General features: G+C 33.8%; 6 protein-coding genes across 12 annotated transcripts; 3 read left to right on the forward strand and 3 right to left on the reverse strand.

The window, feature by feature from the left end:
• Nucleotides 1-8,384: 8,384 nt before the first annotated feature.
• On the reverse strand, nucleotides 8,385-16,848 carry Pbp49 (proximal sequence element A Pbp49). Its single transcript, XM_085208243.1, has 6 exons — nucleotides 16,355-16,848; nucleotides 15,719-15,938; nucleotides 14,978-15,082; nucleotides 14,388-14,540; nucleotides 13,491-13,673; nucleotides 8,385-9,228 (listed from the first exon to the last, which is right to left on the reverse strand). Exons 1-6 carry the CDS (start codon nucleotides 16,747-16,749, stop codon nucleotides 8,908-8,910), a joined length of 1,377 nt encoding a protein of 458 aa, XP_085064369.1. The 5' UTR covers nucleotides 16,750-16,848; the 3' UTR covers nucleotides 8,385-8,907.
• Nucleotides 16,849-17,712: 864 nt separating this feature from the next.
• LOC146539332 (immediate early response 3-interacting protein 1) lies at nucleotides 17,713-18,677 on the forward strand. Its single transcript, XM_085208075.1, has 3 exons — nucleotides 17,713-17,893; nucleotides 17,982-18,083; nucleotides 18,521-18,677. The coding sequence occupies exons 1-3, from the start codon at nucleotides 17,806-17,808 to the stop codon at nucleotides 18,574-18,576; spliced, it is 246 nt and encodes an 81-aa protein (XP_085064201.1). The 5' UTR covers nucleotides 17,713-17,805; the 3' UTR covers nucleotides 18,577-18,677.
• Nucleotides 18,678-19,852: 1,175 nt separating this feature from the next.
• On the reverse strand, nucleotides 19,853-39,261 carry Zn72D (Zinc-finger protein 72D). 7 transcript variants are annotated; one of them, XM_085208069.1, is made up of 20 exons: nucleotides 39,101-39,261; nucleotides 38,772-38,911; nucleotides 37,097-37,272; nucleotides 36,488-36,617; nucleotides 33,983-34,076; nucleotides 33,573-33,696; nucleotides 32,521-32,788; nucleotides 31,819-32,090; nucleotides 31,411-31,530; nucleotides 30,190-30,264; nucleotides 29,818-30,006; nucleotides 28,356-28,444; nucleotides 27,354-27,594; nucleotides 27,072-27,195; nucleotides 26,113-26,207; nucleotides 24,869-24,964; nucleotides 24,639-24,791; nucleotides 24,409-24,504; nucleotides 23,943-24,051; nucleotides 19,853-21,040 (listed from the first exon to the last, which is right to left on the reverse strand). In XM_085208069.1, exons 1-20 carry the CDS (start codon nucleotides 39,151-39,153, stop codon nucleotides 20,967-20,969), a joined length of 2,718 nt encoding a protein of 905 aa, XP_085064195.1. In that variant the 5' UTR covers nucleotides 39,154-39,261; the 3' UTR covers nucleotides 19,853-20,966. The 7 variants fall into 7 exon arrangements, with proteins under 7 accessions (XP_085064195.1, XP_085064193.1, XP_085064197.1 ...); XM_085208067.1 differs by having other exon boundaries at nucleotides 33,573-33,714; XM_085208071.1 differs by having other exon boundaries at nucleotides 33,983-34,040; nucleotides 37,097-37,284.
• Nucleotides 39,262-46,376: 7,115 nt separating this feature from the next.
• Nucleotides 46,377-61,521, reverse strand: LOC146539334 (poly(A) RNA polymerase gld-2 homolog A-like). Its single transcript, XM_085208230.1, has 9 exons — nucleotides 61,164-61,521; nucleotides 60,750-61,081; nucleotides 56,987-57,154; nucleotides 55,785-55,903; nucleotides 52,206-52,383; nucleotides 51,526-51,657; nucleotides 50,230-50,482; nucleotides 49,729-49,862; nucleotides 46,377-49,434 (listed from the first exon to the last, which is right to left on the reverse strand). Exons 2-9 carry the CDS (start codon nucleotides 61,066-61,068, stop codon nucleotides 49,298-49,300), a joined length of 1,440 nt encoding a protein of 479 aa, XP_085064356.1. The 5' UTR covers nucleotides 61,069-61,081; nucleotides 61,164-61,521; the 3' UTR covers nucleotides 46,377-49,297.
• A 305-nt stretch (nucleotides 61,522-61,826) lies between these two features.
• On the forward strand, nucleotides 61,827-68,165 carry LOC146539335 (uncharacterized). Its single transcript, XM_085208217.1, has 2 exons — nucleotides 61,827-63,563; nucleotides 65,068-68,165. Exons 1-2 carry the CDS (start codon nucleotides 62,055-62,057, stop codon nucleotides 65,191-65,193), a joined length of 1,635 nt encoding a protein of 544 aa, XP_085064343.1. The 5' UTR covers nucleotides 61,827-62,054; the 3' UTR covers nucleotides 65,194-68,165.
• Nucleotides 68,166-75,118: 6,953 nt separating this feature from the next.
• Nucleotides 75,119-121,673, forward strand: Chsy (Chondroitin sulfate synthase). Its single transcript, XM_085208141.1, has 6 exons — nucleotides 75,119-76,486; nucleotides 110,850-110,990; nucleotides 114,353-114,533; nucleotides 114,888-115,045; nucleotides 115,727-115,928; nucleotides 116,052-121,673. Exons 1-6 carry the CDS (start codon nucleotides 75,725-75,727, stop codon nucleotides 117,200-117,202), a joined length of 2,595 nt encoding a protein of 864 aa, XP_085064267.1. The 5' UTR covers nucleotides 75,119-75,724; the 3' UTR covers nucleotides 117,203-121,673.
• Nucleotides 121,674-122,832: the final 1,159 nt, after the last annotated feature.

Raw genomic sequence — 122,832 nt, forward strand, 5'->3', positions numbered from 1 at the left:
ACAAATCGTACACAAACATTCTTATAAAGTTACCCTAAGTTAAGTAAAATTCTTCCGCAACGAAATACAAAAAGTTTAGTTTCGAAATAGCGTAATTATTTAGAGTCGCCCCAACATTATCGCAAGATGTTTGCGTGCTATCTTATCTGTGTTTGCAGCCTCCTTAGCTGCAACGTGACCCAATTGTGCTATAATTAATTTTGATTAAAGTTAAACTCTTTGAATTTTTTTAATGGGTGATAGCGGTTAAAAATATGGTTGTTCCTATAAACGAATAACAGATAGCAAAATTCATTTAAATGATATATTTAATTAATGAAACCCTATTAATAGAGAAACTACAAAATAAGTCGAGCCGCCATGATATTATGTATTGACAGATAACTCAGACGTGACGTCACAAGCGACGCCATCATAGTTCGACGCGTTTTGGTACGGTTTTGATAAGTATAAATGAAGATGTATTTTTTTAATACTCTATATTTATTTTCTGTAAGGAAATGATATTCTTTTCAATAATATGTTTTTCAACATTATAAAACAGTTTCTCAAAATCTGAGCTACCTTATAGAGTAGGTAAAATTATAAAATCTTAAATATAACAATAAATAAAGTGAACATCAAACAAGATAATTAAAAAAAAATGGCCTGCTACGCACGACGCACCGTGGCAGATTTGCTTCGATATGGAATCATGGATATGAGCATGCGACAGTTATTTTTTTTATACAAAGTATTTTTTTAGCTTCACTCTGTATATAACAGGATCGGCGATGGAACCTGGTTTTCAGACGCTCCGAAACCCATTTTTATCTAGATTTTCAGACCAATGGATCGGTGGAATGAAAATAATTAATTCCACCGATTTCCCCTCCCAAATAGTAAATATCAGAATTGAATCGAAGCCACAACCATCGCGTTTCCAATTTTACGCTGTGCTCCTGCGCCAGAACAGCCTCACTAAGAATTCACAAAAAGCTAAATATATTTTAAACTCAATCATAAATACAAAAGCTAAGTTAATAAAGTAGAGAAATACTATTTTTGATACTTACTCTAAGATATATTTCTTAGCGGTTACGTCAGGGGTACCCAGATACCTAATCAGTTCATAGATTCTCGTTAATTGATGAAATAAATTGCTCTTATCTCGACTCTACCATTGTACTGTTGCGTTTAAATTTATTGGTTTATCAATCACTTGCTATCCCATTATTAATCTATAAAACCGTAAACAGAGTAATTACCCTGCATTTTCTTTATACTCGTATATATGTAGGTCATGCTTCACGCTGTATCCCGCGCGAAGCAGGATAGACACAGGGTTAAAATAAATCCGTTCCCCACCTTCCGCCTAATCTTAGATTTATGAATATTAATTGATGAATTTTAGTGCAGCGCTTGGTCTCATTACCAGAGCGAGGAAATAAGGAGAATTGATTCCCACGCGTGGGAGTCGAACCCACAATCCTTGTTTACGATGAAATGCTGTGCCGCTGTGCCACAACGGCCACGTACACCTAGGTCAAGTACCCCTTTAATACCTACTTAAAAAGTCACTCCAACTGCGATACAAAATGCCACAAAAAAATGTAAAACAATTAAAGCAGTACCGCAAATTTTTATTTACCTCAAAACTTAAGTAGAGTAGATCACGTGTGTTAAATAAGGTTAATCGAGAAGCGTTTTATTTATAACACTAACATCTATGTTTGTTTGCTTGTTTGTTCCGGCCTTACTACATACATTATTAAAATTAGGCTAAAAGAAAAGGCTAATTAAAAAATAATGATACGATATCGTGGCATAGTTGTGGTGTAAATGACTGTAAAGTAATTTAACAGATCTACTGTGATGATATAGATGGAGAGTAACAATAGAAACCGCGGCGTTAAATTCCACAACTTATCCCGGAATATCTTAAACCTAGGTTCCCTCTACCTACCCTGTTTATGCAGAATATAGCGTGATGGGAATACCTTTGTTAAAATAAATAAACTGATTAGTGATAATAGAGGTTAGGTGTTCATTACAATCAACACCAAAAGTGGGTAAATGTCACCAAAATCCTGTCTATCTGCAAAATGCCTCAAAAATATGGAACTACTACAACTTTACTAGAAAGGTTTATTATATCTGCCACCCTACCTTATCATTACATACTCCAGAAATACCCAGCATAGGTAGTGGAGACTTTCAGTGTTGATGGCCACCAATGAAGCAAGGTCGTTATTCACCAATGTAAGTTAAGATCCAAGGATGTCTTGGTAAAGGTAAAGGGCGGTGTGGAGTACCGTCATTCAATAGACAATTCCTCCAGAACTTGGCGAAAAGTGCGGAAGTGTCTTAATGGAAACGGAGAGTGGGAAAACTTGGTTCCCAGGTTTCCTCTGCCTATCCTGCTACGTGCGCGATATAGTGTGAAACGAAAAAAATTAAGATCATTTAAATTACGCAACAGATTATAATGCGGCTTTCACTAATAGACGGTGATTCAAGAAAAAAGTTTACATGTACATTGTATGCATATTAAAGCAGAGCAAACTGTAGCCTACTCAGGAGGAACTCCGAGGAACACTCGCATTCTATAAAAATAATGAAAAAGGATTTTTGAAGGACATCCAGCAATATCTTAATCTCAAAATAATCTAAATCACGCAAAATAACATCCATATGCTACCATTGTAAACAGTTTTTAAGACTATAAAAATCAACGAGCAGCCAGCGGTGGTGCTGGCGCTCAAATACGCGGCGATGAGGTAATATTGACACAGCAATGGTGGAACATGTGCGGTGATATCATACTATTATTCACTTATTATTATTATATTTATCTTCACTTTATATAAAATGGTAACGAGGTTTGTTTAGCATGTTGCATTTATTCTAGTCTATAAGATGTTTGTACAGGAGAGTAGCTGAGACTTGCCTCGCTAAACGCTATAGCTTAAAATTTTATTTTTCCTTTTCCAAGGGAACCTGGTATTCTCATGTTATAACACTCCATTTCCAGTTTCCATGAATACATTTCCGTTCCCCACTTTCTGCCGAATTCTTGAGGCGCAATGCCTCCTCAATTTTGGATGCAAAACTTGTTAAATGTCAGAAATTAACGTCTCGCTTTGCCTCGTTAGCAGAGCAAGGAAATGAAAATATTTAATATTTAATTCCCTCTAGTGGAGATCGAACCTACAATCAGTCGCATTTACGGCCGCACGCTTGTGCCCTTGCGCCACGAATTGCCTCGTACCAAACCTTTAAACCTATTTCTTGTGAAATCAAGTATAATAAGTTGATGACTGCAACACCTTTATATGATACACGAATATTCTACATACTTCATATAAAACTTAGGACCTATAATAGATGTAGACTAAAATTTCTAGTGTTATCAGAAAAGGCTTTCTGTCAGAATGCCTACAGAGATAACATTTGATAACGAAGAATCATATCATCGGAACGCGACCCAAATAGATTGTTCTCGTGAAAATCATCGCATAATTATACGCATTAAAACAATTGCCATAATAATATTTTACCAATAAAAATTACAACAACAATAGATGTTTTTGAAATTATTATTTACTTATCATTCCAAAAACATCATTTATATTTAACGAAATAATAATGTCGTTAATAATAATATTAGGTAGATCACAAAGAATTAATTTAACAGATTTCTTTTTCAATATAAGGTGAACTTAAAAACCCCGTATATTGGAAATGAAATCTACTTGCCAAATTTCATGTTTCAACACTGCAGTTAGTTTCGTATGTGCAAGTTTGTCACTCACTTAGCGACGGAAAACTTTTACATATACAGAGTGTAAATCTAAACAGCATAACAAACTAATTTTCCTCAAGAAGTCACGTGTCGCACAGGAAACCCACCCCCGCGGAAGACCACCTGAATGCGCTATTTTAATTCAGCAAATTCAATTGCCACTCAAATGCATATTGCAATTCCTAAGCGCCGCCCACTGCCCACGGCTTCGTTAGCGTGTTGTACGCAACAGGAGAGATCTACGATGAAGATCAAGGATTATGGTAGCTCTAAAGACTATATATAAAAATGTGTGAAAATAATGAAATGACAACAAGCAATCATAGGTAGGTGCAGTGGAGCAACGAGATAAGCACACATTAATTCGTAATTATATTAATTTTTCAGTATAAATGTCTAACTAGCTATGTTGTAGTCTAACTGTAGCATATCAAATTTATATATTTACAGTATTCCTAGGCATATTTGCGTGTGGCCCAATAAACTAGTATCAGTGCATACAGCAGTGACTCAAATCTGCAATGTCCTAGATACGTACGAATAAGTTGCACATTTTAACGAAGATGGAACGACTTGCCACTCCGTAATAGATAAGTAAAGAACGATTTAGCAAAACGCTTTACTCACCTTGACCGTTTTTTGTTCAAGAAAATAGATGTTTTCGTAGGTAATGTCTAGTCAACGTATTAAATATTAAAATAATGACCAAATAAAAATATACTACAAAAAACGCAGTTTAAGGCAGCGCAGCACTCAAACCTAAGTACCGAACACGAAGCTCATAAATTTTTCAATATATTAATTATTAATACTACTATAATGTAATAAACGTGAAATGGCAGTTTGTAAGAATGGATATTTATTCTATTTTTACCCAAAAACTACTGAACAGGGTGTCGAGGCCGTCGTAGTGCAGGCGCACAAGGGTGTGACTGTAACGCGAAGGTTGTGGGTTCGATCTCCACTCGGGGGAATGAATTATTATTTATTACTATTTTCATTTCATCGCTCTGACAACAAGGCAAAAAGCCCGGCTGAAAGTGGGGGAACAGAGCGTTTTAACATTAAGTTTCCTCTCCTTACCCCGCTGTGAGCGGGATACAGCATAAAGCTTGCTGTAAAAACATAATATGCTTACTAATAGAACCAAATATAATCATTTACCTCAATCGGGAACCAAACTGGGGCCTAGAGACTGGCGCAGCATAAGCAGAACTAGCCGGACACGAAGCTTGTACTGCGCCATATGCCTCACAGCAACCATCTAACAAAAGATAACACAATATCCTTATAAATCTTAATGGAATAGAAACAATTACTTGAACATCTATTTTTAAATAAAACGCGTCGGCGTGAGAACATTTAGATTATACCCTTAGCAGCTGATGTGAGATAAACAATCAACTTCCACATGATGCTGCTCCTGGTCGTGACATCATCTGTTCTGTGTACCGAGTGGTAACTAAGGCCCTGGCCTTGCACAGATTCTGTCATGGAATATGTGAATATATAGCAAGGTAGGCAGAGGGAACCTAGTGTTAAGACACTCCGTTTTCAATTAACCCTTATCTTCGCAAAAATTTTTTTTTTAAGAAAAGCAAAAAATATACATACTGGTAGCTTCTTTGGACTATAAAAAACATAAAAAAAATAAATTAAAAAATCATAATATGAAAATTTCGGAAAAACACGATGTATACTATACTATACATTGCTACACGTACAGTGATTCTACCATTTTTAAGAATGTATATTATACTATACATTGCGATGCTTAGGGAGGGTGGAAATGTTCCTGGTAGCTTTTAAAATATAGTGAAAGATTATTGTAAATAACATGATTTTAAATAAAAACAACTATATTGATGGAAGTAAAAATGTTTAATTAAAAAAATCATTCTCAAACAATTTTTTGTTACAAAATAATAATTCAGAGATCCTATTGCTTGCGGTGGTACTCCAAAAAACACCTTCGATTCTTCACAGAACAAAGGTGAACCTTACATTTTATGCACATGGTACGTGCCTGGCCAGCAGTACAGCTTTGCAGTACTTGCACATTTGATATCCGGTTATTTGCGGCCAATGGTAATATTTGTCATAGCCAATATCATCGCATGATCGTTAAGATACCGGTTTTGTATTTTTGCTTGGCGGGAAATCGTGTAAATTTTTCACTGAAATGTTTCGACTTAATAGTCTATCTATATATATAAAAGGACTTGTCCTCACTGACTGAGGTAAGACGCACGCACAGCCGTAACTGCTGATGGTAGAAACGAGAAATTTGGACAGATGTTTATTTTCGTAATCTGGACATCCACTAAGAAGGGATTTTGCAAAATGTTAACTCTAAAGGGGTGAAATAGGGGTTGAAAGTTTGTATGGAAAAAAAATTAAATCGGCACCGATGCTTATAAAATTTGAAATTTAGATTTTTAAAAGTATTTAATTGAACACGTGTTTCATCGTTTTCTAGAATTCTCCCCCTAAGGGTGCAAATAAGGGGTTGAAAGTTTGTATAGATTTTTTTTTAAATCGGCACCAATTTTTATAAAATTTGAAATTCAGACTCTTAAAAGTATTTAATTGGACATATGTTTCATGGTTTTCTAGAATTCTTCCCCTAAGGGTGTAAATAAGGGATTGAAAGTTTGTATGGAAAAATCTTTAAAACGCCACCGATTATTATAAAATTTTTAATTTAGACTCTTAAAAATATTTAATTGAACATGTGTTTCATGGTTTTCTAGAATTCACCCCCTAAGGGTGCAAATAAGGGGTTGAAAGTTTGTATGGAAAAATCTTTAAATCGCCACCGATTTTTATGAAATTTGAAATTTAGACTCTTAAAAATGTTTCATTGAACACATGTTTCGTGGTTTATTAGAATTCACCCCTAATTACGCAAGCGAAGCTGCGCGCGTCCGCTAGTTATATATAAAGCTAAAACTATGTTACTTCCAACACCCATAGTCTCTTCTTCTTCTTCAGTAATAATGCCCGTAAAAGTGTCATCTCTTATGTAGAGCAAGAAGTCATACATGATGTCACACACCGGCTCTGATTTAGTTCTTGAAACTCCATTTACAAGGCTTATTTGGTTTATATTGACGTCGATTTTCTTCTTTCTTCATTTTTTCTTGTTATTAATGAATTAATGAGATGTAACAGGCAATTTTGTGGTATCGGTATAAATATCAGCTGCATGCGTTCCTATCTCATAATCAGAAATTTGTAGGAGGTTTAACCTTTCGAGATTTGAATTTATCGATGGCTTTGGAGAACTTTCTGTTGATCCAATCATTCCAGCTTCATTACTGTTACTACCTCCGTCCCTTGTGTCAGAGTCTGCATTCTCTTCAGGCACTAAGGAGAAAATGCGCCTAGCTCTATCATCCATAGAGTCTAAAACGAAAGCAAAAGAAACATGCAAAATACCAACACCAAAAATAAGCCAAACCATATTGTGTTATAAATAGGTAACTAATGAATGTCATATAATTTGTCCCTTTGTATAGTTAGGTAGTCATGCAGTAATAATAATAGTAGTATTTTTTATGGGAATCGAACCCACAACTTTGTGTGTAAGCTTTCTAGAACCACTATATGAAGGCGGCAGTACAACTGTCTTTTACATTATAATAAAATTGGTTTAGTATATAAGAAAGACATACTTGAAATTTACATTTTATAGTAAAGTTAAAAAAAATATTGATCCTTTGAAGTTGGCAATGTATATTATTCTATACACCACCAACGAAAGGTAAACGACTGCAACTGCGGCAATGTATAGTATAATATACGTTATTAAAAAACACGAAAAAACATACTAATTCATATAGCGACGTCAGCATATATATAAAAATGTCTAAGAACATACATTTAGGCATGTGTATTTTATAATAAACATACATATTTAGGAGTACAAACATAAAAATAAAATAAAACTTACCTTAGAGAAATCTGAGCAGCGCGTCCTGACGGTTATTTTTGACAATTTTTTTTTAACTATCATAGATAAACTACTATTTTTATTTTTGAAGTATAAATAAATGTCTAGAAATATCATATGTTTAATAAAACTAAGTTAAAATTTATTTTATAGCGATCGTATATTTTTATAAAGTTGTATGTATAGTATACTATGCAAAATGAAGATAAGGGTTAATGTACTTCCGTCCCCCACTTTACACCGTATTGAGTGGCGAAAATCAAAGCCGCGCATTGCGAAAGCGATGAAATGAAAATATCAAATATTTAATTTCCCCGAGTGGGGATCGAACGATTACAGGCTGTTGTATGCATGCGGTCTTCACCACTGAGTTCTGGCTAGTCAAGGCAAAATTCTGGAGTGCACACTCTAGAGCATACCATTGTGGGTTATTTAGAAACGTATAAAAATTTTAACGCAGCAGCTATTTCTAAGTGTGGAATAACACTTTAAAAATTTTAAAAACATTCTAGGGTTTCTACGAAGATTACCATTCATTAAAAAAATATTTGCTTCCTTAGGAATAAGCTTTAAAATGGTGAAATATATTCCTTTCTTTGTATACCATATGTAGGTACATTTTGATATACTAAATAAAACCACACGTAAAATAACAAAATTTATTAGAAACTTACGGAGTTAAAATTAAAATCTTACTTCCGACTTCATGTTCATACTTGGCGGCTTAACTTAAGTGTATTTATTTCATTAGTACTACACGAATCACTTTAAAATCACATTATCTTTCCATCCCTATACAAATACAGTTAAAAATCAAAACCAAAACATATACATATAAGCTATTACTTTTTAAAAAAGAAAGTTATCCCTAGAGACGCGAACACGCTTTGAATATAGAGAAATCTTAGAACAAGCAAATAAAACAACATCTAAACTAATAAAATTTATTATTAACATTTCTCATATAGTTTACAGGATATGGGAAATGTTAATTTAAGTTAGAAAACAATAGCGTTTATTTTAAACGCTATTGTTTTCTAACTTCACGTTAAATCCGGCGTATACAGCAGGATAAGGAGATGGAATTTAGGGTTATGTTTTAATTAAAATTTTAGTGTCTCTGTGGACTAAAATTTTAATTAAAAATAACATTCTAACATTAAAATCTTTATCCAGGCGGTTTAAGTACATTAAGCTCATTACCTCTATACGAGAACGCTTTAAAATCACATATTTTCTTTCCATCCTTATACAAATACAATTTAAGACACGTATCACAAAAAAAGGCCGGATCGAAGGGAACTCGAGAACATCCTGTAACTATCCATTTTGACCCAAACTCAGCACAAGTTGTACAATAAATAGTTTGATTCTGCGATATGGTCGTATGTAAGGGGTACAGGGACGCGTGGAGCGTGTCACGGGCTGTTAGAACGCGTACTTCCGAAAAGGTGAACAGGTGCTCGCAGTTACCCTGGTGGACGTACACCTGGAAATATTTAAAATATGAAAGATAATTATGTCTAGTTTAGATGTCATATAAAAATTGAAATACATTCGTAGCTAATATTTTTGAAAAAGTTGAAAAAAGGTACTTGGGAAGTATGTTCAGTAGACATGGAAGATACGAGATGGATGTGGAAAGGCTGCCGGTAACAGGGTTAACGGAGCCTTAGTTGCATTAATGAGACGGCGAAACGTCAGCACAGCTGCGCGTTTGGCCGTACACAATGCAGTGTTAGTTCCGACGTTGTTATATGGCAGCGAAACGTGAGTATTACAGAAGAAGAATGAAAGAAAGATGAATGCCGTGGAGATTCGATGTCTTCGTAGGATATGCGGAGTTAGCTTAGCTGATGGAATCCGCACTGAAGAGATACACAGAATGGCAGGTACTACTAGCGAGGATGTCACGGTGAGAATGAAGAAGAACGTGCTCGGCTGGTTTGGGCACGTCGAACGAATAAGTGATGAAAGAATGTCAAAAAAAATCTATGATGGAAAAGTGAGCGGTAAGAGAGGTAAGAGAGGTAAGGGAGGTCTCAGTTGACCTTCGAAAATACAGTATCAAAGATACTGGAGGAAGGTCACGTAAAAAGCATGACGATCCCCCGCCAGCCATTCGTCGTGGCGCAGCAGCACAGCGTCTCACTGTAGATATACATCCTAACACTAGATTCCCTCTGCCTGCGTTCTTATGCGTGGTAGAGCTCATCCTAAGGAAAAACACCACATTTGCTATGATTATCGTTATCCTAGTAACATTCATTTAGATCTTAACCCACAATCTGCTTTTATTTCTATTAAATTGAAGAAGCCGTTGTATGGCACGTGACAAGCTCGAGGAAGCGCGACGTAATATTTTTATTTAAAACAGAAGTATTATCAGTATTTGAAATAGCAATTTATAATATAAATGTAAAAACTTCCAAACGGAAAATTCCTGTATAAGTAGGTTGCTGTATATGGACATGTATAGTTGCGTTGCCTCAATAAAGTACATAAACCAAAGCGCTACGTTAGTGACCTTTATCTTATGTAGAAGTTTTTAAATGAATGAAAGTTAAATAATAGAATTTCTCAACACTAAGTTCTCTCTGCCTATTCCGCGATATATCGGAGATATATAAATATATGATACTAGTTCACCGTCGCGGCTTCACCCGCTTGAATCATACGAATATTTATTAAATATATATATGAAATTATTTCCAGGCTAGGGGGTAAATTCTAATAAACAGTGAAACACATGTTCAATGAAATATTTTTAAGAGTCTGAATTTCAAATTTTATAAAAATCGGTGGCGATTTAAAATAAAATCATACCAACCCCTATTTCACCCCTTAACACTAGAAGTGCCGAAGATTGAGACCCCCCTCGAACCGCCGTCGTGACAAATTTGTCCCATTCTACATATTATGTTGATTGTTGGTATAATACAAAAAAAAATATTATTAAAATAATTCGTAAAATATGTAGACCATCTTTAATAATCAATTCTTATTCTTTAACAAACATAAAAGTACCAAAAAATAAAACACAAAGAAAGAATCAAATATTTCTAATACGTTCTAAGGTCGTGACAACTAACTGAATAACTCTTACAAAATTATAAGTTATTGAAATTAGTTAATATTATTAGTAGGTCAAGTAATGCATTAATATATTCTTCATCAGTGATACATCACAGATGATTTATAACATTGCGTGGTGATATGTATGAGTGCATAGCATTAGGTTCCCAGGTTCCCTCTACCTACCCTACAATTGGTATCAAATGTTTTTCTGAAATTCAAGCCTAGCTTAGTCATCCTTTCATCTGATACCTCACTTGGACTAGCGGCAAAATTTAATATTGACACCAATTTCACCCCACTTTTCAGGCTATTATTTTTTAAGATTTATACATAAATGTATAGTTTTCAGATTTTTTCCTGTACTAATACTACATGTAGATGCTAGCTGCCAAATTTCATAATTCTAAGTTAACTGAAAGTACCTTATTAATTTGATTCCTTTTACAGTGTCGAAATACATGTTTTTTACTAAATAAATGGTCAAATCTTTTTTTAAGGGCGCTTTTTCAGGAAATCAAGGGACTGTAGATCGTCATATAGTTCATATTCATATACTCATATGAATATCAACTCGATTTCTCCAAGCATTTCTGAGATAAAGGCACAGACAGACGAATGGACAAAAAAATGATCTTATAAGGGTTTTTTTTCCCTTAAAAGCTACAGAACCCTAAAAACTTAGGCATTGACTGCTAAACCTACTATTCAATTTTTTTCCGCCCCCGCATTGCCGTTTCCCCTCCACCTCGTCCCCGTAGCATGCAAATATGTAAAATTATACCCTCAAATAATAAAATAATAAATGGCGGGACAAAAATGACCCAGCGGCAGTTCTAGGTAAATATAATTTTTTTTCAAAAAGTATGACTGCTATAAAATTATTTATATTTTTGATTAAATAAAGGTGTAAAATTGGTAATAGAAAAAAATTTCATCAACATAAATTAAGAAATAAAAAAGTTATATACAATCAAACTTGCGTTTGGGTCAAAAATGGGACGGCGGCGCTTCTAGTGTTAAGGATTAAAATTTTTCAAAATCCCTTCTTAGTGGATGTCCAGATTACGAAAGTAGGCATCTGTCAAAATTCCACGTTTCTACCATCAGCGCTCACGGCTGTGCGTGCTTCTTACCTCAGTCAGTGGGGACCAAGTCCTTTTATATATACAGGGTGGAAGAGGCAGCGCTTCTTTTACTGAAATTGCATATAGGGTAAAATATTTCAAACCCAATATTAAAAAAAATAATCAAGGTACCTCGACGGTTTGGACGTAGGATTTTTTTTACATTTCACGATTTTTATCCATATCTGTATTTCGTGTCACGCACACATACGTATGCGACGTTGCCGCTTTGACAGGTAAGTGTGTGAGTGCCTATATTATACTTTACAAATGGCGTTTTATTTTAAAACGATAATTTTATTATTTGTTTTGTTTGAAAAAAAAACTTTTTCATTTTTGAGAATTATTTTTTTTCCGAATTATATTAGGCTTTTATAGAGTAGTTAAAACTGTGGTTTCATTTAAAGTGGCGCTGACAATTCCACCCTGTATATAGATAACTAGCGGCCCGCTCGCGGTTTCACCCGAGTGAATTATGTTATTATTAATTTCTGTCTCCATGGCTACGTCCTAGTGACGTCTATGCAAAATTTGAGACTCCTAGCATTTGTAGTAACGAAGTTTCATACAAATTTTCGACTCCAAAAACAACCCCTTAGAAGTCGAATATTGCAAATTCCCTTAGTGAGCACCTACGTCCTATAAATAACTCCTATGCAAAATTTGAGATTTTTAGCACATGTCTTAGCGAGCACCTACGTCCTATAAATAACTCCTATGCAAAATTTGAGATTTCTAGCACATGTAGTTTCTGAGATTTCGTGATGAGTGAGTGACCTTTCGATTTTATATATATAGATTAAACTATACCATTGACTTTGAAAAGATTATCGAGTTTCTTGCCGGCTCTTCTCAGCAGAACTGCCTTCCGAACCGGTAGATCGAAATTGTCGAATATTTTGAATTTGAATTTATATAATACTAGCGGACCCGGACGCGGCTACGCCTGCTTGAAATATAAGAATATAATTTCTATAGAAATATAATTTCAATCTAGATGAAATGCTAAAAGTGACTATTATATTTATTTTCATAAGGATGAATATCAAAATGACGCGGTAACGAACGCGGTCGCGTAGCGACGACGGTTGTTATTAACATGGCAGAATAAATTGCATGTCAAATTCGAAAATATTTTAATTTATTAGTATATATGTGTAATGTAATATTATATAGCCTATAGCACTTCTGAAGAATGCAGCTTTCATACAAAACAAAACAAACAAACAAACAAACACACTCTTCCGCTTTATTATATTAGTATAGATATAGATGATATACATCTATGACCTCACATAGGTTGAAAAAAATATGTTTTTAAGCTCCACACCGCTTATTCCGCATTAAAAGTGTATGGAGAGGGAACCTACTGATAAGACACTCCATTCCCTACGCACAACCTATTTTTCGAGGCGAGCGGCGGTTGGCATGCTGAGTCTTTTTACCAAATCAAGGAACTGAAAATAATTAACTGCCCCGAGTGGGAATCGAACCAACAACTAACGCAATCAGCCTAGCCTTAAACAAAATAAATATTACTAAAATTTACCTCAGGATGTCCAAGTTTAATGAGCATATCTTCCAAAGTTATATCCATATCTCTATGTGTGAACTCTCCGAAATTTTTACTTTTTGCCCATTCTCGTATCAATTTCGAATTGTCCTTACAACCGGGCCTCGTGTCAACGTAAAACACATTGTTTATGAACAAGAATCCTGATGGAAACATTTCCTGGAACATGGAAGTATCTCATAAATGTCTATTTATTTTCATAGGGGCACATACATGAAAGTAATTTATTAAATCATTATTATAGAGGCTGTCGTGGCGCAGCAGCACCAGGGTGTGACTGTAACGCGACGGTTATGGGGTTCGATTCCCACTCGAGGAAGTGAAATATTTATTTACGTTTATATTTCCATTTCGTCGCTCTGGTGCCGAGGCAAAGCGCATCGTTGAGTTCTACCACTCAACACGCAATACCTCCATAATTTGGCACAAAGTGGGGAACGGAGTGTCTTAACACTAAGTTCCCGCTGCCTACCTTGATGTGTGCTGGATACAGCGTTAAGCTATTTTTTTTTTTAATTATAAAACACTAATAATGACCCTCCTGTGGCATCATTTGCTTAAACTTATTATTATATTACTACCAAATCATACAAATTGTTTAAATAAATTTTAGTGTACATACACTAAAATTTATTTAAACAGAGTATTATTTAAGTTGTTTCGATGTATAAGCTATATTGCAGTTTCATTTAAATATGTTCAGTAGTTTTGCAGTGAAAGTAGAACAAACATCCGTTCACGAACAAGATGTACAAAAAACCTATCAAGTCTCCACAGATCTAAACAACAAAATTATTTACGCAAGCAAAAAAAAAAACTAAAATATGAAAAGGAGAAAGTTTCAAAACTATAAATTATGAAAAAACAACCCACCTTAGCAGATGTGGGTGGTTGTTCCTCAGGGTTCTCCGACACGTCTATCCTCATGCCCATATCGTTGGCACACACTATACGATCCCTTAGAACTGTTAATTTATGCTTCCCCAACATTACTATGTCGTGGCTAAGTATGGAGTGCCGACTATTCTAGAAATAAAAAACAGACATGAGTACAGATTGACAAAAATTTTATAATTGTCATAATTTCATAAAAATCTATAAATCTAATTTTATAATAAATCTTAGTAGTATTTATAAGCAAGCCAATAGTAGTATTTTATAACAGCAGTTTGTTATTATAATTTATAAATATATATATTTGCAAATGGTAAGGAAATTTGAGGCCAGTCATGGCACATGAGCACAAGTGTTTGACTGTAAACGCGACTGGTGGAAAAAAAAAAAAGAAAAAAGAAAAAAACCAAGCGCGGCGTTGAGTGTCACCACTGAACACTAATTCTAATCTAATCTCTAATTGGGACACTTCGTCAGGCATATTCACGCCTGCTTGTTACAGTATGAAGCAAAAAAATAAAGCTATCTTATAATAATAACTTTATAATTAAAGTAATAAAATGGCTTACATTTCTATCTTTACCACTGGAATAAAAGGGCCTATACACGCGAACACGAAATATTAAGTCCTTGCCTGGCTCCAATGACGGAGGACCCATTTTGTCATTTTCATCCTAAATTAAAGAAAAAAAGTACATTTACATCCAATTCTTATTTGCTTTATATTTTAGTAATATTAAAACTATAGTTTGATTCCTTTTATTGTAGTAGACAGCATTATGGTAAATTTAAATAGCACCTTGTCAGGCAGGTGGTCATTTCCCATAAAAAAGCAAAATAAAGATAACTTCATGCATTACATATTACAGCAGGGTAGGCACTTAAACATTATATCAAGACAATCTGTTCTTTGTATTCTGCCCAAATATAAGATTCATTGCATTTAGATACTAAAATTAAGTAGCACCACCCCAGATGCAATGTTTGTAAATGGTCATAGAGTGGAGGCTACAGTGCCTTAGCATATGCAGGAGAATAATGACACCAAAAAAAATATATAGTGTATTTAAAATTGTGTATTTAAAATTGAATTGTAAATGCAATGGTCTGGGTTTTATTCTCTCTCGGAAGAATGATTATATTTAAATGATAAAGCGAAAAACAAACAATATTCTGCTTCAATAACACACCCAACAAGCTATATCTCTAAAATAGATAGTGTGCTAAATCTAGTGTAATCTATGCCTACATATGTAGAAAGATGCAGCTAAAAAGAATAATAGAGTTAATTTGAAATAAGAAATGCATACTTCATTTATAGGAGGAAAACACCTAAGACCTCTATATTTAAACTGTCTTGTATAATGGTTGGAGGCATCTTTTTCCATTCTCAATTTTAACTTTTTCACTATACACAGGTTTTCAGCAATGCCAGACATTTGTAAAACATTGGCTTTGTCTAAAAGAGGTCGCTGAGTGGGGTATGTGGTGGATAAAGATAATTCTGTACCCATCTTGAGATGATTGGGACTGTAAATTAAATTAATTACAAAAAAATTATAAAAATTATAATACATTCTTTTTACACAAATTTATTCGAAATATTCTTTACTGAAAAGACTTATGAAAACATGTTTTAAATCATAAAATGAACATATTGCTACTACTGGCTTGCATTAACATATAATTTGATATATCATAACATACCTCCTTCTATGGTAGGCCATTATGTAGTTGTTTAGCTATAGTAATAAGTATAAAACAAACTGCAGTATTGAGTGTCACTACCGAACACATTCTGTGTCTGAAGTTCAGATAGAAAACAAGAACAGTGTACCCTTAACCCTAGATTTTCTCTGCCCCTACTATATAAATAACATTACAATATATGTATTTATTTATTAATAAAAGTATTATTTAGCACAAGAAATTGAAGAATACGATACCTGCATAATGAAGATAATTCATTAAATTCCTCGTCATTTAAATCACAACCAACAAACTCTCTAATTTTGGCCAGTTGGAAATCTTTTAATTCCTTCTTTGAATTTGGTTTCCCATGAATAGGCATAAACTTATAAGCTTGAGGAAGATTTTTTGTAATTAACGGAGGTGTAACAATATTACCCCCCATATGATATAATTTTGGCCCTTTATCTTCTGCAAATAGATTAACGTTATTATTTTTGTATGAATTTGGATCCATATTTACGGAAGCTTCACAGTCAACTGCCAATGCATGATCTTTAGAAGAAAATTCGATTTGATTTGATGTTGAAGGTTCGTTCTTAACGATATCATTTTTAATGGCAGTCGGTAAATGTTTTTCTTTGTCATCCATTTTAACAAAGAGAAATCTTAATAACAGTATTATAAAAATTATCGTCACATCTCTTTAATATGTTTATATAAAAAATATAGTTTCAAAACTAATAATGAGTGTTGCCAACCGCGGGAAGGCAAAAAACAGTATATGGACCTTAAAAAAACAATAGAAATCAGTAAAATATAAGAAATTCATTAAAAATAATACTCTTATATTTATAAAGAAAATCAAGTTAAAATGCAAATATCTAACCAAAATGTTACTTTTACATTTATTTATTTTATGTGTATATTACTGTTTCATTGTACTTATTATATTAACAATTTAAGACAGAAACTTTTATTTAAATTAATAAAAACTGTTTAAAAATTAATGTAAATTAATAAAATTCATTTTTTCTATAATTTTCTATAAATCATTATTTTATTTTTTGTGAAATTTTCTTTGTTTCTTTTTCTTTTAGCTTCACGTTGTATCCCACACACAGAAGGGTAAGCAAAGGGAACGTAATGTTAAGACACTATGTTCCCTACTTTCTGTCGAATTCTGGAGGCATTGCGTGTTGAGTGGCAATGAATTTTGCCACGCTGCGCTTTGCCCCGACACCAGAGCGAAGAAAGGGAAATATAAACGTAAATAAATATTTCACTTCCTCGAGTGGGGATCGAACCCACAACCGTCGCGTTACAGTCACACCGTTGTTGTGCCGCTGCGCCACAACGGCAACGTCGAATAAAGGTAACAAAATAAAAGGATGATTTATACCGCTACTTTCGAAGTAACACTAAATTTAACGTTAAGATTTAACAGAAAATTAACCTTATTATTCCGTTAAGTTGTAACGGAGCCTCGAAACATTTATAATACAGACTCGATTATTTTTCATGCTTGACCTACAGTTCTTAATTTATGGCGTTTCGAGCCAAATATCGAGGTGTGTGTATCCAATATACATTTAAGAAGTATATCTTGATTGTACACTTGTCACTTGTCAGTTGTCACTCTAATGTCAAAAATAAAAACGGAACGGATTTAATTGTTAGAAACTTTATTTCATTTCTATGAGACAAAATGTTGACTTTGTGGAATTTATTCGAAGCTACCCTACTCTGTTTAAATGCCGTCTGTGTATTACATGAAGAAAGATTTATGCAAAAAAGTAATATATATCTAACCTTAATCACTTCTATCTATTTTATCTTCTATAACATGTTTTTTATTTATATTTAAACTTTACATATTTGCAGTGGGTTGGGGAGCTAACAGACAAAATCAAGGATTTGAAGATCAAACTTCTATGAAGTTTCAAATTTTAAATTTAGTCAGGTCAATAAGAACAGTAACGAGAAGTAAGTACTAAATTTTACTTTATTATTTATAATAGTGAATAATTTTATATACTATATACAAATATTAATCTTACAGCTTTAAACAGAATTATTTCTATCATATATCAATTAATTATAACCATTATAATGGAACTGACAAATAAATTATATTAATATTGCCAGCCAGGGGTTTCCACATAACAGAGTATCAAGGTGCTTGGGACTCCCCAAGAGTACATAATATGTAATATATAATGTAATGCCTAGTGGCGTTATTCTCTGTACTTTTTAGGCAACAGAAGTATGGCAGGCTAGTACTAGTATATTTGTTATCCCTATGTTTACCTACTGACTAGAGATAAAACATGAAGATAATACCTGGCCTTACTTTTTCTATAATTAATAGTACTGCAGATTCTGTTTTGTATTACATATACAAATATATTTTTTTGTTTCAGTTCCACTTATCATACTAAATATATTAACAATAGTATTTAAGTTATTATTTGGCTAGAGGAAAATGTTGCTCCAGAAATTAAATATAATGTTGTGTAACAAACCCTGTGTAAAATTTAATTTATATAATAAATTGTTTATACCTGCTTATAGTACCAATAGGACTTTTATTTCACCCTCTCAAGAAGATTGGATATATTTTTAAGAAATATAGGAGCATGAGACCATTGTGGCAGAGTCAAGCAATGTAAATTGTAACATAATTGGTGGGGTTCAATTCCACTCAGGGGAATGAATTATTAATTATTAATATTTCTTCCTCTGGTATCAAGGCATAAGCAGTGACATTGAGTTTGAATTATGATTTTTTTTGTTATCTTCAACAAACTAATTTCTGTAAACTAAGCTTTTTGAGATATCTATTTTGTGCTTCATTTTATACTAGTAGTAATTTCGTTTGCATAGGCTTTGTAGCCCTTATTCATAACAACAATTTAATTATACTTAAACACTGTCCCGCAAGGACTTTCTAAATGCATTAATTAAAACTGTCCACCATACTGAATAACTTTAGCTTAACTATTATTATATCTTTAACTAAGGCAGCATTACATTATTTCCTTTATTTAGGTGGATCACTATGTTTGCACTATCAGGTGTATGATGTTCCAATCTTCAAATTCAAATATAATCTAGATCCTGTCTAGGCAAATAATAACTGTACAAAAAAAAGCTTAATTGAAATTCATTCAGTAGTTCTTAAGATGTGCATGTATAAGGAAACATACAAAAATTAAGAAAATCATAGATTCATATTCTATCATAGTTTTATGCATATTGTAAATACATTTTGCCATAGTCCAAATTAATAATATGTATCTTAGGTTGCCACATGTGATACATTGCTCTGTATATAACTCCTATTCTATTTAATAGTTTGTAAGTTTGGATTAGAATTGATAGTCCTCCTAATAATAACAATTAAACAATAATTTGTTAAACATGTCTTTACAACATTTATAAATTGAAAATTAATTTTTAAAAAGAAATTCCATTAAAAAAAATTAAGTCTTAAAATGTCAGGATTTCTAAGGTATGAGGACCGAATTAGTTCCCGTGAATGAAATATATATAGTTCATGTCCTCTACATTCTCCTCACTGAAATCATTTAAATTACCGTTAACCAAGTATAACAGCTAATATCATTTTTAATAATTTTTTCTTCAAAATTTTATACAATCTTTTGAACACTTTATTGAGGGTGAAACATAGATACAATAGGACGGATGGATTACAGTACGACGTAATGAAGAGTTATGAAATAAAACAAGTATTTAGTTAATTTATTTATTGACATTAATATTCAAAGTTTTGTCTGGTAAATATAAAAACCAAGTTCCAGAGTTGGAAAACAAGGAAGAAAATTACAATATCTCTACACAAGTAGAAAGTCCCCGAGTTGTGGACTCTTAAATAAATAACATCACACCAATAGTTAATTTTTAATTAACAAACAAAAATATCAAAGTATATCATGTTTACCTTACAGTATTTATTTATACTTTATAACTTAACACAGTCAAAATGTTATTAAAATTAAATATACATAGTATAAAGGAACTAATATATAATCTATAGTCAAATACTGTGACTCTAAACATATGAAATAAAAAAAAACCTCTTACATAATACATCCAACTTTGCATTGACTGACCTTCAAGCCACTGTCTTTCCCTGTCAAACCTTACAATTACACTAATTACAATATAGATTGTACCTATCACTAACTAGTCGAAATACTACTGTTAGCGTCAGGGTTGCCTCACTTGTGTACTATATTTCTATACTATGAGTAAACTTTCAATAGATATCGTCGGCGTTAGTACAGGGACCTTCTAAACGCAAAAATTATGTTTACTACAATAGGCAACAAAAGCTTCCTAAAAAACAATGTTTATTGTATGTACTGTTTTATCGACCCAACATACTTACAAGCTAATTTAAAATTTAATCACTAGATGCTGGGTACTTACAAGTAATGACTGACGAAAAAAATATAATGATCTTGTTATGTCTTATGAAAGATCTTGTAACTGTAATTCACCAAAAGGTGAAATCATATCAATATATATAATATATATATAAGAAACATGATGAAATTGATAGCAAGGCGTAAAAACATTGCATATGGCAACACTAGCGACGCAACCCCGCACTCTCTGACTACAATTAGCTTTAGTTTTGGACAGATCGATCGACGTCACAAAATAAACTTTGTTAACACGTGACAAAATATAGATGGCGCTAAACAGTAAAACCGATACAAATATATTGTATACCATAATAAAATAAACTTTTTGGAAAGTCGAGTGTTTGTTTTAATTTTTTTTAAGATTAGGTATCGCTTCGCCTCGCCTTCCATTACGCTGGAGGTAACATTAAATAGCCTACTTCTTGGCGGGCATCGCGCTCGTTTCGGACGCATCCGTCTTCTCTTCTGTCTTTACCACTTTACCTTCACCTGAAATGGAAGAGATATATTTAAAATTAAATTGTATATATTTCAAAAATTACTATAGTTTATAAAGTTGCAGAGGAACGTCTATACTTTGTTTACAGGCTTGCGCTTATATTCGTATAATGGGTAAACAGAGAGAACTTAGTATCGAGACTACCCGTTTTTCGTCCTTCTGCACAAATTCGAGATATTGCGGGTGGCTGCGTGCTCACGCTGTTAATAGAAATAATTTGAATGAGAAATAAAGACTGTTTACAGCTGGTTTTATGTTGTCAATATGTTCAAAATCGTACCAGTTCAATCGTATGCAAAAAAATATAAAAATTGACATGCTCTTCTTAAATATTTTTGTGCGGTCCAAATATAGTAACCGAACACCGCGGCATAGCCTGTGAGCACGTTCCCGGCGTTACTATTATAAGGCAGTGCATACTCGGAGCGCGGACCGGTAGCATTTATTAGCGTATTCATTGATCATTTTCATATAGCAAGCAATAAAGCAACTTTTATTTAAAATATTATTTTTTATTATCAGGCCGCTAATCTCCAGCTAAATAGTGTAGGCCACGTTCCCTACAATTTTATTAAAGAATAATGATTTAAATATTAATACAAAAAAATATTATGGTAAATTTTTGTGTAATAATATTTAAAAGCCGTTTCAAAAATATCTTATGTAATATTAAAATTTAAATCATTATTCTTTAATATACAGGGTGTCCCAGGAGTCAACGATAAAACGAAACCAGGTGATAGACCAAGTCGTGACAGTTATGAGAAAAATATAAAAAAAAATCTTTGTCATGTATTTTTCATATTATATTGATTTTAAAAAATATCGGAAAAACAGACACCCTGTGATGGTTTTTCAAGTCCCAGGATTACAAATATTACTCTTTCTTCATTTTTTTTTCTGTAATGTAATCATGAATAACCCTTCTGTGAATTACAGTTTAAGATTTAAACATACCTGCATCAGTTTTCAATAAAATGTGGTGTTTTTGCCAAACATTAAATTCAAAATATTTACTACACCCAACTTTAACCGACTGTACTATAAAAAAAATGTACTACAGTGTTTTTGCAAGTAACTTTAAAAGTTGGCGCATTTAATCTGGATTCCGAAATGGTACGACACTTGCTGGATTACTTCTTTGTTGAAGAGAGAAAAATCGAAATATACGATAATCGGGATGACGTTCAGCTTTTTGGTATCTTTTCCGATACATTCTAGCTGCAGCATTTGCGTTACATAACCATTCTCCATGAATGAAATGCATATTGGCAATGTGTCAAAGACCGAGTATATGGCCTGCGAGACCCCGGACTCGAGCACTGTCCTTATAAGTCCTGGGCCAGCCCCTAAGTCGGATAAGCGTTGCCTGGGCTGAGTGGCGGGAGGTCACTGGTGTGGTCTGTGATCGCAGGATACCGTCCAAACTATTATCCGTCTTATAGACATCGTGATCGATGCCTCCAGACTCGTGCATGACGGATTCAAGGTACCTGAACTTCGGATAAGCGTTGCCTGGGTTAAGTGGCGGGAGGTCACTAGTGTGGTCTGTGATCGCAGGATACCGTCCAAACTCTTATCCGTCTTATAGACATCGTGATCGATGCCTCCAGACTCGTGCATGACGGATTCAAGGTACCTGAACTTCGGATAAGCGTTGCCTGGGCTGAGTGGCGGGAGGTCACTGGTGTGGTCTGTGATCGCAGGATACCGTCCAAACTATTATCCGTCTTATAGACATCGTGATCGATGCCTCCAGACTCGTGCATGACGGATTCAAGGTACCTGAACTTCGGATAAGCGTTGCCTGGGTTAAGTGGCGGGAGGTCACTAGTGTGGTCTGTGATCGCAGGATACCGTCCAAACTCTTATCCGTCTTATAGACATCGTGATCGATGCCTCCAGACTCGTGCATGACGGATTCAAGGTACCTGAACTTCGGATAAGCGTTGCCTGGGCTAAGTGGCGGGAGGTCACTAGTGTGGTCTGTGATCGCAGGATACCGTCCAAACTCTTATCCGTCTTATAGACATCGTGATCGATGCCTCCAGACTCGTGCATGACGGATTCAAGGTACCTGAACTTTTCCAACTTAGGGGCTGGCCCAGGACTTATAAGGACAGTGCTCGTGTCCGGGATCTCGCAGGCCATATACTCGGTCTTTGACACATTGCCAATATGCATTTCATTCTTGGAGAATGGTTATGTAACGCAAATGCTGCAGCTAGAATGTATCGGAAAAGATACCAAAAAGCTGAACGTCATCCCGATTATCGTGTATTTCGATTTTTCTCTCTTCAACAAAGAAGTAATCCAGCAAGTGTCGTACCATTTCGGAATCCAGATTAAATGCGCCAACTTTTAAAGTTACTTGCAAAAACACTGTAGTACATTTTTTTTATAGTACAGTCGGTTAAAGTTGGGTGTAGTAAATATTTTGAATTTAATGTTTGGCAAAAACACCACATTTTATTGAAAACTGATGCAGGTATGTTTAAATCTTAAACTGTAATTCACAGAAGGGTTATTCATGATTACATTACAGAAAAAAAATGAAGAAAGAGTAATATTTGTAATCCTGGGACTTGAAAAACCATCACAGGTTGTCGGTATTTCCGATATTTTTTAAAATCAATATAATATGAAAAATACATGACAAAGTTTTTTTTTTATATTTTTCTCATAACTGTCACGACTTGGTCTATCACCTGGTTTCGTTTTATCGTTGACTCCTGGGACACCCTGTATATACATCAAAAACAAATACATAAGCTGACACAGCAACCCAGCTTCACACTTTTCTCCCGTATATAACAAGTCAAGACACTTCTTGGTTGACGGAACTCAACAAATATAAGTTTAATATTTCATATGAGAGTGGGTAATAAGTACCGTTGGGCGTGTCGGGGTCGTGGTCGGTGTTGGAGCGCCTGCGCTTGCGCGGGAATTTCCAGTTGCCGGCCGTGTGCTTCAACTTCGGTAAAGGCTCCATGTCCAACACCTATACAACAAAAAATAGTTTTAAAATATTACACACTCGCATTCTTGTCGCTATAGTTAATTGTTTAAATATTTTATAGTAAAATTTCTTGTAGTTTCACACTGCATTCCACTATGTACAGGTTACAGCGTGTAAATCAGGGTAGGGAGAGAGAACCTGGGAACCTAGTGTTAGGATACTTTGTTCCCATTAAGACACTTCTGTCCTCCACTTTCCGCCGAATTCGAAAGAATTGCGTGTCGAGTGGCGGAATTCAACGTCGAGCTTCGCCTCATTAACAGACATATATCATAACGTAAATAAAAATGATGTATTCAAATTCATTCTCGATTTTCAGTGATAAATTTAAAGACTTACTTTATGTATTTGCCTAAACGCAATTTGTCTTAGGAACTGTTGAGCTGATGCAGTTAAGTCTTCACGTTTCTGTGGTTGCAAGTTGCCGAGGGCGTCCTGGGAAAAAAACATTCATTAATTTGAAAATTTGAAAAAAAGCCAGTTTATTGAAAATTTTCCTAATAAATCTAGAGTGAAAAGGTATTTTCTAGATAAGCACGCGTAACATCAGGCTCGTAGTAGGTACGCACCACGAGTTCCTTCTCGCAAGGGTCGCGCAGGCCGGGCCCCGAGTCCAGCAGCAGGCCGCCCGCCACCGCCTCCGCCACGCGCCGCAGCGCCTCGCCCGGCGACAGCGCGCCACCCGCCGACTGCATCACGCCCGACACCAGCAGCTCCATGGCCTGTGCCACATAGACATAGCGGATTAGAGAGAGAGCCTTGTGCTAACACTCTAGTATACACGCTAGTATACACTCACATAAGGATCAAGCGGCGTCCAGTTGGGTATCCGCCGGCAAAGGTCCCTCATAATGCGGATAATGATGACGCACGACTGCAAGCTGGCGGCCCTAGCCTGCACCCACACCACACCAAATTATAAAATGCTATACACTCATGTAAAAAACAGCACGGTGGTGTCGAGTCGCATGACTTCTTGTTATTTTATTTTACATGAATGTTATCATAAATCATAATTTATTTAGTGAAAAGACCTTAGGAGATTCACAGTAGCCGAAAATCGAAATGGCATATTTACCATCATTCGTGAATTTAATTACGTTTTTATATCAAGCATGAAATTAAATTAATATAATCTGATATAAAGCTCCTTCAAGCCGTATATTCATGTGCCTGCGACTCGACAGCTCCGTTAAAGTAAAGCCGCTTCACACGTGAGGACTGGCTGCGTCCCCCGACACCACCTCCCGTGACGGACCAGCGGACCAAGGGTGACATCCAAGACGAGATCGGTGGTTATGAGTTCGCATCCAAGTACACAGAATTTGAAGTGATCACTTATTTTGTTTTATGCTTTGCTTTTTTAAATATGTGACTACAATAGAATTCTGGATATGTTCAGTATTTTTTAAAATGTGATAATTAGATCGAGTCTACCCTATCTGGTCCATCACTATTTACTATTTTATTATCACTATATAATTGTATTATATGTTTTAGAATATTGACAACATTTGTTTCATATTTTTAGTCTACACTATCACCCTAGAGGCTCAGTGGCGGGGAACGCAGCTTCGCTCCTACGAGCACTTGTAGCCACATGTTCAAGGGAGCGGAATATTTAATATAGCAAAATTTTAACTAAAACAAAGGCTACTCGGAATGATATAAAAAACGAAAAATAAACATGTGACTAAAAAATACGTGCGCACTCCCACATAATTACTCAAAATGGTTACTCTATTACAGGGGTTCCCAACCCTTTCATTATTAATATAGATTTAATTATTTTAGTTGGCCAATAAAAGGAATGACTGGGACTCTTTTTAAATATAAATTAATATAAAATCGCATCTGTATAGTCTAGTTTTAAGCAAAAGATAGTGTATATAATAATTTTGAAAAAAAAATTTTGGCTGGAGATCAGTTTAAGGACATTGTCATTAGCAGGAATAATGATGCAGGGACCATGACTGGTTGGGAACCCGCCTCGTGGGTCGGTGTGGGGTGGAGTGCGCACATGCTAGATGTGGGCGAATGTACCTGGAACCACTTGGCGTGCCGAAGGGCGGCCAACGCGTCCAAACACTTCTGCCGCGGGAGCACATCCTTGTCGTCTCGCTTTATGTCGCCACCCTCTAGCGACAATACAAAGGGTGTTTGACCATCGCCGTCCACGCAAACGGGGCAAACATACGCACGCGCGCACCGCACTGCGCGACAGTGAGGGCGCGCGCTGTCGCAAGCACCGCATTGCGGCAACACAACACATTATAGAACATTCATTCCTAAGATAGTCGACGACAGGTTAGGGAGTATAAACGCAAATAAGGCGTAGGGATGGCGATGTTTGCTCCGTTTCAGTAGACCGATATACCACTGCGGGGTCCCACGCACGTGATATACGGATGATCAAAAATCCTTTTCTTCTCGCTGCTTACCCTACTCACACCTAAAAATAAGCATTCAACACATTTGCCCAGCGGGCGTCACTTGAACAAATTATCTCATCTTACAAAAACACCATCAGATAAAACATATATATATATATATATATATATAAAGATATAAAAAACAAATTCGAATCTATAATAGATAGTTTGTTCTGAGAGAGAATCTGAGAGAACGATTTCGACAACCGATTTCAAAAGCGTTTCAATTTTTTTTTTATATAACAATGGTCTGAAATCGTATGGGAAATATAAAGAACTTTAAAAGTTTCCAGAATGTTCGGGCATCAGTATAGATTACTCTGATTAAGCAAATAATACTATCATTGATATTGTTCAAAAAAAATAAAAATGATTAAAAACAAAATCGCGTCTCAAAGTTCACAAAAACACATCCATCCACCCGCATCTTGTACGGCAAGTCGGCCGTACAAGATGTGCAGATGTGGCAGGGTGGTGACAGTGGGCCCGAACATATCAAAGTAACTTTCTCCGACGGGGGTCATGAACCAGTTGTCGAACATCGCGGCGGCGGCGCGCGCACGCACTCACCCGCGGGCTCGCGCATCACGGCCGACGTGAGGCTCACGAGCACATTCACGTTGCCATCCGACACCTGTACGGCGCCCTCGGCGGGGAGGAGTTCCACCTTGTACTTTGGCTCCTCCACTGATCCCTGGTAATGTAAAAAAACATGAGGTAAGATATCATTTTAAAGGTCAGCAGGACTCAGCGACAGGGCCAGAACAGGGTCAGAATGAGGTTGCAGGTTCAATTCTTTCTCGGAAGATTGAGGTATTTCCATTTCTCTATTGTAGTAACAAGCCAACCCACCTTAACTTTATTGAGGTGCACGGGCAGGTCGGCGGCGACGCGCTTGAGCAGCGTAACGGTGGGGCGGTCATGGCACAGCACCACGAGGCGCACATCCTTGTCGCCACGCAGCAGCAGCCCCTTGGCCAGCAGCCCCACGCGCATTACGCCCTTGAGGGCACGCGCGGCGGGCGCGGGCGCGGCTGCGGCCGGGCCCTCGGCCGGCGCCGGGGTAGCCTCGTTTTCACCGACGAATGAGAATCTGTAAACAATCTTGCATTATACTAAATATGTATTACATGACAAAAAATTGTTAAAATAATATCAATTATTATCTGTTGTTATTTTAAATTAAACAATTTAGAACTTCTATCGCCAATACCTATGACTCGATTTCAGAATGAAGCGTGTGCGGCGGTGTCCCTTACATAGGTTTATGTGTGCCGTGCGTCGTCCTTACAAATGGCGTTTTATTTTACAACGATAATTTTATATTCTTTGAAAAATATTTTTTTTTCATTTTTGGGATTTTTTTTTATTGTATTAGGCTTTCATAGAGTAGTTAAAACTGTGGTTTCATTCAATGTGTCGCTGACACTTTCCCCTGTAATATACAGGGGAAAGTGTCAGCGACACATATTTCATATTGAAAGAACATGTTCTCACTGACTGAGGTAAGACGCACGCACAGCCGTGACCGCTGATGGTAGAAACGTGAAATTTGGAGGGATATTTATTTTCGTAATCTGGACATCCACTAAGGAAGGATGTTGAAAAATTTTAACCCTAAAGAGATGAAATAGGGGTTGAAAGATTGTTTAGATTTTTATTTAAATCACCACCGATTTTTATAAAAAATTAAATTCTGACTCTTAAAAATATTTCATTGATCAAGTGTTTTGTGGTTTTTTAGAATTCACCCCTAAGTGTACAAATAAGTGGTCAATTAATTCATTGTTTATACAAAAGTTTACATAAGTTCCAACTACCAATAAATTTATTAATTAGAAAATAATTACTTACAATTGATTATCACGTCCATCTTCTTTTCCTTCTGGTTTTTCTTCTTTCTTCTCTTCAGGTTTAGCTGGAACTTTTGGTGGCACAACACCCTAAATATAAATCACAATTTTAATTTCTTAATTTAAAGAAAAAATTGCAATCTTTCAAAAATACTTATTGTACATAATTACGACCAAGCTGGCCAAATTTTTCATTTGTACGAGGGGAGGTCCAAAAGTTTGTGGAATGGAGTGGGGATAGGGCCGACAACTTAATGTCATACTACTTAGGGACTCATCATTAGATATAAATAGAGTTTCAGCCCTGTTGCGTCATTGTTCCATGGTAACCAAGCCAAAGTCAGAGCTCTTCTAGTTAGGCCTCCCAAAGCCCGGTGACGCTGTAGAGGCCCGTATGGCCAACAGCATACTGTTCAGGCGAAAAACGAAAACGAATGTTGCGTCATACGTTGACTAACACTCGCCTGCTAAACAAGTCAATCCAGAAGAATACTGAAACTATGGAGAAAATTGAACAACGTGCCGTGATAAAATTCCTTACCAAGCAAGGAATGGCCATTTTAAATGAAATGCAAGCCGTTTATGGGGAGGATTGCCCTGGTAAATCCATTATTTATAAGTGGCATGGTCTTTTTAAACATGGTCAAGAGTCGATCCCCGCTCTGGACGGCCAGTTGAGGCCAACACATCAGCCATCATCGAAAAAGTGGAAAAACTTGTTCTGAAGGACGCTCGTTTGAAGAAAAAACAGTTATCTGCGTTAATTGGAGTTGTGTGGAGATGAACCAGCACAGATGTTGGAACGGATTGTTACTGGAGATGAAACGGGGGTCCATCACTTAGAGCCTGAGTCAAATCAGGAGTCCATGCAATGGCATAAAAAGCCACACCACCCCCAAAGAAATCCAAGGTGTCACAACCGCCTGGAAAGTTGATGGCTACTGTTTTTTGGGATTGTTTATAAAGAAAAGGGAAGAAGCATAACCGGAGAATACTTCGCGTCGATACTAAACAAATTAAAGGAGGCTATCAAAGAAAAACGTCGAGGAAAGTTTGCTAAGAGTGTGTTGCTCTTGCAAGATAATGCACCAGGTCACAAGAGCAGAGTTGCAATGGCTGCTGTGCACACGCATGGCTTCGAATCACCTTACAGACCTGGCCCTTAGCGATTTTCATTTGTTCCCCAATTTAAAAAAAGATCTAAGGAGAAGGAAATTTTCCGACAACACTGAGGTGTAGGAGACAATTTTGGACCATTTTCAGGCGAAAGAAAAAAAAATATATCGACGGTTTAGAAAAATTAATTCATATATATTCGTATTCAGCTTAAGGGTGATTATATTGAAAAGGAAAAATAGATTTATTGTTTCATTTAATTTAGAACAAACTTTTGGACCTCCCCTCGTATGTTTGTTCCTTAAGGATAATATCAAAAACTATTTAAGTACAAAATATAATTGTACCTTAGGTCTGGCATGATCAGCGAGCGCGTCAGAGAGCGACTTGAGAGCTTTCTCGGTGTGGGACACGGCGCGCTGTATGTCCTGCAGCTGCTGCTCCGTGGGGTAGATGTCCGCGTGCTTGGCCAGCACGTGGCGGTCGTCCGATGTCTCGGGGCGGCGTCCTACGGGACCATAGCCCATACCCATGCCCTGCGCAAGAAAAATAAAATGTTGTTAAGGTATTTTATTATTTTTAAAATACAAATTGAGGTACAATGCTTGACGGTCATATACAATCTTATATAATATCATTAAACCTTAGACTTGCAGCTTTACATATTCCCTTTAAGTCACTTTGATATTAATAACTATTTTCATAAATTAAATTCTCACATGATGGTGATGATGATGTGGTCCGCGCCACCAATCTGCGCCTTCCCAGTACACACGTTCTTCTTCTTCACCACTCTGTATAAAAGTCAATCGTAATAATTACTTTTATTAAATACAAAGTAATTATATTGTCATATTGTCAATATTAATTATATATCAATACTAGTGGACTCGGACGCGGCTACGCCTGCTTGAACTATAAGAATATTTATTAAATATATTTATGAAATTATTTTCAGTTTTCAATAGAATTAGTAAGAAAATATAAGCTAAATAATCAAAAAGAATAATAAGTAGAGACATATTATTAGAATATCTAAGTTATTGAAATGAATCAACAAAAGTAGTAAAAATAACTGAAGGATATTCTTAATATTAGAAAAAGTACCTAAAGTTTTCCGTGCGTGCGAACATACTCGTAGATATCGACTCTATGAAATAACTAAACATTTCTCTCTATTAAGTAGGATAATTTTAGCGGGCAATATCAAATAAAATAAGAAGAGAAGCAAAGTGTAGCTTAAATTAATTATAAACAGCAAATAATTACATAAACATTTACAATAGTTCGAAAATGTATGAAAATTTATAAAACCGTCAATGTCATCTGCCTGTTCGCATCGGTCATACTATGGCGCCCGTAAGCTAGGTCATTTGGAATCAGTGACATCTCCTTAATTATTTATTAGAATGCTATACAGTAAACTATAATTTCAATCTAGATAAAATGTTAAGAGTGACTATTCATAAGGATGAATATCAAAATGTCGCGGTAACGGTTGCGTAGCGACGCGACGGTTGTTATTAACATGGCAGAATAAATTGCATGTCAAATTAGAATGTACTTTAAAATATATTAGTTTATATGTGTAATGTAATGTTATATAGCCTATAGCACTTCTGAAGAATGCAGCTTTCATACAAAACAAAAACAATGAAAATCGGATCAGTAGATCCAGAGATCTTAGCGTTCAAACAAACAAACAAACAAACTCTTCCGCTTTATTATATTAGTATAGATTAAATACAATGTAATTATAATATATCAATTAAATTATAGTACAAAGTAATTATATATTAATCCCGTTATATTGTCATAGTGCGGCGTTCAGTTCCAGCACTCTAAAGGCGGAAAGTGGAGTATCAAGAAAGAACGTAGTGAGATTCTGTTTCTTTTTCCTGCTATGTGGGAGTAAGAGTGAAACAATATCAAACACTAACGTCAATCATGCGGCGACGCGCCCACATTTCATCGCGAACGAGCATACGCTGAGCCTTCGCCTCCGCCAGCTTGCGTTGATGCATCGACGGCTTCACCTTCACCTCCAGGTCAGGTTGCACCTGTAATATAATATAACGTATGTACCTTATTCAATATATTTATTGAATTAAAGAAAGCGATTACAGAAGCTAAAGACTAAATGAATTTTCTTCATCCTGGCATTATGAATGTAAGTATGTAATGTGTATGTATGATCGTCCTCATTGTATTTTGTCATCATGCGACGCTCGGATCTCTTGGCGGCACAAGGCCACCAGGCTCGACGAGTGCCTCAAACCTTTTACTTGGTAATCACTGGACGGGCGTGTATGGGGAGTGTTGGGTGAGGTGTTGGGGTGGCGACGTACCTTCTTCTTGTACTGCAGACGGTGGCGGCGGCCCTTCATGTGCATCTCCTTGGCGTTGGGGTCGTTGAACTTGCAGTCGCAGAGCTTGCAGTTGAAGCTGAGCGCCTTGCCGTCGTCTCCGCGGATCTCCTCGATGTAGTCGAGGCCCACGGGCTGTACCTCGGGCTCGTCGTCGTCGGGCACGTCGTCGGGCGCGTCTGCGGGACACACGGTGCTCAGCCCCCCGGACGCCACGAACGCGACTACCGGCGGCCCCGCCACGCTCTTTTTGGCTATGAGCAGAAGTCCAATTTTCTCTCTCTCGCATACATACATGGAATATGGTGAATTTTTGGGCCTTTTTCTATAGTTGGGACCTCAAAATTAACTTTCATATTTATGTGCATACATGTGTTGGTCCACAAAAATTTTCAATTAATTATTGATAACTTTATAAAAATATATTTCATAAATATGGCATGTCAACATATTTACTTATATTTCAATTGAGAAGAAGTCTAAAATAAATATTCAGTAGGGTGAATGAAATTAAAAAAATGTGAATAAAAAAAGGCCCACACTCACACTCCATATCTGTACCGAGTGTAAAGTTTAACGAGAAAATTAGACTTGAAAGCTCAAATAGAGCTGACCGACGGTCCGCAGGCCGCAATACAGATGTGGCGTGCGGGGCGCGCGGGGTGTGAGGGGGAGGTGCTTTACCTGGCTGCAGCTTGGTGGGCTCAGTGGAGGGGATAGGCTTGCCCAGCATGGTGTGCAGCTTGACCACCTTCTGGTGCTTGATGCCGCGCACGTGGGCGGCGTAGGCGTCGGCGCCTGTGCACGTGACGTCGCACAGCTCGCAGCGGAGCGCAGAGGCGCCACACGCGCGCGCTCCTCCGCCCGCGCCCGCACCGCCGCCCGCTGCCGCCAGCTTTACGGCCGCCTCCTTCTTCTTGTGCTTCTGCCCCTCGAGGTGCTCCTTGTACGTCTGCACATATGTCACAGTTTATGTCAAAACTACTCTCCTGTAATTTGCTTTTAAATATTCTAATAAATATTATTGAATGAATTTAATTCAAAATTACTTGACTTTAGTTTATCTTATTTATATACAATGCATTAACACATCCCAGCCAAGCTCTCTCAATTTTTTCTGCGTGGCTGTAGAAGCGTGCGGTCTGGCGTTGTCATGGTGTTACACGACGCCCTTTCTATTCTGATCTCTACTTTCGTGGAGGTCAGAATCGATAGTTTTACCCGGTGGCAAGAGCTCATAGCAGACGATTCCTTTCCAATCCCATCATACATATAGCATCACTTTGTTCCGAGTCAGGCCTGGCCAGGTCCGGCCGGATCTGTGGGGCTTGTTCATGCTTCGACCATGATCCTTTTCGCCTATTCTCATCCTAAGTAGCCAATTTTTCATCACCCGTAATCAACTGTTTGAGAAATGGTTCGGAATTCTTACGTTTCAACAAAGAATGGAAACATGTTTTATTAGGTTTCTCTCAGTGAGATCATGTGGTACCCAAATGTAAAGTTTTTTCTTGTACCCAGACTTTCGTAAATGACGTAAAATTCTTTCATGATCAACATCCAGTTCTTCAGCAATGTCGTAGCTTAGTAGTCATCGTATTTTATCTGTGACCAGAGCGAACTTAATCTTTCACAATAAAATTTCCAGATTTGAAATATCAAAAAATACGACAATATCCCCCGACCTATTAGATTGATAAAGGTGATTTAATTTATTATATAAAATTTTTACTGACCTGTGGCCCAGCACAGGAAATGCGACACACGTCACAGTAGTGCAGTTGCTGTGCCTTAGGCGGAGGCTTGGGCCTACGCTGCTGTCCAGCACCTACTCCACTCTTATTGTAATTTTTCCAACCACTGGCGACAAGGATGAGACTAAAGTTAACCATTAAGCAATTACTCTTACTGGAACTGACATTGTTAATATTACTTACAAATTTTATGTTATCTTTTACAGATATAATTTTAATTGAACAACGTTAAGCCATTATTTACTATTTACCTATATTACAATATTGTCTGTTGTTGAACCCAACTCAACTCAACCCATATTTGAGATATTGTGTGTTCACAAACATCCAAGTTTCTAGTGAGACCCTGACATTGTTCTTAAATATAGTATAAGTAGGTAATTTGAACTCACCCACCGCCGCCGGTTTTGTTCTGCTGCGCCACATACATGGTCGCCGCGTTGTAGAGAGCTGTATCATAAGCAGAGGTGCCCCTGTTAGCCGTCTCTACAACAACACAGCGCGATCGCCCCTCAATTTTACATAGCTCGTGTATCTTACTCGTGTGCTAAATTTTTACTATTTATCCTTAATACTGACTAAACATTACTACCCTAAACAGCCAAATGGAAGAGATAACCACAAGTAAACTTTTATTTTTCATAGTAATGTATTATTTAATGACACTGTGAAAAATATTATCTATCTAGGACATTAGAAAAATTGTAAATAAATCTTAAAATATATGAAGTGTTCTGCCCATTTAAGAGTTAAAATACTAATAATCCTTAAAATATATTCACTGATGGAGAAATAGCTTAAGGCTTTATAAGTAAATAAATAGAATATTTTGTAATTCTTTGATATAATAACCTAAATTACTATACTAACTATGGAATATTATTTGTAAAGTTGCTAAAATAAGATTACCACAAAATTCGGAATTTTTATATAAACGACATTTTATAAGCTGCATATGTATTATGAAATTGCAATTAAAAAAGGCTATGCAAATAAATTAAAATATTAAATATTCAAAGTATAAACTCGAATGTAAACTAAAGTACAAATAAGAAATAGTCAAAAATGCTAATGAAAATATTATATCTATGTTAAGCATAATCAACTATTTTTTCAAATTAAACTATTTTAATCGGATTAATCGTGGTTATAGGCGGACGGAAGTGACATTCATCTGTCAGTTGACTTAATTATTATATCAAACTACCGCCAACGATTTCTTAATTGCCTCACGTACTGGCTGTAGTTTGATATAATAATTATGTCAATCTGGAAAAACATTTCTTACAACCCTTTTTAACGCCATGACAGATTTCAGTTCTTCCCTCTTTAGTGGAAGGTGGCACAAATAATACTTCTGTTAAAACCAGGCAATTCTGCTGAGGAACCAAAATCTTATAAACCAATAAGTCTGCTGTCAATCCTGTCAAACTTATATGAATCGCTGCTTCTACAGCGTCTTTAACCATTGGTACTTTTGCTGATGATACTGCTATTCTCTCTTCTCATATCGACCCTATTGTAGCATCTGAAACTTTGCAGTAGGGGTTTAACGATATATGTCTCTGGCTCAAAAAGTAGCGGATAAAAGCAAACGAGGCCAAGTCTGTGAATGTTACATTCAGATTCAGGAGAGGCACTTGTCCCACAGTTACACTAAATGGAATAGAAATCCCACAAGCACATCAAGTAAAGTACCTTGGATTGCACTTAGACAAAAGACTCACATGGCGGACACATATATTTTCAAAAAGAAAGCAACTTGGTCTCCATAAAAGAAATATGTACTGGCTTATTGGTCGTAAGTCTCGACTATCTCTTGAGAATAAGATACTCCTGTATAAGGCTGTCCTTAAACCCATTTGGACATATGGGATACAACTTTGGGTTACCGCATCCCATTCAAACATTGAGATAATACAAAGGTTCTAAAATAAAGCCCTATGTATTGTAACAAACTCTCCTTGGTTTGTACCCAACGAAATTTTACATCACGATCTAAGAATGCATACAGTAAGGCAGGAAATTGAACGTTACACCGAATCCTACAAAAAACGTAAATCGAATCACTCAAACACTCTGGCCCACTCTTTAATGGATAACCAAAGGGGAGAAACGCAGAGTACCCTAAGACCTAATCCAACTACAGTAGAAAAAAAAGAACTGTCCTGATGTAGCGGGTGCGACACACTGCTGAATGACTCAGAAAAGGAGACAGTTGTAGTAATACTGCACAAAAAAAACTGACAGACAAATGCCACCTCAGTCTCCTACCACATGTGACCACATACTACTGTTAAGTGTTACTGTGTATAATTGGTTAAAATAGTTTCATTTAAAATGTGTAAATATAATTATCAGTAATATTTTTAATATTTTGTATAATATTGGGAAATATATATAATATTTTGTTACGCAAAGTTAAAATATAACTTAATAAACCACTTGACTCTAATTTTACAAAATAAATGAGTGTTTTACTGTAGTGCTGCTATATTATTTGACTTAAATAAATTAATTATATCATTTCTAATTATTAAAGACACAAGATTAATTATTTATTTTATTATTTGAAATGTCAAAAATACTATTGATAATGGTTACAAACAAAGAGCTGCAAAAAAATAAATGGCACTTGTGATTTTGCTTGAGCTAAGTTTTTGGATGCTTTTTATTTTGTATATTACCCATGTAAATTTTTATTTCATTTTGTAATTTGTAAACTAACACTACATATTATTTCTTAGATGAACAAAAATGATGTCCATTACATCATTTTTGCTCATCTAAGAAATAATATTGTTTTAATATCTAAGAAAATTGTAATACACAAACATAGAACAAATTTAAGTTATAAGTGAAGAGTCAAGTGGCTAGTGGTATGTGTGTGTACTCACGCTTGGCGGGTTGCGCGGCGGGCGCCGAGTAGGGCTGCGAGGGGTAGGAGGCGGCGGCCGTTGTGGCCGTGTACACGCTGCCATAAGCCGCCTTGGCGCCGCCGCCGCCGCGTGCGCCCCCCTGCCCGTACTAACACAACCACGACAACCACGGATTTATATAGAGGAACACATTATAAGCATATAAGTTCAAAAAAGAGGCACAAAATTTAATATTATTTTGAAATTGACTTTTTTTATTTCATTTGTATACTAAACAACATCACTAAATATTAAAGATAACATCTTTGGTAACTGTGGCAAAAACTATGTAGGAAATTGAAATATATGCAATCTCTATATTAAAAAGAAAAAAATAACAAGTAAAAAAATTTGCAAATAAATGTGTAAATAAGCTTCAATGTGCTAAAAAGTATGTCAACAATACAATAAAATGGTGCCTTCTTACTCTGTTATATACCTATTGACTGTTTTTGAAAACTCCTATTGTTTGTCAAGGAAATACAGACTCCAGCAAAGAGTTCCAATCTCTCAATATAAAAAAAATATATATCCTCCTTATTTAGTAAAAATGGTGAAGCTGGTTTTTATAGAGTTGTATAAATTCACCTGTGCGTACGTAGCCGGCGTAGAGTACGCAGGTTTCGCAGTCGCGTCGTACGCCGGTTGCGGTTGAGGCGGTGCTGCTGCAGGGTAGGCCGCAGCAGCCTGCTGGTAGTAGGCACTCTTGCTGGCGTCGTAGGCGGACGCGGCCGCCGCCGCCGCGTGCGCGTGCGCGTGGGCCGCTGGATCATAAACTCAAACATGAAACAGTTATTATAGCAGGGAACAACTATGAAGAGCTGCAAGGTCTAAACTGAGCTTTGCTTTTTTATGAGTGTTCTCTTATAGTGTCATTGAAATGTCAGCCATTGAGTATGATGTATCATCATCTGCATGCGTTCTGTGAGTCAGAGTGTGCAGCTGAACATGTAAAGATCCAGTCCAATTCCATAGTAACATGTAATATTGTAAAATTTCTTTATATAAATATAAACCTAAACTAGAGTAATCATTGATTATTTTTAAAACTTAATAAAAATATGTAAACAAGTGTGTATACTAATCATTACCTAAACAGCAGTATTTATTAACAATAAGAAATGTATATTATTAATATTCATTGATAAGTTTATCCTATTTTGAGAAAGTTTAAATATATATTTCTTATTCTTGTTGTAACATGCAGCAGAAGCTATATCAAGCAAATTAATAATCTGCCAGCAATAAAAGGCATATCATTTGTTTTTAGTTCATCATTCACAGAGCAACTTATTAAACAGCTAGGAGCTGATGAACTAAAGGAGCGAACAAGTTTGTTTAAGAGCAACTAACTAAACTGAGCGATCTGTGTTACAAACTATTACGCCCAATCCTAATTAAAAATGACTTTGCAGTAAAAAATAAAAAAGAAATTGTAGACTCAATGTTGTTTGTAGTAATTATAATGGAACAATTTATTTTTAACACTAACAACACAACACATCAGATTGAAAATTATGAGGATGCAATACATGTGATATAAAAGAATTGAAATTTATTTTTATATATATAAAAAAATATAGGGAGTGATCAAAAAAAGCTTCAATTTTTATTGATCTCTAATAATAAACTTTATTTTTTAAGCTTTTTTTGATCACCAGCTTAAGCCTCATAGACTGTATGCTCACTAACAAACTAATTAGATATCAGTTGCGGTTGCCATAAATGGACAGGATATAGTTTCTTTGACTTTTTTAAAAAAAGACTTGTGTCACCCTACATGCAATAAGTACAAATATCTTATGAGTAGACAACTTAAAAGATGTGTTATCGAATTTTGTTTAATGACTATTATAGATAGTAAAAAATTTTATAAGGAATGTATTGAATTTGTAATATTATTGTTGTGAAATAATACTTACCTATGGAACAAATGTGAAAATTTATGAAAACGAGAAACAAGTTTTTTCATTGCTTGATATTTTTATTGTTGTTTTTGAGGTTTAAATTAAACATAATAACTTTAAGACGAAATATATTACGCGACTGTCAAAACAAATTTTAGAAATGTGTTAAAACAATGATCAATAAATGTTACTTTAATATTTGTATAGAGATATTTTTGTGTATCGACAATTTTCTTCATGATTGAACATAAATGTATTGATTAGCATTGGTGAGTCATAGACATCACCTTTTCCATAAGTGCAATGTTTATTTTATTTCACGAATAATATCAGAGAATCGTTCGCTGGTTACATACCTTGGGTGGCGGCTGCGGCCTGATACGCAGTGTCGTATCCAGTTGCTGCGGCACGTTGGGTCCCGTACGTCGCGGCGGTCGCAGCCGGTGCCACGGCGTACCCCGTTTGGCCGCCGTAAGCAGCGCTAGCTGTTGCCGCGCTAAAAACACACCATACCACGTTTATATCCTACTAAACACCACTTTCCGATAAAAATATCACGATCAATACACATAAGACGCCATTTTGATTACATAGAAATGCGAGCACAAGGTTGTGTATCAGCTCATGTGTGATTACAAGTATTCCAGATAAAATTTTAATCACTATTTTACAATAGACGGCTTACCCGTATTGGGTCCCTCCATGGGTAAACCCAAAATAATTATTTGCTGCCATCATTTACCAGTTTTCCGCTGTAAACTTATTCACACACTTCTCAGCGGAAAACGAGTAATAAAAGGCCGGCGTTTAGTCTATGACTCTTTTCTATAATAAATATGGCGGCTAAATAGCATAGACAAGCGAGCGACGAAAATGAAGAATAAAAACAAATAACAATGCAGATATTTAGGAAAACAAATTAAAATTATAATTAGTATTATAAATAAATAGTAGTATTAATATAATAGTAGTATATAATAATAAAGTAAATCTGTTCGCTTGTGGAACTCTACCCGTTAAAATCAGGCAAGCTCGAACTTTAATGACCTTTAAAAAAAGGCTAAAGGAATATTATTTGACACTATGAGAATCTTAAGTATAATTGAAAATTTTAATTTAATTAATACGTTTACTAAAAAGGACTAGACATCAGATACCTGAGACAAGCAAAAAAAATAAAGAGTAATATGCGAAGAGACCGACAAAAATATAGGCTGGGTTTATTAGAAAAAAGTATTCAGGGAACGGGAGGTATAAAAAAGGCAACTAAACAGCTAATTGGAAAAGTGGAATGGATACCCAATATTTCTGACCAACAAAGAAAAAGAAAAACAAGACGTCCAGAAATTATGTCAATAGCCACTGAATTTTTTCGAAATTTGTACACAAAACAAAACGAAAGCCAGTTAATTGACCTTACTGGAGGAGATCGTGTACCGGATATATTACCCGCAGAAGTAGAAAAATCAATAAGGACTCAAAAAAAGGATAAAGCTCCTGGATCAGATGGCATTGTTAATGAAACACTAATTGAAAACATGACACAACTTGTACCAATATTAACATCCATCTTTAATGAAGTATTGCAAACTGAAGTCATACCTGAACAATGGATAATATCTACAATAGTATTGCTTTATAAGAAAGGAGACAAAAATAACATAAATGATTACAGACCTATCAGTCTGATGTCAAATATCTATAAAGTCTTTGCTAAAGTAATTCTCAACAGAATATCTAAGACATTGGATGAATGCCAGCCAAGAGAACAGGCCGGATTTAGGAGTGGTTACTCAACTATTGACCATATCCACGTCGTAAAACAATTATTTGAAAAGGGCAGAGAATTTAATATGACTTTTTATTGTTGTTTTATTGACTACAGCAAGGCATTCGACTCATTAGAGCATAACAGCATATGGCAAGCACTTAAAAATCACGGGGTAGAAAACCAATATATTCGCATTCTGAAGTACATTTATAGGAACAGTAAAGCCAAAATAAAACTAGAGAAAGAAGGTAAGGAAATAAGAATAGAAAGAGGTGTACGCCAGAGGGACCCCATTTCACCTAAGTTATTCACAGCCGTCTTAGAGGAAGTCATCCGCAAATTAGATTGGCAGGATTGTGGGTTAAAAATAAATGGAGAAAACCTAACGCATCTCAGATTTGCAGATGACTTAATTATCTTTTCGTCATCAAAAGAAGAACTGCAGACGATGATGAACAGCCTAGAAATAGAAAGCCGTAAAGTAGGATTGATTATGAATGTCGAGAAGACTCAAGCCATGACAAATGGATTGCAAGAACCGATAATTATTAACAATAAAATAATCAACTACACAGACGAATATGTGTATCTAGGCCAAATAATCTCGCCAATAGATATGACTTCCAAGGAAATCGATAGACGTATAGGTCACGCGTGGAAATTATACTGGAGTCAAAAAGAAATTATGAAAAATAAAGAAATTAGCATATTTATCAAACGAAAACTTTTTGATACCTGTATATTGCCAGTCCTAACATACGGTTGCCAAACTTGGTCCCTTAACAAGAACCATATACGGAAACTTGAAGCGTGCCAAACAGCCATGGAAAGGAGTATGATGGGAAAGAGACTTTCGGACAGGATAAGAACTGTGGACATAAAGAAATATACAAGAACCAAAGATGTTACTGTAACCATTAAAAATCTAAAATGGAAGTGGATAGGACATACTATAAGGGGAAAGGAAAAATGGTCCAAGACGATATTGTTTTGGTTCACCCGCGACAGAAACAGAAGAAGAGGTAGACCACCCAGGAGATGGGTTGATGAAATAAAATGGTAAATGGTAATGGTGGTAAATGGACCAGGACAGCAAATGATAGGGAAAAATGGAGGCAATTAGGGGAGGCCTTTGCCAATAGGCATACAGACGTAAAATAACGTTAGAAGTGTACATTTTTTTTGTTTAATTACTGCTACAAAATTTGTTATTTTTCTTTTTGTATTTATGTATAAATGTTTAAAACTGTAGCATGATTGGTCTGAATAAAGAGGCTATTATTATTATTATTATTATAATACGTTTACTATTCTCATAAAAACGGTGTATGTATGGATGTATGTATGTGTGTGTATATATATATATTAGTTTTTTTTTTAGGAGGGAAAAATACGCTTTTGTATGATAAGGTTTTGTAGTCTATCAGTGACCCCGCATGTCGGACTCGCCTGAATTGGCCTCTACCGACTAAAAAACCCTCAGACTTCTTAACGTCCAACACCCCGTGGTATGGTTGCGAGGCATCACTTCACGGGGGGGACGATTAGCAAAAACTATCTCTTGATGGATTTTATTTTATTTCACTTCAGTTTGTAACTAATGCGGTTATTGTCGTTATAAATAGTTTTTTTTTGTAATTTTGTTTATGAATAAATTATATTATATTTATAATTAAAAGAGCTGCTATAATTAACACTGAGTAGAGAAATACCTATATGTGTTCTCGAATGTTGTTGGTGTTTTTTATAAGTTTCTAGTTATTTAAAGTTCAGTTTATAGTTATTTTGATTTTTAATAAATAAGATTGTATTTGTAACAATAGTGTTGTATAGTTTTCTTTTTATATTTTATTTCCGAAACTTAATTTTATTATATTTTTTATTCTACTTCGTAGTCTCGGTAGTTTATTATTACTTTCAGCGCCTGTTCTTTCCTACGTAGATATTTTAAGATATTCTTTGCGTATTCACTTGTCGCTTCCCACATTGATATACTTGAAAGCATTATTTCGACTATGATCTCAGGGTACACTTGTTTGCCAACTTTAGCATACCAGGCATCTCGGCCTTCTTTGTAGGTTGGACATTCAAAAAATACATGCTCAGCGTTTTCACGCTTACCACTGCAGCTGGGGCATTCTGGGGAATCCTCGTGTTTCAAGCGGTGTAAGTAATCTCGGGAGCAACCATGACCAGAAAGCATCTGGGTAAGATAATAATTTGTCTCAGCTTGCTTACGGTAGTGCCATGGTTCGATCTTCGGTATGAGACGATAGGTCCATCTTCCTTTGTTTGAGGTGTCCCACATCAGTTGCCATCTCTCAATGCTCTTCCGCCTTTCATTATATTTCACCTCTGTTAAGGGTTGGTCGGTTTTAGCCTTTTTACACAGGTGTAGATTCATTCGTTCCTCAGTCAGTATTTCTAGTGGAACCATCACGGAGATCACGCATACTGCTGCCATAGAGACTGTGCGAAATGCGCTAGCTACTCGGAGTGCACTCATCCTATACACTGAGACCATCTTGCGTCTTGTTATTTGTTTCTTTAGTGCATCAGACCAGAGTGGAGCGCCATATAGGAGCAATGTACAGTTCACGTACAGATTTTTATATGGCTGAGAACGTGACCTCGTTTATGACGCATTAGAACGAAATATATTTAAATTAATTATTTGTAAAATTAAAGCGCAGTTGCGGCTCTCACCGCGGATTGGCATCCAACTTAAACTTAAACTTTGTAACTAACGTAATAAACTTTTTATTTGCTTAGGCCCTCCGACGTTAGGTATAAGCAAAACCAAGTTTTTGAGACTACTACTACACTTCGCCGCAGAATCTACTGTACGTACTTGCCGACTCTGAGTGAAGCTGCTGCTATTTGTTTCCTGCTGGTGATGAGTACGGTCTCCGTTTTATGTTCCGCTAGTTACAGTCCAGCTAAGTCCATCCAGCATCCAGTTAACCTCCTCCAAGTGTTTGGTCACCATAATCACCACTAGTTCGTCGGCAAAGGCTACCAGCCTCGCACGGGACTTTACACTTGAACAATCCGTCATACATAACATTCCATAAAAGAGGATCTAGAGTACTAGGACGGACGGAGCCTTGTGGTAGTCCCCCAGTAATTGTACCTAAATGTTTTTGGTCCATCATCCGTATTATACTGGGTGTCTCAAAAGAAATTATATATTTGATCAGCTTGCTGCGTGAACGCAATGCATTAGAGGGGCGCGGGGGGTATGTCATTCGATAGCCTGGCTCTTGGGAATTTAGTCGCTATGGAGCGTTTCTCAGGAGCGGAGTACAAACGTTCACCACCATCATATTTTCTGATGAAGCTTCTTTTCATCTGAATGGGCACGTTTAGACGCAAATCTGTCGCTATTGGAGTACAACTAATCCGAAACTCAAGCATCAGAGACCTATGAGCCCATACTTTTTTTGAAGACGCGGGGGGGACGTGCACTTACAGTTAACTCAGAACGTTATGTGAAGATGTTAGATGATTTTTTGTTGCCTACACTGCAGAATTCTCCTGGCTATAGTCAAAGAACATGGTTCCAACAGGATGGACCGACGTCACACACGTCTAATGTGTCTCTACCACGAGTTCGTGAGATTTTTCCAGGAAAATTAATCTCCAGAAGAGAGAAAAAAAAAAATAAATAAATTGGCCTCCACGCAGTCCTGATTTGACTCCGATGGACTTTTAATGTCAAGGGTTGTGACGAGGCAGTACTTCTTAGAGCCTCTCTTCCACCTAGTCCCTGTTATTGCCTTCCTAGCAGTATTCAACACCAGATCAACAGCGTCTATGGTCGATTTCGATTTTCTAATCTAGTTTTGATATTCTGAAAGAAGCGGTGCAATCACTTTTTCTATTCTTCCATGGATTATTCTCTCCAATATTTTTATGTCCGCATCCGCTGTATCCACCATACACAAGGGGCGATATGACGATGGGTAATTTCCTCTAAATTACCCATCGTAATTTACTTCAATTACCCATCTGTTCGCTTTGGGGAGGAGCACCAGTCTTTGTCGTTTCCAGATTGTCGGGAATGTACTTTTTTTTGGAGGCAGGCATTGTAGGTGTCTATAAAAGTTGTGGTGTCTTCTTGCATCTTTGAGAACGCCTTCTAGCGAGAATACATTTGTTTCGCAGCTGAGCTATTGTCATTCCACCAATATGCATTACCTCAAGCTTTGTCCCGGCTGAAAAGGGGCATTTTCCGGAGAATGCGACCTGCGTGTAATTCTTTTTATCACCTGTCTCCAAACAGAGGACACATTTGGCTTCGTTTACACATTCAGCAATTTTTGGTACATTTATTAGCGAGGTGGTCATAATGCCAGCATTGGAAACATTTAGTTGGTCTTTGTACACTTCTTACTCGACCCAGCCTATCTTCATTTTTCCTTATTCAAGGATTTTTTGGGCTATCCTGAACTGTAATCTCACAGATGCCATAATGAACTATTATGGCATCTCTCATCTCTCCGTAAGCATTTCGCGTGCTAGGAGCTTGGGCGTAACTTCACAACCTTCGCCAGCTGCATTCAGGATTGCTTCTACGATTTCCAACCTTGTTGTTGACTCTTCGAAGTCTTTGATTTCTAGGTCCTGCTCGGGTACTTTGCTTAAAACTGTTGCTTCGTAGCCGAGAAGATCAGTTATTGCTTTCTTCAGTTCTGGGGCTTTTTCTGTGTCCTTCCTTGTTAGTATAAGAAGCACATCTCCTGCTGTAGCTCTTCGGATTTTATCAACACACTGACTAATTCGGTTTGCTGACGAATCTGAGCTGTCTTCTCTCTTGGCCAAATTATAAGCGCATTAGCCCTTTCTCTTTTGGCTATTCTCTTCTTCCAGCTTGTTTTCTTTTTAACTTCTTTCCATTCCGATTCAGTGATTGGATCCACATTCACCGGATTTCTCTCTGTCTCCTTTCTGCTTATTTTTGTAATCCTGGTTGGTTCTTCAGTCAAGGTGCGCTGCTCGCTAAGACGGGAATTTGCAATATTCGACTTCTAAGGGGTTGTTTTTGGGGTTGAAAGTTTGTATGAAACTCCGTTACTACAAATGCTAGGAGTCTTAAATTTTGCATGGACGTCACTTATAGGACGTAGGTACTCATGGAGACAGAAATTAATAATAACGTAGTTAACGCAGGCGAAGCCGCGGGCGGGCCGCTAGTTTGTGCATATGATTTAGATACGACGATATTAGCCTAAAATCTCGAAATCTAATGTAAATATATATTTTTTTTAAATGTGGTTATAAAATATATGAAAAAATTTAAAAAATTACGAAATAATCTCAAAATGATCATTTTTCACATCCTACATTCTTAATAGGGACATGCGGTATCATTGTAAACAGTTTTTGTAATTAATTATTCGGTATACAATAAAGACTATTTTAGTTTACTTTTAAAAGAAAATGTTAAAATATATACTTACTAAATAAAATATATAGTCATAGCTCAGAAGTGGGATTGTAATAGGTGCACATCTCTGCAAAAAACTCTCTGGGTGACGAAAAAATCCTAAAATATTTATTTTATACCAGAACAATGAGTGTCTATGCCTTATTCCTTATATTTGTTTTGCAATCAAATTGATGATTTTATTTAATATCGAAGAATTCTCCATTCAACGTGACACTGGCGCAGTGATTTTGTGCTCAACTGGCACGCTCGGAACGCCATAATAGAGAGAACAAAACAGAACAGAATATCGTAGTTTTCATTTGCTTTGAGCACATTTATACACAAGCATTCTTAAAAAAGCCTGCGAAATAATAGCAAATGTGTTAACAGAGCAAGTGTAACTTAAGTATCTGTATGTAAGATCTGTCTTCAATAGGTGTTCTATTGAGCTACATACTCGAAATTATATTTTTTTATATTTACCAAAAGACAAATGTAAACAACGAAGAACCTTAAATTGTGGGAGCCTCGGACTACTCATTATTTCTATTTTGGAAGGTAAATAATTACTATTTGTTATTTTATTCAATCTATAGCACTTAAATAATATATATTAAACTTTCTATTGTATTAATACATACAAATTATTTAAATGCTATTGCTTATGTTTGGAAAACTAAAACTACAAGCTTTAGCTGCTAAAAATATAGTAAAAATAGTAACTTGTCTCTAAATGTAAAAAGGTATTATAATAAACAGTATGATGGGCAGTTTGTATATAATTTATTGTTATACATTACAATAATTTTGTACACAGATATTTGTGTTCAAGCAAATAAAATGCAATATGTATATATAAATAGATAAACATACATCTTCAAATTTTACAATAAATACAATTCTAAATAAAAAAAAACAACTAATAATTTACAAAACATTGTTCACTGATGTAACAAAAACCTTTGAATATAACTGCCAAATGATAATTATGTAATGTTAACACTTTCACTTTAAAATATTAATTGGCATTTAACTGACATTAAATCCACATATTCATGAGTTGAAACACTAATTGACATACCTGAGTGCAGCTGTAACAAGCTTTCAATACAATGTATACATATTGTTCTAATTGCATTTTACCTCATTGAACAACAAACCATAATAATTACATATAATTTTAACAATGTTTTAACTTTACGGTTGCAAAGTGAACAATGCACACCAACCTGGCAGTGATCGCGTCCACACCTGTGCCCAGAATATAACTGGTTCAAATTTTTTTAACTAACTTGAATAAATATAAGAAGCAATATTGGTTGGTATATTTGAAAACAAATTTTGAATGCATGTGTTTAATTATATAAATATTTGTATAAAAAAAAAAATGTAACATGATGTTTACTACCAATTCGTATTGATCAATGCTAGGTTATAAGTTATAAAATAATTGTAGCATTGCAGATAAGAGTAATCACCCACCATGCTTCAGTTATTTGACAACATAGAACGCAGCATGTCACAAAATGGTATTTACATAAAACATGCATGATATTCATTTATTAGACCATTGAAAAGTCAAAGTAAAAAAATCATTTTATTTATTTTTTCTGTATATGTATTTTTTTTTGTACTTTTTTTTTAGATTTTTTATAATTTTTTTATTAATTTTTATAATTTTTACAAGTTTATATATTTATATAATTTTCACTTTCTTTTTATATTTTGTATTTTCTTTAAGTAAACATCCTTTGAGATACTATTACAATAGATATATATATATAAAGAGTTTTCTTACAGATTATTCATTTTAAAATTATTTATTGTACTTTAACATCCGGCGAGGCATTGTTGCCCGCTAAGTAAAATCGATATAAAACTTATTATAACAACACTTAAATAGCCGGCGAGTGTCTGTCCAATGCAACTTATTTAAAGCAAATACGGGCTGCAAAGTTCATTAAATATAAAATGTGATTATGTTCGCAAATAATACATAAGAAAAGAAACATATAAAATGAGAAGAATAATTACATATCAATTTGCTTTTATATTAACGCTAAAACTGGAGATAAAAAATTGTTACTAAAATACATGATGTGTAAAATGGTTGGTGGACATTTAACAACAAACAATTATTTTACTTGTATATATGCTACGATAACAATTGTACAATCTTTATGTAATTTTAAAGATATGCTCTGTTATATTAAACCTCGATGTTAGAACCAAGGCAAAAGCTGTGTGGGTGACAGTCGATAAACATAGAATTATTTGAGAGTGTCCACACAATTAAAAACACAAAATTTCGACTCTTTCATTAATGCTTACAATTTTAAAGAAAGTAACACTTCCAAATGATTTTAATATATATTTAATGAGGAAAAATGATAACAGGAGATCTCATAGAACCCAGTGTTACCAACTTATCACCTTTAACTGGCACAGCTTAGTTCAAAATAAGGCAACACAACAATTTAGCACCAAACTCTCACTAACACAACATATAGCACCCTTACACATTATCGTTTATAGTAATTTAACATTTAATTGAAAAAAAAAACTGCATTGTTTCAAATGATGGAATGTGGGTTATATTACATAATGTGGGTTTTAAAAAAAAATACATTATATAGTTTGAGGCAGCCGTATCAATTGCTTTCACACCGAAGCACCGCCGAGCATAAAAAACTATACATATACAATAAATTCAAGATTTTTTTGTCATTTACTCTTTACACAACAAGTGGTATATACACACCTCCCGCCCCGACTATGTACAGTTAAATAACTTATAAACAACAATATAAATACGAATAAAAATTAAGGACGCATCGAGGCAGCACCGCGTTATTTATGTTGCAAGTCCAATGTACTAAATAAATCAGTCATTTTGTTCAGTAATTTCCTTGCCCTTGCAAGCGTAAGGCCGGCGTTAAGTTACGAATCAACGCGCAAATTCTGGTTCTTTTCAGTATGAAAACTATAATTAGACTTGTGATTTAAACGTGAATGGCACTATGGGCTTGAAACATATGTTCATAGTGACATTATATGAATAAATAAATAAATAATTACTTTAAATTAGCGACTAAATAGTGGAGATAGCTATGTTAGGAACTATGTTAGACAAATATTAAGAGACTAGTCTTCATTTTGTCGCTGTTTCTAAATTGTCATTCTAAATATGTATGTATATTATAATAATTAATTCTTTCTAATTCAAGATGTTACATTATTTCAAAGAATAACATAATTAACGTTTCACTCCATATTCAGAATATAATTTAGCCACAGCAACCATAGTGCATTATTGTCTCTACAGGTGTTCCAGGACTAGGCCACACGTGTAAGTACTATATCTAGCAATAAGACTTATGAAATCAGTCACATATCACAGCCCGCGAGGTTTAAATACGGCTCTACTCTGGACTGTATCCTATATGTATTACAATATCTTTATAAATCTCTTTAAAAATATAACTCGAACATTACTTATAGTGCTTATTGCGTAGACCACCAGCCTTTGTTCCAATAGTTAAAGTTACAATAACAATGGCACTTTTAATTTGGGTTTCACTTTGGTTCTGTTAACGTTAGTACAGTAAGAGCGCGGGACCGTGAGCCGGCCACGGTCGGTCACTGGTCACTATATGTCACTATCACAGGTCACTACACTATCATCGCTGCGGCCAGGCATCGCGCAGGCGCAGGCCGGCGGCGAGGCGCGTGTAGCTCTCTTTGAAGGTGGTGACAATTTTTTCGAAGGTGTCCGGGTCGTATACTGAACGAGCCGTGTTCGTTAGGTCGAAGGGCTCTGAAAATTATTTTGGAAAAATTACATAATTTTAGTGAAAGTTTACGGCGTTATTATTGTATTCTTATCACAATACTTGGGGTTGATGCCCAAATCATTCAAAATAGTTAAGTGAGCATAAAAGCATGAGGACCCCCCGAAGGGCATGTATGAAGAGGTTGATGACAGTGGACGAGCCTAAAGAGGTTCTGTTCTCTCGGACTACCCTGCTAGCGATAAAGCGTAAAGTTAAGTTAAAATAAAATCCTATTACTAAACTTCTTTGTTTGCTAACAAAATAAATTAAGTGTCTACCTTCGACGCACAGCAGCTTCCAGTGCGCGGGGTCGGCGTGCGGCGAGTGCGGTGAGTGCGCGGCGGCGCGCGCGCGGCCCTCACATACGGGCACGCGCCGCGCCGTGCGTACTGATATCGCCATTTGCTCGTACCTGCAAGTGTAGACCATATCGTTTTTATTTTATTCTCTTTCATATAATAGAGAATACAAAACAATTTTAGAAATTGTTTAAGCCTTATGAAGATACTTTATGAGTATATATGCTTTATAAATTTTTAAATAACGCTTTTTGGAGGAGAGACCTATTAGACGACCTATAGACGTAAGTTGTCACTTCGTGTCAACTTTCACATGTACATAGATTTATGGGAACTACCCTATAGGTCTATATTACGCGGAATCCTCTGTAAAGACGTACGCTTTTACTTTTTGAACGTACGGCGCGGTATAAAACCCAACAAATAGTTTAATCAAACATTTCATATGAATATAGTAAACATAGCAAAAATTACACTCACGGAAACTCCGCATAGTACTTGAGCATGTTGAGGAACAGTTCGCCGAGCGTGGCACGGTTGCCACGGGGGACGGGCGCGGTGGTGCAGGGCACGGCCGGCGGAAGGAGGGCGGGCGCGGCGCCGCACTGCAGGTAGTGCAGCACCATGAGCGTGAGCGCGTAGGAGGAGAGAGTGCGGCGGCGCGCGTCGTTGATGCGGTTCGCGCGCGCCCATAGCTTGGCGATGGCCACCAGCGGCCGCACGCGCCAGTCCACTGCAGACACACATTGCATATGATATCAGTGCACGCGTACGAGTGCAGCGCCATACTACCACGTCGGCAATATTGCACAATATCCAGTAATTAACCATTATTTATTTCCAACTCCATCTCCTTTCTTAGTGAAAAGTTCTAAGGTTCTAGGTTTATAATTCAAGTACATTTTACACTATTTCTGAATTTTAATTCGACTTTAAACAGATTGGTTGGGTATTTAAAGGATATCATTACCAGGAGCCTCCCCAACCATTACCACTATCTACCCATTTATATTCAGCCCAGATACGAAATGGCGAAGAATTTCTAATGTTGAGAAGAATTCATTGTACATTAAATCATCTATTGTATATGCGCGGACGCGCGCAGCTTCGCCTGCTTATTTGCACCCTCAGGGGTGAATTCTAATAAACCACGAAACACGTCTTCAATGAAATATTTTTAAGAGTATCAATTTCAAATTTTATAAAAATCAGTGGCGATTTAAAGATTTTTCCATACAAACTTTCAACCTCTTATTTACACCCTTAGGGGATGAATTAAAATAAACCACGAAACATGTGTTCAATGATATATTTTTACGAGTCTATGTTTCAAATTTTATAAAAATCGGTGACTATGTAAAGATTTTTCCATACAAACTTTTAACCCCTATTTCATCCCTTTAGGGTTAAAATTTTTCAAAGTCCCTTCTTAGTGGATGTCCAGATTGCGAAAGTAAACATTTGTCCGAATTCCACGTTTCTACCATCAGCGGTTACGGCTGTGCGTGCGTCTTACCTCAGTCAGTGAGGACATGTCCTTTTATACATACAGATTTTGGCGAACAGTAAAGAGCAAACGTGTAAAGTGGTACTTTCTTGCTCTCTTTTGCAATAGTAGCTGCCTGTATTGAGTTTGTTGTCAATAAAATACAATTTGAGTGGAACCAGAGGGAGTGAAGTAGTGTAGAACAATGAGTGCGAAAGTGAGGAAAAATGTCAGTTACTCTACCAATCAAACCAAAAACTATGTGCATATAAATACAAAACGACACTAACTTCTGGAGAAGCAGTACAGCAGGTTAGTGTTCTGAATGCCGACGACATTATTACAGTTGAGGTCCACTTGTAAACCGTTCTGCTCGTCACGGAACTTCAAGATGGGCACTTTCGCTTGAATCAACTCTGCACCTGTGAATACAACATAAAATTTTCTTAAATGTATACTTTTTGTCTATTTAATTTAGAAAATATTAATATTACCGTCTGGTTGTCTGGTAGAGATTGCTTAAAGCAATAAGACAAGTGTTCATTTATGAGTGTAATAAAGTATATTCTATTCTATTCTATTACCGATCAAAATATAAATATGCCATCTCATTTATAAAGTAATTTTTACGTTAATAATTTAGTCATTGTTTTTCCATTATTTCGTTAAATTAGTCCCTAGTTATAAATTAAAAAGTAAGTATGCCTGTAAATGCGACTAGCTGTGGGATTGAACCCCGTTCGAGGAAATATTTATTTAAATTTATATTTCCATTTCTTCGCTTTGGTGTCGAGGCAAAGCATGGCGTTGAGTTCCGCCACTCATCACGTCATGCCTCCAGATTTCGGCGAAAAGTGGGAAATGGAGTGTCTTAACACGAGGTTCTCCCTGCCTACCCTGCTGAGTGCGGGATAAAGCGTGAAGCTAATAAAAAAACTGTAGATGGCTATCACTTCTGGACTACACTCACCAGGATCAAAGCTCTTTATGTAGGACAGTATGTAGTTGAGGTGCATCAACGCGTGCGTGCGCGGCTCCACGTCGTCCAGCGCGCGCACGTACAAGCACAGGTCCATATCGGACGCGTCCAGCCCGAACCCCGACATGGTGGAGCCCACCACGTACAGCCCGTAACGGGGGAAGATGGACTGCGCCACAGACACACTTTATTACTATTCTATTATATATGTATTGTATTTTCAAATAGAATTTTGCAAGCATTTAACGAACAAAGAAAGCTATCATCAGATACCAGTATTAAAATGTATGTACAACATCACGCTTTTTCACGTAAAGCAGAATAGGAATAGAGTACCTATTGCCAAGTTATTTCGTGTTTATTGGTCGAGGGACGGGAAGGTGAGCAACATAAAAATGTGACTGTTTTCGAAAAAATATTTTTTTTGTCTATATACAGGTGCAAGTGTCTTTCAAAGAAAAAAATAATAATAAAATTATCGTTTTAAAATAAAACGCCATTTGTAAACATAAAATAAACACGCACACACTTACCTGTCCGCTTTGACATTCGTGTGACGCACACGTATTAAGTGTGCGTCACACGAAATACCAGTATGGATAAAAACCATGAAATGAAAAAAAGTCCTACGTTCAAATTGTTGAGGTACCTTCAATAATTTCTTTAGCTCTCGGTTTGAAATATTTATCCCTATATGCAATTTTAGTAAAAGGAGCGCTGCCTCTTTCATCCTATATACAAAAGGACATGTTCCCACTGACTGAGGTAAGACGCACGCACAGCCGTAACCGCTGTGCGTAGAAACGTAAAATTTGGACAGATGTTATTTTCGTAATCTGGACACTCACTAAGAAGGGATTTTGAAAAAGTTTAACCCTGAAGAGGTGAAATGGAGATTGAAAGTTTGTATGACAAAATCTTTAAATTTTCCACGATTTCTATAAAATTTTAAATTTAGACTCAAATATTCCATTGAACGCGTGTTTTATGGTTTTACCCCTAAGTGTGCAAATAAGCAGGCAAAGCTGTGCGCGTCCGCTAGTAAGTTATATATTATGTGGTATGAAAACAGTCCGGCGGTTCCGTCAGTATTTGGTTCCCAAGCAGCGAGGGTTTCAAAGTTGCAAATAACTGTGTATGCCGCAGAGGTTTTCTAAATAGAAATGATAATACGATGAATATGATAATAATAATAAGAAAACAGTTTTGTGATAAATTACAAAACTGTTTTACTAATTATTATTATGTCGCATACCTATCAACCTCGTGCACTACATTAGCAGAAATAAAAGTATAATGGCTTCCCAATATGAAAACCAAAACTAACCCTGTATCCAAGAGTTATCTTAGTTACATTGAATAAAAACTATTTTGAAATTGATTTTTTTTTATAGAACTAACGATTGTCTCCAGATGCACAGGCGCAACAGGCAGTCTGGTACACATAAACATGAATGAAAGTTGTTTTTATATAACTCAAAATCGGAATACATTTAAGTTTGGTTCACTACATTTGCTAGTGTTATAGGTTTTAACATGTCTATTGTATGTGTAATATTTTTATGTCTGTCTGTGGCATCGTATCTCCATAATGGATGAACCGATTTCGGCTTTTTTTGTTTGAAAGGTGACTTAGCTAAGTGTTTTGGTAATGATTCAAGAGACGTTTGCAGATCATCAGCTCTTTTCTACGTCATAAAATGATGTAAGTAGCCATTGCACTATGGACAATGGTAGAACAACGGCAGATCAAAAGTCATTTTTTCAAAGTCGTCCCTGACGCACTATTTTTTTTTAAATTAATAGTACAAGAGTGGAACTTTAATGTTATGAATTATTTTTTCGTGAATTATATTTGGAATATATATATTTATTCATCGTGAAAAATTGTCATTCGTGAGAATGTCTATTTCAGGTAGTTCACTTTGATACTTTAAACATAATTTCCTTAAAAAAATGTGCAAGTAGGTATAAAGTGTTATATATTTTTGATGAGCCCATAGTATGTAGATTTTAAAACAATTATTATATTGTGGATATCGTGACTATATTTTTATAAAAAATATTAACAATAAGTGAAGAGAAAAAAGGTACGTGTTTAAAGTTCATCGAGACTTTTAACGGTTACCGACGTCTCCCGACGCATTATATTTGATATTGTTTTATAGTCCAGATATTCATAAATAAAATTTATCAAAAATCAGCTGCAGAGACCTGCAGACTGAGAAGTTATCACGAAAACTGCGATACAAGTCAGAGGACACGAAAACTCTATCTATTGTAGTTTCTAATGTTTTACTATTTAATTGATTAGATTGCGGTAAATTTCCATAAAATTATTGTTATTTATTGATAAAAGGACGTTTTATCTACATTTTGCACAATCATTTATTCACACTACCCTCATTTATGAAATTATATGAAGAGTGAATTCATTTTAAAAAACTATTACAAATTAGTAATAAAATTACTAACAGACGTTTTATTATTAAGTGTTTTCACTAAATTTCAAAATGACGAATACTTTTAGTGATTCAAGCGTGAATTATTACTTCCATACATTGAAGGTGTAGGGTTTACGTTCAATAGGAGAAGAATTAGCACCTCTTTAAATTATTTGAGGTTCCTGGTAAAGATTTTATTGATTGAAGAAATACTTATAGGTCCCGACTGTTCATCCTAATAAACTACTGGGCTTGTTAATTTCTTTTCAGATTTATGCAGTCGGGTGTTGTTTTTTAATAAATATTTTTTTATTTTTCAAATTTTTGTTAGGATTCATTATGGTAATGATAATCATGATATACCTTTTTGAAATCCTCATGTTGAGCTCTTAAATTTGATACCCATATTGTGGTATTCGAAACCAAAATTTTTTTTTTCACTAAGTCCAATGGCGTCCCACCCGCCATGATTATTATTTTTTAACGTCACCTATCTAAGAACACTTGGGCTGCTAAAGCGAATATAACGATACCTCAATTATGTAAATCCGTTCAGCGGTTCTGGAGATACAAGGTAATAAAGAATATTGCATTCATACATACGTACATACATACATACAAAATACGCGCGAAAAACATACCTAACTCTTCCTTAGCAGTCGGGAATAATAATAAACTAATTTAATAATACATTTTTACTATTATTCCTTTAATTTTTACTATTATTTACGGAAAACTTTTCTTTTCATTATTGTTTTATATATATATTCTCCAATAAAAGTATAATATCTGAACTTCACCTAACGCTCTATTTCATACTCTATGCCTGTGCAAAAATTCAATTGTTTATCTTAACAAATAAAAAAGTTATCGATTTTTGATCTGATACAGACCTCGATTTCCCATAGTGCATTGGCCTGATAGATTCCATATTTCGGAATCCGTTAACTTTTTAGGTATTTGTGTCAGCACCTGCTGAAATTGAAGAATACCCATTCTTCAATTTATATGTTTGTTTAGTTACACAATACATTTAAGTAAAAAAAATCGGGTTAAAACTACTGTTATCTATAATTTCTTATTTTTCGGTTCTATTGATGAAAATAGAAATGATATCAATACCTACCTTAATAGTAATATATAGGTATCTCCATAGGTTCATCTTTTTCCTGAACGTCTCCTCTGTCTGCTGCGACTTCACGAATTTGTCCCAAATCTCTTGTGATAGTGTGTCGTATTTTGAGCCTTTTGTAAACAGATAGTTTTAGTTGCAGAAGGATCTGTGATGAACCCAGTCTTAAGATCTCTGTTACCCATTTCCCCCCAAATTGAGTGGCGGAACTCAACGCCGCGCGCGTAAAACGATGTAGTGAAAATATTAAATATTTCATTCGACGCTGACGACATGCTATTAAGAAACACCTGTTGGGAGCCTAGTCCAACATATGGACATTTATTTTATTAAGCGTCAATAATTTTTTCATGTTTATTAAACGACAATAGAATTTATAATATAATACATAATTATAGATAGAGAAATAAAAATAAGTGCGTTAGCCACTTTTACTAAATTCAATTATTTGAATATTTAAAAAAAACTACTAAATAACACTTTTAAAAATATTTAAAGGAAAACTTGCCACTATTTTCTACTAAAACTACCTAAATTAACTATTGATAAATACGCATAATACTTAATATGCACATATGTATGTTTCCATTTATCCAAATGAAAATACGTATGGATAAACGGAAACTATAGGACGATCGAAGTAATCTTGTTAGATATTACATAGGTACTAATACTAAGTATTTTACTACATATTTTACTATCTCAGAAGCTAGAAGAAGAAGCTAGAAGATTTTTTACCTGCGCAGTACACTGCAACTTTATATTTATAGTGTAATTATTATAAAGTAAGCAGAAACATGTAATATATTTGGTAATATATTAATATTGTTGCCTAGACGGTCTAAACTACCGACCGTGATAACCCTTTCGTGAGTTTAGAAATCTCGTGTTTGGACTTCCCCATTGAGCGAAAGTCCATAGACGATTTTTCTAAGTGCAATCACTAAAAAAAAAAAACTTCCTACAATTTTTATTAAAAACAACACAATTCATCTTAGAACTTGTGTGTTTAATAAATTATACATCAAACATTAATATATAAACACCTTAACACGTTTGAAAATTCCAAAAATATTGCAATTTTAATAAATACCAAATCAATAAAGTACCTAGAACGCCTAGAACATACTTGTAACTTTCAAATATCTATAAATTAATTAATACTAAATAAGTAATACAATAGCAGTGCGACTCACCATTAAGCAAGTCATCAGGTGTAAATTTAACCTGAAAAGGGTACGTCGCGCTGAGGTACCGGTCGGGCGCGATGCGGTGCCGCTGGCGGGGCTCGCGGGACTCGCGGCGCCCGCGCCCGCGCCACTCGCGCGACACGCATGCCATGCTGCGCTCGCGATTCGTTTCACCTGTATAATAAATGGGGAGAATAAATATAGAGATATTTCATTATTTAATATTATTTATTAATATTTTCATTCCTTCGCTCCGGCAACAAGGCAAAAAAGTCCGGCGTTCAGTTCCGCCGCTCAATATGCACTATCTTGAAAAAGTGCGTGGGATGCGAAAGTGGGGAACGGAGTGTCTTAACGCTAGGTTCCCTCTTCCTGCCCTGATGTATGCAGAAGCTGATTCTTAAATTTTTTATTTCATTCACTTCTTTAGTACTTTAGGATAGATTTCAGTTGTCTTCGAAAACACAGTATTGACGATACTGGTCCATGGAATTCTAATAAACCATGAAACACGTATTCACTGAAATATTTTTAAGAGTCTAAGTTTCAAATTTTATAAAAATCGGTGGCGATTTAAATATTTTTCCATACAAACTTTCAACCCCTTATTTGCACCCCTAGGGGATGAATTAAAATAAACCACGAAACATGTGTTCCATGAAATATTTTTAAGTCTAAATTTCAAATTTTAAAAAAATCGGTGGCGATTTAAAGATTTTTCTATATAAACTTTCAACCCCTTATTTGCACACCTAGGGGATGAATTTAAATAAACCACGAAACATGTGTTCAATGAAATATTTTTAAGAGTCTAAATTTAAAATTTTATATAAATCGGTGGCGATTTAAAGATTTTTCTATACAAACTTTGAACCCTTTGTTTGCACCCTTAGGGGGTGAATTCTAAAAAATTATGAAACACGTGTTCAATGAAATATTATTAAGTCTGAATTTCAAATTTCGAAAAAAATCGGTGCAGATTTAAAAAAAATCCATACAAACTTTCAACCCCTATTTCACCCCTTTAGGATTAAAATTTTTCAATATTCCTTTTTAGTGGATGTCCAGATTATGAAAGTAAACATCTGTCCAAATATCACGTTCTACGCACAGCGGTTACGGCTGTGCGCGCGTCTTACCTCAGTCAGTGAGGACAATTCTTTTTATAAATATAGATAATGGAACTAGACATAATACTACGTAGTTACGCAATACTCAAATAGTTTTTTTTAAGCTTCACGCTGTATCCCGCACAAAGTAATAAAGGCAGTCCTAGTGTTAAGACACTCCGTTCCCATTAAAATACTTTCGTTCCGCCTAATAATAATTATTAACACATTTCAAGGTAGTTTCTACGCATTGTGCGTAACGTTCCAAAAACAGTGACGTTCATATCAACTAAAATTTACTAAAATTTACACTCATCAAGGAGCGTCAACTATACCATAGTATAGATATATCCACTAATTACTTAGGTGATAATTGGATATATAGTGTGGAAGTATGAACCCGCGCCCAATTTAAAACATTGATCCCACACACAGCATAGTATAGAGGGAACCTATTTGGAGGCATTGCGTGTTGAGTGGCGGAACTCAACGCTGTGAAAGTTGGAGCTCGGAATATCACACTGGGGCCTCTTTGCCCATCCTGCATGACGTAAAAGATGTATGAAGAAGGATATAAACATAAATTTAAAGAAAATATTACAATACAATAATTTCACTGTATGTATGATACACTGTACTGTACTGTACAACAATTGCTGAACCTCTGGTATTTTTAGTAGGATAATTTTTTTAAGAGAAATTAATGGTAAAATCGCAGTTTTTCATTAAATTCGTCGTCGTTAATCATTATCGAATTTTAACTTCATGTATCATTATTTTAAACTTCAATTTCTTTTAGTTATAGTAAGATGGTATTTGGAAACATACTGATTATTTTATAACTCATTTAATAATAAAAGCTCCCATGTGGCACAGTGAAAGAGTGTAACCACAAGAAGTTACAAATTTGATTTCCACTTAGGCAAATGGAATGTAGTTTTTTTTTGCTGCAGATAACAGAAACCATTGGAAAAATAAGAAGAAAAATTTGGAATGGAATTGAATGGAATTTTAAAATAGTAGAGGTGCACAGCAAAACAAACAATAAAAACTGATTACATCTATTCATTATCTACTGGAAGTGCTGCTGGCTATATGTAATTTTGAGTCATACATATACATACAATAAATAGGCATTACAATCAATTTCTATTTACAATTATAATACACAACAGTATGTATGGTAATTAATTAGTTGAATAACAAAATAATAAAATTAGTTGATTGAAACAAGCATCAACAATATAATACATAAACACTACATCAAAATAATCTTATTTATAACTGAATCAGTAATCATTTATCTTTCTGTGGGTGACAAGGCCAAATCAGTTAGATACAGCCGTATCTATTTAGGCTGAGATGTACAATCATGTTAACATATATTTACTTTCATAGAATCAGGAAATAATAGTTACTTTAGAAGCCAAACCCATTTTTATGGGATCCAAATATTCCAAAAGACCATGATGCTGAACTAAGCATGTGCGTAGGAATAAAGGGGGCCGGGTTGGCCGTGCCCATTCCAAGAACACAAAATTTGCGCCCAAAATTAATGAACAAAACAACTTTTACACTAGCATATTGGTGCAAAGTGGAGGCCCAGGCACCCTCCAGAAAATATCTCTAGATACAATAACAACTTCAAAGTTCAAACTCACACATAAATCTGGTTAAAGTTTATCTGTATGCAGTAGTAATATGTGTGAGAGAAACATTACTTATATTTCTCTCACACATGCAAAAAGAACTTTGCCTGTCTGGAATGATCATTAGTTTATTTCTAAATACATACATTTCAAAGTTGCATTAGTAGAATGATTTTGAACATTTATTTTATTGATAGAGGCCGGTTGTAGCGCAGAGTCACAAAGTGTGAATGTAAAATCGACTGGTTGTGGGTTCGATCCCCACTTGATTAAGTCAAATATTTATTTGCATTTATATTTTCATTTCTTCGCTCTGGTGTTAAGGTAAAGCAGACAAAACTCGGCGGAAAGTAGGAAGCAAAGTGTTTTAACACTAGGTTCCTTCTGCCTACCCTGCTGTTTGCAGAATACAGCTTGGACCTGATTTTTTTTTATTTTACTGATACCAACAATTAATGGAATCCAGCATTAATGTTTGGGGTGCAAATGGTGGGGATCCAGCAAATGCAAGGTGAATCCTTGGAATGCTCACACATTTATTTGTTAAATTATGGTTTCAAGTCAATAAGTGCAGTTAACATGGGCATAAATTGTCAAAATATATAGAATTTAACCTCAATTTAAGTCAAGTAAATAGCATAGTTTTGCATGAAAATACTATTTGTTAAATAATTCTATTCAATAAATTAAGAATGCATTAATATAACAATTTTAAATTAAAAGTTTTTAAGTTAATTATTTAAATTTAATTAAATTTTGATTAGCATGTGAAATATGAAAATTTTAATTATGCTCCTTGCTATATCTAATACAATGAAGTTTCTTAAAAAAAACAACAAGATATTGATTTAAGTGATCATTAACATTAATTATTTTGTTATTTCATTTTATGATATATTTTCAATAATTATCTATCAATATGTGGGTACAATAGGAAAAACACTTGGTGGATGTTTTTAAAAACTTGAACTAAATATAAATCCACCCTGTTTCATATAATATTTAACATACCTTTATCACTAAGTTGCATTAGTTTATCACTGGATTTATTTGAGCCAGATGCATTGCTTGATAAGCTTGAATCATCCGAGTCATAACCAAATGCTGTAGTATCAGATTTATTTTGACGCTCTTTCCGAGCCTGCCACTTCCTGGGTGTTCCGTGTCCTGAGGATCCTCCGACCCTCGACCCAACTCCTCCCATCACCTGCAGCACTTCCAGTGGATAATGTCGCGGTGTTTGCCTCTCCACATGATTTGGGACCATGTACATTCCTGGCCCTTCGAAACCTCCATTTCCGTTATATATTACAGGTGCACCTTCATTCATATTGCCTCGATGTCTGCCAAAATATGTGGTAGAATTTAAAAATTAGGACAATCCTCCTACATCATTTGAGAGATCTTAAATAATGAAATACTAACCTGTCTCGACCGTTAAAATTTTCTGACGTCTAGAGCCTAAGGTCGGTTATTGTAACATTCTAGACGTGATTTTATTGCGACGTCGAAATATATATTTTCTTATTTACTTCACTTCCGAAATTAGAGACGACTTGACACCCGTCTTTTTCCTTGATAATTCGATAATTAACGCTTTTAATATAAAATAAGTCCTTACACCGTACTTGTCGCTGGGCTCCTTACATGCAAACAGATCGAGCGTTAATTATTTCGACGCCGACAATAGTAAATCTACCCACAAATTCAAATGTAAATCTATAAATTAGTGAAAAAATCCGCCATGACCAAAGGAAGCAAAACTAGCGACATCTGACACCTGCTAAAGAAATCTACACGTGATGTTTTACTTTTTTTCTTAATTCAAATCATGATCGTTCCATATTATGCCAGGAAAGATTTTAACTATGTGCACCGTTAAAAATATTCTGCAAGTTTACTCAATGATCACACAAGGCTGAAAATACAGTATTTTTTTTACAATATTATATATTAATTTAAAAAGTGCTCCTACACTCTTATCAAAATCTTAATATTAGTTTACTTATCACATGATATTTTTTCATACTCGCAACATGTAATTATTAATTGACATTTGACGCAAAAAGAATTTGTCAAATCAGTATCAAAAATACTATATTATTATTGTATAAATTATTAAGTAAATTAAATGAATACGATTTCCGTTATAAAATGAAAGTTTTAGGAGCTAAATTAATTATGCAACTAATAAACTAAATTATTTGCTTAGAGTGATGACGTCGAAAGAGGACGATGTAACCTTAAAAGTGCAAAAAATATATAGAGACATTCATTGTTATTCATTTGTATTGCGGTCATTTACCGTGCTTTGATATGTCTCAATTTAGTGACTTTATGGACGGTGTTCCCGTTAAGATATCGGAAAAATATAAGCGTCCGCCAAGAATAGAATTACCTTACAGTGTTATAGAGGGGCCTGTACGAGCTCAAAATGTTGTTGAAAGTGTCGAATATTGCTCAACATTCGAGCGTAACATACTCGCTAAACTGAAAGAACTTAAAAGTGCGAAAGAGACGAAAAAAAACGAAAGACGACATCGCGTGCAACTTTTAGGAGAAGCTAAACAAAAAAAATTAGATGCATTAGCTGCTGCTGAGGCTGAGGAAAAGTTAAAGCAGTTGAGCGTGTCAGAGGTGTCGTACCCTAGCACTGATGAAATAAGTGCACTATCTCCAGATGACAAACCTGAAAAGAACTGTGATATATGCCCTCCCAGTACCCAAGACAATAGCCCAGAGTTTGATAAAACTGTTAATGTAGATAAGTATACTCCTAGTATCAGCCAAGAGGCTCAATTAAATATTTTACAGCCTATACAAATTCAGTCTAACTATCCACAGAGCAGTTTGCTTGATGATCCAGATCCACTACAGGAATATAAAATGCAATCTAAAATGAAAAAAGTTCCCCAATATAATCAGAATATAGAAACATTGACTTATAAAGATTTTGAAAATGATACTTCTAGCCCATTTGATAATGTGGAACTAAAGACTATAAATGATATGGAGTTACTGGCCCAGGTGTTACAGAGTCAAAGGGATTCAACAGTTAGCTGTGATGCCCAAACTTTCAATCAAGACCAAGCATACCCAGGTTATACAAATTGTGCAACTCAGGCACAAATTGAAGGTGTATCATATTTGCCTAATGCATATGCAGAACAACAGATTCAAGGACTAAGTGTAATGTACTCCTCACCTCAACATTTCCCTGTATCTAATGGATATTATACTCAAACAGAAACTTGTAATAACACCATGCCCATGGAGAATGTCTATATGCCAAATTACCAGTATTATGTTCCTGCAGAATACACAGGTCAATATTATAATCAGATACCAAATTCAGGGCAAATATCTAATGGGACGAATTTTATTCCACAACCATATTACTATTCATATCCTCAGGTACCTCCAATGCCTTATATGGAGAACTCTTTGAATACAAATACAGTGCAACAAGTGGTTAATCAGGAAGAGGCACCTAATGTGTCAGTTACTTCACAAAACACAGTTAAGTCACGATCAAGGAGTGTCCCGGATATTGTTAAAGAATTAAATGATGAGATAGCCTCTGCTAAGCGAAGGGCTCATGAGCGTTCTTATAATGCAAGTCCAGCTAATGTTAATATGCCTAGGCCGTCTTCCAGCATTGATAAAAGAGAAGAAAGAAGGAAAAAGAAAGCAGAAAAACTGCCAAATCCATATGAAAAACTACCTCCAAAATTGCAAACAATATGCCAGAAGGTGCATAGCATGGGTTTTCCATTAGATAGAACTGCCAGGGTGTGCAGTCTTGTTGGTGAAAATGATAAAAAGGTACTTTTTTAATAGTATTTTTCTTTAGTTTCCTACCTTGCATATAACAAGGTATGCAGGAAGATAAGGTGTAAATACACTTTTTTTTCAAAACTTTCAATTTTTGAGACATTGTGAGTTAAGTGGTGACTCTCCATGCTTAACTTTATCTAGTCACAGGAGCAAGGCAATGAAAAATATTTATTCTGTAAATATATAGTCAAACCATCTTAGTCCTATCTATATAAAAAGTACTTTTTTAAATTATAGTCATATGCTAGTAGAATAATAGATTATTTATCATTTTTATACTGCATTTAATGGCTCTGCTTATATGTATATATTAAAAAACAAATATATAAATATATGGTAGTAGGTAGTTGAGTTAATTTAAAATTGTTATATAGCATCCAAACTTTATAAAAAAAATATTATTTAATTAACACTTTATCTTCTAAATAAAGCTTATGACAATAATTGTATGCTATCTTTATCAAAGATTGTTAAATTAAACATAGTATTATTATCATTGAGAAAATAGACATAATAACATCTCTAAATAACTTAAAAATTACTTAAAACATAGAATCAGACTGAGAATGAGTTTTTTATTATTTGCATATAGTTACTTACAAGATACTAATAGAAAAGAAACAATTTTAAAATTTTTGTTTGTCTGTTTCTCTGTTTGTCTAGCTCCAGGTTAATCTTCAGAAGTGGTGAACCAATTTTAATGGAGACACTGTTTTAAATGATAAAACACCCTTTCTCCCTGTATAATTGCTATGTGGGAGATTAAGTGTGAAGCTTATAATTAATTAATATAAATATATATTTACTCCTTCCTCCTGGCATTCCTCGTGGCATTAATCCCGGCTATTGCCATGGTCTGCCTACCATATACTCAACCTACTCCCCTATGCACGGTCTTTTGCATCCTCGATGGTTAGACCATTGGCTCCTGCATCACGACATCCAACCAGTGCTTCCTTGAGCGTCCAAGAGGTCTCACTCTAGGAATTGATATTGCTATATCATCAATAGGCAGGCACTTGCATCCGACATAGTTCTTAGACCGGCGCATAACGTGGCCAAACTATCTCAGGCGACGCTCTTGGAGCTTATCCGCTACGTCACGGACTCCAAGACTACCTCGAATGATATACTACTATTATTACTACCCAGTCTGTTTTTTGTTCGTTCGTTTCATTTTATGACGAGTTGTGGTTTTTAGTGGAGTGATTGCCATTTGACCTCCAAAACCCAGTTATGGGAAAACCGAGGAGAGAGGAGTACGACAGGTAAAATAAGAAGGAGGTGGGTAGAAAGGACACCACTCTTACGGACAGGAAGGAGTTATTATAATGACGGCTCAAGGATCCGGGGTCGCGTACCCGTATGCCTACAAACCAATATCGGACAGATACTATTGCCATGGCACTAGTCTGGACACCCTCTGGATGAAATGGAATATAAATATATTTACTAATATAGCTTAATACATCTATCTATTATTTAATTTCAGGTGATAGAAGGGCTTCTTATATTGGGAGAATTAATAGACCTGGGATTTCCTGAAACAAGAGTTTTGGCAGCTTTGGCTAAAAATGAATTCAGCAGGGAAAAAGCTCTAGATGAACTGATTTCTTAACAAGAATATTTTTTTTATTACAATATAAAGAATTGTATATTATCTGTTTTCAGGTGACAGATTACACAAAAAAAATGTAGATTTATTATAAATTATTATATATGCAATATATAGATAAAATGAGATTATAAATATGTATAAAATTGCATTGTTATATATTATTTTACATTAATGTAAATACATTCACTTGTGTATTTAAGCTTAATAGGGTTTTGAGAGAACAATTTTGTGAGAGTGAACCATGGATTTTCTTAAATCTCTAAGTGAAAATTAAAAACGACTATTATTTAAATGTTTTGCTATTTAAAAAATAATGGCTGGGTCAGATTAAAATTTATATACTTGTATCTTGTAAGTAAATGAGGTAAATTGAGCTTCTTCTATTGTTGGCTAAATAATCTTAACTTATGGCATAATCAATATTTCATTATTTGAAAAAAATATTTTTAAAACATTTAAGAAAAATCTCTTGTCTCGCAGAGTTCATAAGAAATGGTCATAATATTTATAAATAAAATGTGACAATATATATTTCTTATAATAAAGCCTTTGAAGTGTTCTTAAAATTTAATCTTTGTTGAATTTATATTTTTTACTATGGTTTTTACAACTAATATGATAATAGTGTTAGTAATTTATAGATAAATAGATTGGTTGTAGATATGTCAGGCTGACAAGACTGGCAGACTGTCAAGTATGAAAAAGTTGATATTTAATGTTTATTTAATATTTTTTATTTTATATCTAGAGGCGTCACATTAAGCGAATAGCCAAACAGAATCTTATCTGAAGACTAGGGTTGCAAACATTTCTTTGGCACTCTAAGAATATATTATGTTTTAAATATATGATAATAAACACATACTATTAAAAAATATTTTAATATTTTTAAAAATATATTTTGCAATTTCTGTCATGTACTTTTGTTGGTAAACTCATAATCTTTTTCTTTTGCAAAACTAAAAGTTTGTTAAATAAAACCACAAATATAATATAATATATAGTATAGTATATTTGGCAACCCTAGTTAAGACACTCTTATCGCTTTTTTAACTTTCTTGGTGGCCCCTTTTTCTTTAATAGACCTTAATTGTAAAGTTTAGTCAAAGAACTGTTATATTAAACACAAAAGCTTTTAGGACTATCGTTAAGATAATATCCAAAAAAAACTTTTACAGTTAAATATTGAATTATGATTGCATCATCTAAAATAATCTTATTATGTTGAAAGGCACTGCCTGAAATTGTGTGGAGTAGGAAGGAATTCTTAAAAAGTAAATGGTTAAGTATGTTATTTCTGTCGTCGGCTTCGGTTCCGGACTTTATAACTGCATTTTTTGAAAAAACCGGACAAGCTGGGTCGGTACCTTTAAAATGTACCTTTTAAAATTTTCATATCGTTTTTTTTGTACCACGGTTTTTACTGTCTTCTGTAAAAAACAGGTTTTTGCATTTAGAAGGTCCCGCACTGACGCCGACGATATGTAATATTTGACTTTTGAATGCTAACTTTAACTTTTTCACTTTGTTTCGAAGTGTTGAGCAAAGTAACAAAATTGGTCTTAATATTTCTGCCGTTCTATAATTAGTAAAAGGCTGATTCATTATTTGAAAAAGAACAGCGCAAATTGTAGTCAAGCGACACTTAGGACCTCCAAAATGGCAGTATTTTTATATTATTTCCATGAAACTACTTTAATAAATTGTATTGATTATTTTTATTAATTTATGCATATATTATGTATATATCTGAATCTATGTCTCGGAAGATATGTCATAACTCAAGGATCGTGCCCACCATTTTTCATGTTGAAGGCGCGTAAATATATATTGAATGTCAATTTGAAAGTAGAAATAAATGACTGTAAGGCTTTAAGGCGCAATATATACCTACAGCAGTATGATAGTTTGAACAATGTCATTGTTATACTAAATAACAAGCGATTGTATTTGGCGTTAATTAAATAAAAATAAAACATATTTAGTCATGAGTGACAACAGTGGTTATTTGGCAAATATTATTAGGCTGATCTAACTAACATGTTGTTCTGTATAACTAGTAACCTAATGGCATAGCAATTTTGTAATAAAAGACCAAAATCCATAACTATTTATTTTTATTATTATTTTATAATAAAAATATAATATTTTCACTAACATATTTTGTGCAATTCTAGATTTTATTATGTTTTCACATTTTTGCCATTGCACCATTGAAATGAGTCTGCTTTTTGTGCTTTTATGTTAGTTTAGAAAGCGTAGAAATATATTTTTAAATTTATTTGTATACTGTATAAATATACTGTGCGCACTCTGTGGTCGTTTACTTTAATCGTTCATGATGCTTGTCTGGCAACTTGTAAAGTTATGTAATTATAAGATATTTAAATTGTAAAAAAAATATAATTAGATATAATTCAATAAAAAATATAATGCAAAGTTTATATATTAATATAATAGAGTTGACTGTCTTAACTGATGATGACGGATATTTTATGTGTTTTGCAATGTTTCTGCATTCCTATATGAATATTTTATTTATATCATTTATTATTAATAGTACAAGGTGACAGTTTCCGTTGCCTTAATGACTGAAATAGATATTTACTTTTAACTTTATTCTGCGTGTTCTATTATTTAAATCGTAAAAAAAACACGTATTGTTTTTTTTTAAATGTAAAGTAGCTTTGCCCTATTCACGAAGGCATGAGATAAAACGTAAACAAATAAAAAATCCAGGAACATTGTAAAAATGAAATTTAAAATCTAAAAATATTTCTATTCACGCCATTTTACAGTATCATAAATTTCTTATAATATTCTTAATAATTTTCTTAACTTTTAATAATAATGTTTAAATACTTGACATGTAAAATCAACAACTAGTTCTCAAATTTGAGACGCATTTTAATACTATAAAAATAAACTACTAAAATAAATTCGTTTACATACACTCGCCGGTCAGATTATATCCGCCATTTTTACTGATGGTCAACCTGTCCATAAGATAGTACTGTTGTGATTCCGTTGTTACTTTTGTTGTTTTTATTAATTTTCTTGTTTTGTTTAGTGTAAAGTTGTTTTCTGATTATTTTGTTTTTGTCATATTTTTTTTTTATATTTTAAAATAAACCTGGATCAAATTATATAAAAATTAAAATTTACATGAAAGTTTTAGAAACAGTATTGCTTTGTTTACATTTTGTCTCATGCCAAAATGAATAGGGTATAATCTTCAACATTCCTCTGAATAAACAATTATTGATATACAGGATGGAAGCGTCAGCGCTCCTTTTACGGGAACGCCATATATTTCAAACCCATACCTAAATAAATTAATCAAGTTACCTCAACAGTTTACACGTAGGATTTTTTTAATTTCACTATGTTTATCCATACCTGTCTTTCGTGTGACGCAGTTACGCATAGATACCAATAACGTAAACATTTACTACTACAAAAATACTACTAAAGGTTAAACAAAACTTTGAACTTTATCGCCATTACCTACGTCTCGATTTCGGAACGAGGCGTGTGCCGCGGTGTCCCTTTGATAAGTTTGTGTACGTGCGTCGTCCTTAACAAATGGCGTTTTATTTTACAACGATTATTGTATTATTTATTTTGTTTGAAAAAAATATATAAATTGTATTAGGCTTTTATAGAGTAGTTAAAACTGCGGTTTCATTTAAAGTGATACTGACAAAAACACTATGTAGATCTGTGAACAGTATATATACTATGAAAATACAGCTACATACAACGTTTAGTGCTTATTTAATGTCAGTTAAAACGCTGATCGACTTCTCTCTGTTACTTTTTTAAATTGGAAACTGTCGTCTACTACGAAGTTAATTGTGATTGTTTTATGTAAATATGTTGTGTACTTATTATGGTTTAGACACTTAAACAAGAGAAGTTAAATATACATATACGTAGTAATATAAATAAGACGGCATAAAAATATATATATATTATATATGTTCGTGTAGGAGGCGATCTCGACATGGTCTACTAGCTGTGGTATTTCTTTTTGTTATTTACTATTTGGGAAATTATGTATGTATTTTTTTAAAATATTTTGTACTGTTTTATCATATCTTTTGGTTAAACAAACTAGCTTTAGCAAGACACATTTGACAGAGATCGCAAATTTGAAATTCATCTCTACATCACGTTGTTGCTAATGTAGTTTTATGTTTAATTTATTTTAGTTAAATGAACCTGTTAGTGATCGATGCCTGGGCATAAAGTGAGTTATATTATATTATACGGCTTCAATGAAAATATGAATAAAAGTTATTTTCAGTAAAGTTAAATTGTATTATTTGATATCTGGTCTAGCCTAGGCCTAGCTGGTCGTGGCGCAGCAGTACAGGGTCGTGCTGTAAATACGACGGTTGTCGATTCGATTCTTTACTCTGGGGAAATAATTTATTTTCAGTTTCTCGCTCTGGTAACAAGAAAAAGTATGTCTCAAATATTCGGCGGTAAGTGGGTAACGAAGTGTGTTAACACTACGTCACCTTATCGCACAAAAACATGAACCTGCAAAAAAATTACGAATTAATATTTCAATTGGTAAAAACACAAAAAAGTGCGTATTTAATACACCGCTAGTTAGCTTAGACGAACACAAAATAAACACAACTGCGAGATCGTCACTCATTTCACAGTAACGTAAAAAAATAAACAAAAGCTCTTTCAAACATGCGAGTGTTTCTTTTTCAAATAAGACCACTAAATGCTAACTATTTTGAATTCAGATATAATAAATTATAATAATACCGTTATATTTAGTCCACGTTTAACTTTTTGTTTTGATTTTGAGGTTCTATACAAAAGTAAATGTAGGTAAAGTTAGGTTTTTAGCTTCACTTATCTCCAGCACATTTTTTTGTCTAAATCTGACACGAGTAGGTATCACAATTATAATACATCTTTTTACTCCTTTTTTCTTATTTACGTATTAGGCCCTGCTTGTACAATATTTTTTTAATAATTCTTTTATGCAGACCATCCGTGCGTAGGATAGATGCGCGTTGCAGTTGGATGGTTCTGTGGGATTCTTCAAAAGAGAATCCGGTCCGCTCCAGGGTTTATTCCAGGGCACCTGTAGCAGTTAGCGACATTTGACACTAATAAATATACAAAATTCCAATTAACTAGAAATGTCTACTATAAAAACTTGTACCTTGTACCTACTCGTGGCATTAAGACACTGTGTTCCGCCCAATTTTTGAAACATTGCGAGTAGACGTGCGGAACTCAACGCCGTGCCATGCTATGTTACCAGAGCGACGACGTAATATTCCATTATCTGGAGTATGAATATACAACCTACAACTGTCGTGTAAAACTTTAAATCAAGTTTACAACATTTAGCCATTTTTCATCTGGACTATCGTTTGTTAGAAAAATAATAATTACTCGCATCTTGCAGTACACCATGAAGATGAATGAATAAGATGACTGCACTAATTAATTGCAGAGGCACGATAACTTATTGCACATGCTATGTATGAGCATTCGTGTTTGTTTAAAAGATGTGCGAAAATAGCAAAATAATATTACAGAGAGAGAGTACAGTACAGAGATATTACATATGTTTTACAAAACTTATTTAATTTATTAAGTTGTTTAACAAAATACAAAATAATTAAAATATTAATAACGTTTAAAATTATTCTTTGAGGACCGTTAGCACCAAACTAGCGTTGTGTTTTTGGAAATCAAGAGAGCACGACACTACACAATAATAACATTATCACTATAAAGACAATATCCATATATCGAAGGCTAAAGATTTTTTTTTATGAACCGATTCAAGTAAAAAAACACTTAACTTTACGAGAAACTTTGCCGAAATAGAATAGTGAAAACTGTATTTAAATTGGTTAAGTCGTTTTTGAGATTACTGTGAACAAACGCACAGTCAAAGAGACCAAAAATTTCAAAATAATTATTTTATGATCTATTATTATATAGTACACTAATAAATGCCATTCATAAATGCTTCGAATAATAGATTTTCACATATAGATCTCTTATAGTTCACATATAGATCTCATCTTCCATGTACAGACAGCGATAAGTTACAGTTTTATTAAATGTAGGGCAGTACCTATAGATTAGTAGGCTAGTCGTGGCGGAGGGGCACAAACTGTGACTGTAAAAACGACTGGTTGTGAGTTCGATCCCTACTCGAGAAGATTTAAATATTTACTCGAATTTATATTTTGTTGTGCGGAATGCGTGAAACTGATTTAATTTAATTTTTATTTTTAATTAATAGGACAAATTTTTAAACTTGCATGTTAGTAGTAAACCTGACTTACTGTAGCTGTACGTTGTCGCTCAGTTACACTCAATATCGGAACAGCTCTATGTTTCTAATAGGACAAAATTGTTATTTACCGTTCTATTCCTTAGGGGAAATGGAATTATAAATATATTATTACATAGTTACCATGCACTGCGTTGTGCACTGCCTCCGTTTACATACTAATGTTGTCTATACTCTAAGGATTTCGCGAATGCATGTGCAGCCTTAAAAACTAGCGGTATTATTTTATTATAAAATATAGGTTATATAACAGACGTTTTTAACATTCTTGAAGTGTTATCATACACTGAGGAAAGAATAAAAAAAATCGTATATTTTTTAATGTGGCGGTTATTAAAACCTGCTAAGACATATATAAGTTCTAACAAGCATATAAGTATTTCGACACAGCTTGATTACAACGTATGGCTTAGTAGTCAGAGGGCTTGGATGGTTTTAAAGAGGTGCTGGTACAAATCCCGTGACGTCAATAATTTTGTTTACAGCAAATGTAATAAGTGCTGGAGTTTCTACCACACTGACGACATTACTGTTCATACTATTTTGTTACAACCTTAACGCGAATTCTGAAAACACCGACACTATTATTTCGTAAGACACTAGGAGTCACGTTAGAAGAATACACAGAATCCCAGACAAACATCCTCTGTTTATTAGAATGAAGAAGAACGTGCTTTTAGTTCCTTCATCTTAGTGCTCCTCTACTACCCTTTAAGCGTTCTAAGCGTATAGTTTCGGTTGATTGTTGATTTCTCAGTCACTCAGTAACAGAACCTATATCCAATTATATATAGTAAATAATGAAAATTATATTATACTCGTTATTCTTCAAATATACCCTCAATGTGTAGAAAAGAGAATAAATACAAAACAAAAGTTGGTAGTGTTGTCGTTAACGACGGAGCGCGGCGTTGTCGTTACTCCGAATAAAGCCCTTCTCAAGTTACAAGCCGACGGTAATGATCTTGTATTGCTCTCAATGTGACAACAAATGCTCTTAGGAGAGGACATGGTAAATAATATGGTAAATAATATTTTTTACATGGTTATATAAAAAACACCAAAAGAAAAATCATATTTTTTACCTATTAATATTTATATAATCAACTAAACTATATTAAAAACGTGTTATTCTTTTCTTTTCTAATTAAGATAAAATATTTGTTTACGGACTACATACTTAGAAATGTGATAAGAACTGTATATTTTTGCTTTACGCTGTATCCCGCATGTAGCAGGATAGATAGAGGGAGCATTTCCCGACGAATTCTGGAGGCATTGCTTATTGAGTGGCGGCACGCTACTGTGCGCTTCGACTCAATACCAGAATGAAGAAATTAAAATAATAAATATTTGATGTCCTCCAGTGGGAATCAAACTCACAACTCGCGTTTACAGTCTCACGTTTGTGCCCCTGCACCGACTGCTCTCCATCAATAGTATTTTTCTTACTAATTATATAGTAACCAATAAAAAGTCCTATTAAATTAAACTTGACAGTAACACTACAGTTGCGTCCCATCTGTCAAGCAAATGATGATCCCGGCGACGGCGTCTACACATGTGCATCATTTCTTTGATTTTTGTGTCCGATAACTGCATATACTTATTGTGCATTGATAATTTTCAAAGAATTTCAAATTAGATCGACTTTTAATTTAAAGCATTTTTCTTTTACTTATTTATAAAAATATTTTATTATTTAAAGCATTTATTTAAAATTTATTAAGGTATTACGTGAAGTAGACTATGCCCTACGTAATAAATGGTGAAGCACCTTTTTCATACAAAAAGAATACTTGCAAGATATAATTACTTCTTATCATAATTATTGAAAATTAATTACCAACTACAGGAATATTTTAATTATGGAATATTTTCAGTATATCAATCCGGTAAGATCAAGCGTTGTATTGGTTTCCAGGATTTTTTTTATCTTGAGGAAATTTTTTTACGGGTAGATACATCGTAGTGGAAACTCGAGCTAGTTATGTACGTCTAATGGCCTGGCAGATAGGTCATCCATAAGAACCATCGAAACCTCACTGTGCCTCACGGTGGATACAGAGCGCGGTAGCGCTAAAGCACGGCGTTGAGTTCCGCTACTCAACACGCAATGCCTTCAGAATTCGGCAAAAAAATGGAGAACGGAGTGTCTAACACTAGCTTCTCTCTGTCTACCCTGCCGTGTGCCGGGATACGTCGAGATATCCAGTAATAAGGTAGCCTACTTTTAGAACAATGGACCAAATAAATTGTAAATATAGACGATAAAAAGAATAACATTCTTTATTTAGAATAAGGTCGTAGTATGGAGTGCAAGATAAGTAAAGACTATTGCGTCTCATAAAATAAAAATTATATTATATTTTTATCTTAAAAACTCAAGGTACAGTACTAATTTCTATAAGACATTGACTATCCGAGAATTTGAATTAATTGTTGCACAGAGTTAAGTTCCACCACTCAAGAACCTCAATTGGAGCTGAAAGCCAAAGGCAAAGTTATTGATTTTTTCAACACATTTTAATAAATATGTATCCATGAAAATTATTTATGGCATTATAAATAGATATGAAAAGATTATAAATTTCTAATTTATCATTTACTACTTTGTAATATTTTAAGACCGATAAAATATGTTTCTTTATTATAAAAAAAATAGCTTTTACTTATATTTTATTATTTTACGTATTTGTTTTTCCTCTTGCAGAGTAAGGGGGCAAAACTTAGGTGCTCTCTACTTTCCGCTAAATGTAAGCATATTGCGTGCTAAGTCATATGTAATATATATTACGTTTTGATTTTACAAGATAATATTTTTTTATTTATGAATATTAGGTATATATAGTCAATCCAGTTTTTTTATTATTTAATTAAAAGAAATAACATTACATATAGTTTTTATGGTATTGAAATTAGTGGTGAACAGGTGAATACCTTATTAAAATTTAAGTATAATGAATAAGTATTTTCTAAATAGCTTTAAATATTATTTAAATTTGCGTCATAGTTTGCGTAAAGTTTTTTTTTCTAGGTCTATGTTTTCCACAGGAATGGAACTTAAGGTTGAATTATTTATAAGGCTATAGATGTTTTTTTTTATTTAAAATATCTAATTTAATTAATCTTTTAGACTGGTTCTATATTTTTTAATTAAATTATCATGCTAGCATTGGAAGTAATATTTATAAAAAAATAAAATAAAAAAAAAGAGGGAAACGCTACAGAATATTTCTGTTCAAACTAATTATCTTAAATAAAAAGTCTTTCAAGAAGACAATATTCCCCACCAGAAAATGCCAGCCGCGTAAACTCGAAGACGTATACGAGAACGTCGGAAGCGAATAATTTACCTATATTAAAACAGTCACGCCACTGGCATTTACGAGATCTTTGACGTCGAAGTAATCTTGAAGCGCTACACTAGCCGCGGCTACAGACGATGCCCGTGAAATAATCTCTCGCGGATACGATGAATGGAAACGTCACAGCGCACGGTATTAGCCAAGATAAGGAGCGACATACGGCGGGCGGCCCGTGGAAGGGAGACGCGCTAGGAGTACGGTGACGGTGACGCTGACGGTCGCACTCGCCACCGCCAGTCGCCAGTCTGCGCGGACCGGAATTTGTTTTGACTCGGACGCCAGCGCTTACCGCTCAGTCGGCAGTTGCAGCGGCGCGCGGCGCACGAGTCGCCGGACTTGAACCCGTACTGTCGACGGTGTTGAAACACGCGCCTCGTATCGAATTTGATAGCTCGTGACACGATAGTGGATTAGACGACACGGTGACCATTTAAAACGGAGGACACCGGCGGCTCGCTGACAGAGAGACAACACACCCGAGGAATGCAGATTCGATAGTTCAATATCACCTTTGTAACTTCGACAATTCGTGACACAACACTTCGGTTGTTCTGCCATGTGAGTGAAAAAGTGAAAGTCGCTCAGTTTTATCTGAAAAGATAAAGTTTTCTGTAATGTCCACAGAAATTGGCATTCATGATTATTTAAAGTATTTTATTTATTATTTCTTTACTTTCTTGTAATTACTCTGTCTGATGGCACGGCGCGGTAGTTCTATTGTGTGAATGAAATATTTATGGTCCGTTAATCCACCCCGAAGAGTTCCTGGAATGTACACTCAGGTAACGGTGGGCACATTTTCTAAATTATTTTTACGATGCCCCGAAGGAGCAAGTGGATGCATTTGGTGGCCGGCGTGGTCGCCGGCGTGACTCTCGGTGTTTTTCTCAAATTGTGCTTAAGACCATCTTCAAGAACTTCTATCGAAGCCTGTTCGGAAGCTAAAATGTATGTCGCACCGGACCCGCTGTCCGTCATAGACCTGGGACCCGACGAAACGATAAACAATTCTAACAGAACTTTAGTGTTTGTAGGGGTTATGACGGCAGAGCAATACTTAACTACCAGAGCTAGAGCGGTCTTCGAGACATGGGCGCAAGATCTGCCTGGACGCATTGCCTTTTTTAGCTCTGAAGTATCTAAAGCACCCGGCTTGCCTTTGATACCGTTGAGAAGTGTCGACGACAGCTATCCTCCTCAAAAGAAATCTTTCCTTATGTTGTTATATATGTACGAACATTACGGTGACCGGTTCGAGTGGTTTATGCGTGCGGACGACGACGTGTACGTCAGAGGTGATAAATTAGGGGAGTTCTTGCGCTCAGTGGACAGTAGGAAGCCTCAGTTCATCGGTCAAGCGGGGAGAGGCACGAACAACGAGAGGGACGCGTTAGCATTAGATTATAATGAAAACTTTTGCATGGGTGGGCCGGGAGTTCTCATATCTCGAGAGACTTTGAGGCGAGTGGCCCCTCACGTGAAGTACTGCTTGAAGCACCTCTACACGACGCACGAGGACGTCGAGTTGGGGCGCTGTGTTGCCAAATTCGCAGGAGTTTCATGCACCTGGAGTTACGATGTAAGTGCTCAACTTTTAACCTTTGTTGCGTTATTTGTTTTTATGTAAATGTATGTCTTGAAATTATTTTTATTAAGTATGGTACCATCTTTGAGGTCCTAATTTTAGAGTATTATATGCGTAATATTTTGCTTTCAACGCAAACTAAGGTTTTTTGCTCTCACAGTTTCATTAAACGTTTTATAATGACAATGATTCTCAGTTCACTGGATGTCATAAAAAACTTCACAATTATAACGAATCGTATAGGACAGGACTATAATTTTCTACCCATTTTATTATGCCTATTCTCGTTATTACTATTATGAATATTCGTGAGGTTAGCGACAAAAACAACAATTAGCTTCTGAGTCACCCCCCAGTTTAGTAAGTTGTCCCTTCTTATATATACTTCTTTGATATACCGAAATTGATATTTCGATTACAATTCTATCCAAACGCTAAAAGACCAGAGAGGCTGGGTCAACGTTAAAGACATTTCCACCGTAAAGGATTTTCAATACGTATATCCTGAGAACAGTATAATAATAATAAATAATTTCTACGTAAAATTTGAAGTTTTGAACACACGATACGAACGTTACCATAACTTTAAAATAAGCTGAACTTTTAAAATTTTTAAAAGTATTATAGTATCCACCCCTTTTTTCACCTTAACTTAGGAAAGAAAAATACTTTTTTTAGAAAACGTATAAAACTATGAACGTAGTGAGATTTGAACTAGCGTCTCTTGGAAGCCGTCCAACTCTAGGACGGTATGCTTAAGCTTTATTTGGTCTATTTGTTTACGAATCCGATGGGAACCTTGAAACACATGAAAGGGTCCCAATTAGGCGATCAGGTAAACCGGCACGGCGGCTCGGGGCTCGGGGCCGCTTGTTGAAAGTAAAAGGCCTTTTGATGTGTTCCTCCTTTGTTATTGTTTCAATTCTCATGTTCTTGCAAATACATAATTTAAAGTGCAACTGCTTCTTTTTACTAATTCGGTGTATGGCGCTTAGGTTTTACAAGTTATTTTTTTATATTGGACGTATTTAGGGTAAGCAGAGGGAACTTTGTTAGGGAATCTGTTAAGACACTCCGCCCCCTTCTAGGGCTGAATTTTTTAAATATTGTGTGTTGAGTAATGTCTACGCTGCATTTTGTATATTTCTACTGATAAATAATTGATAAATAAATATTAACTACTTTACTTGTATCTAATACACTCCACTTATACAAAATTATTACAAAATTGTGTTGTTTATAGTATACACTAATTCATTTCTATACACTAATTTATTCTCTTCTTTCAACATTCTGTAAAACGAAACTAAAAGAAATTATTAAATATTCATATAATATGTATACGCGACTTCAAATATTACAAATTAATCATAATCAGGCCAGCATACCTTACGTAACGTTAGAACTTATTACGGTGTGACATAAGCCTATTGTCACTTTAGTTCACATGACTTCGTCTCTCGTTTATTCCAATTTCTGAGCGAGATGAAAGTTAAATAATATTATCACTTATAATAATTATATTTATATAGATATTCAATAGCTATAATATAAAGTGATGGTTGTGGGTTATGGTCCCATTTGGGTGAATAATTTATTCCTGCTCTGTTACAACACACAATGTGGCGTTAAGTTCCGCCGATCAACTTGGAACAAGAAACATTATATAGAATGTATAGAGTCATGAAATGATAGACACTTGAAGATAAAATTTTTAAAATTATATTAATTAAATTTATTGTTTATAAAATATCTAATTGATAACACCTTTGTGTGTTGATAAGCTTGTTACATTATTGTTTATATAAAAAAAATATTTCGATACTGTATGAACGGAATGAAATTTAATTTTTGCTGTGAGTTGATCGCCAATAGGGAATGTTATTTATTTTAATTTTTTCGCTCTGTTAGTATGTATTCGCATATAGCCACTAGTACCGTAATTCAAGTACAATATTGAAGATAATTAACACTGCAGTAAATATATCATAATGCTATTGAAAAGGCTTATTTGTTCATAATATAGCTATATGTATACAAGGCTCCAAGTAGCTTATATGAAACGAATCCGTTGCTAAGTGACTGATAGACAACACACAGACTACTGTACTGACAAACTTGAAAATTGGCATGACAAATTAGGGATGATGGGGAAGATCTACAGCAACGGGAAAACGAAATTTTCCATTTCTCGTCTTAAGTCAACCAAACATAGTGTCGGGAGTGTGCGGGTAATTAGAATTAAAATATATCTATGTAATAATGACTTTCATTATAATTTATTATACCTAATGTAATTAACTTGCATTTGGCAGCTAAAACCTAATTTTATTAAAGTTCTGTTTATACTACTTAAAAATAAATACCAATGTGAACTTTTTTCTAAAATATATTTAAAACATCACATAAAATGACTTGAATGATACATTTTTGCACTTGTAATTCATAAAAAAATCCTAGGCATGAAATCTGAAACCATAACTCATTCATAATTTTCACAGAATATAAAATATTTTATTACTACTTTTTCACTTTTGTTTAATTAACACAATTTTAAAGTTGTTTCCTTTAAATTAGATGCGGTCATTAATTTGTAAAAACACCTAACATACAATGAAACAGCAGCAGCAGGTACTTGTTCTTATCACTGATAACAGAGACATAATGTATAGAGAGTAATTAAAAATGTCGATTCTATAAATCAAACTAAACTTTAATTACATTGCTTAGTCCACAAATGATTACATACCTACACGTTTAATAAACGCATAAACAACGAAGATTTTTTTGAAGCTACTTTTTAACAAAAAAGCAATAAAAATATATTCGATTTTTCACTTTCGTTACTTTACCTACTGACCTTCGATATATTCTTTTTTTAACGTACACTGTGGGTGAGATGGAACTATTATGGAAATATTAGAAGCTTATAGACATTTCCACATACATACTCATAGCTTGATGGTAACGTATGGCTTAGTGGTTGCTGGTGGAGCGCTTGTGCGGATTCTATGACCATGAAACAAAATAGTTTTTTAAAAAATATTTAGTTTCCTTAATGTGGCATTTTAAACATTTTAAAATGGTTGAAATATTTTGTTATCCAATTGTTGGGACGAGAAGTTCAATTTTATTTTAAAGTAATAATAAGCTTTACAAGTGACGTTTACTTCTACTAGTAGTACAACTACTAGTTACAATTGTACAATTTGAAATTCTAATTTTTTTGTTAGATATGAAAAAGTCTAATTATAGTTACCTGTTCATTGAAACTAAAACTAGACCGACCATTCTGTTCGCTTATAAATATGGTCTAATTTTATACATATAATTATATTATTATTCAACACAACCGGTTTTCGCTTTTATAAGTTTAATTAATAATTATAAAAAAGATTATATTTTGCTTGTTCCTAATTCCTTAGAAACAAAATCAGCTTCACGCTGTATCCCGCACACACAGAGTAGGCAGAGGGAACTGAGTATTTCCCTTTCCCTTTTCCCTTTCCCATTTTCTATCGAATTCTGGAAGCATTGCGTGTTGAATAAAATAACTCAACACCGTCACAAAGAAATTAAAAATATTAAATATATAATTTGCTGAAGTAGGAATCGAACCTGTCGCGATCACATACGGTTGTGCCCCTGCGCCACAACTGGCGTCAATGCAGGCCAGGCCACAAGACTAGCAGCCTCTGAATGATATATTTCGTATGAAAAATGTGTTGTAACATAATAATATGTAGCAACTTTCACCAGTGTTCGATACAATAGATGCCTTACAAGTATAGCTGATGTAATCGAATCTGTCACAGAGTCAATAGACTTAAAATGCTATTTTCTACTTGGCTGTACCTAAAATAAAATTTAAATTATATTAAATATAAAAACTTTTTTTTTTGTATTTTTGTCGATAAATAAATACAATATATAACGTATACAAATAAAACTAGTTCCTGATGTTACTTATATAAAGCTTTGGATTTCCTCACCTGTGACGTGACCCTAGGTTCCTAGTTCCACCCATTTTCTTCGCAATATGCTACCTATACATTCATATACGTAAATACAAATTATACATACATACATTGTATCCGGAACCTTTTCGATATAAAAGATATAAATTGAGAAAACTGCCGTTATATTAGGTTCAATGTCTTTGCTAAATATTAAGCTAAAACCTTCGAGTTGGAGCGATGCAACCGGTTTTAAAGGAGAGTAACGAAGTGATCGCAGATTGTATAATCACAGAGCGCCAGACTCCCGTGGCGTGGATTATAATATTATTATTTTTTCTTTTACAAAATGAAGTAGTGTGAAGTCACTCTTTTTATTTATTTTTTCTTTTTTTGCGTCAATCTGTATCCCGCATACAGCAGGGTAGGCAGAGGGAATCTAAAGTTCTCTACACTCCGTTCCCCATTCCTTTTTCTCCCACTTTCCACACGTTTGTCTTAAAAATTTTTTATAAAATTTCACAAAAGCCAAGTTACAACTGGCAACAAATTTTATTTAAAAAAACTATATCGTTGAAGAGTATCTACATTTATAGATACCTATTACTAACATTATCATGAAACGCAAGGTTTTTCTTATCAGTAACAATGCGTAAGTCACATCAATACCAGCCGTCAAAATGTGAAATTAACCGATTTAAATAAACAAAAAAAAAAAATAACTAAAATATATTCATGCTCATACATTGGAGCAGAACCCAGCGGGTGTGGGTTTGATGCCCTCTCAGGTAAATGGTTAATTTTCATTTCGTCGTTCTGGTAACAAGATCAATCGCTTCCAAAGTGTGACAAAGTGTCTTAACACTAGCTTTCCAAGCAGCATCAGCATCAAAAAACACTATAATCCAATAGAATTTACCTTCTAACATAATCGATTCATTTTATTCTTCTTGTGCGCGAATCTGACCTCCATCCGATATCGGTTGTTCGCAACGTCACTCGTCGTGATAAGATAATCACCGAAATCTGAACTCGTTCGGCGCCTTACTGATAACACGAAGACGGAAGGCATGGCATACTTAGACAATTTGCAGATTTACTATGTACGAACACTTTACTTGTATAAGTATATAGTAATTTTAAATTCTTTATATCAGTTTTGCATATAATTTTACTGTTTTTATGTATCTACTTAATTTTATGAGACAAGATTACATAGAGAAAACCTTTTGATAACTATTTCGTTTGTTTTTATCTTCACGCTGTATATCGCTTATAATAGGGGAGGCAGAGGGCACCAAGTATTGGGACACTCCGTTACCTAAGCACTGTCCGATTTTCGACTCCTTAAATGGTGGAACCTAACGTGACTCCGAGCTTTGTCTTGTTATCAGAACAAGAAAATAAAAATAATTCATTCTCCCGATTGGGAATCGAACCGACAACTGTCCCGGTTAGAATGAAACGCTGGACCACTAGTTACGACGAAATCATGCTGCAATAAAATATATTTAAAATACACATTTATTCTTAAACCGGTACTTACCCAAATGGGCCATTTAATTTGTTTTTTAATAATACCACGTTTATAAATATTATTTATTATATAATCAGACTTCAGTACTATACGATAGATCACTTACGCAGGTTGACAACCTCTGGTCAATTGATCTTAGGAGGACTTTCTAGGTCTAGTCCCCGCATATCCTCATTGACTAAATACATAAGTTACTGAGAAAGGAAGTACTGAATGCGGAGGGTTACGAAAATAACTCGGTCATTTAAAGTTAAAAATATATCTTAAATCTTTACATTTAGTTACTTTAAGTTTGCAGTTTAAATTTATTTTTCATCTTCCACATCTTCGGTATTATTGTGGGGGGATGATATAAACTTAAATAAATTGCTCTCGAGGTCATTTGTCCGATTGCAAACATGACGGTTATGGGTTCAAATCCACGTTTCCCGCTTAGAGGTATGAATTATTTTTAATTTCTCGCTCTGGTAAGAACAAAGCGCGTCGTTGTATTCCGCCACTCAACACACAATGTCTGAAAAATTGAGCAGAAACTGAAAATCGGAACGTTTTGATATTAAGTTCCCTCTACTTACCGCTATATAAAGGATACAGCGAGAAATAAAAAAAAAAGAAATAGTTGGCGTAACTTAACGCTATTTTGTGTAACCAGTAACCACAAAAGAATCTGAACTTGTGATTTTAATTATTCATTTACATGATATAGGTTTGTACATAGCCAAGGAAATACAAGTTTTTACAATTTTGTTTTACAATCGACATTTTCCATTAACCCGCAAGTAACAGCCGCGTCATTACTTATCTTATTTTAACAAACATCTTTAGTATTGCTAAGAAAAATTATCTGCACTTTTGTGTTTGAACTCTCAAACCTTTCATCTTTTCCACGGCCTCTTGTGAACATACAAAAAAGAAAGAATGACCTCGTTCCTTTATGGCTGAAATGGTCAATAAGTTTATGTATGTACAGTATTTACGTTGAAATAACACGTTGCAGGATTTTTAGTTTTAACCCACGTTTTTTTTACGTGAATGGCAGAACTGAACGCCGTGCTTCGAACTCACAACAGCTAGAGACCAGCTGACAGTCTTACTATTGCGGCACTGTGGCTTCTAATATTCACTATAACGAAATCGATGAAACAAAATGTGAAAGTTCGGTCATCTATGTAGTTCCTAATCTCAACTGCACAAAAATAAAAATATGCTAATTTATTTTAGGTATATCCTAAAATACATGCAAAAAAAAGGCTTTTAAAAGTGGTAGGTAATCTAGAAACGTTCTGGTATATTATCATAATGTTTTATTTGTATATCGATGTGGAAAGCCAATAATCCGTGAGTCGATGATAAATGTGGTTATATTATAACGTTCGTCCGGTAAGCATTATTTGTAATCGCACATCGATATGTTTTTGCTAATGTTATGTGTTTTTTAAATCCCTTTTAATAGTTTCTTAGGAAACTACGATAGACTATTATAATTTTATTATTATTTTTACTACTTAGTATTTTTTGTCAGATTGTTTCGCACTAATAACAATTAGCTTATTAAATTAAATGTGAGGAAACGAAAGTGTTGTAATAAGTAAAATATGCGAAGATTTTTTTTTTAATGTTATACATATACATATAAATCTGTAGCATCGTTAAAAATAATAAACAAATTAATTAAAAAATCCATTTAAAAAATTTATTTTTTATATTTTTACTTTATAATTCTGTAATTGCTATCGGCCATGATAATTATGACGTCATACAATTTGTAAACAAATAAATGTCATCTGTGTGTCACTCGCTAATTGATATTTAGCTTTTGCATGTTAATAAAGTTCTTGTATTATTTTATTTTATTTCTATTTAAATAAAATAATACAATAATTTTATTGTTTTACTTATTTTATTTATAAAGAGCCTAAAAATATATATTTCTAACTACCTATGGAAGTCTATACGTTATAAACTAACAACAATTAATAAACTCTCATGTTTTCTATTAAAATAATGAGATTATAGGTGTTTTATAAATTCATTACGTTTTTAAATAACTATTTAAGGCTTGCTTAAAAAAAACTAGTAGAAAACCTATTCAATTAAATAATTATTTTATGTTAATTTAGATGATTTGTTTACAGTTAACCCTTAATCAAATATTGGGAAATTATTTCCCACATGCCACTACTGTAATTTTTTTGTTTTATTTCGTTTTTGGCAACTCTAATCAGTACCAACCTTAGGGAAAAATAATCGTACAGAATTTTTTAATTTTATTAATTTGCAACATTTTGTCTTAAGGCGCGAACTGTCATTGTATGTCAATGTCAAAAACACAGTTTGAAATATTTTGTGAAAAAACCGGTTCAAACGGAAGATTTAAAAGTTTTTGAAGAAAAAAAATCTGGTAAGTGCATAAACACAATAATATTGTAAACTAGATTTGTTTTCTGAATGTTTCTTACGGTTTTTGGGCTCGCAGCATTGATATTTGTTGTATTTTCTTAGGTTTAATTATGTGGGAAATTATTTCCCATTGTTTGTTCCTGCATTTGAAAAATACCAATTTCTATATATACAATAAATAATTTGTCTGTTGCACTATATAAGTACCTAAACAGGTATAGTTACTTATAATTTTATCTAACTTACACAACATTGTCAGCGAGTAACTCATATATGGAGCTTTCTCGAGAGTTATGACTGCGATTGAGTGATTTCTCACTTGATTTTTATAACTATTATATTTTAGAACTATTTGTACTGCTCAGACTACCAAGTTAGTTTAGACTTCCTTTTATTTGTTTTAGATATTTAAATATGGACGCTAAAAAGTTACAAAAAGTTCTAACAAAGAAAAAATTGGAAGAGGTGGTGCAAAATTTAGACAACTTGTCTGATTTATCAGCCTCAGATTCTGAAGATGACTCATGCTATGTCAATAGCATTCATTCTCCATCCGATACTTACCTCAATCAGCTTGACGATAACCTAATTGAACAACGTCTTGAATATATCTTCGGCTTCGAATCGAATGAAGATAAACAAGAAACGCCTACTATACAAGCCCAACAGATTTCAACGGATGCCTTACTGACAGCCTTAGGAGAAACATCTCATATCACAAACTCACCAACAACAGACAGTCCTTTGCTAACTTACTTAGATACAGAAAATGACGAATGTAATATACAACTTCAAGACATTCACGCATTTGAAGTTCAGCAAGACTTAATAAATGTCATTGACGTTCCCATGGAAGAGTTTTTGGCAGATGATGAACAGACTGAAACTAACAACGAAATACGCAGAGATCGTTCTAAGCCAAGAGTATGGGAGACAAAATCCGAAACCCATGATATTCCCGTTTTTGAAAAACGTTTTAAACCCAAGGCGAATGACACGCACAAAACTTCACCACTAAGTATTTTTGAACGGCTTTTTCCTGATGAACTGATTGTTATAATTGTGGAACAAACAAAAAGATACGCATATCAGAAAAATAGCAACAATTGGCAACCAGTAACTCAACAAGATATTAAGGCGTATCTAGGAGTTTTAATCCTCATGGGCTTAAATCCTCTGCCGGACATGGAACTGTACTGGTCTTCAGATCCTTTTTATTACAACAAGGAAATTGCCCAGGTTTTCCCAATCACAAGATTTAAAAAAATTACGGAAAATCTCCACTTAAATGATAATGAAATGGAACCACCAAGAGGCTCTTCTGAATACGACAAATTATATAAACTGAGACCCCTCCTCACAGAACTGAACAAGGTTTATCAGAGAGAAGCATTTAATTCTGAAGTACAATCAATTGATGAATGTATGGTGAAGTTTAAAGGTCGAAGTTCGTTAAAGCAATATATGCCGAAAAAGCCCATCAAGAGAGGATTTAAAGTCTGGGCAAGGTGCGATGCAAAAACCGGGTACTTCTACCAATTTGAAGTTTATACTGGAAAAGGCGACAGCACGGAAAATGAAGGATTAGGATACAATGTTGTCATGAAACTCTGCAGTAGTGTACCAAAAAATACTTTAGTCGCATTTGATAACTTTTTTACAAGTTGTAATCTTATGGAAGATCTTTATGATAAAAAGATTTATGCAGTAGGGACAGTCAGATGCAATAGAAAAGATCTACCTGATATAATAAAGAAAAAGCAACCAAAACCATTGCGATTGGAAAAACATCAGTTTGCAGCTGTTACTGCAGAGCCAATCACAGCCATTAAATGGCTTGATACGAAAGAAGTCGCTATACTTACGACAGCCCATCAGCCACTAGATACAATGCTTGTAAAGAGGACCCAAAAGGATGGTTCTAGAGCAGACATTCTTTGCCCGAAAGCAATTGCTTCGTATACACTTAGCATGGGTGGAGTTGATCTATTCGATCATTTTAGATCATCGTATCCAATAAGCCGTAAATCACGAAAATACTGGATGAGACTTTTCTTTTTTTTGTTCGATGCATCCATAATAAATGCATATATTACCTACAACTATACACATGTTGCGACCCTTCACGGACACCGAGAATTTAGGTTACGCTTAGCACGTGCCCTAATAGATAATCACACAACACGGAAAGGTAAAGCACAAACAGGTGTACTTTTTAAAAAAGATAAGAAAGGGGGTAGGTTTGGCGTGCCAGACGAAATTCGTTTATTGAATGTGGGCATACACTTGCCAGAAGAGACTAATACTTACAAAAGGTGTCGCTTTTGCAGTACCAAACAGAAAGAACAGAGAACAAAAATACAATGTTCCGCCTGTGGAGTAGCTTTGTGTGCTAAAAATTGCTTCAAAACCTTTCACACTGTTCCACCTCAATAATATTATTTTTCTTAGTAATTAAGTTTCAGTTTATATTAAAACTATATATCATTCCTAACGTTGTTGTTTCATTTTATAACTTTATTCACTCATATTACAGTATTTTTTTCAATTTTATTATATAAGACAAAAAAGAAACAAGTAAAGTAGGAGCAACTTACATGTATAGAACTTGTAGTAAAAATATATCAAAAGTTGAGAGCTATTCCGGATAATGGGAAATAATTTCCCACTTAATTATATTTTGCTTTGAAATACCGGATACTGGGAAATAATTTCCCACTGCAAAACCCCCATTTCCCCCCTTTTTATAAAAAAAAGGAGTTGTTTTTCGAAATCTACGGCACCCACTTACCTAAAAGCCGTGACCAGATTTCAAATTACTCGAAAAATAAAGTTTGTTTGATTAAGGGTTAAAGTAATAATTCTATAAAATTGATCAAACGAGTAAGATCTATGATGCTAAGGTCACGGCCTACGTGAGTTCATCCTAACACTGTGTTTGTTAAAGCTTACCTTGAATATATTACGTGGTTTTTGCATTACGTCGTATTTAAATAAATAAATTTGTTATTTAAACTTATATTTACTTATAGAATCTTTCACATTTGGCTCAGCGTCTGATTGTTAACGACGGTTGTAGTTTCGATTCCCACTTGTATAGAATTATTTTCATTCCTTTGTGAAAATTGGGCAGAAAATGAGGGATGGAATGTCTTTACTAGTATTCCTCTGACTATTCTCTTATATGCGGGATATAGAAAAGAAGGAAAGGTGTATTAACGACTAGTCGTCGGCTTACTCTTTGCCCACGTGGTTTCGACTTCCCATGAGACATTTTCTCGCCGTGAAATATAATTTACAAAACCATAAACATTTTATTTTTCCTAATTCTTTTGTCTATCCTGCACAAATCAGGGTATGTAGAGGGAGCCTGGGAACCTAGTGTTAATCCTCCTCAGTAAAACACTTCTGTTCCCCACATCGAATTCAGGAGACAAATTTCTGTGTTGAGTGGCGGAACTCAACAAAGCGCTCATTATCAGAACGAAGAAATGAGAATATTAAAAATTTCATACTCTCGATGGGGAATCGAACCCATAACCTGTCACGTTTACTGGCTGGCTTCAATAAGCATTTATAATTGGTGTAGTGACGGATTGATATTAATAAAAAAGTAGTTTCCTTCACATTATTTAAATACAGAAGATGACGGTAGTATAATTAATTTAAAGGTCGCACATATTAAACATATTTTAATTTATAAATTAAAAAATATATATTATACATTTATAATATACCCTCTATCTATATAGACACAATTTTATAATATAAAACGCATAAAAGTTTCATTTTACAACAAAGCCCATGTAGTTTAAATCATAAATTATTTAAGCTGAAGCCTTTATTAAACCTTTGAGTTTTAGTTTTATCTTTTATATAAGATTACAGACTCAATATCCGGCGGATGTTGTTTTTAAAAGGATATAGCTTGTTAGTAATTATTACGTTTTCTATGTATTTATTTTATGTTCTTAATATACATATATGCTTAAAAATATAGGGCCAGTACTTAACTATAAACTAATAATGATAATAACAGTCTTCACTTTTACCATTTAAAAAAAAAAAAAAAAAACTATTGTTTAGCCTCCTGCCTTTTCTTGCATAGCAGAGTAGGCCGAAGGTAGCTCATCCCTACGCACCGCCAAATTATCGAGATATGCGTGTTGAGAGGTGGAACTCAACGCCCCGTTTGTCTTCTTATCAGAGCGAGTAATAATGAATTTGTCCATGAGGGAATCGAACCCACAACCAGACACTGTGCCGCCGCGCCACGAGGACATGGCTTTCTCGATTATTACATTTGTAACTTAAATGTTAATATGAAGAATTTCAGATTAAAAAGGTATCTACAATATGAGAGGTTATTAATATAGATTGTTTTGGTTAAGCAACATTCATTGCGTTGGGAAACAGATGGGTGTGCAGGTAATCTTCAAATTTCAGAGATCCTTTAAAGATCCATTCCGGTGGGTGGCGGTTACAATCTTTACTGGTAGTTAAGACCACATAAATAAGTTTGACTCTATCAGCATCCTTCTATCTTAAGATCTTCATCTTTAAATAGTGAAGACTACAAAAGCCTCTAAAAATATTAAATAAAACAGAAATATAAAAGTTTTCATAAGTTATAAAACTTTATTTTGAAAAATCCAATATATAAATTGTTATTTTCAAGTTCTTTCATTGACGCTGCTGTAGCGCAATGAGTCAATTGAGTACAAACACTATGTTTGTGGTTTCTTCGATTCCCATTTGAGGAAATTATTTTATTTATTTTCCTCTCTGGCCGCTTAAAGAAAAGAAAGGCATTGAGTATCACCATTAAATAAAATAATTTCTTGAATTCCACCGGAAAGTGGAAAAAGGAGTGTCTTAACACTAGCCTCGAAAAGCTAAAAAAAATATCTGCAAAATTAATTGCTCTGTGAAAAAAAAGTCAAATAACATATAAGTCAAAGAACTCAGTAATTTAAAAATAAATGAAGCCGTTATTTGCCTATCTACATACGGGTAGTATTAACTATAACTTATTTACTGATTTTCCATTTGCATTAACTAATTTAAACGGTAAGTAACCTGCTAATACCGCTTTGCCAGTACAGTTATTTATGTTTTTCCATATTGTATCAATTAGATAGGTCTCTTATAGACATTTGGCGACCTAGTGATTGTTCACTATCTAGTGAGTAGTGGCACATCTCTTCGTTAAAATCTAAAATATTAACAGTTATTTATATACAGATACTATTAATTTCAATAAACTATTTTTTTTTTTAATTTAAATAAGAAATGCCTTAATTCTACGGTAAGATTTAGGTTCTCTTTGCCTTTGACGAACAAAAAATGATACCTACTAAAATATATTAAGCTCTGTGCTTAGTATTTATAGAACTAGCTCAAAATAAAAGACGATGACGCGTCTAAGGTTAAATGTATACAAAAGTATATACGTACAATACGACTCATCTTCAAGTGTAGAATATAACATTTAAATAATGTGTATGTATAAATAATATATAAATAATGTGTATAATTTTTTTCACTGAGGCCGTCATGACACAGGGACACAAGGGTGTGACTGTTACCCGATGGTTGTGAGTTCGATCCCCATTTGAGGGAATAAATTATTATTAATTAATATTTTCATTTCTACGTGGTATAATTATATAGTACAAGCGGGCGAAGTCGCGAACGGAGCGCTAGTATAGGAAAGATGTTTGACATTGGCGATATTTATACATTTCAATTGGTTTAATTTTAACCGATTTTATTTTAACCGGATTAATCGTGTACATTTTAGTATTCGATAAGATCCACAATTAATCCGGCGAAACTTCTAGACTTCTAAAGTTAAAATTTTACATAAGGGAAGTTTTTTTTAAATTTTTTTTAGTAAATGAAAAACTCCACGGACATTGGGCATCCGTCTGCTCTTTTGTTTTTTTTGGTGGTTTTTACTTATAATGTACATATATTTATTAAGTTTAACTTATTCACAAGGTAATTTTATTTTTTAAATGAAGGTAGGTTAGGGAGTGTACGGGAACACCAGGAAAGGATTCTGAAAGTTTCTACGGGAACGAGAAAAATCCAGATGATTCGATTTACATTTATTGTCTGATGTTCGAAACATTCGGTTCTCCTAACGTATTATTGAATATCATATACCGAAAATAATATGTTTCACGTTGTGTTCTGCACACAGTAAAGTAGGCAGAGCCTACCAGAAAACTAGCCTTAAGACATTCCGTTCAACACTTTTCGCCGAATATTTTCGAGGCATTGCGTGTTGATTAGCGGAACACTACGTTGCGGTGTGTGTTACCAGTGCGAGGAAATGAAAACCATTAAATTTTACGAGAGTGAATCGAACCCGCACGCGCTGCGTTTACAGCCAGTATGTGCCGCTGTGCCATGAAGGTCTAATTTGAAATGTGCATTTTATATTTTTTAATTATAAAGTTGTAGGCAACAAAGCGATATAAACGTATCTTTTACGAGTGCCTTGAAGGTTTTATTCTTTAATAGGTTGTTTTATGTTCATGAGAAACTGACTTTAAAATTATTTAATTATTTAGGACTTGTCCGCAAGTTATTTTATATATCGGACACATATTTACATGTATATAAAAAAATCTATTGAATACCACGAACAATAGGTAAAAAAGATTGTTGATAAATAACCTTCAACTTGTAATAAAATTGGATTAATTCAAAATAAAAGCATATGATATTGTTTGATTATACCACAGATTATATCAATTATGTCATTAAAATAAACATACATAAGTATGTACATTCATTCGTTCGTTTTTCGTGCGTGAATAGAGACGATTGTTACAATTTCATTGCCGCATAGTGACGTGCAGGTAACTACATGTTACCAAGCAATTCAGTACGAAAATCATTTTAAATTTATTTGCTGCAGCCCGCCACTCCCTTGATAATTTAATATTTACGAATAAATTATTAATCTTGTCTAAATATATAAAACTAGCGGACGTGCGCAGCTTCGCTTGCGTAATTAGGGGGGAATTCTAATAAAACACGAAACATGTGTTCTAAATTTCAAATTTTATAAAAATCGGTGGCGATTTAAAGATTTTCAATTAAGTCTAAATTAAAAATTTTATAATAATCGGTGGCGTTTTAAAGATTTTTCTATACAACTTTCAACCCCTTATTTGCACCCTTAGGGGAAGAATTCTAGAAAACCATGAAACATGTGTTCAATTAAATACTTTTAAGAGTCTGAATTTAAAATTTTATAAAAATTGGTGCCGATTTAAAAAAAATTCTATACAAACTTTCAACCCCGTATTTGCACCCTTAGGGGGAGAATTCTAGAAAACGATGAAACACGTGTTCATTTAAATACTTTTAAAAATCTAAATTTCAAATTTTATAAAAATCGGTGCCGATTTAAATTTTTTTTCATACAAACTTTGAACCCCTATTTCACCCCTTTAGGGTTAAAATTTTTCAAAATCCCTTCTTAGTGGATGTCCAGATTACGAAAGTAAACATCTGTCCAAATTTCACGTTTCCACCATCAGCGGTTACGGCTGTGCGTGCATCTTACCTCAGTCAGTGAGGACAAGTCCTTTTATATATATAAAATACTTATAAATTCTACATTTATGAATACTAAAAATCTTATTATTATTACTTAAATCGTAATACATATAGTTGATTTTTTTAAATTAAAAAAAAATGCCAAAAGTGTTTAGTACAAATGTCCCCTCGAACTGTGCCTACATTCAGCATTACTAAGAAACCTGCAGGGCATTTCAATTTATGCCCTAAAAACATATTTATTTAGGGTTAAAATAGCGTGATAATATCAGAGCAGTTTTCACGGTCGTCGAGGACGCAACGTCACCTACATCTGCCAGGTCAGTGGCCTCCGAAATTGGTTCACTACCAAAAGTAACTCACAATGCTTCAAAAGTATTTTTAATTGGTTTTATCTTTCAGAGTAACAGTTTGGAGCTGTACTGTAATTTAAATACGCTAATAAATTACTGAGTTGTATTCTAATTAAAATGTATGTAAATTGTTATAAGAATAGATAATAATAAAGTTTGTTTTTTTTAAATGAGTGTATGTTAGAGTTGAACTCTTTTTTATTTTAGCCTTGATTTATATTATCAAATTATTACACAGAAAAATATATTGTACGTATCATTAGCTTAAAAAAAACCCAGACTGCGTTTGCATTTTTTTTTTCAATTAAATGTAAAGGGAAAACGTGTTAAACAGTAATCTATGTAATACTAATACAATATTAATTAACGTTGCCAATTTTTTACGTGCTATATTTAATCTTAATGCTATGCGCATTACGTAGCGGAATCTTTAGAAAAATACCTAAGATTACAAATTTCTTAAAGTATATAAAAAAAATGTTATTTTACCTTAAACTTAGGTTTGATTGTTGTTAAAAAAATATTTTGTTATCACATATATTACCTTTTTTATATTTATTTTATTATTACAGTTAGCAGAACACGTGAGGCGTTTCAAAAATAGACACGAGGAGCATATGCTTAACCTAATTTTGTAGAGTAATTTAGTTTCAAGTTTACCAGATCTATAATTTATTGTAAACTGTTTGTACAAACCATTAGACAGTTCGCGTTGCGATGCGCTGCTCAATAAAAAAAGGTTTTTATGCACGCGGTTTGTTTGCGCGGGAAAGCTTATTTAATTTTTTTTTGGAAGACAATGGCCTGATCTTACGATGACAGGCGTAAAATAATCTATTTTGTTAAGTCATTCCGTTCTTCATTAATTATGGTGACATTGGTGTAAACTGGATAGACGAATTAATGTTTTTTTTGTATGATACGAGTAAATATTTGTGGTTAGTAATTGTAATATGACTTTTATGACTTACCAGAATTTTCTCGAAAATTAAATGTGTTGTTTTCCGGGTATTCTTCTTTAGGTGAGTAATATTTTAAAAGCCAATATTTTCTTAAACTTTACATTTCGTCCAATTTTAGCATAGCAAAATGTTAGCTATTTGAAGTTAATAGGTAAGCGACTGTAATTTAGTATTAAAGCTGAATAAGTAAATATGTTTTTTATATTCTAAACTGTAAAGATCAAAATAGCTTCACATCACGTAAATGTGTAAGGGCCATGAAACTGTTAGCTTACGTTCCTAGGTTTATACTTCTGGTTTTATTCATACTAAATTTAAGCAAAAAAATATAAATATAAATTTTTATAATTTTTTAAATATAAATATAAATTTTTTTATTGCATATAAATTTTTCTAAAAAAAATATTATATTTGAAATTTTTATTATTGTACTTTTATTTCCAATAGTCGTTTAATATGTTTAAACGTATGTATGTATTTTATTTTTATTACATGTTTTTACATGTAATAAAATAATTTGATTACTTGGAAGAGATTACAGTTTTGTTGAAAATTTGGATGAGACAAGACTGGCTACTGATATTCAAAATTCGTGGGTAGTTGATTCTCGTGAATGTCAAACATTGGCATTAAGGACATAAAGGTTCTAATCATACGATAAATAAGATTTATGTTGTATATGTTAGTAATGAATATAAGCGATCGTCGTGTATACAAATTTATTCATTCCTATAAACATAGGAACTAAACATTTTTTTTAACTTCGCAAACAACTAAGACACTTCCGTTGCCCATTTTCCGCCGAATTCTGGATACATTGCATGTGTTTTGGCGGAACTGAACTAAAAGGCAGAGGCACACCAGAGCGGAGAAATTAAAATATTAAATATTCCATTTCCTCTAATGGGAGTGTGGGAAACCCACAACCTGTCGCATTTACAGTCTCACGCGTGTGCCTCTGCGCCACGACTGGCCGAAATGTAGTAACTTTAAAATGATGTCATTCCAAGCATTTCGGACATAATGACAGAAAGTATAAAGCAGGAGACATATAGTAGGGAGATGTAGATTGTTAAGTAAGGTTATATGTGTATAATTAAGGTGACCATTGTTTCTTCATCTCATAACCGGACATTTTTCGTTAATTAGCAATTATTTATTTTGTAATTATTATGTTATTACAACAGATCATTTTTTCGTCCCCGTGCCATGTTTGGGGACGGCGGGACAGACAAGACAGAAATGGGACGTCTGGTCATGTTATGTATAGTGTATAGAACTGATTAATCTGTTTTATTACATAATACTTTACGATAGGATATATATTAACATTAGAAAAATATTAAAAATGTAATAAAAATTCTTTAGTTTAATAAAGCATTTATGTTTTATAATGAATAACTATGTTATAAATCGGCAAAGATGAATCACACGTCCTTTAAATTACACCGAATTAGAAGATAACGGTTTACAACAAACGCTTTCCCAGAACGCGCCAAAGCTATGCTACGCCCATATTGTAATATATCGATAACATCTTTACTCTAAATAATTATGTTTTATTATTCTTTTAAAAATGCGCCGTTCTTATCTTAGTTTGAAGATATATTTTTATATAAGTATTTGTAATTATGTATAATAAAGTAATTACACAACGGATAAATAAATAGTAATAGATTATTATAGATTTAACTTTATTCACAAACACAAGCTGTGTAGCTAAATAAGCTACAGTTCTGGCTCTGGTAGGTAAAATAAATTTCAAGAATTTTTAAGTTAGTTTTTTAACTCACCTATAATTAATCTGCCATTGACGTACGTACGTAGCGTAACTTAACCGGTTTTTGGTGCTCAGTTATGCAAAAAATTTTGTAAATCATGTAACATTGAACTTAGAGTATATCTACGATATACATATATGATGTAAAGTGAGTGGTAGTCAATTACTATGCTGCTATTAAACTATTTTGATGGTTGTGGGTTCTATCATTGCTTGGCGCTCCGGTAGTCAAAACACGATGTTGAAATCTGCAATTTAACACGCAATGACTCGTATATTCATCGTAAAGTTATGAACGATGTGTATTAGCTATGTGGATTTTTTGTCTATCTTGGTCTATTTTAGACAATGTATGAAACTGAATCCTATTCCATGTGTCTAATAAACATGCCTCAATTGCCACAAGGATGATAAATATGTAAACCTATATGAAATAACCCCTATTCCTGAAATATGAGTTTAACAAATGGTCCATTGACACCAATACGACGTCTGGTCATACATTTATATCAAGTGGTCAAACATTGGCCTTAATAGGAGATCTTGAAGTTAATAAACAATATATAAAAGCAACCAATCATTTTCAATGTTTCTTATTTTATAAAACACTGGCTTTTGCGTATGACTTCGTCTGCGTTGTGAAATATAAATAATTAATAAGTGTGTCTGTCATATATCACATACAAAATGCCCGAGGTAACTCTATAATCAAATAATTTTTAAATTCAGAGTTCTTGAGATTACCGCCTTCATCCAAATCCAAATGAACTGTTCGTCTTTGAAATATATTCAGGTACCTACTGTTAAAAAAGAAATGCTTACTAAAAAAATATATTAAATGCGAAATTTTGACTCGACATCAACTTTTTTTGTTATATTTGTTGGTACTAAAATGTAGCTATCCAATATAAATCATTTTATTTGAAGAAAATGCTTCAAGGCTAGCACTTAAATATAAAACACTAACGTCATTGAAACATTTACATTATTATATAAGAAATAAACAGACTACAGTTTTGCTTAAGCGAGAATGAACTATTTGAATATGCAACGCAATTTGAAATAGAATATAAGTAAATATTTTACTTTTCACAAACTATGCGAAACATTAGCGCATTGTGAAAATAATGGAGTGAGAACGTTAAGTAGTTATTAGCTTTGTTAAATCAATGATCTCTATCGGTATAATTATACTAATTACTTGCTAGCTTTTCATAAGAGAATATGGTATATGTTTTTTCATCACACTCTACACCATAATAGGGTAGGCAGAGGGAATTTAGTGTTAAGATACTTATTGCGTTACGTTGTGTAGTAAGTATCATCGGAAGTCGCGCTTACAGCCCTATGCTGTGCTGCTCCGCAACGACGGTCTCAACTCGTTGAGTTCCGCCACTCCACACGCAATGCATCGCACCTATGGACACCTATTACTCAGTGGATGGTAGAATACCTCACCTAAGCGGTCGGAAGAAATTAAATTATTTCTAAATTTCAGATATTACTTCGAATAATCGAACTAACAACCACCGCGTGTATAATATTTCTCCATGTCCAGTGTTAATAGAAATTATTTAATTTTAGATTCATTGATCAGTTTTTCAAACAGAACAAATGCATGTAACATTCGACACTTTTCACTTTATCTAGACAAATATCAACACAATCACCATATAGCCAACTCAAATATGAATCTATTAATTTACCCAAAAACAAGTAGATGAAGTAATTTTATTCATATGTTTAGCATATTATCGCATAATCGTGCAATCTGCTTTGAAATTTCAACATTTACACAGTCAGAACAAACGTGGCGTGACTCTGGTGTATACTTACACGCAGTAGACCACGCATCATTGTTAATTATCGTGAAACAAAATTAATTATTTATTACTAAAGTAACAGTATTTTGTCCACATTAGTAAAAGTTATTTTTTTAATTTGAAGAACAACATAGAACTTTTATGCGGTGCGTGCGGTTTTTGGCGGCACGCGACTGCGGCCTCATATAGAAACGTGGGCAGAGGGATCCGAGTGTTAAACCAATGCGTTCCTTACTCTCCGCACAATTTACGGACACTGCGTATTGATTGCTTTAACTTATTTAACTAAATTGGACATTAAAATATTTATAGTTGTGTTTTATAAGAAAAAATGAACTTTATGATCATTAATGATTGAAACTACGCTGTCTTGTAGCGGTCTCATGTCGCTTATACCATTATGATTTAAAAATAACCTAAAACCGTGTTAAAGTAAAAAGAGGAAAAAAAACCTATTTATAAATTATTACGGTTATAAAAAAAATTGAATATTCATTTAGCATGGTCGCCCTACAAAATATTGTTGATCTACGATACGCTGTTAGAGCAAATTCGTGTCCCAATTACGAGTGCTAGGTAGTAGGTGTAAACAGTATCTAGAAATGGCGAATACGTTACTTAATTGCTATTTAAGTCAAATAACTTAAAATATGATTCACTATAGTTTCAGATTTCAGTACGATCTATAAAGTTCTATTCTTGGTGCTTGACTAAGCATTGGTCGTAGGTTTGAATTCAGCTTAAAAGAATGTTTATTTTGATAATATTTTCGTATACCTAGTGAACAAACCATGGCGTACAAGTCAATATAATATATATATGCGAGTGATCCACCATCTTCTCCAGAAGCAAGAAATTTTCTTGGCATAATGGCTTCTGTAACCCATTGAATACTACCGATTATTAGAAACCAAGAATGATTAAAATGTTTAAGGTTCCGTACATCAAAAGGGTGGTTATAGGAGCATTTCTATACATATCATACAAAATGAGTGCCCTCCTATGTTCAGTATGTTTTTAATTTTTTTAAACGTCATTTGGATTTCATAATTTTAACATCAATAATTTTAACTAATTCTTTTCCAATAAGCACCATTGACCATAAGTATTTTTTTTTTATTTTTTGCAAATTTCTTTCTAGGAGTGTAAAAAAATAACGCAGCCGAAATGAACCTGCGCCCCCTTAGATATCAATTATCATATTATATGTAAACACTTAATTGGTGAAGCGCTATTACACATTCTCTTCTTGCATGGATTTTTTTAAACAGTTGTTCGAATCTTTTGTTCTTGACTGTACATTAAGATGTATTATATTTAACGTTATTCACACTTTTTAACTTATACTTACCTTTTTCACTAATGGTCCACAATTCTTTAATTTTCTAACATGACTTGTGTTATTTTACCTCTTTTGTATAATAATAAAATAAAAGTAAGTACTTAACTATTTCTAAAGGGAATGCAAGGTCGACTATAAAAACCCCCTTTCAAGCTGTTCCAAGTATACAAAACCAAGTAAGGGGGATATAACAATTGCTTCTTTATCCTTTTACTAATATATTATTACTAGCGACCCAAACGCGGCTTCGCCCGCTTAAACTTATTGCTATTCAACAGCTAAATTATTTAAAAAAATTATAGCCCATGTGCTATTCAGCTGTATAGGCTATATTATATTAGTGTGACGTTTCATCTAAATAAAGTAAAGTGAAACAAACATCCCCATCATCATAAGTTCTCACATTTATAATATTAGCAGAGTTATACTTGAGTTGTTCATTATAATGTCAAAAGTCATACAATAATATTATATGTTATATTAAGTACTAGCGGCCCGCTCGCGGTTTCACCCGCGGGAACTATGTTATTATTAATTTCTGTCTCCATGACTACGTCCTAGTGACGTCTATGCAAAATTTGACACTACTAGCATTTTTACGAGTAGTAACTAAGTTTCATACAACTTTTCAACCCCTATTTCTTCCCCTTAGGAGTCGAATATTGCAAAATCTTGTCTTAGCGAGCACCTACGTCCTATAAACAACTCCTATGCAAAATTGGAGATTTCTAGCACATGTAGTTTCTGAGATTTCGTGATGAGTGAGTGACCTTTCGATTTTATATATATAGATTATGTAAAAACTATGTTACACGCAGTTAGTAAGGCCTAATATTACTTTGTAGTTAAAGTAATACCTTTTACGGTGGCAGAAGAAGAAGAAGAAGAATGGGCAGGCACTTCTGAATTGTTTTTTAACATAAAATGTCAGAATAGTATAATTTTTAAAAACTAACTTTTAAAAAATATTTGAACCTACAACTATTGCATTCAGGCTTGTCTATATATTTTGTTTTTCTTTGGCGAATTTTATTTTTTTATAAAATTCGGAAAAAGAAACCAAAACATCAATAAAATAAGCATGTCTTATTTGCATTGCAAACTAAATTGAAACGTAGACAATGGCCGCAATGATGGCTGAAATGGTTATTGATTGTAAATTTACAACAATCGAGCTAACAAGTTGGAGACAAGTATGAAAAATAATCAATTCCAAAATACCCTTTAAAACTATGCTTCTTAAAGATCAAATCGGCTTGAAACTAAATATTAAATAATATTAGTATGTAAGACGACAACTCCAAGGCCAGTGTAAATAGAGACAGGAAGCACGATTATTTTAGAACAATTTGTGTTGCCTAGTTAGGCACCCAAGCGACATGGATACTAATTGAACATCTAATATACTAACTGAGTTCCACTCAGAGACGTCTATTACGGTTTAAGTGATCTTAAATCGAAATTCTGTTAGTTGTAAAGTCCTGCAGCGGGGCAGTATCATCAACGTGCGACTGTAGCGCGATGGATTGTGAGTTTGATTCCAACTTGAAGAAATTAATATATTAAAAAATTTCATTTCTTCGCACTGCTAACAACAGAAAGTTATGCCATTCAACACGCAATGTCTCTAGAATTCGGTGGAAATCGGGGAACGGAAGTGTCTAAATGGGAAATGAGTGAAAGGGGACGAGGCGATCCAATCATCGTCATCATCATCGTTTTAATGTGTTAAAATTAAAAATAATAATAATAAGTCCTGCTAATAATAGAAAGAAACAATAACTTTTTGTCTCTACAAAAACATGTACGATTAAAATACGCAACTTGGGGCGTCTGGCGTCGCCTTACATTAACAAGTCAACAAATAATGACACGAGTAGGTACGGATCAAATTTCAATGGAATTACCATTTTAAATTATTAAAATTTTCTTTTATAGATAGTTTAATTAGTCTGACTTTAAATAACGAATAAGTATTATATTAAGTTCTTTAAATTATATTCGTTTCTCTCGTTATCAATTCCTTAAAATGGATGCAAACTTGCTAATAGCGCCCATTTTTAAATATGGGATACAAGCGTGTATCTGTAAACACGACAGGTTATGGGTTCGATTCCCACTCGGAGAAATGAAGTAATATGTTCATTTCTTCGCTCTGGTAATAAGGTGTCGAAAAATTGAATAAAAAAAACAGGCTTAGGGTCTTTCATTTTAGAAAAATGTTTAACTTCCGAAATTAGCCGAAGATTACATCTTAATCATTTCCAAATGATAATATTTCAAAGCAAATAATAAATTAATTATTAATGTAAATATCCTTTCAAGCTTCCGAAGGTCAGGTTGAGTAATTTAAATTGATATTGATATTTTGAAGGAACCGGTTCCCCACACTGTTGTGAAGATCACCTAAAGCCGAATAAATAAATGGCTGTGATGTATCGCATCATCATAAATTATGTTAATTTCTTTGGAGAATATGTTTTTTGTATAATTAAGTAATCAGGAAATAAAAATGTCATGTGATTAATTTTCATAGAAAAACTTTGTGTTAACATTTCATTTATTTGTTGGATACGTTTTCAAGGTCTTTATCATTTTTAATAATTAAATTATTATTAATTACTTAATTAGTATGAAAAATTCCAGGCCAGTCGTGGCGCAGGGGCGCAAGCGTGTTACTGTAAAAGCAACAGGTTGGGGGTTCGATTCCTATTCTAGAAAATGAAATATGTAATATTTTTATTTCTTCGCTCTTGCGTTGAGTTTCAACACTCAACACGTAATGCTTCCAACTTTGGCAGAAGGTGGGGAGCAAATTGTCTTAACACTAGGCTCCCTCTGCTTACTAATAATTTTGAGGTCAACATGGTCTAAACTTTAGACCTAAAGGTATACGTGGTGATAGTTGTAAGTTCGATCCCCTCTCGGGGAAACGATTGGATTCAAATTGTTTTAATTTTCACTCATTAGTTACATTTAATACGTTACGTATTAAGATTTGAAATTAGGTAAATAAAGTAAATATTTCAAGTTTTCACAATATGTTCTTGGTTCTGTTCCGGTCCTGTTCTCTGTTCTCTCTAAGCGGAAAATATGTGAAAATGAATTTTTTTTTTTTCAGTAAACTACAAACGAAGTACCAACTCTATGTATTTACAATTATATGTTTACGTATCTCCGTATGTATATACCTATACCTATATAAAATATGCGAGTATGTTTGTCAGTACTTAGTCATTCATTCATATATCATGTTCATTACAACAATTATATGCATTTCATTAATTACTAAACAAGAATGCATATAAAAAGAATTTATGCATAAAATACACATGTACTTAATTTTATGAAGAATATATTTAAAAAAAACTAGAATATAAATACCATAAGAACATCCGGTATGTAGAACAAGTGGTATAAGTGGAGCAATAAAAATAACTTTAAACAAGAATTCACACGTGTTCATACTTATCTTACACGTCATATGTACGGCATTATAGATAGTTTTTTTATATATTTACGCATCTACCGCATTAATTGGCATAGAGGGTGGAGAGTAGAGGTAGATGGGAGAGAGGTCAGTGTTAGAACATATCGTTCTTCAATTGTTACTTTTTTTTTTAAAAGATCATGCAATAAAGTGTTTTTGTTTTTTTTAAAACGTCGTGGCGCAGAGGCACAAGCGTGCGACTATGGGGTGCAGAAGTGTTTTAATACGAACATCTTAACACTAGATTTCCAGATTCCCTCTGCCTATCCCGCTATGTGCGTGAAGTTAAGAAAGTATAATTACTCCCTCGACTTTTCAACATTATGAAAAAAAAAATTGGGCAGATAATTCTTTCAACATTAGGATTCCTCTGCTTCCACTGCCGTTGACCCCCAAAAAGGAAAGAAGCCAAAAAAATAAACTCTTTCCATAGTGGTGAGCAATCCTATAAACCCCGCAAAATAAGTCTTCCAAATAGATATATAAGTCATGTGTCATACATCAATAACTTAATACTTTCAGTTTTATGTCATTTTCATGGGATATTATGATTGTGCGAATTTATATATTACTTTTTTTTATTACCACGGTCATTGCTCTCGGTCAATGCCTCTTAATACGTTAGACCAAATTAGTCACTAAACTACTATAGAACATAAATATTATTCTATGAGAGTATAAAAAACATATCGCTAGTGTACATCTATGGCTCTGTCTACGTTTTCTTTAGTATTGGGTACTTATGTAGTATAAAAAGGCTCAGAAGTGAACATATATTCTGTGAATGCATATTGCACCCTTAAACTTGTCAATAAATACTTCTCCGAACGACTCCTATAGATTATTTTTAATCTGTTGTACAGTATGAAGAGGAGAGGTGGTCCTGGCTCCTGGGATATATTTGTTCTATACCAATTATTATAATTCAGGAACCATCTATATATTATAATAGTTTATATTTATAATTATTTTCAATTGCCAATATAAACTAAATGGAAATTACGGCAACAAAGTCATTAGATACGTATTTTTTGTCTGTCTGCTTGTTAGCTGATGAAATAATAAATATTAAGTTGCATTGAACCTTATTCATAGATACATAACGTTGAATTTATTTACGTTTGCCAGTATAATCGAAGTTAATGGAAACTGAACTCTAAAGAGTTAATGATAAAACTCATTTTGTTCGTTTGTATTATTAGAAATTTATTAGATGTCAACTTTTAGGTCTTATTTTGTTAGGTTCCTTCGAACGCACTGTATAGAAAAAACTAAAACGATAACTTTTTTTATATAATTAGAATATTCTTAGTATTATCTTATATGAAACTGGTTCTTCTGGGTGAGGAGAGGGATCCTTTTATAATGTGTCAATAGGGTGAATCATGATTTTGCAATTCGTTTTGCACTAATTTTGATATATTATTATTAAATATTAAATTATTTAATGCACAAAAAAGACAAAATAACATTAACCATTAATTCTCGTCGAATTTATTAAAGAATATTTTTTATAACTATTAGATACAATACGAAAGACGTTAATTTACTGTGTGTTGACACGTCTCTAGACCGTTCAACTGTTAAAATAAAATAAACTAAAGCGATTACCGACTTGAAGGTCGTTAGGCATTTGGTATTATTTACTTAAATATATACTAATTATGTTGTGTTGTGCTGAAAGCGATGATTCTGGGTTCAAATTAAACCCGAGGCATAATAGTAATTCTTTATTTTAAAATATGTCCCCTTTATCGATTTGGTTAGATAAAATTACGCATGAGGTTTACAATATAAGAATATATAATTCTAGAGCTTTCCAAGAGGCACGGGTTCGAGTCCCAATATGTATTTTTCTTATGTTTCTGAATATTCCACTTGGAAGGTATTTACTTAAAAATATTATAATATGAACATATGTATAATACTCATTGTATCTTATTCGCGCGCCCAAATTTTAGTCTATTCTTAACATTCTTATCAGTGCTGTGATAAATTAGAGATATCGCTTTTTTAAGAATTGGGTCATAGTACTCGAACGCGCCGAAATTACGAAAAATTCAATTACTAGTAATATAATGTTCAATCGTGTACATTTAGAACCAATAGTTTCATAGAACAGCGTCAAATTGTAAATATGGCGGTCGCGGCTTCGATTCCTACTCGGGGAAATTAATTATTATTTACATTTTCTCGCTCTGGTACAATACATAAAAGGACGTTGAGTTCCATTCTTCAACACAGAACATAGCTAAATTTGGGCGTAAAGAGGGGAACTAAATGTTAAGACATTTAGTTCAAGGTTCATGTCAAATGCGAGATACAGGTTAAAGCTATGAAAAAACAAGTCATTTACAACCTATAAATGGAACCCAGAATTAAAAATCACAATACCACTTATAGTAGAGTCCACGTAAAAATACAAATTAAAACTAAAATTAATCTCAATAAGCTTTACGCAAGGTCGTGGCGGAAGCTGTGCTCCAAGAGTGGCGTTTCCTTACGTGCTATTTCGTCTGTCTTACCATTACCGGTGGGGGGCAAGTGGGTGCTTCCTTTTCTCCACTGATTGATGTTGCCACGTATAGGATCATTTTGCATGTACAAATCTGGAGACTTTGTAACGTATATTAACTTCTTTTCATTTGAAATAATTCTACATTGTTATAGCAGTGGTATAGCGTAAATCTATATATAGATTAGGTTTTCTGGCGTATGGGACGTCGGAGAGTCTAATCTATTTTAGATTTATGTTTCATCCCTAGGGAGAAAGACAGAGGCATATCTCTTTTGCGTAGTCCACTTTCATCTATCTTTTCATCCACGCTTTCCTGGAGGGCCTTATGCTTGGAGAGTGACCTTGCTCGAGTATTATCGATACTGTGTTCTCGAAAGTCAATCGAGGTCTTTCTAGGGCTCTTTTACCAGTTAGAGGTGGAAGATATAGAAAATCCGGTACTTCAGTCTTCACTAGCCACTAATTTTAAAGAGATATTTGGGGTTTTTTAAGTTTTTATAACTTATTTAGGTAAATTAATGAGGCCAGTCGTGGCGCAGGGGCACAAAGGGTGAACGCGACTGTATATGTACAAAAGGCATAGTTTAGTCGCCACGCAATGTTATTAAAAAAGATAATCATAGAAAACAAATATTTTAATAGCCAAATACTCACAATATAAGTTATCAGTAGATCCTGATAAGATACGGGTGAAATATTTTGTCATACTAATATCGCACGTCAGATCACATTTAGGCTGATTTTATATCATTATCGCGATTTTGAAACATGTCAAATTGTTTAAGAGCAAGTTTTACTAAGTACATAGATATTAAGAAATAATTCGCCTACATTTCTTTATTTTGTATTATATTATTCTTAAAAAAGTATTAAATTAAATATATTAGCATGTCTCTTTCATCTATGCCTATAATTATATTGAAATCGTAACGGTTCGGTGTCTGTACTTGGAAGATGCATAAGAAAAATGTTATTGGTGGCATTTAATGACATAATAGAACCAAAAACAATTATTTTTTAATTTTTCTTTTTTTTTTGATCTGTTCACGCAAATCTCAGAAATGCCTTAATCGATATATTTTCAGTTAACACTATTGTATTTTGTTTTTTTTAAAGGAAAAAAAAAACAAGCGAACAAACTATTGTTAGATAGATAGTAAAAAAGATAGATAATAGATTATTAGAACAGTAGAAACCTATTCTTTAACCAATGAAATCTCCTCTCATGAAATCATAAAAAAAATGTAAAATTTAATTAGTAAAGAAAACGTCCCAACTGTTAATCTTAACGAACTATTGTTTTTTTTTATTTCTGTGCAGTCGAATTTTTCGTTATTTGTCCTATTTCCGTATGAATTTCGGGAAATCCTCTCTTAGTGCCTACGCTTCCCAAAGAACTTACTCGTACATGTTAAATGTCACATTGAAATAGAATAGACGTTATTATGAATGAATGTTATACATGAGTAGAATTTAAGAAAACTTAAAATCCTTTAAGGTTCCCATAGTTAAGAACAAATTTTGCTATTTATATTTCATGTCGAACATTTTAACACCTCTAATGCATATTTGTCTAAGGTTTACCTAAGTTGATGTGGGAGAGTTCTTTCCATTTGCAGATAAATCGTTTTACAAGTGATAATTAGGAATAAACAATACATTTAGAAGGTACGATGTTTACCAAAATATTTTTATTTTGCAAAATTCCTTAGGGCCTGTGATTTCTTTATCTTCATTCTGTACCCCGCATATAGCAGAGATTCCGTTGCTGTTATATTGCGTTTTATTCCCTACTTTACGTCAAATTCTGGAGACAACGGATCTCAAAGGTACGCTTTGCCTCGTTATCAAAGTCGTTAAAAAAATATTTAAATATTTCATTTCTTCGAGTGGGAGTCGAACCTATAGCGCTTACAGTGCAGCACGCTTGTGCAACTGTGCCACGGCTAGCCTCTTACTGGCTGACTTAACTTTGATTTTTTATTTAAAGTGCAAATACGTCATTGTAGCACCCAATAAGCGATATAATACTATTAATATGATAATTCTTATTAATAATCGTAATCGTAATACTTTACTTTATTTAATGTATTTAAAAGTTATGGATTTTTATTGCCTAATGAAACATGACGATAAACATTTAAGCAATATCATGATGATGAGAATATAATAAATTAATCATATTAAATTTTTATTTTATTGGTGAAGAGAAATCAAATGTTGAAATGTATGCTTTAATAGCTACAATAGATTGTAAATTTGAAACTTATTCTTTCTTTTAAATCAATTACATAATATTGAAATTATTTTCCCTTTTAAGGCGCGCGCGATTTTCCTACGTTAACGTTAACATAATTACTGATGTTTTCTTTAATTATTGTTTTTAGGTTGTATAAAATTTCAATAATAAGGCAAAAATTTCAAAAATATCTAATTATTGTTATATGTTTATCAATTTTTAAAAGTGCAAACATGTTTGTAAAAAAATATTTTTATTAGGTTCACGCTTGAACATTTCTTTTTCTTGAGTGGGAATCGCACTCGCTACATATAGTTTACATTGTGCTCACAGCTCACAGCTTATGCCTATTATTATTTATAGTATTCTAGGTCTAGTGTCTAACAAATCGCAATGGTTTTGCAAGTAGGTAGGTAGTACCTACAGGTAGTGCAGACCGGTTGGGCGACCTAGGCGAGTGAAATCCGAACGGGAAAGTAACGCCTGTCCTAGACGACCCACTCATTCATATATTTGAAATATCTATAGATGATATATTTGTAAATTAGTAGGTTTATTGTATGTATGCATTTTATTTTAGTTTTAAGTAACTCTTACAAGAATGAGTTACAAGAAATATTATTAAGGGTTAAAAAAAAACATTAGTATAATAAAATAATTATGCTACTTTTGAATACATATTTAAATAACATAACAATTGAAGGAATGAATAATGAATGTTCATTTCTTCGCTCTGGTAACAAGACAAAAAGCGGGGTTGGGTTCCGTCACTTTACATGCAATGTTTTGAAGTTTGGGCGGAAAGTGGTTCGAAGTTTAAACTAGGTTATATTATATAACCTCTGCCCATCTTGCTATATGCTGAATACAGTGTGTAGCTTAAAAAAAATAAATCAATGTATTAAATGATTTAACAAAATAATCGTATTTTCTTAACATCAATTTAACCCTACCAATATTAAAATAAAACCCTACAAATCAAAATATTCCAGCATAACACAAAACTTCCATTCATTCACACATAAAAAAAACTAAGTTAAACATTCAAAAGATTATTTAAATCATTTCTCCTAACTGTAGTTGGGCTTGGGGTGTCTCATTACCACACAATTGCTAACATCTGTTGGTCCCGTTGCAAAAACTAGTCTCGCCGTCTGTCCGTATCCTCGAGTCGGTCTCTATAAGGCCTGGTAAAGAGCAGTCTTATAAGAAATGGCCTACGTATGTAAAAATGTTACAGATGGCTTAGATAATAGTTAAAACTAAAAAAGTTTTAAATTTTGATAAAATGTAAATGGAGTTACTATAATTTTTTTGCACATAGCTGAGTAGGCAGAGGGAACCCCGAACCTAGTGATAAGAGACTCCATTCCCTATTACGATATTTTCGTTCCTCACTTTCTAACGAATTCTGGAGCCATTACGTGTTGAGTGGCGAAACTCAACATCTCGCCTTGTCTTAACGCCAAATCGTAGAAATGAAAATATAAAATCATTCATTCCCTCTAGTAGGAATCATCCTCCTAAGTCCTCGGTCTTTCTAAACTCGGGCGGTGCATGCTCAACGCAGATACCAGATCTTGAGAAGCCGTTTTCATAATAATCTATGAATGAAAACGGCATTTCAAGATCGATCTCATAGTTGAGAGAAATTTATAAATACGGACCTACATTCCCTCTGCCTACCTTCTTCATGCAAAGGATTGAAGCTGAATAAAATAAAACAACTTCTTTATATAAAAACTTCATTAGTCAGAGCTCGAAAGAAATCTACATATTTGTTAAGCTTGCAAAACTATTTTCACACGTGAGTTATTCAGTGTACTGTACAGTTTAAAATAGGTTTATAAAATAAATAACTAAATCTGGTTTGGTCTATTCATCTGTTTACGATTTACTTTAGTTCGCACGCGTTGCTTGCCGTCTTCTTGTTATGCAAATACTTACCTAGTTATATTTTGTATATTTGAAAGCTACACGTGTTTGATTCCTAGTTATTATTATTATATTTTCTTTTATTCATAACCATCTATATATCTATATATTTGTCCTATAAACATAGGCAGAGGACACCGTTCTTCACTCTCCGAACTCAACGTCGATCTCTATCTTTTTACCAGAACGAGGAAATTAAATTAATTTATTCCTCCGAGTGGGAGCGGAGGAAAGATCTTCCTCCTGAGGTTCTATATGTCCATGGAAGGAATCCACAAAACATCTGGTGTCCCTTCGGTTCGTTTTCTCTTTTAAGCTCTACGAAATAAGACGGTGTGTTTATAAGTTTGACGAGTCTGTTTATGTGTATATGTATGTTTATGGCATTATAGCTCTTGAATGGTTAAAATATAAAGTTCATTAAATCGAGATTATTGTCAGCTATGATATAAGAAGGAAGGAAGTTCAGCTGTTTTGTTATTTGTTTACTTTTTAGAGCTGTTTCTGGCAATGATTATTATTAATATCAATATTAACACTCCCCCAAATTCGATTAAAACCCACAATTATTGTTATTTTCATTTAAACACACACTCACTATGCCACTGCGTCTATAATTAAAGAACATAATATATAGTAAATTAATTGATAGCTATACGATCACTATCTTGTACAAAATAACGTTGCTTAGATAGAGCTAATTGAAATTTATAATTGATCGACCTTTGTGTTGGTGATGTTTGATTAAAAGCTATTTGGTATTTACATTAATTAATTACATATATTTGGGGCCGTGTGACTGTAACGCGACGGTAGTGGGTTCCATCCCCACTCGGGGGCATGAATTATTTTTTATTCTATCCACGTTGAGTTCCAACACTCAACATGCAATGCCTCGTAAAATTTGCCCAAAACGGGTCACGGATTTTCTTAACATTAGGTTCCCTCTGCCTATCCTGATGTATGTGTGATACTGCGTAAAGCTGATTTTTTTATAGATATTATATGTAGGTACCAGAAAAGTATTGACGATCTTTTATATAATTTATTATTATAATTAAAGATGATTACTCGTCGGCAAAATGAAAGCGAAAACTTAACGTAACAAACCATTTAATGTTAATTCCAAACATCGTGTACAACTAATTGATTGATAGTTATCGTGCGACCGTCTCATGTTCTGTGATCCGCTGACATTAATTATAATAGATGATTTCTAATATTTTCCATTGAATCGTTTCCTTTGTAAATATTATTGGTAATTAGAATATATATAGAAAATAGATAATTAAAAAAATAATGATAATAAAATCACTGCATCCCGCACACAAGAGGTAAGGCAGAGGTAACCATTGCCCTTTTTGTCGACACCAAAGGGAAGAATTGAAAATATACATTTAAATAAATATTCCATTTTCTCGTTTATATAATATTAATAAAAGTAATTCATTAATGTTTATTATATTTTATTATACGTATATAATATTTGTAATTACCATTTTTGATTTCTCCAGTGTAGTTTTAATAGGGACTTGATCATTACATAAGGCCTTACATATCTGTACTAATACTATAAAGCTGATCTTCTGAACTACTGTTTCAAATAGGATTTTTTTTCATTGGATAAGTAAATTTTTTCAAAAGGTTATATGCTAACAAATCACGTTAATTGTTTCGTTTGTATAAAAGTAACCTAGGGAACTTTAAATGTGCCTCTTCGAAATTGGGCGGTGCGTGGGCAACAGTGTCTCATCACTAAGTTCACATTTCCAATCCTGCTATAGTGTGAAGCTAAAAAAATTGGTATAGTACCTAGTACGTACGTGCATAAATTTGTAAATATCGTTATATTCATTTATTATTTGTTTATTAACTTGATTTCTTAATTTAATAAATTCTTAATATTTTAAGAATTATTAAGATTATGGGATGAATAAATTTCAATATAATATGTAGTATGATATGATCTTTTAAGCATTACATTGTATTTTATAAACATTTGTACGGCGAAATCTAAACACGTCAGTGAACAAGAGTATTCTACGTAGAATTGTATTTTCCTTATTTTTCTTTTTAAATTCTTGGTATTAAAGCGTTTATAAAGTAAATTTAATAAAAAAATTTACAATTTCGGAGGCTTTCGATATTTTTGTTCATATTATTAATGTGTAGGTACTTGTTTAAAACCTAAAATACTACTTTCTAAGTGTGGAGTCATTCTAGGATAAAAGTAGTTTTCAAAAATAATTATTATTACGTCCTGCCAAGTAATATTAAAAGCAGTCTTTAGGTAGCGAAAAATTCCAAAAAATCTCCCTAAAGTAAATAAGTTGTAACAAAAAACAATAAGTTATCAACACAATAGCTTGAAAGTAACACTAGGGGCGAACTGTTTTATAACTGTGACGTCACCATCAAGTAAACATAATGTACCCACATTGCAGATGCAGACCATCCTGCACCACAACGGTAGCGGCGCTGCAGCGTACACCGGCAGGCTGAAGAAGCGGGAAGTGCATCGAGCTATCACACTGCATCCTGTTAAAGATCATCGGCAAATGTACAGATTGCATACTTATTTTAAGGTATTTAGTATTTATTAGCTATTTAATTAACTAGGCAAGAACTTGAAGCCAGTTGTGGTGCAGGGGTACAAGCGTGCTACTGTACGCAAGGAAATTAGAAGCGCGGCGTTTAGTTCCGCCACTCAACACGCAATGCCTCCAGAATTCGGCCGAAAATGGGGAATAGAAGTGTCTTAATGTGAATGAAATGAAAAAAAGGCTACATTTAATAAGTATGAGATAATCCTCGACACGATTAACGTTGTTAGTTATTCGTAATTGCCTCCCCTTAATGAGAGGTTCTATTCGATCTTTACCTTGTACCAGTAGCCTTAGCTTTTGTAGTCAACAAATTAAGATTTTTTTTTGAAATAGGCATTAATATTTATAATTATTAGGCATTGTCTTTTTATAGTTCTGTATTCAAAGGATAAAACGGAACCCTGTAATTAAACTTCAGCTGTCCCTCCGCCTGTCACAGTCTGCATTTCATGAGCCGTGATAATGGTACAGAACTTCTCGTTTTGCTACCAGGGCGGTATAATAAAAATAATTCATTCTCGCGCATGGGAATGGAACCCATAAACGTTTCCTTTTTGTTTTGCTTAAAAATATTGTTGTTACTGGAATCTTAATATGGATAGAACAAAAGACTTGCGTCATCGGCGCGAGTGCCGTTCATCTTTATAAATATCGTGATTTAGGAAGACCTTATTGTCATCAGTCACTAGGAAAACGACTTATCTTTGCTATAGATATTATAATTTTATCACATAAAACTGAGTCACCTTGAAATCAAAATTTAAATTACTTACGGTTTAATATTTGTTTATACTTTTTTAGCTTCACACAGTCCATATTAGTTAGGTAAAGGGAACCTAATGTAAAGACACTTTGTTCCACATGCACCGTCCAATTGCGTATCGATAAGCAGAACTCAACACAGCGATTTGTCTCGATACCAGAGCGAGTAAATGAAAATAATATATTTACCCGAGTGCGAATCGAACCCAAATCCGCCGCTTTTACAGTCTAATACAGTAACATTTTTGTAGATTTCGACAATGACCAATCCCGATTTAGTAAAACTAAAGTGCAATGTTGCAAATATGGCCGTAGTTCCGGCGCGGCCCAGCTTTTGATCGTTTACGTTTTACGAGGACGTCGTTAGTCTTTTATGTATTGTACGAGTATATAATCATGGAGGCTATGGCTAATATAAAACCCGGGGATATACAAATATTTCCCGGGGTTATTTTAGTTTAATAAAAGATTAACTAAGAAAACTAATTTTATCTACATATATAAAATCGAAAGGTCACTCACTCATCACGAAATCTCAGAAACTACAAGTGCTAGGAATCTCAAATTTATCATAGGAGTTACTTATAGGACGTAGGTGCTCGCTAAGACGGGAATTTGCAATATTCGACTTCTAAGGGGTGGTTCTTGGGGTAGAAAGTTTGTATGAAACTTCGTTACTACAAATGCTAGGAGTCTCAAATTTTGCATGGACGTCACTAGGACGTAGCCATGGAGACAGAAATTAATAATAACATAGTTCACGCGGGTGAAACCGCGAGTGGGCCGCTAGTTTCTTATATTCTAATGTTATTTAAACTCTTATTGATATTTCTAAATATAGCTTTTTGTTAAATAAATTATTATTCATAGATATGGAAATTTAATCTATAATTAAAATAAATTCCATCCTATGGGCTTCCTGCGAATTTATACAAGTGGATCGCCAGCTTTCTCATTGGGCAGCATCAAGGTAATTGTCGACGGTTTTGTTCAGAACTCACTCACTCATCAATCACGCAACTGTGGAATGGCCTCCCGTAGGGGTAGGAGGCCTACGGACTGCTCCACAAACGTCGTATTTTTAAAAATGCATACTAATTAGATTTGAATCGTTAACGAGGACGTCGTTAGTCGTTACTATTTAATGTGTGCACATTTTATTATTATAGCATCGTGTATAATCATGGAGATTATGGCTTATTGAATGGGATATTTTTAATTTACAAAGCTTGTAAAAGCAATTTGAGTTGAGCAAAAATATGTTTGCAATTACAATTTAATGTTAGTTAAAACTTTATCGATATCCCTGGGTATTAGTTGTCGATAAATATACAAGTATGGACAATAACTGTTAGTTCGTTTAGTTAGTGTATATTTTTTATGAAATAGTCATTATAAAAAATAAAATAAAATAGTCTTAGCATATTTAAATAATGAAAACTAGTACAGGGTGATTACAAACAATCGATCAATACAGATAATGCAGTGCATTGAACGCATTATGTACGTACACAGTACACACTACAGACTAGGGTGCGACATATATCTAGCTTGATAATTAAAATAATGTAATAAGTTATATTTGTATTATTTTAGTTTAGTATTATTTGTTTTAATTTTCCCGTAAGCGCGGCGTTGGGTTCCGTCATTGTTTCGGAAATTAAAAACAATCTCTCTCACTCACTTACCATCAGGTGACCTGTACGCTCGTTTTCCTTGTCTTTTTTCATTAAAAAAATATTTTTTTTTACTTAGAGAACTTTTACATATTTGCCAGCCACATTCTAAATAAATAAATATATTCAAATTTTTGACGTGACAACATTATAGGTATTGCTTATTCGTTTCGCTTAGATAATTAAACAAAAAGAATTGAATATGAATCGAATAAATCAAAATTAACCTTTACAATCTTATATTTATATCTTTCTTCTTAAAGTGTCATTTATTTATTTATTTTTTTTAGTGTTATTTTCCGCATTTGCTTAGCATTTCTTACAAGTAAGTGAAAATATATAAGTTCCTTACAAGCGATGTGTGTACGAGGTTGTTTACACGCTCGAACTAGTATCGGGCGTGCGATCAAATATCTTATGTCAACACACTCTTTGCTATTTCTCGTACTTAAAGGACGATGCTATCAGATTAAAATGTATTATTATGATTATACTAAAAAAAAGAAAACTAAGAACGTAAATAACTCAAAATTGTAATGTTTTATTGAAAACTCACGCAGTGGTTAATCATCGTATGTTCAAAAATAAAAATGCGAATTATAAAAGAATAATTTTAACTTTACGCTCTATCCTGCTTATAGCAGGGTAGGAACCTAGTGTTGAGACATCCCGTTCCCCACTTTCCGCCGAACCTTCCTAAGAGGCATTGCGTGTTGCGTGGCGTAACTCAATGCCACTCTTTGCTTTTCCAGAACGAGGAGATAAAAATATTAAATGATTCATTACCCCGAATGTGAATAGAACCTACAACAGTTGTTTTTACAGTCATTTTTACCACTACGATAAAACATCCTCATCTTTTAATTCTTTTCAATAATACCTACTTCTCATCTTTCATTTCAGAATCTTCAAATTCAAGACTTAAGAGAGCAATCGTTGGATTTGCACAGGGATATAGCGGCGTCGATGCGCGCGTTGGGGGTGGATAGCGAACAAGTGGAGGATTACATGCTGGAGGAAGGGGTGCCTTTGTTCCCTGAGAAGATAGGGGAGCCGGGCTACTTGGGGGATAATAGTATATTAGGTAGGGGTTAAATTATCTATCTATTGTATAGGATCTAATCTTTTTTTAGCTTTACGCTGTATCCCGCACCTATGTGCGTGTTCCCAGATGTGCATCACAGTGTAGATAGAGGACATCTGGCTACCTAGTGTTAAGATATTCTGTTTAATAAATATAATAAATAAATACATAAATAAAAACACTAACAAATACTTATTTAATGTCCAATTATCAGTTCTTGTATACTCATATACTTAATAGTAATAAATAAGTAAGTCTTTTCGATGTAGGCAGACAGTTTTAGTACTATAAAAATAACACGATAACACGACGACACGACTTAAATTTTTATACTATTTTATAATTCATTTTCAGGTGCACCAATAGACTTCAACAGATATAAAGCTGATAATTTCGATGACATCGTGCCTTTTGATTTTATTAGTAAATCTATTTATTCCATTAACCATTCCAATCCGAAGAGAAGATTAGAAACACCCTTGAAAGAGGCTTTAGATGACGTTATAAGGGAGGTTAGTGAATTTTCTATCATACAATAGTAGAAAAGTATACACCATACACTTAAAAAAGTAAACATCTAAAGTACAGTATGGTCAACAAGTTGTGGCCGTCATGAGTGTGGAGTTAGGTTTTATGAACTTTTGTGCGTTGTATATTCTTGAACAAAATAAAAAGTAATAAAATTCCTAAAATCCCATTAAACAACGCAGCCAACTACAGTGAATTTCGGGGCGGCCAAGACTTGTTGACCTTACTGTACACACTTTAGATAAATTTGAAAGCTAGGATTAATTTCTAGTACTTGTGTTTTACAAGTGAAGTATATTTTAGTTTTAATGTATTATTTTTATTATAATTTATACATGTACATACTTACTAATAAAATATATTGTTAATTATATAATTAACTATTTCTTATCTAATACTGTACTTTAATTTATTTTGATATTTGAAATTTAGTTAAATTAACACGAGACGCCGTGTCTCTAGAAATAGCCAAAAATCAGATAACAGAGTGTCTTCACTTCGATTTTTTCTAGATCAAACAAGAGAAACGTGAAGCTAAATTGTCAATAAAAGTTCTAAATCATGTTTTGCGTCTCTCTTCTCTTCTTCTCTCGATCTTAATCAAAACATACCAATAATATTGTCGTAAATAACACAATACAATTTATTATAATATAACTTTCCAGGTAATGGAAATAATAAACGCTCCGTCCCGACAACGTGGTCGTGTCATAGACTTCAATGAACTGCTCTACGGCTACATCCGTCTGCAACCTCTCCACGGCGTCGACATCGTGCTCGACCTCTTGCTGAAGTACCGACGCTACAGAGGAAGGAAGATGACGGCCGCTGTAAGAAGACATGCGTACTTGCAGCAATCTTTTACTGGTAATAATGTTATCCTTTTATTGCTTTTGATGCATATAATTCTTATCTCATGGTAAGCAGCGACAGCGCTTGTAACGCCTGTGGCCAATACAAAAATAATATTTAGTGCATTTTCAATTCCAGGTATAGAAATACGAGAACTTCCAATGGGAGAGCCACCACCGGCAGAAGAGCCGGAGATATTGGAACAGCTTGATCCAAATGGAAAAACTTATAACGACTATGAAGACTTCGATGATCCTAACCAGCAAAGTCCGAATAGCTTTTTAGATAAATTGAATGTCAGAGAAGCACTCGAGAATGGTATACATAAGATACAGGACAACCTACCGAAAGTACTGAAGTGGAGTGATGACGAATACGAATATCCAATTTACGACAGGCGGATACACTTCATCCTGCCATTGCTCGGCAGATTTGAAATATTTAACCGTTTCATGAAGAACTATGAGGATGTAATCCTGAAGAGTGATGAAACTGTCACTTTGATTGTTGTTCTTTATATGGACGGCAAGAGCCCCTTGGATTACACCAATTCGGAGACCTTGGTCAATTTCTACAGGGAGAAGTATGGAAAAGATATGAAAATCGTATACATGGGCTCCACAACGTTCTCAAGAGGTGCCGCTTTGACCAAAGGCATGAAAAAATGTGCAAGTGACGATTTAATGTTTTTCATTGATGTGGACATGATGTTCAACCACATAACTCTTATGCGAATAAGGATTGATACTGTTAAATATTACCAAGTTTACTTTCCAATAGTGTTCAGTGAGTTCAACCCAGAAGTAGTGTACGGTGACGATTATAACAAGTTCAAAGGTGAAATTCTTGTTGTGGACAGTGATTTAAGTAAATTTGCAGACAGTGTTAATTCTAATGCGACTGATAAAGATTTAGTTAATTTAAAGTACAGTAAAGAGATTAACGACGATTACGGTTACTTCAGACAGTTCGGTTTTGGTATTCTTAGTATATACAAATGTGATTTCGAGAGGGTCGGTGGTTTCGATTTAAGTATTAAGGGTTGGGGGTTGGAAGACGTGCAACTATTCGAGACTTTGATAAAGTCCAATTTAACAGTGTACAGAATAACTGATGAGACGTTAGTACATAAGTTCCATTCAGTGGACTGTGATAAGAATTTGGAGAAGAGTCAGTTCCTAATGTGCTTAGGGTCGAAGGCCTCTACGTATGGTAGCGAGAAGCACATGACCTACTACATGTTAAACCACCCGGAGTTGCTCTGGCCACAAGAAAAAGGTGCTAGCTAGTACAGGGTTCAATTTAGTCTTTTAACAAAATTTATGACAATTGTTTTGTATGAATTACTAGTATTGTAAATAGAATACCTTATAAAATTTTTGGTTCCTTTTATCAATTTACTTCTTGGAATATTGTATTGATATATGTATGATTTTTTATACGTTTCACATGGTTAACAAGATTTTCATTTAATTTTTTTTTGTAAAGTTATGTTTTTTTTTTTTATACTTCTAATTTTTTACCTAATAAAAACGTAATTGTAGTATTGTTTTTATATATTACCGGCAAAGTTGCTTCTTTAATTGTTTTTATACATAATTTCTCATTATCCATGTGCGACGTGTTGTATGAAATTATTTTTAGTCGTATTCGTCTATTATAATTATTGCATTTAAATGTGAAATTATTTTTAGACAAATCTAGTGATTTACAAAAATGCTGTGTTCTTATTAAGCGAGGTTTTTTGATATACAACAAAATTATGAATGAAAAGATAAAAAATAGTCTATGACTTAATAATTGTATGAACGATAAGAAATTAATTGATTTTTTTTTTAGATAAATTTGACATTTTTATTCTAGGTTTATTTAATCTGTTCACACGTCATAAAAGTTTCGAATTTCATATTATTGCTTATTTTTGTAAAATTTTACATTTTTAAGAATAAATAAATAAATTATTTTGCCAAATAACTATTTAAAATTCTACTTTGTCTAACGTTTCATTTAAATTAATAATTTAATTAAACAACTTTTATGCTTTAAGCAAATTAAATTTGTCATTAAGGATCAAGTTCAACAAACTTTTGTATAAAATTGAATACATTTTGGATCAATTTACAAGGACGTTTTAAAGACCTAATACATATTTAACATAATTAAAATGTTCCTAGAAATTCTTTTTAGACCGGTTTATACATTTAACATAAGAATAATAACAATTACAAACAACAATTTACGTGTAAATGACTAATCTATACAAGATGTTTTAATCTAAAGATCAAAGTTAAAAAAAAGGAATGGCGTTGTGCCATTTAAATAAAAGAAAAGTACCCAGTTGCCTATCATTCATATTTTTCATACAATCCAACACTCAAAAGATATATGGAAAATAAAAAAATCGGAAAGTGGAGAATCTTATCACTAAGAGTACCAAGTTAAACATGACCTAAGTTATAATACTCATCGCTACTATTTTAGTTAGTTGTGACGATGAAATTATTACAAGCTTTTATTTAACTTACTGTATATGATATCTTGCAAGCTCAAGTTGACCCACTTCTGGGAAGTGTCCCGTTAAGCTAAAATTTGAATTACGACTTCAGTTCTGATGACTTTGAAACTATATATAATATAATAAGAAACTATATATAAAACTTATGGGTCATAATCAGAAAAGTGGACATTTTCGAATTCGTAACGTAACTGATAAGTAACAACACTGATAATATTTGTTACGAAACTGATGTCATAAGGCATTATACACAACAAAATAAGAATATTATATGAATAAAACTATTGTTTTTTTTTATTTAATGAGACAAATTAAAATTTTAAAGATTCAATCGTTGAATTAACAGATTATAAATGTAAGAAAACATAACAAAGTGACAATATTAATAATATAATAATGCTAGTTCGTAAATTAATAAACTTATATTTCTAGTTAGAAATCACAAACTTAATGATTAAATTAAATCCACTTTAAAATATATCAAAATTTGAGTCGTTATCACTGGAATTAAGTTTAATTCTTTGTAAATGTTTATTCCGCATATCTTCATACTTAATAGGATTGGTCTGTTTAAGACGTTCTCTATATCTTTTTTGTCTTTCAGTATTTGACATAGGAGCCATGACGCTTACTAAAAATAAAAAAATGTTTATCAATAGGTATTTAATAATATTTCATGTTTATTGTTTAGATCTTTAACAACGCTAGTACAGAAAGTATTTGTTTTTAAATAAAAGCCTCACCCGCTGGAGCTACAGAATGATTAATTCACTATCTCCAGAGAAAAAAATAGTAATTACAAAATAACAACTAATTTCAGGAAGAATAAAAAATTTTTTTAACTAAATCGGTTAAGTCGTTTCTGAGATAAGCGTGCACAAACACATTAGACAAACAAGCAAACAGGCAAAAAACTTAAAAATCATTATTTTTGGTTAGTTTACGTTATGAAAAGTCAGTAATTATTTTTTTCATATTTTTTTTATATACATATCTTCCGATGGTAACGTAATTATGAACTAGGCTTCATATTTTCTCAGTTTCGTTACGTAACGAAATATAACAAAATTGAGAATAAAGTCTGAGAAATTCTAACCTTTTTAAATATTTGCTCATAAGCCACGTGTTGCATGTGCAAGCACTGAAGTTCTTTTTTGAGATTTTGTAAAAAGAAGCAAATAATATAAACTACCACCCACACTACTTACCAAAATAAAAGCCGTTTATAACCCTGAGATGTAATTTCACGCATTCACTCTAAATCATTTGAACCCCTCAACTGCAGCGAGAACACTACTGGTTGGAGCTACGATGGCTTTAACTTTTACAATAATGGTGCCACAATAAAAACTAATATTAAATACCATTCAAAATAATTGCGTTCATAATTTAATTATACGTTACTAGCCCTGAGTAACGAAAAGGCAATATTTTGGGACAAATTTACTTAACTAATATATATTATTTATTAAATAATGTATCAATAAAAGTAGTTCTATTTAATAATATGCATAAAGTAAAGTAATATAAATATATCCGAAATCAAATAAAACCATAAATATTCGTAACAAATCAATTTTTAAAAAGTAAAGTGGCGAATGGGACACGAAAAATTGTATGGAAGCATTTTGAAAAGTTTTTTGCAACTAACAAAAAATACTATTATTAGCCATAATACATTTAAAATATTACAAAAATCTTTGAGTTAATAAATAAATTTATCTTAAATGGCAAAATATTTAAATTATCTTTGAAATTGTATTTTTAAACCGCATTCAAAGTAGCGGGACAAGAAAAGACACAAAATGTACACTTTTTCTGATTATGACCCTTATATATAATTAATATTATTATTTCTTGTCGCCGCAAGAAAATGGCGGAGTATACATTTTGGCACAGCTCAATTAATATCAAATGAAAGGGCTTGATATGTAAAATACAGTACATTATGAAAAAAAAAAACAAGAACGTTTATTTTTAAAAAGGTTTTCCTAATTTACTATTTTATTTTCAATATTCATTTATAATTATATCCAATACATAAACGATTAACCAAAAATAATCAAAAAAAACATTTGTGCTGTGGAAATTTAATAATTTGGTTGCAAAAGTTCTCTTTGTCTAATTGAATTTATATTATAATATTTCATTAAAAATACATAGAGATTAAACTTAAAAATAACACTTTTTCTAAACTGCCAACTTTCATTATTACAAGTGGGTTAAATTCAGTTTTATATATTTTATTAGATAGTCAAAATAAACAAAACAGTAAAAACTGTTTAAATAATAAATATATATTAAACAGTCATAAAAATTGCGATACACTTAACCACATTGTCAATTTTTATAAAGAAAAGTATAAAAAATATAGTTTAAGTATAGTATATATTTTTTAAATATGTTTCGAAGAGCAAAAATTTTGGGGTTGAAATGAATTAAATGAATGTAAGTTATTACTGTCATAATAAGTATTAAATTTAATATCCTTACGTGGATATGATCTCGTTGCTATAAGACTTTGACGAAAACACTTGTTGTGTTTGTTGACTTTCAATAATAAAACTATAAAAAAATACTTACTAGTCTAAATTATCATTAAATCTATATATCAATTAAATCTGAATAATAACTATATGTGTTGTCACCTTGAGATCCGCTACTTAACAATTTTTCCTTTAGAATTAGGGGGAAAGTGGGTAACGAAAGTATTTTAATGAAAATGAAATCTTAATACTAGGTTCCCAGTTTCCCTCTGCCTACCCTGCTAAGTGCGTGAAGCTAAAAAAGCTACTTTTATCTAGTACAAACTGTGGTTACGCCCGCTGGGTTAAATATGAATAACTAAGAGTTGTATAACTAAGCATCATGCTCATAGAAGCTCTCGTATCTGCAACATTTCTCACTGTCATATTATTTTTATTGGCGGTTGTGTGTGCTTATAACCATCCTCGACAAATAGACTATCCAACCTAAAAACAATAATAATTTGGATAAGTATTTTCTGAGTTTAGGGCGCTCAACCAAACAAACGATTCAGCTTTATAATAAAACAGGTCATATCCACGAAAGTTCTCGCTGTAAATATAATTGTGCTCACTAAGTGCCAATATTTTAGTGTTAAGTAGATAATTGTTTATGGAAAAAATGTGTTGATATTATTGTTTTTTTTTATCAAATAAACGAATTGTGATGTGAACGACGAGAAATGAATTTCTGTGGAATTAAATTTATTTTTTCCCATATATATTTTGTTTTATTTTAGATTGCAAACTTTTTGACCAATTTTTAAAACTTATGTTTAATAATATAATAATAATAAAATGGAGTGCAGAGTGTTATAGGTGCTCTTCTTCCCTCTACTTATCCTACTATGTGCAGAATACAGTGTGATACTAACAAAAATATATATAAAGTAAATAATTTAACTTGCAACAACGCAAAGAGTTGCTCTACATTCATAAATTGGCACGTCTCTGAGATGCCATCTTAAAGGCAATTAGCGTACTTTCACAGCCATTGTTGTCCACCTGTTTGGTAAGACGCTCTGAACGCGATGTATGTTATCGAAGTGTTGTCATCAGTGCGACCTGGCTGTTCCATACCTGTTTTATGTGTTGTTTTATTTTTATGAAGGCTTTTGTTTTGCTTTTCGTGGAGCCAGTAGAAAATTATATATTTATTTATTTATTAGGTCATTTTTGCACGCTGTATCCCGGGTAAGCGGAGGACTAGTTTTAAAATACTTTGTTTCCTTTAATGCACGCACGTTCTTTACGGAGGCATTGCGTATTCCTATAAAATGATTGAATATGTTATTTCCTCGAATAGGATTCAAACCCAGAGCACGCTTGTGATCCTGCGCCATTACTGGCCTCATGGCCAAGGTTATTTACTATATTAAATTTATTAACTAAGATTTTCTAGGAAATGATTTTCAAAAGTTCATCTGGGGTGGGTCCGTATCCATCCCAAAACAAAATTTAAAGTTCCCATGCCCAAACAAAAATTAAAGTTTGCACGAGCACATCAGTTTAAACTTGAATTTTAGATACACAAGATAAACAATGTAATATTTACTAGCATTTTTTACTCTAAGTTCCCTATTTACCAATTTAAGAAATGACGCGCTTTGTCTTGTTACCAGAACGACAACACTTGAACTTGAACTAATTAATTCTTCCGAGTGGAAATCGAATCTAATACTGTCCCGATTACAGTCAGATGCTACGCTGCTAGCTGTTAAGCCATCACGACGACGGTAATTGAGTTTCTAACATTAAATTACAAAATCATTGTGAAAATAAAAATATGAAAATGATTATTTCAATCAGCGTTTCATTATGTAAGAAGAGATACTCGTGCGTCTGCCGCTGCCTCGGTGCCTCGATTAGCCGGGCGATT

Source organism: Heliconius melpomene, chromosome 4 (genome assembly GCF_056956725.1).
Source record: "Heliconius melpomene rosina isolate 202511_hmr_F chromosome 4, ASM5695672v1, whole genome shotgun sequence".
NCBI lineage: Eukaryota > Metazoa > Arthropoda > Insecta > Lepidoptera > Nymphalidae > Heliconius > Heliconius melpomene.

Coding starts and splice junctions, on each gene's coding strand:
- Pbp49 (XM_085208243.1), bottom strand. CDS start 16,749: ATGGATGACAAAGAAAAACATTTACCGACTGCCATTAAAAATGATATC. Junction 15,939..16,354: donor GAATTATCTTCATTATGCAG/GTATCGTATTCT, acceptor TTTAATTTACAG/TCCCAATCATCTCAAGATGG. Junction 15,083..15,718: donor GTTTTCCTCCTATAAATGAA/GTATGCATTTCT, acceptor TCTTTAATTTAG/GATGAAAATGACAAAATGGG.
- LOC146539332 (XM_085208075.1), top strand. CDS start 17,806: ATGTTGACTTTGTGGAATTTATTCGAAGCTACCCTACTCTGTTTAAAT. Junction 17,894..17,981: donor AGAAAGATTTATGCAAAAAA/GTAATATATATC, acceptor ACATATTTGCAG/TGGGTTGGGGAGCTAACAGA. Junction 18,084..18,520: donor AATAAGAACAGTAACGAGAA/GTAAGTACTAAA, acceptor TTTTTGTTTCAG/TTCCACTTATCATACTAAAT.
- Zn72D (XM_085208066.1), bottom strand. CDS start 39,153: ATGATGGCAGCAAATAATTATTTTGGGTTTACCCATGGAGGGACCCAA. Junction 24,965..26,112: donor GGCACGCCAAGTGGTTCCAG/GTACATTCGCCC, acceptor GTGTGGGTGCAG/GCTAGGGCCGCCAGCTTGCA. Junction 21,041..23,942: donor CGACCCCGACACGCCCAACG/GTACTTATTACC, acceptor CTTCCATTTCAG/GTGAAGGTAAAGTGGTAAAG.
- LOC146539334 (XM_085208230.1), bottom strand. CDS start 61,068: ATGAATGAAGGTGCACCTGTAATATATAACGGAAATGGAGGTTTCGAA. Junction 51,658..52,205: donor CATAAAGAGCTTTGATCCTG/GTGAGTGTAGTC, acceptor TTGTATTCACAG/GTGCAGAGTTGATTCAAGCG. Junction 49,435..49,728: donor GAAGCTGCTGTGCGTCGAAG/GTAGACACTTAA, acceptor AATAATTTTCAG/AGCCCTTCGACCTAACGAAC.
- LOC146539335 (XM_085208217.1), top strand. CDS start 62,055: ATGTCTCAATTTAGTGACTTTATGGACGGTGTTCCCGTTAAGATATCG. Junction 63,564..65,067: donor TTGGTGAAAATGATAAAAAG/GTACTTTTTTAA, acceptor ATTTAATTTCAG/GTGATAGAAGGGCTTCTTAT.
- Chsy (XM_085208141.1), top strand. CDS start 75,725: ATGCCCCGAAGGAGCAAGTGGATGCATTTGGTGGCCGGCGTGGTCGCC. Junction 114,534..114,887: donor GGGGGATAATAGTATATTAG/GTAGGGGTTAAA, acceptor ATTCATTTTCAG/GTGCACCAATAGACTTCAAC. Junction 115,929..116,051: donor CTTGCAGCAATCTTTTACTG/GTAATAATGTTA, acceptor TTTCAATTCCAG/GTATAGAAATACGAGAACTT.